A 144,179-nucleotide genomic window follows, 5' to 3' on the forward strand; every position below is an offset into this window, starting at 1 on the left:
TGACGGTCCATTTTCCTCCACAGATGCTGCCCGACCCACTGAGTTCCTCCGGCAGTTTGTTCTTTGGTCTGTGTAACCCGTGTTAGTGTGGGGGGCGGGATTTTACACCATGTTCCAGGTACAATCTCAACAAAGCACAAATAATTGTCACTTTGCCTGGACCATTGGCCCCGCTTGCAGGGCAACAGTCTGCCAGTGTTTGGCCCCAATGTGGTGAATCCCTCTGCTTGACACCACCGTGGGCTCAGACATTTCCACAGATGAGCCCCTCCTGTCCCTACCGGGACAAACAACCTGTCTGCCCCCTCTCTCACCGTCTTCATCCTTTCAGTAAAATTCCCCCCTCCCAAACCAGGGAGCCGGCATCAAACCGACGGGCTGAGCCGTCTCCCCTACCTCTCAGCAATACATCAGACTCCGGCTGCAGGAGACGCTTCACAAATGCCCCAACTTCCCTCAGAGGGAAATGGAAATAAATCAGAAATTGGGACATTTACTTTTGGATTTGTTACGCTCTGACGGGGAGTCCACCGCCGGCACGGAATACGGATTCAACGGGGATAATGCCCTCTCGCCTCATCCGCCTCTGCTATTGGGTGCAACCACTGATTGACATTCCTGTGCACCAATGGCAATAGCGCAGTTCCTGAAGCGTTGCTTTTCCGCGGTGGGGGAGGAGTGGTCATGCGATTAGCAGCTCAGCCGTTAAACCGATAAAGCTCAAGGTCAGCAGCGTGTGAGTGACGTAAGACACCTCGCACGTGAGGGCAGATCCCGGTGTGGGGAACCCATGTGTGACGTCAGGCACGTGCTGGGGGGGGCTGTGTTACGTCACCGTGGGAAAGCACTTGTATTTAAAAACACCTGAATGGATGTTTCTTATGATTTCAGTGGGACAACAACATTAATGACGGATTTCATCACTGAATCCAGTGTTGTGAGATGTCAAGTCCCCTGTTATGTGTCCGGCTGTGCCGTGTTGTTGGTGGAGTGGGCAGCGGGGTGTTTGTATCGACTTGGGTCACAACACCAGAATTGCCAGTGGGGTCCACACACAGTGTATTAGTCAACAGAAAACCTCTCGTCCCTGCAGTCTTTGTCTCCTGGTAAACTCAACACCTTGACAATGTGAACTATAGAAACATAGAAAATAGGTGCAGGAGTAGGCCATTCGGCCCTTCGAGCCTGCACCACCATTTATTATGATCATGGCTGATCATTCAACTCAGAACCCCGCCCCAGCCTTCCCTCCATACCCCCTGACCCCCGTAGCCACAAGGGCCATATCTAACTCAAGTTACCCCTTCCTCACCCGCCCCGTTTTTATTCAGATATTTCCCCCCTTCCTTCTCGGTCCTGAAGGAGGGTTCAACTGGAAACGTTGACTGTTGACTCTTTTCCATAGACACTGCCTGACCTGCTGAGTCCGCCAGCATTTTGTTTGTGTTGCTTTGGATTTCCAGCATTTGCAGACTTTGTGTTTGTGATTTATCTCCCCGTTGTCCTTCCGGCCTCCGGCGACCGGTACCTCTTTAGGGACCGCCGGCCACTAGTGGCGCTGTGAGGAGCTCCGACACCTGCGGCGATGTGCAGACCTCCGGGTACTGGTGGTGCTGTGGGGACCGGTGGCAATGTGCAGACCTCCGTCCACTGGTGGTGCTGCCGCGAATTTCCTGCTAAATGCTGGCGCGATGGCGACCTCTGCAATCGCCAGCGGTGAGGAAGGACAATTCCGGGATTGTGTAAATTGGGCATCTGCTGCAGTGGGAAAGGGCCGGGACCGAGGTCTGCCGGGTGGCTGGAGGCTCCAGGCTTTCCGGTCCCGCAGCCCCGGTTTTAGCTTTGCACCCGAGCCCGGGCTGTAGGATCAGTTAGTTGTGGTTGTGCTGAAAGGATATTCGTTGAAGATCACTGTCGGTGATACTTCGTGTGTGGAGTGGAACAACTTCGGAGATAAAACCTACTACTGTTGTTACCTTGTACTGTATTGCTGTCGTGGCATCTGTGGAATATTGACGTAATGGCCTTCTCACTACATTCGCCTTTTGGATTACAGATACCTCTCATTAATTAACTTGAGCATTGAACTGAACTATCTTACATTCCATCTTAAGACTGTATCCAATTACCACCAAAGCTTGAAGAAGTTTGGATTTTATATTTATGCACTTGTATATGCAAAAGTTCTGTTAACCTGTCTGATTTACCTGGTTATATATCACCGTATTGCGTAGTTACTAATAAAAATAGCATCATTTGAAAGCAATACCAGACTTCAGGTGCTTTTCCATTTCTGCTGGTTCTTTAACCGTTGCAGGGTACGTAACAGACACCAGTCAGATGCTGTTCGGATTTCAGACAATATTAGCGAGTAAATGGTTGAGCATAGTGGGCTAATGTGCTGAGCTGTATAAATCAAATGCAAGAAACATCATGGGAAAGCCAGATGAGCTCAGTGCATTGAATTATGATATTGTTACCATTACTGGGAGCTGGTTTCACCCAACAGTCTGAGGAATTGAGACGAACAAATTTACAGGGAGATCAGAGACTATGCCAAGAAACAAAGATTGATATAGCAAGTGATTTTAACTTTCCATATATTGACTGGGACTCCCACATTGTAAAAGGACCAGATGGGGTAGAGTTTGTCAAATGTGCCATAGAACCATAGAACCATAGAAACTACAGCACAGAAACAGGCCCTTTGGCCCTTCTTGGCTGTGCCGAACCATTTTCTGCCTAGTCCCACTGACCTGCACACGGACCATATCCCTCCAAACACCTCCCATCCATGTATCTGTCCAATTTATTCTTAAGTGTTAAAAAAGAACCCGCATTTACCACCTCGTCTGGCAGCTCATTCCATACTCCCACCACTCTCTGCGTGAAGAAGCCCCCCCCAATGTTCCCTTTAAACTTTTCCCCCCTCACCCTTAACCCATGTCCTCTGGTTTTTTTTCTCCCCTTGCCTCAGTGGAAAAAGCCTGCTTGCATTCACTCTATCTATACCCATCATAATTTTATATACCTCTATCAAATCTCCCCTCATCCTTCTGCGCTCCAGGGAATAAAGTCCTAACCTATTCAACCTTTCTCTGTAACTGAGTTTCTCAAGTCCCGGCAACATCCTTGTAAACCTTCTCTGCACTCTTTCAACCTTATTTATATCCTTCCTGTAATTTGGTGACCAAAACTGAACACAATACTCCAGATTTGGCCTCACCAATGCCTTATACAACCTCATCATAACATTCCAGCTCTTATACTCAATACTTCGATTAATAAAGGCCAATGTACCAAAAGCTCTCTTTACGATCCTATCTACCTGTGACGACACTTTTAGGGAATTTTGTATCTGTATTCCCAGATCCCTCTGTTCCAATGCACTCCTCAGTGCCTTACCATTAACCCTATATGTTCTACCTTGGTTTGTCCTTCCAACGTGCAATACCTCACACTTGTCAGTATTAAGCTCCATCTGCCATTTTTCAGCCCATTTTTCCAGCTGGTCCAAGTCCCTCTGCAGGCTCTGAAAACCTTCCTCACTGTCTACTACACCTCCAATCTTTGTATCATCAGCAAACTTGCTGATCCAATTTACCACATTATCATCCAGATCGTTGATATAGATGACAAATAACAACGGACCCAGCACTGATCCCTGTGGCACACCACTAGTCACAGGCCTCCATTCAGAGAAGCAATTCTCTGCTACCACTCTCTGGCTTCTTCCATCGAGCCAATGTCTAATCCAATTTACCACCTCTCCATGTATACCTAGCATCTTAATTTTCCTAACCTCCCATGCGGGACCTTGTCAAAAGCCCTCAATCAATAGAATTCCCATTGTAGAAGTGTGCAATAAGCTATCAGGAAATGATGCAGGGCTAGCGACAGAAATTATTGTAGGGGAACACATTGCACCTCGTGATCACAAAGGCATGAGCTTTCAAGTAAATATAGAAAAGAGAGGTCTGGACCACAGGTTGAGATTCTAACTAGGATAAAGGGAAATTTTGATGATATCAGAAAGGATCTGACAAGTGTAGTTTGGGACAGACTGCTTTCTGGCAAAAGAGTTCTTGGTAAGTGGGAGTGAAATTTTGAGGATGTAGAGTTTGTATGTGCCTGTCAAAATAAAAGTTGAAATGTAACTGGTACAGGGAACCTTGGTTTTCCAGAGAAATTGACGCCCTGGATATTGTGTTCCTCTAAATGCCTCAGACTGTTGGGTGCTACCGAGACTCATTAGTGACTAAAATATAAAAACTCCATGCCCAGAGCTCATCTGACATTTTTTCAGTCGTCTTCTGTTAGTTTCTAAAAGCTTCCCAATAGTTTTTGCTCTTTTGTTTGCCCTATCTTTGGCTTTTACATAGAACAAACATAGAACATAGAATAGTACAGCCCACAATGTTGTGCCGACCCTCAAACTTCCATATAAGCCCCCACCTTAAATTCCTCCATATACCTGTCTAGTAGTCTCTTAAACTTCACTAGTGTGTCTGCCTCCACCACTGACTCAGGCAGTGCATTCCACACACCAACCACTCTCTGAGTAAAAAACCTTCATCTAATATCCCCCTTGAACTTCCCACCACTTACCCTAAAGCCATGTCCTCTTGTATTGAGCAGTGGTGCCCTGGGGAAGAGGCGCTGGCTATCCACTCTATCCATTCCTCTTATTATCTTGTACACCTCTATCATGTCTCCTCTCATCCTCCTTCTCTCCAAAGAGTAAAGCCCTAGTTCCCTTACTCTCTGATCATAATGCAGACTCTGAAAACCAGGCAGTATTCTGGTAAATCTCCTCTGTACCCTTTCCAGTGCTTCCACATCCTTCCTATAGTGAGGCGACCAGAACTGGACACAGTACTCCAAGTGTGGCCTAACCAGAGTTTTATAGAGCTGCATCATTACATCGCGACTCTTAAACTCTGTCCCTCGACTTATGAAAGCTAACACCCCATAAGCTTTCTTAACTACCCTATCCACCTGTGAGGCAACTTTCAGGGATCTGTGGACATGTACCCCCAGATCCCTCTGCTCCTCCACACTACCAAGTATCCTGCCATTTACTTTGTACTCTGCCTTGGAGTTTCTCCTTCCAAAGTGTACCACCTCACACTTCTCAGGGTTGAACTCCATCTGCCACTTCTCAGCCCACTTCTGCATCCTACCAATGTCTCTCTGCAATCTTTGACAATCCTCTACACTATCTACAACACCACCAACCTTTGTGTCATCTGCAAACTTACCACCCTTCTACCCCCACATCCAGGTCGTTAATAAAAATCACAAAAAGTAGATGTCCCAGAACAGATCCTTGTGGGACACCACTAGTCACAATCCTCCAATCTGAATGTACTCCCTCCACCACCACCCTCTGCCTTCTTCAGGCAAGCCAATACTGAATCCACCTGGCCAAACTTCCCTGGATCCCATGCCTTCTGACTTTCTGAATAAGCCTTCTGTGTGGAACCTTGTCAAATGCCTTACTAAAATCCATATAGATCAAATCCACTGCACTACCCTCATCTATATGCCTGGTCACCTCCTCAAAGAACTCTATCATGCTTGTTAGACACGATCTGCCCTTCAGAAAGCCATGCTGACTGTCCCTGATCAGACCATGATTCTCTAAATGCCCAGAGATCCTATCTCTAAGAATCTTTCTCAACAGCTTTCCCACCACAGGCGTAAGGCTCACTGGTCTATAATTACCCAGACTATCCCTACTACCTTTTTTGAACAAGGGGACAACATTCGCCTCCCTCCAATCCTCCGGTACCATTCCCGTGGACAACAAGGACATAAAGATCCTAGCCAGAGGCTCAGCAATCTCTTCCCTTGCCTTGTGCAGCAGCCTGGGGAATATTCCGTCAGGCCCCGGGGACTTAACTGTCCTAATGTATTTTAACAGCTCCAACACCTCCTCTCCCTTAATATCAACATGCTCCAGAACATCAACCTCACTCATATTGTCCTCACCATCATCAAGATCCCTCTCATTGGTGAATACCAAAGAGAAGTATTCATCGAGGACCTCGCTCACTTCCACAGCCTCCAGGCACATCTTCCCACCTTTATCTCTAATCGGTCCTACCTTCACTCCTGTCATCCTTTTGTTCTTCACATAATTGAAGAATGCTTTGGTGTTTTCCTTTACCCTACTCACCAAGGCTTTCTCATGCCCCCTTCTTGCTCTTCTCAGCCCCTTCTTAAGCTGCTTTCTTGCTTCCCTATATTCCTCAATAGACCCATCTGATCCTTGCTTTCTAAACCTCATGTATGCTGCCTTCTTCCACCTGACTAGATTGTCCACCTCACTTGTCACCCATGGTTCCTTCACCCTACCATTCTTTATCTTCCTCACCGGGACAAATTTATCCCTAACATCCTGCAAGAGATCTCTAAACATTGACCACATGTCCATAGTACATTTCCCTGCAAAAACATCATCCCAATTCACACCCGCAAGTTCTAGCCTTATAGCCTCATAATTTGCCTTTCCCCAATTAAAAATTTTCCTGTCCTGATTCTATCCTTTTCCATGATAATGCTAAAGGCCAGGGAGCGGTGGTCACTGTCCCCCAGATGCTCACCCACTGAGAGATCTGTGACCTGACCCGTTTCATTACCTAGTACTAGATCTAGTATGGCATTCCCCCAGTCGGCCTGTCCACATACTGTGACAGGAATCCGTCCTGGACACACTTTAACAAACTCTGCCCCATCTAAACCCTTGGAACTAATCCGGTGCCAATCAATATTAGGGAAGTTAAACAACCCTGTTATTTTTGCACCTTTCCAAAATCTGCCTCCCAATCTGCTCCTCTGTATCTCTGCTGCTACCAGGGGGCCTACAGAATACTCCCAATAGAGTAACTGCTCCCTTCCTGTTCCTGACTTCCACCCATACTGATTCAAAAGAGGATCCTGCTACATTAGCCACCCTTTCTGTAGCTGTAATAGTATCCCTGACCAGTAATGCCACCCCTCCTCCCCTTTTTCCGCCCTCTCTATCCCTTTTAAAGCACTGAGATCCAGGAATATTGAGAATCCATTCCTGCCCTTTTGCCAGCCAATTCTACGTTGGCTTTGGCTTCTCATTTCAGCCACGGTTGTGTCTTCCTGCCTTTCCAATGCTTCCACTTCTTTGGGATGTATCTATCACTCAGCTCCCAAATTACTCCCAGAAACTCCAGCCATTGCTGCTCCATTGTCATTCCTACCAGTTTCCCCTTCCAATCAACTTTGGCAAGCTTCTGTGTCAAAGAACCATGGAGGAGGTCAGTACAGAAACATGCCCACTCTGGACAATCAGAATGGTAATCTATATGAGGAGACAAATAGATGGTGGAGATTTTAAGTAGTATTTTTGCATCTGCATTTACTCAGTAGATGGACACAGAGTCTACAGAAGTGAGGCAAAGCAGCATCAACTTCATGGACCCTGTGCAGATTACAGAGGTGGAGGGAGGTCTTAAGGAAAATTAGCGTGGATAAATTCCCCAGGGCCTAACAGATTGTTCCCAAGGATCCTGCGGAAGAAAAATGCAGAAATTGTGGGGGCCCAAGCACAGATATTTAAATCATCATTAGTGACAGGTGAGGTACTGGAGGATTGAAGGATAGCCAATGTTGTTGCACTGTTCAAGCCAGGCACTAAAAATAAACTAGGAAATAATACATTGGTGAGCTTGACAGCAGTAGTGGGAAAGTTACTGAAACGTATGCGCAGGAACCGGATATATAAGTATAGCGGACGAGTAACCCCACAGTGTAGCGTCTGTTCCCCAATTGACTCCCGTTCGCCAAGGGTGAAATGCCGTCGACCCTGCCAACAGTGCGATTGCTTTGGTGTGGATACGGTGCGATGCATCCCAGTATAAGCCCACAACACAAAATATCAAACAATACACAATGTGTGAGTAAATGATTGAACTTTATAGTTATTTCTCAGTGGTGTGTTTGTAGAAACAGATAAAATAAAGGCGCCAAATCAGTATATTTATCATAACAAACACTCCATTGGTTAGTTCCCCCCTTATCTGCAGTTAAAACCCAAACATTTCAGTTACAGTGACCCATTACATCATTAGTTAACATTACAGAGAAGCCATTTCATTATAACGCTACAGAGACGCCATTTTGTTAGCCTTAACCATTAACATTAGTTAACCATATAACCATATAACAATTACAGCACGGAAACAGGCCATCTCGGCCCTTCTAGTCTGTGCCAAACTCTTACCCTATCCTAGTCCCACCAACCTGCACTCAGCCCATAACCCTCCATTTCTTTCCTGTCCATATCTCTATCCAATTTAACTTTAAACAACAACATAGAACCTGCCTCAACCACTTCTTCTGGAAGCTCATTCCACACAGCTACCACTCTCTGAGTAAAGAAGTTCCCCCTCATGTTACCCCTAAACTTTTGTCCTCTAATTCTCAACCCATGTCCTCTTGTTTGAATCTTCCCCACTCTCAATGGAAAAAGTGTAACTACGTCAACTCTTATCTTAGTATCATCTGCATACTTACTAATCCAATTTACCACCCCATCATCCAGATCATTAATATATATTACAAACAACATTGGACCCAGTACAGATTCCTGAGGCACACCGCTACACACCGTCCTCCAATCTGACACACAGTTATCCACCACTACTCTCTGGCGTCTCCCATCTAGCAACTGTTGAATCCATTTTACTACTTCCATATTAATGCCTAACGATTGAACCTTCCTAACTAACCTTCCGTGTGGAACCTTGTCAAAGGCCTTACTGAAGTCCATGTAGACAACATCCACCGTTTTACCCTCATCAACTTTCTTAGTAACCTCTTCAAAGAATTCAATAAGATTTGTCAAACATGACCTTCCATGCACAAATCCATGTTGACTGTTCCTAATCAGACCCTGTCTATCCAGATAATTATATATACCATCCCTAAGAATACTTTCCATCAATTTACCCACCACTGACGTCAAACTCACAGGCCAATAATTGCCAAGTTTACTCTTAGGACCCTTTTTAAACAATGGAACCACATGAGCAATACGCCAATCCTCCGGCACCATTCCCATTTCTAATGACATTTGAAATATTTCTGTCAGAGCCCCTGCTATTTCTACACTAACTTCCCTCAAAGTCCTAGGGAACATCTTGTCCGGACCAGGAGACTTATCCACTTTTATATTCCTTAAAAGTGCCAGTACTTCCTCTTCTTTAATTGTCATACTTTCCATAACTACCCTACTTGTTTCCTTTACCTTACACAATTCAATATCCTTCTCCTTAGTGAATACCAAAGAAAAGAAATTGTTCAAAATCTCCCCCATCTCTTCTGGCTCCTCACATAGCCGTCCACTCTGATTCTCCAAGAGACCAATTTTATCCCTCACTATCCTTTTGCCACTAACATAACTGTAGAAACCCTTTGGATTTATTTTCACCTTAAACTTGCCAAAGCAGCCTCGTATCTTCTTTTAGCTTTTCTAATTTCTTTCATAAGATTCTTTTTACATTCTTCATATTCCTTGAGTACCTCATTAACTCCAAGCTGCCTATATTTATTGAAGATCCCTCTCTTTTTCTGAACCAAGTTTCTAATATCTCTTGAAAACCATGAGTAAAAGTTTGAGAAAGAATTGCGTGTGTTATTGTATCTGTGGTACTGGTGTTCTTGCATCGGGTTGATCCGCCTTGACAGTATTGAATGCTAAAGAAATGGCTTTTTAGAGCAGCTGATGGTTGAGCCTACTCGGGGAACTGCTATCTTAGATTGGATGTTGTGTAGTATCCCTGATCTTACGAGGGAGGTTCATGTAAAGGAACCATTAGAAGGCAGTGATCATAATACGATTGAATTCCTACTGCAATTTGTGAGGGAGAAGCATAGGTCACATGTGTACTATTGCAATGGAACGAAGGGAATTACAGAGGCATGCCAGAGGTGATTCCCCAGTGGATTGGAGAAGGATACTGGTGGGGATGACGCCAGAGCAGAAATGGCTGACGTTTCTGGGAATAGTTCATAATGTACAAGATAGACACGAAGCTGGGGGGCAGTGTTAGCTGTGAGGAGGATGCGAAGAGGATGCAGGGTGACTTGGATAGGTTGGGTGAGTGGGCAAATTCATGGCAGATGCAATTTAATGTGGATAAATGTGAAGTTATCCACTTTGGTGGCAAAAATAGGAAAACAGATTATTATCTGAATGGTGGCCGATTAGGAAAAGGGGAGGTGCAACGAGTCCTGGGTGTCATTATACACCAGTCATTGAAAGTGGGCATGCAGGTACAGCAGGCGGTGAAAAAGGCGAATGGTATGCTGGCATTTATAGCGAGAGGATTCGAGTACAGGAGCAGGGAGGTACTACTGCAGTTGTACAAGGCCTTGGTGAGACCCCACCTGGAGTATTGTGTGCAGTTTTGGTCCCCTAATCTGAGGAAAGACATCCTTGCCATAGAGGGAGTACAAAGAAGGTTCACCAGATTGATTCCTGGGATGGCAAGACTTTCATATGAAGAAAGACTGGATGAACTGGGCTTGTACTCGTTGGAATTTAGAAGATTGAGGGGGGATCTGATTGAAACGTATAAGATCCTAAAGGGATTGGACAGGCTACATGCAGGAAGATTGTTCCCGATGTTGGGGAAGTCCAGAACGAGGGGCCACAGTTTGAGGATAGAGGGGAAGCCTTTTAGGACCGGGATTAGGAAAAACTTCTTCACACAGAGAGTGGTGAATCTGTGGAATTCTCTGCCACAGGAAGCAGTTGAGGCCAGTTCATTGGCTATATTTAAGAGGGAGTTAGATATGGCCCTTGTGGCTACGGGGGTCAGGGGGTATGGAGGGAAGGCTGGGGCGGGGTTCTGAGTTGGATGATCAGCCATGATCATAATAAATGGCGGTGCAGGCTTAAAGGGCCGAATGGCCTACTCCTGCACCTATTTTCTATGTTTCTATGTATGGCAGAAGTAGTTCTCAAGCAGCGGTGCTAGGCTACCGTGGTTGACAAAGGAAGTCAAGGACTGTATAAAAGCATATAAGGCAGCAAAAGTGAGTAGAAAGTTAGATAATTGGGTAGCTTTTAAAATCCAACAACAGGCAAATTAAAAAAAGGTATAAGGGGAAAGGTGAAATATGACGGCAAACTAGACAGTAATATAAATCAGTTATAAAAAGTGCGAAAGGGAGGCGAGAGTTGATATCGGACCACTGGAGAATGATGCTCATGGGGTAGAAATGGGGAAGAGATGGTAGATGAACTTGATAGGTACTTTGCATCCTTCTTCTCTGTGGAAGACACCAGCAGTGTGCCAGAGATCCGTGAGTGTCAGGGAGCAGGAGTGAGTGCCAATGCTATTGCACTGTTAAACGTGCTAGGCAAACTCAGGTTCTTAAAGCGGATATGTCACTTGGATCAGATGGACTGCATCCCAGAGTCCTGAGAGAGGTTGCCGAAGTGATAACAGATGCATTGGTCATGACCTGTCAAGAATCACTTGATTCTGGTATGGTCCCGGGGGACAGGAAGATTGCAAATGTCAATCCACTCTTTGAGAAGGGAGGAAGGCAAAAGAAAGCAGATTATAGTCCAATTAGCCTAACCCCAGTGGCTGGGAAAGTGTTGGAGTCTATTATAACAGATGAGGTTTTGGGGTACTAGGAGACTAATGATAAAGTAAATCAAAGTCAGCATAGCTTCCGTACAGGGAAATCTTGCCTGACCAATCTGTTAAGAGTTCTTCAAGGAAGTCATAAGCAGGGTGGACAAACAGGAGGCAGTGGATGTCATTTACTTGAATTTTCAGAAGGCATCTGATAACGTGTAACACATGAGACTGCTTAAAAGGATAAAAATCAGAAGAAACACAGATAGAGGAATGGCTGACAGACAAGAGACAGCGAGTGGGAATAAAAGGGACCCTTTCTGGTTGGCTAAGTAGTGACTAGTGATCTTCAGGGGTCAGTATTCGGTCTGCTATTATTCACATTGTTTGTCAATGATTTGGATAATGGACCTGATGGCTTTGTGGCAAGGTTTGCGAATGATACAAAGATTGGTGGAGACGCTGGTAGTGCTGAGGAAGCAATGCGGATTGCAGCAGGACACAAGACAAATTTTGAAGAACAGCCAAAAAAGTGGCAGGTGGAATATTGGGAAATGTACAATAATGCATTTTGGCAAAAGGAACAATAGTGAACTATTATCTGATTGGGGAGAAGGTTCAAACAACAGAATTACAGAAGGAAATATGAGTCCTTGGGCAAGACTTCCAGAAGGTTAATTTACAGGTTGAGTCCGTGGTAAAGAAGGCAATGCTGGCAGTTATTTAAAGTGAAGTAGAATATATAAGGAAGGAGATAATACTGATACTTTATAAGACACTACTTAGGTCGCACTTGAGAAAATAAGAATGTAAGAAATAGGAGCAGGAGTAGGCTATCCAGTCCATCAAGCCTGCCCCGCCATTCAATAAGATCATGGCTGATCTGTCCGTAATCTCAGCTCCATCTACCTGCCTTTTCCCCAAAACCCCTAATTCCCTTACTATGTAAAAACCTATCTAACTATCTTAAATATACCTAGTGAGGAAGCCTCAACTGCTTCCCTGGGCAGAGAATTCCACAGATTCACCACTTTCTGGGAAAAACAGTTTCTCCTCATCTCCACCCTAAATCTTCTCTCCTGAACCTTGAGGCAATGTCCCCTAGTTCTAGTTTCACCTACCAATGGAAACAACTTCCCAACTTCAATCTTATCTATCCCTTTCAAAATTTTGTATGCTTCTATAAGACCCCTCTCATTCTTCTGAACTCCAGAGAATATAGTCCCAGGCGACTCAATCTCTCCTCATAGGTTAACCCCTTCATCCCTGGAACTCCTCTGCACTGCCTTCAAAGCCAGTATATCCTTCCTCAAGTATGGAGAGCAGAACTGCACACAGTACTCCAGGTGCGGCCTCACCAGTACTCTCTAGAGTTGCAGCATGACCTCCCTGCTCTTGAATTCAATCCCTCTAGCAATGAAGGCCAATATTCCATTAGAGTTAGAGTATGTGGGACCCATATCTCAGAAAATGTGTGTTGTCATTGAAGAGAGTCCAGAGGATGTTCAAGAAGATGATTCTGGGAATGAAGGGGTTAAGATATGAGGAGCGTTTGCCAGCCTTGGGCCTGTACTCCTGCACTGATTTATGTTTAATAAATGCGGCTGTGGGGGGGGATTGTTAAATCTTACTGAAACCCACCGAACGTGGAAAGGTCTAGACAGGGTGGATAAGTTTAGGACTTTTCTTATGGTGGGGGTAGCTGTAACAGAGGGCACAGCCTCAAAACTGAGGAGCGACCTTTTAGAGTAGTTAAGGAGGATTTTATTTAGTCAGAGAGCAGTGAATCTGTGGAATTCTGTGACACAGACGGCAGTGGGGACCAAGTCTGTGAGTACATTTAAGGCAGAAGCTAATAGTTTGCTGATCAGTCAGGGCATTACAGGATGTGCTGAGGAGGCAGGTGCATGGGGTTGAGTGAGAAGCGGGATCAGCCACAATAGAATGGCAGAACAGACTTAATGGGCTGAATGGCCTAATTCTGCTCCTATGTCTCATGGCCTTATACTGCTAGTGTCTTATACAGTGAAGATTGATACAAAATACTTACAGTATTACATTCGGCCACTATTTCTTTTCTCTATTACTAACTCGTCAGCATCATCTTCCAGCGGTACAATACCAACTCTTGCCTCTCTTTTACTCTTCATATATATGAACAATTTTTGATACTTAATATTATTCGCTCACTTATCTTAATTTTTCATCTTGTCTCTCGTGTGTGTTTTATTTTAGTTGTCTCCTGCTGGTTATATAAAAGCATTCCAATCCTCTAACTTCCCACTATTTTCTTGCTATATTATATGACCCTGCTTTTGCTTTTATCAAAAACAGGAGAAAATCTGTGGATGCTGGAAATCCAAGCAACACATACAGAAAATGCTGGAGGAACCTAGGAGGCCAGGCAGCAAATATGGGGAATAGTGAACAGTCGACGTTTCGGGCCGAGACCCTTCATCAGGACTGGGAAAAACAGATGGGATGTCAGAGGAAGAAGTGTTGGGGTGAAAGGGGTGGAAGTAGTGGTAGGCGACAGGTGAAACTGGGAGAGGGGGAGTAGTGAAGGAAAATACTTCTTAGGATATAATTTCCTTCATGATTCTTGAAAGATCATTGTTAACGCCTCCACATCTCTTCAGCCACCTCTTTCAGATCTCTGGGGTCTACACCATCTGGTCCAGGTGACCTATTTACGTTCAGACCATCTCTGTTTCCCAAGAACCTTCTCCCGAGTAACATAACTTTACACATTCTGACCACTGACATCTGGGACTTCCATATTGCTGCCAATATCTTCGACAGATCAGAGTGATGTACAATACTTATTCCGTTCATCTGCCATCACCTTGCATCCCCACCCCATTACCACCTCTCCAGCATCATTTTTCAGTGGTCCAATATTCACTTCCGCCTCTCTTTTACACTATATGCACCTGAAGAAAAATTTGGTATCCTCTTTCATATTACTGGCTACCTCACCTAAGTATTCCATCTTTTCCTTCTTAATTATTTTAGTTGCATTCAGTTGGTTTTTAAAAGCTTCCCAATTCTCTAACTTCCTAGTAATTTCTGCTCTGTGCCCTCTTTTTTTTTATGTTCTCTTGTCAGCCACGGTTTTGTCACCTCACCTTTAGAATATTACTTCCTCTTTGTGATATATATATCCTGTGCCTTCCGAATTGCTTTGAGAAATTCCAGCCATTGCTGCTCTGTTTTCATCCCTACCCGTGTTCTTTTCAAATCAATTTTGAACAACTTTTTCTCTCATGTCTCTCTAATTCTCTTTATTCCACATCTGACTTTAGCTTCTCCTTCTGAAATGCCAGGGTGAATTCAATCATATCAAGATCACTTGCCCCTACGGGTTCTTTGAACTTAAATGACCTAATTAATTCTGGTTCATTACAACGCCCAATCCAGAATAGCTGATTGGCACACATTTTCTATCTCCCATTGTACTTACTACTGTTTTGAGGTCTCTATACAATTCACATCAGGGATTTTATCTTTACATTTGCTGTTCCTTTAATTCAACCCACAGATTCTACACCTTCCAACCTTATGCCACCTCTTTCCAATGATTTTATTTAATATTTTACCAACAGAGCCACACAACCCTACTACCAGCTTGTTCCTTCAAGAAACATATAAGTATCTGGGAAACAAGAGGACCTGCAGATGCTAGAAATCCAGAGAACTACACACAAAGTGCTGGAGGAGCTCAGCACATCAGGCAGCATCTGTGGATGGGAATCAACATTTCGGTCCAAGACCTTTCATCAGGACTTTTGATACCCAGGTATGTGGAATATCAACAAACAAAGAAAATAGAAAGTAGTGCGAAATAGGGAAAACCTTTGACAGTGGAAAGCGGCCAATGCGTGAGTGGGCCAGTGAAGGAATGGAGCTTTGAGGCTTTGACTCGAGAGATTCTGGCTGTTTTGGCAGTTGGTTTGTGCAATCAAGTCAATCAAGATTTGAATAGGTCAGACTCAGCAGAAAGCAGCTGACTGGGCAGTCGAGGTCAGGTGACCAAACATTTTGAAAAGCTCAAAGAGATAAGTAGAGGGATAGCTCAAGCGAAGCAGCCAGTGATTGAGTGGGCCAGTGAAGGAGTGGAGCTTTGAGGCTTTGACTTGAGAGGCCTCGACGAGAAGAGGCGGAGGACAAGCTAGCTCGCAGTTAGTTTTTACAATGTCTCCTGAGACGGTGATGTGCCTCTCATGTGAGATGTGGCAGTCTTGGGGGAACGCCCCTCTCCCACAGAGTCACATCTGCCAGAAGTGCATATGGCTGGGCGATCTGGAAGACCGTGTAAGGAATCTGGAGCAGCAGCTAGATGACCTTCGACTCATAAGGGAGAATGAGGCAGTCAAAGATGAGAGCTACAGGGAGGTAGTCACACCTAGGCTGTCGGAAGCAGGTCGTTGGGTGACAGTCAGAGGGGGGAAAGCGAAGGTGAGCAGACAGGTAGTGCAGAGCACCCCTGCAGCCATTCCCCTGAATAGTAAGTTTACCGTCTTGGATACTGTTGGCGGGAACGACCGACCAGGTGTGAGCCACGGTGGCAGGGCCTCCGGCACTGAGTCTGACCCTGTGGTGCAGAAGGGTGGGACGGAGAAGAGGAGAGCTTTCGTCACTGGAGACTCTATAGTCAGGGGAGCAGACAGGAGATTTTGTGGATGTGAGAAGGACACCCGCATGGTTTGTTGCCTCCCGGGTGCCAGGGTCCGGGATGTTTCTGACTGGGTGCACGACATCCTGGTACGAGAGGGAAAGCAACCAGAAGTCGTGATACATGTTGGGACCAACGACATAGGCAGGAAGAGGGATGAGGTTCTGAAGTGTGAGTTTCGGGAACTAGGCAGAAGGCTGAAGAACAGGACCTCAAGGGTGGCATTTTCAGGATTGCTGCCAGTGCTACGTGACAGTGATGGTAAGAATTGGAGGAGATGGCAGTTGAATGCGTGGCTGAAGAGTTGGTGCAGGGAGCAGGGTTTTAGATTTTTAGATCATTGGGATCTCTTCTGGGGAAGGTGGGACCTGTACAGATTGGATGGGTTGCACCTAAATTTGACGGGGAGCAAAATCCTTGCAGGTAGGTTTGCTAGCATGGTTGGGGAGGGTTTAAACTAATTTGCGAGGAGGATGGGACCCAGAGCGATAGAGCAGTGAAAGAAATGCATGGAGTAAAGCCAGATCTAACATACAGAGAGGCTTTGAGGAAAGAGAAGCAGAATTAACGGTGTAAAGACAGTAAGGTAGAAGGGCTGAAATGTGTGTACCTCAACGCAAGAAGCATCAGGAACAAAGGTGATGAACTGAGAGCTTGGATACGTCAATGGAATTATGATGTAGTGGCCATTACAGAGACTTGGCTGGCACCAGGGCAGGAATGGATTCTCGATATTCCTGGATTTCAGTGCTTTAAAAGGGATAGAGAAGGCGGAAAAAGGGGAGGAGGGGTGGCATTACTGGTCAGGGATACTATTACACCTACAGAAAGGGTGGGTAATGTAGCAGGATCCTCTTTTGAGTCAATATGGGTGGAAGTCAGGAACAGGAGGGGAGCAGTTACTCCATTGGGGGTATTCTATAGGCCCCCTGGTAGCAGCAGAGATACAGAGGAGCAGATTGGGAGGCAGATTTTGGAAAGGTGCAAAAATAACAGGGTTGTTATTATGGGTGACTTTAACTTCCCTAATATTGATTGGCACCTGATTAGTTCCAAGGGTTTAGATGGGGCAGAGTTTGTTAAGTGTGTCCAGGACGGATTCCTGTCACAGTATGTGGACAGGCCGACCAGGGGGAATGCCATACTAGATCTAGTACTAGGTAATGAACCGGGTCAGGTCACAGGTCACTCAGTGGGTAAGCATCTGGGGGACAGTGACCACCACTCCCTGGCCTTTAGCATTATCATGGAAAAGGATAGAATCAGAGGGGACAGGAAAATTTTTAATTGGGGAAAGGCAAATTATGAGGCTATAAGGCTAGAACTTGCAGGTATGGATTGGGATGATATTTTTGCAGGGAAATGTACTATGGACCTGTGGTTGATGTTTAGAGATCTCTTGCGGAATGTTAGGGATAAATTTGTCCCGGTGAGGAAGATAAAGAATGGTAGGGTGAAAGAACCATGGGTGACAAGTGAGGTGGAAAATCTAGTCAGGTGGAAGAAGGCAGCATACATGAGGTTTAGGAAGCAAGGATCAGATGGGTCTATTGAGGAATATAGGGAAGCAAGAAAGCAGCTTAACAAGGGGCTGAGAAGAGCAAGAAGGGGGCATGAGAAGGCCTTGGCGAGTAGGGTAAAGGAAAACCCCAAGGCATTCTTCAATTATGTGAAGAAAAAAAGGATGACAGGAGTGAAGGTAGGACCGATTAGAGATAAAGGTGGGAAGATGTGCCTGGAGGCTGTGGAAGTGAGCGAAGTCCTCAATGAATACTTCTCTTCCGTATTCACCAATGAGAGCGAACTTGATGATTGTGAGAACAATATGAGTGAGGTTGATGTTCTGGAGCATGTTGATATTAAGGGAAAGGAGGTAAGTCCCCGGGGCCTGACGGAATATTCCCCAGGCTGCTCCACGCGGCAAGAGAAGAGATTGCTGAGCCTCTGGCTAGGATCTTTATGTCCTCGTTGTCCACGGGAATGGTACCAGAGGATTGGAGGGAGGCGAATGTTGTCCCCTTGTTCAAAAAAGGTAGTAGGGATAGTCCAGGTAATTATAGACCAGTGAGCCTTACGTCTGTGGTGGGAAAGCTGTTGGAAAAGATTCTTAGAGATAGGATCTATAGGCATTTAGAGAATCATGGTCTGATCAGGGACAGTCAGCATGGCTTTGTGAAGGGCAGATCATGTCTAACAAGCCTGATAGAGTTCTTTGAGGAGGTAACCAGGCATATAGATGAGGGTAGTGCAGTGGTTGTGATCTATATGGATTTTAGTAAGGCATTTGACAAGGTTCCACACAGTAGGCTTATTCAGAAAGTTAGAAGGCATGGGATCCAGGGAAATTTGGCCACGTGGATTCAGAATTGGCTTGCCTGCAGAAGGCAGAGGGTGGTGGTGGAGGGGGTTCATTCAGATTGGAGGATTGTGACTAGTGGTGTCCCACAAGGATCTGTTCTGGGACCTCTACTTTTCGTGATTTTTATTAACGACCTGGATGTCGGGGTAGAAGGGTGGGTTGGCAAGTTTGCAGATGACACAAAGGTTGGTGGTGTTGTAGATAGTGTAGAGGATTGTCAAAGATTGCAGAGAGACATTGATAAGATGCAGAAGTGGGCTGAGAAGTGGCAGATGGCATTCAACCCAGAGAAGTGTGAGGTGGTACACTTTGGAAGGACAAACTCCAAGGCAGAGTACAAAGTAAATGGCAGGATACTTGGTAGTGTGGAGGAGCAGAGGGATCTCGGGGTACATGTCCCTGAAAGTTGCCTCACAGATGGATAGGGTAGTTAAGAAAGCTTATGGGGTGTTAGCTTTCATAAGTCGAGGGATAGAGTTTAAGAATCGCAATGTAATGATGCAGCTCTATAAAACTCTGGTTAGGCCACACTTGGAGTACTGTGTCCAGTTCTGGTCACCTCACTATAGGAAGGATGTGGGAAGCATTGGAAAGGGTACAGAGAAGATTTACCAGGATGCTGCCTGGTTTAGAAAGTATGCATTATGATCAGAGATTAAGGGAGCTAGGGCTTTACTCTTTGGAGAGAAGGAATATGAGAGGAGACATGATAGAGGTGTACAAGATAATAAGAGGAATAGATAGAGTCGATAGCCAGCACCTCTTCCCCAGGGCACCACCGCTCAATATAAGAGGACATGGCTTTAAGGTAAGAGGTGGGAAGTTCAAGGGGGATATTAGAGGAAGGTTTTTTATTCAGAGAGTGGTTGGTGCGTGGAATGCACTGCCTGAGTCAGTGGTGGAGGCAGATACACTAGTGAAGTTTAAGAGACTACTAGACAGGTATATGGAGGAATTTAAGGTGGGGGCTTATATGGGAGGCAGGGTTTGAAGGTTGGCACAACATTGTGGGCCAAAGGGCCTGTACTGTGCTGTACTATTCTATCTTTTATGTAAAATTTAGTTCAAGGCTTAAAAAAACCCTGCCAAACAGAGCTCAATAGTTAACAAATACAACACAGGAAATAAACACTTTCATCAATACCGACATTGACATTTTTTTATAAAAAATATCTTGGTCTGATTTCAATCAGCAAAATTTACAAAGATAAATAAGAACTTTAGAAAACTTTAGGAAAGACTATTTACACTCAAACCCACTTAGATTAACACTACATTGGACAGAAGGAGTAATAGAAATAACACGAAAAAAGTCACACAACAGTCAGATAAACCCACTAAGTATATATTTTCATCAAACATTAGCAGGATTCAGCACCCCATGTGTGTCTCTGCAATCATGATAAGAAATACAGACCAGACAACTTAAATGAGAGGCCAACTCAGAAAAATGAATCATCACTATGGAAGAAAACATTAACCAGTGGAATGAGTATGACCCTCCATGGGAGACATCCCAATGATCTGAGCAGACGAGATGGTGACAAGGAAGCATCGAGCACCTGACAGAGTTGGAGACCGCTTCCCAGAAAGAGGGGTTCCTTGCGGAAATACAGGACAAGGTGGTTAACAAAAGGAAAAAAAAAACATGAAATACTAACAAACTAGGCAGAAAGTGCAGAGAATGCCAAGAGAAACCTGTCACAATCCAACACATTCCAGGATCCTGCAGCAGTTTAACTCAATCTGATTACTTACAAAGATATAATCATTCACCAAAATCATGCTTTAAAGCACAAACAAATGAATGCCCTCCATCACTTCATAAAGGTACCATAAAGGTACTGGCCTCTACCCAGTGTGAACTCGCTGGTGTCTCTGTAGTTGACATGACCAACTGAATCCCTTCCCACACATTGAGCAGGTGAACGGCTTCTCCCCAGTGTGAACTCGCTGATGTACCTTAAGTTGAGATGACGAAGTGAATCCTTTCCCACAGTCTGAGCAGCTGAACGGCCTCTCCCCAGTGTGAACACGCTGATGTACCTTAAGTTGAGATGGCAAAGTGAATCCTTTCCCACAGTCTGAGCAGGTGAATGGCCGCTTCCCAGTGTGAACTGCCTGGTGTGCTTGTAGGTGGGATGACTGGGTGAATCCTTTCCCACAGTCCGAGCAGGTGAACGGCCACTCCCCAGTGTGAACTGACCAGTGTGCTTGTAGGTGGGATGACCGAGTGAATCCCTTCCCGCAGTCTGAGCAAGTGAACGGCCTCTCTCCAGTGTGAACACTCTGATGTTCCTTCAGTTTAGATGACTGAGTGAATCCCTTCCCACACACTGAGCAGGTGAACGGCCTCTCCCCAGTGTGAACAGACCTGTGTAGCAGTAGGTGGGATGACCGAGTGAATCCCTTCCCACAGTCTGAGCAGGTGAACGGCCTCTCTCCAGTGTGAATTCGCTGATGTACCTTCAGTTGATATGAACAAGTGAATCCCTTCCCGCAGTCTGAGCAGGTGAACGGCCTCTCTCCAGTGTGAACTCTCTGATGTTCCTTCAGTTGAGCTGACCAAGTGAATCCCTTCCCACACACTGAGCAGGTGAACCGCCTCTCCCCAGTGTGAACTCGCTCATGTTCCTTCAGTTGGGATGAGCAAGTGAATCCCTTCCCACAGTCCGAACAGGTGAATGGCAGCTCCCTGGTGTGAACTCGCTGGTGAGACATCAGGATGGATGACTGAGTGAATCCTTTCCCGCAGTCTGAGCAGGTGAATGGCCTCTCCCCAGTGTGAACTCGCTGATGTACCTTCAGTTTAGATGACTGGGTGAATCCCTTCCCACAGTCTGAGCAGGTGAATGGCCTCTCCCCAGTGTGAACTCGCTGATGCACCTTCAGTTGGGATGAGCAAGTGAATCCCTTCCCACAGTCCAAGCAGGTGAATGGCTGCTCCCCAGTGTGAAATGACCAGTGTGCTTGTAGGTGGGATGACCGAGTGAATCCTTTCCCACAGTCTGAGCAGGTGAACGGCCTCTCTCCAGTGTGAACTCGCTGATGTACCTTCAGTTTATATGACCGAGTGAATCCCTTCCCACAGTCTGAGCAGGTGAACGGCCTCTCCCCAGTGTGAACTGACTTGTGTACCAGTAGTTCGGATGACTGAGTGAATCCCTTTCCGCAGTCTGAGCAGGTGAATGGCCTCTCCCCGGTGTGGACTCGCTGATGTACCTTCAGTTTAGATGAGCAAGTGAATCCCTTCCCACAATCTGAGCAGGTGAACGGCCTCTCCCCAGTGTGAACTTGTTGATGTACCTTCAGTTTAGATGAGCAAGTGAATCCCTTCCCACAGTCTGAGCAGGTGAACGGCCACTCCCCAGTGTGATCTTGCAGGTGAGCCATTCGGTCAGATGACCGAGGGAATCCTTCCTCACAAATTCAGCAGATGACCAGCCTCTGCCCAGTGTGAACTGACTGTTGTGTCCACAGGTGGGAAGACCGACTGAATCTCTTCTCACACACAGAACAGGTGAATGGCCTTGTCCCAGTGTGAACCCGCTGATGTACCTTCAGTTGAAGTGACTGATCGAATCCATTCCCACTGTCTGAACAGATGAATGGGTTCCCCCCTGTGTAAAATGACAGGCATGCCAATCGGTCAGATGATCGAGTGTATCCCTCCCCACAGTCTGAGCAGGAAGGATGATCGACTGAATCCCTTGCTCCACTTCTTAAACATCTGGACAGAGACAGCAAAACTGGTGTGTTATGTTTGAAATTCCCGTGGACAAATTCCTTGCCATTTTTAACCTGCAAAAAGATTTACAAAATCCATCAATGGGTTTAGGACAACATTTCAGATGAGATCACTTGAGTTGTCAAGGTGTGATCTGGCATCACACTGTTACAGTGAAGTTCAACCCAAGTTGGAGAGAGAAATCATCTTCTAACTGGGCACAGTGCTGGTATCTGGAATGACCATCAAATTCTCTGATGCTCTTCCTGTCTCTATAAGAATGGGACATTTCTGCCATCTCCAATCTGTGACCTGGCTCAGTGTGACTCTCTCCATTGGTATTATTCCCTGTTCCAACTGAGCTGCGTGGGTGCCTGGCCCCACAGTAAGTGAAACACTGTCACATAAATAGCCGGCAGTGCATTCCACGCACCCACCACTCTCTGTGTAAAAAAACTTACCCCTGACATCCCCTTGGTATCTATTTCCAAGCACCTTAAAACTATGCCCCCTCGTGTTAGCCATTTCAGCCCTGGGAATAAAACTCTGGTGAAAACACCTCCACACAATCAATGCCCCTCATCATCTTATACATCTAAAAAGGCTCTAAACATAAACAAGGAAATTATAGATTGCTTTGAGGATTTGTTAGAAGTACACAAAATTATGAGGCTAGAGATAGGGTAAATGCAAGCAGCTTTTTCCACTGTGGTTGGGTGGGATGAAAACCAGAGGTCACGGATAAGTGGGGAAGGTGAAAATTTAACAGGAACATGGAAAAGCACTTTACTGAAATGGTCATGAGAGTGTGGAATGAGATGTCAGCACATGTGGTGAACATGAGCTCGGTTTCACAATTTAAAAGAAGTTTGGATGGGAGCCTGGATGGTTGGGGTAGGGAGGGTGATGGTCCCAGTGCAGGTAGTTGCATTAGACAACTTAAATGTATTTTTGACATCGGCCAGATAGCCTGTTTCCATACTGAACTTCTCCATGTTTCTATGACAGAGAAGCTGGTCAAATTTGTTTGTAAGGGAAAAGGTAGGAGTGATAACGAAGCAGCAATGACTGGAGTTTCTGGGAGCAATTCGGGAGCTGAGTGATCGATACATCCCAAAGAAGTGGAAGCATTGGAAATGAAGGAGGACACAACCGTGACTGAAATGAGAAGCCAAAGCCAACATAAAAGCCAAAGAGAGGGTAAAATATAGAGCAAAAACTATTGGGAAGCTTTTGGAAACCAAGAGATGACTAAAAAAAAAGTCAGATGAGCTCAGGGTGTGGAATTTTGATATTGAAGTCATTAATGAGTCTTGGTAGCACCCAAAGGTCTGAGGCATTTAGAGGAACAAAATATCCCAGGCCTCAATATCTCTTGAATACCAAGGTTCCCTGCACCAGTTACCTTTCAACTTTTATTTTGGCAGGCACATACAACTCTTCACCCTCAAAATTTCACTTCTGAAGGTCTCCCACTTATCATGTACTCCTTTGCCAGAAAACAGCCTGCCCCAAACCACACTTGTCAGATCCTTTCTAATACCATCAAAATTGACCTTTCTCCACTTTAGAATTTCAACCTGTAGTTTAGACCTCTCTTTTTCCATATTTACTTTGAATTTCATGGCATTAGGATCACTTCTTGTAGGTGAGGGCATCAGGGACACTGGAAGTCTCTCCACCTTCCCACCAATGTCCCCTCTAATTTGTAATGACCAGTGTGCACATAAAGCTTGTACTGTGCATTTTTTTACCCGGTGACAACATGTGCACAGTGAATTTTATATAGCGAGGTATTCATTTTATCAGCTAGTAAATCACTGTTGATAGGAACTTTGATCTCCTCTGGGTTCGATCGAGTTCATCTGCACTCTCACACAAACTATGAAGCAGGCCCGTAACAGGTAATGAAGGATTTTCTCACCAGAGCTTTTGCGCATTGTCCATATGTGGTTTGCTTGCTAAATGACACTTAAAGAGTTTGCTTAAAGAGTCAGATTTCCAAATGTCACTGCACTTCTTCGCACTTGCAAATTCTCCAGCAACTTTTGCATCACCACAATACACACAGGTAACACCAGTTTCTGTATTATACATAAATATTTCCCCTGAACCCTCCCCCAGGTGACTGACGGTGGTGAACTCATTGACGGCAATGCCAATGAATATGAAAGGAAGGGCAGTAGTCTGTCTCACTGGAATCTGGCACATTTGTGATGTGAAAGCTACTTATTGCCCAGGGCAAAGGTGTTTGTTATCATTATCTTCCCACAGAGAATGGGTCAAGACATGTCCTCACGGGTAGAAAAGACCAGAACAAGAGAAGGTAGAACAAGCAACACACACAAAATGCTGGAGGAACTCAGCAGGCCAGGCAGCATCTATGGAAAAGAGTACTAATGTTGAGTTCCTCGCATTTTGTGTGTGTTGCTTGGATTTGCAGCATCTGCAGATTTTCTCTTGTTTGTGATTGGAGGCAGAACAAAGGTGATTTTCTCAACTGCTGAGGGAAAGATTTTGTTCCCTTTCTCCGAGTTTCTAATCCTCGCATTTAGATAGCTGGAGCTCAGCTCTGTCTGAGAGATCCATCGGTTCCCATTCGCTCATCAGCCGGGCCCGAGGGAAGAGAGCAGGACTGTCCCGGGATTGCGGGCCATAGTGTCCGGAGTTCACAGCAATTGCAACACTCACAACACGCTGGAGGAACTCAGCAGGTCGGGCAGCAGCCGTGGAAATGATCAGTCGACATTTCGGGCCAGAACCCTTCGTCCGGACTGTAGGGGGAAGGGGCAGAGCCCCCATAAAGAAGGTGGGGAGAGGGTGGGAAGGAGAAGGCTGGTAGGTACCAGGTGAAAAACCAGTAAGGGGAAAGATAAAGGGGTGGGGGAGGGGAAGCAGGGAGGTGATAGGCAGGAAAGGTGAAGCAGGAATAGGGGAAAACACAATGGGTAGTAGGAGGAGGCGAAACCATGAGGGAGGTGATGGGCAGCTGAGGGAGGGGGCAGAGTGACGTAGGGATAGAGGAAGGGAGGAGCAGGGAATTACCGGAAGTTGGAGAATTCTATGTTCATACCAAGGAGCTGGAGACTACCTAGACGGTATATGAGGTGTTGCTCCTCCAACCTGAGTTTAGCCTCATCATGGCAGTAGAGGAGGCCATGTATGGACATATCTGAATGGGAGTGGGAAGCAGAGTTGAAGTGGGTGGCTACTGGGAGATCCTGTCTGTAGTGGTAGACGGAGCAGAGGTGCTCAACGAAGTGGTCCCCCAATCTGCGTCGGGTTTCACCGATGTAGAGGAGGCCGCACTGGGAACACCGGATGCAATAGATGACCCCAACAGACTCCCAAGTGAAGTGTTGCCTCACCTGGAAGGACTGTTTGGGGCCCTGAATGGTGGGAAGAGAGGTGGTATAGGGACAGGTGTAGCACTTGTGCTTACTGGGATAAGTGCCGGGTGGGAGATCTGTGGGGAGGGACGTGTGGATCAGGGAGTCACGGAGGGACCGATCCCTGCGGAAAGCGGAGAGGGGTGGAGAGGGAAAGATGTGCTTAGTGGTGTGGTCCTGTTAAAGGTGGCGGAAGTTGCGGAGGATAATGTGCTGGATCCAGAGGCTGGTGTGGTGGTGGGTGAAGACAAGGGGAACTCCGTCCCATCCGGTGCTCCCGGGGCGGCCTCCTCCACATCCGTGAAACCCGACGTAGATTGGGGGACCGCTTCGTCAAGCACATCCGCTCCGTCCGCCACAACAGACAGGATCTCCCAGTAGCTACCCACTTCAACTCTGCTTCCCATTCCCATTCAGATATGTCCATACATGGCCTCCTCTACTGCCATGATGAGGCTAAACTCAAGTTGGAGGAGCAACACCTCATATACCGTCTAGGTAGTCTCCAGTCCCTTGGTATGAAAGTAGAATTCTCCAACTTCCGGTAATTCCCTCCCCCTCCCTTCCCCTATCTCTATGTCACTCTGCCCCCTCCCCCAGCTGCCCATCACCTCCCTCATGGTTCCGCCTTCTTCTACTCCGACCCGAAACGTCGACTGATCGTTTCCACAGATGCTGCCTGACCTGCTGAGTTCCTCCAGCGTGTTGTGCGCGTTGCTTTGACCCCAGTATCTGCAGAATATTTTGTGTTCACAGCAATTGCCCCGCAGTCGGGGGTAAAAATGCACCCGGAGATACACTTACCTGCATCAAGCCTCTGCGGCCATTGTGTACTAAGCGCATGCGTGATATTCGGAAGATCCGCAACCCTGACGCCTGCGCATTCGATCGGTGCTTCAGCGCCGGCGGAGATCATTACGCAGAGTTTGGAAATGAGGGCGGGCGAGCGCATGCGTGCATGTGGTTGCGGAATTTGTTGAGGGAAAACTAGTGGGGAAGAAACGGGAATTGCTGGGAAGGGGTCGTGTGGGTCCGTTAATGGCGGACAAGATGAGAGGGGGGGGTTGAGGGAAAGAGAGTAGAGGAGGAGCACGATAGGGATTCGGGATCAGAGGTAGGCAGCCGGGAAGAAATGGATTATTGTGAAGGGAGAAATAAAGGGAATGAGGGGACGGATGAATGAAAACCGAGACACAGGGAATAAAAGAATAAGAAATGACAGTGGAGAGAGCTCTGAAAGTGAGGAAGATGAACAAGTTCAGAGAGAAAGTGTTGTCATAATTAGGTTTAATTAGAAGGCTCAAGGAAACATGAAGAAAATTACCCGTTTGTGCTAACAACAACTCTGACTAATAAAATAGGGGAAATAGTACTTGCAAAAGGCCTTAATGATGGCAACCTATTGGTAAGATTTGCGAATGAGGAACAACTTGAGAAAGCACTCAAGCTAAAAGATAGAAAAATACAAAGTGGAATACACAGGGAGGGTGGGAGCACGAAATGATTGTTGTAAAGGAATATGGAGGAGTTGAAGAGGAATGTCAAAGGAGGGAAAGATAATGAATGTTCAAAGACTGAAAACAACAAAGGAGGGAGTGAAAAAGGAAAGTGAAACAGTATTGATTGACTTTGAAGAAGAAAGAGTGCCAAGGAAGGTGTTCCTGGGTTTCATGAGTTACCCAGTAAGGGTGTATGTGCCAAAGCCATTGAGGTGCTATATGTGTCAAAGATTTGGACACATAGCTAAAAACTGTAAAAGGCAGAGGAGATGTGCTAGATGCGGGGGTGATCATGAATATGGAAAGTGCAGAACAGGAGTGCAACCAAAATGCTGCAATTGTGGAGGAGCTCATAATGTGGCATATAGTGAGTATGAGGTTATGAGACAGGAGAATAAAATTCAAGAAATAAGAGTGAAAAGAAAGATCACTTATGCAGAAGCTGTCAGAATGTCAAGAGAACAGAATAATGCTCCTAATGAACAGAGAGCAATAGGGATGCAAGAGATGCAACAAAGAACAAATGACAGGGTTTATGTAGACAATAAGGCTCTAGTAACATTCATTGCAGATGTGATTAATAGTACGGCTGAGGTAAAGTCAAAAAGTACAAAATTCAGCTGGTGGTCAAAGCAGCAGTGAACCATTTAGGGTTAGTAGGACTGAAATGGGAAGAAGTGAGGGAGAACCTCACTAATCAGTCAAGCCAAGAAGTGTCATGGGTTGGTTAATACTAATTATGGTGATACTTTTGCAATGGAATGCAAGGAGCTTACTGGCCAATAGCCAGGAATTCAAGCACTTTATTAAAGAAGTGGTTGTAAAACCGGATCTGTGTGTATTCAGGAAACTTGGTTGAAACCAACTTGAGACTTTGTGGTATATGGGTATACAATGATAAGGAAAGATAGAAATCTTGGGAGAGGAGGGGGTTGTGCTATGTTAAACAAGCAAGGTATACCATATAGAGTACTGGAAAAAGGAGATGATCAGGAATACATAGTGGTGGAAGTGTGGAAGAGGGGGGGAGGAAGTGGTTATAATTAACGTAAAGGGTTGGATTTGGATTTGGATTTGGATAGCCTGTTAAGGATACAAGGACAAAACAGACATAAAGTAGTGTGGTGTGCAGATTTCAATGCTCACAGCACAATATCGGGGGGTCCAATTACAGATTCAAATGGAAAGGTAAACGAAGATTTGATGGAAGGAAGGGATTTGGTGTGTATGAATGATGGTAGAGGAACAAGGATAAACATAACAACAGAAACTGAGTCAGTAATAGATATTACGTTAGTGTCTAATACCTTGGCTGGCGTTAGTAACTGGGGAGTTTGGACTGCTTCAGCAGTAGGCAGTGATCACTACCCAGTTTTATGTTCAATGGGTGAAAGAGTAAGACCAGGTGGTGGAATCCCAAAGTGGGTGTTTGGAAAAGCAGATTGGGGTAAGTTCCAAAAGTTGAGGAAGGATTGATATTTCTGGAAATATAGATGAATTAAACAGTCAGGTGACTTCAGCAATTATTATGGCAGCAGAAGGATCTATACCCAGGAGTAAAAATAGGACGAATAGAAAACTGGTACCATGGTGGACAGACAAAAGTTGTGAGACTATAAATAACAGAAATAGAGCATTCAGGCTAGTTGAAAGAACCCATAATATGCAGCATTTGATTCAATATAAGAAGGCACAGGCAGTGGTGAGAAGAACTACACATCAAGTTAAAACAGCAAGTTGAAGGAGTTTTTGCAACAAAATAGGAAGAACAACACCTGTGGGAGAGGTATGAGGAATGATTAAGAGGGTGGGAGGAGATAGAAGGGAATGGGAATATCCAGCAACTATATCTGAGGAGGAAACAGCAGTCTCCAGTAGGGATAAGGCTGAGATCATGGCCAAGTCATTTGTTCAGAAAATTTGTTTGAAGAAGGGAGAAGGAGAAGGGAAAGAACAATGAGTCAACACCCAGGTGTGTTAAACAGGAGGGAAGAAACTGTTGATATAACTGATGATCAATTTACGTTAGCAGAAATAGTGAGAGCAATAAAGAGATCGAGACCAACCTCCCCAGGGAAAGATCTGATGTGCTATGTTATGCTAAAAGATCTAGGAGAAGGAGCGCTCTTAAAGTTGCTGCAATTTTATAACAGAGTGTGGGAGGAGGGAAGATTACCAAGTGCATGGAAAGAAGCAGTAGTAATTCCAATAAGGAAACATAGTCATAGTCATACTTTATTGATCCCAGGGGGAAATTGGTTTTTGTTACAGTTGCACCATAAATAATAAATGGTAATAGAACCATAAATAGTTAAATAGTAATATGTAAATTATGCCAGTAAATTATGAAATAAGTCCAGGGCCAGCCTATCGGCACAGGGTGTCTGACCCTCCAAGGGAAGAGTTGTAAACCTGGCAAGGATCCATCCTAGCTACACTAGCTACAGACCAATACCATTAACATCAAATATATGCAAATTAATGGAAAGGATGATAACAGAAAAGGTTATCGTATGAGCTTCAGAAGAGGGGAATGCTGGCAAGTTACCAGAGTGGTTTTAGGAAGGGAAGGAATTCTATGGACTCAATGATAAGGTTAGAGACTGAAATAAGAAAGGCCCAGGCAAATGAAGAGTCAGTAGTTGCAGTGTTTTTTTGACATAGAAAAAGCCTGTGATACGATGTGGAAGGAAGGATTGTTAATTAAACTGCACAAGATGGGTTTGGTGGGAGAGTTTTTAATTGGTTAAAAGATTTATCATTTGGTAGAAAAATTCAAGTTCGGATTGGATCAGAATGATCAAATCAATACATAGTGGGAAATGGCACACCGTAAGGTAGTGTGATTAGTCCGTTACTTTTCATCATTATGATTAATGATGTCTTCACAAAGGTACCAGTGGATATAGGTAGGTCACTGTTTGCGGATGATGGGGCCTTGTGGAAAAAAGGCAGGAACATGGAGCATATAATCAGGAAACTAAAAGGAGCAATTGATGAAGTGGTGGAGTGGGATTATGACTGGGGATGTAGATTTTCAGTAGAAAAAACTCAAACTGTATTTTTCACCAGGAAAAGAATTGAGGTAGGGAAGAAGTTAAGGATGTATGGGATTGAATTAGAAAGGGTTGGATCATTTACATTTCTGGGAGTTATATTTGATTCACAATTAACATTGGCAGACCATATCAGGAAAGTTGAGGAGAAATGTAAAAAAGTAATAAATATGTTGAGATGTTTGATTGGTAGGGAATGGGGAGCAAGTTGTTCAGCATTGAAGAGAATGTATGTGGCTTTAGTAAGATCTGTGTTGGACTATGGGAATATAACATGTGGAAGAAATTGGGTAGAAAAAGTCATTTTTTTAAAACGCTGCTCAGGGAGAAGGGTCTGCACTGCGCAGGCGTGTGACGTAGCGCACCAAGGTTTAAAAAGAGAAAATTTCAACAGTTCTTGTTTCAGTCGAAGCAAGCAGCTGAAGAAGGGAGTGGAAGAAATCGGGTAGGAAAAAGTCGTTTTTTTTAAAACACTGCTCGGGGAGAAGGGTATGCACTGCGCAGGCGCGTGACGTAGCGCACCAAGGTTTAAAAGCAGACCACCATATACAGCGGCCATAGTCGGAGTGGACTGAGTCAGAGTGGGACGGCTTTGGCTCAACAGGCAGAGGCCAGGGTAGGTTCCGGTAAGCTTTTTTTTTGTTCAGATTGTCTAGCGTAGAGAGAATGCCAGGCAGGATGTTGGAATGCTTCTCTTGCAGGATGTGGGAAGTCAGGGAGCCCTCCGGTGTCCCTGACAACGACACCTGCAAGAAGTGCATCCAGCTGCAGCTCCTAACAAACCTCGTTAGGGAACTGGTGCAGGAGCTGGATGACCTGCGGATCACTGGGGAGAATGAGGAGATTATAGATAGTAGCTACAGGGAGGTAGTTACGCCAAAGGAGCAGAAGACAGGAAATTGGGTCACTGTCAGGTGATGGAAGAGGAAAGGGCAAAGCAGGGTTCCCCTGTGGCCATTCCCCTCAACAAGTATACCGCATTGGATACTGTTGGGGGGCATGACTTACCTGGGTCAAGCTGCAGTAGCCGGATCTCTGGCACTGAGTCTCGCTCTGCAGTGCAGAAGGGAGGGTGGAAAAAGAGGAGAGCGGTAGTGAGAGGGGACTCAATAGTTGGAGGTACAGATAGGAGGTTCTGTGGTCGTGACAGAGAATCCAGGATGGTTTGTTGCCTCCCGGGTGACAGGGTCAAGGATGTCTCTGATCGATTGCATGACATTCTGAAGTGGGAGGGTGATCAGCCAGATGTCGTGGTGCACATCGGTACCAATGACATAGCAAGGAAGAGTGAGGAGGTCCTGGAGAGTGAGTATAGACAGCTTGGTAGGAAGTTGAAAAGCAGGACCTCAAGGGTGGTAATCTCAGGATTGCTACCTGTGCTATGTGCAGGTGAGGGTAGGAATAGGATGCTCTGGAGGATGAACAAATGGCTGAGGAACTGGTGTAGGGGGCAGGGTTTCAGATTTCAGGATCATTGGGACCTCTTCTGGGGCAGGTGGCACCTGTACAAGAGAGACGGGTTACACTGGAACTACAGGGGGACCAATATCCATTCACGGAGGTTTGTTAGTGCTATTGGGGAGGCTTTAAACTAGATTTGCAGGGGGATGGGAACCAGAGTGCCAGAGCTGACAGTGTGTCCGGGGTGAAAATAAATGATGTTACAAGTTCAAGCAAATCCGCTAATAGAAAGGTTGTGAGTGGTGGTAAAAATCTTCTGAGGTGTATATATTTCAATGCTAGGAGTATTGCGGGGAAGGCGGATGAGTTGAGGGCGTGGATTGACACATGGAATTATGACGTTATAGCAACTAGTGAAACTTGGCTACAGGAGGGGCAGGACTGGCAGCTTAATATTCCAAGGTTCCGATGTTTCAGATGTGATCGAGGCAGAGGAATGAAAGGTGGGGGAGTAGCTTTGCTTGTTAGGGAAAATATTACAGCAGTGCTCAGGCAGGACAGATTAGAGGGCTTGTCTACTGAGTCCTTATGGGTGGAGCTGAGAAACAGGAGAGGTATGGCCACATTAGTGGGATTGTATTACAGACCACCCAATAGTCAATGAGAATTGGAAGAACAAATCTGCAGAGAGATAGCAGGCAACTGCAGGAATCATAAAGTTGTGGTGGTAGGGGATTTTAATTTTCCATATATTGATTGGGACTCCCATACTGTTAGGGGTCTAGATGGTTTAGACTTTGTAAAATGTGTTCAGGAAAGTTTTCTAAATCAATATATAGAGGGACCAACTAGAGGGGATGCAATATTGGATCTCCTGTTAGGAAACGAGTTAGGACAAGTGACGGAAGTCTGTGTAGGGGAGCACTTTGGTTCCAGTGAACATAACACCATTATTTTCAATTTGATCATGGACAAGGATAGATCTGGTCCTAGGGTTGAGGTTCTGAAGTGGAAGAAGGCCAAATTTGAAGAAATGAGAAAGGATCTAAAAAGCATGGATTGGGACAGGTTGTTCTCTGGCAAGGATGTGATCGGTAGGTGAGAAGTCTTCAAACGAGAAATTTTGAGAGTGCAGAATTTGTATGTTCCTGTCAGGATTAAAGGCAAAGTGAATAGGAATGAGGAAACTTGGTTCTCAAGGGATATTGCAACTCTGATAAAGAAGAAGAGGGAGTTGTATGACATGTATAGGAAGCAGGGAGTAAATAAGGTGCTTGAGGAGTATAAGAAGTGCAAGAAAATACTTAAGAAAGAAATCAGGAGGGCTAAAAGAAGAAATGAGGTTGCCTTGGCAGTCAAAGTGAAGGATAATCCAAAGAGCTTTTACAGGTATATTAAGAGCAAAAGGATTGTAAGGGATAAAATTGGTCCTCTTGAAGATCAGAGTGGTTGGCTATGTGCGGAACCAAAGGAAATGGGGGAGATCTTAAATAGGTTTTTTGCGTCTGTATTTACTAAGGAAATTGGCATGAAGTCTATGGAATTAAGGGAAACAAGTAGTGAGATCATGGAAACTGTATAGATCGAAAAGGAGGTGGTCCTTGCTGTCTTGAGGAAAATTAAAGTGGATAAATCCCCGGGACCTGACGGGGTGTTCCCTCGGACCTTGAAGGAGACTAGTGTTGAAATTGCAGGGGCCCTGGCAGAAATATTTAAAATGTCTACAGGTGAGGTGCCGGAGGATTGGAGAGTGGCTCATGTTGTTCCGTTGTTTAAAAAAGGATCGAAAAGTAATCCGGGAAATTATAGACCAGTAAGTTTAACGTCGGTAGTAGGTAAGTTATTGGAGGGAGTACTAAGAGACAGAATCTACAAGCATTTGGATAGACAGGGACTTAGTAGGGAGAGCCAACATGGCTTTGTGCGTGGTAGGTCATGTTTGACCAATCTATTGGAGTTTTTCGAGGAAGTTACCAGGAAAGTGGATGAAGGGAAGGCAGTAGATATTGTCTACATGGACTTCAGTAAGGCCTTTGACAAGGTCCCGCATGGGAAGTTGGTTAGGAAAATTCAGTCGCTAGGTGTACATGGAGAGGTGGTAAACTGGATTAGACATCGGCTCAATGGAAGAAGCCAAAGAGTGGTGGTAGAGAATTGCTTCTCCGAGTGGAGGCCTGTGACTAGTGGTGTGCCACAGGGATCAGTGCTGGGTCCATTGTTATTTGTCATCTATATCAATGATCTGGATGATAATGTGGTGAATTGGATCAGCAAATTTGCTGATGATACAAAGATTGGAGGTGTAGTAGACAGTGAGGAAGGTTTTCAGAGCCTGCAGAGGGACTAGGACCAGCTGGAAAAATGGGCTGAAAAATGGCAGATGGAGTTTAATACAGACAAGTGTGAGGTATTGCACATTGGAAGGACAAACCAAGGTAGAACATACAGGGTTAATGGTAAGGCACTGAGGAGTGCAGTAGAACAGAGGGATCTGGGAATACAGATAGAAAATTCCCTAAAAGTAGTGTCACAGGTAGATAGGGTCGTAAAGAGAGCTTTTGGTACATTGGCTTTTATTAATCAAAGTTTTGAGTATAAGAGCCGTAATGTTATGATGAGGTTGTATAAGGCACTGGTGAGGCCGAATCTGGAATATTGTGTTCAGTTTTGGTCACCAAATTACAGGAAGGACATAAATAAGGTTGAAAGAGTGCAGAGAAGGTTTACACGGATGTTGCCGGGACTTGAGAAACTCAGTTACAGAGAAAGGTTGACTAGGTTAGGACTTTATTCCCTGGAGCGTAGAAGAATGAGGGGAGATTTGATAGAGGTATATAAAATTATGATGGGTATAGATAGAGTGAATTGCAGTTAGTCCTGACGAAGGGTCTCGGCCTGAAACATCGACTGTACCTCCTCCTGGAGATGCTGCCTGGCCTGCTGCGTTTACCAGCAATTTTGATGTGTGTTGCAAGCAGGCTTTTTCCACTGAGGCAAGGGGAGAAAAAAACCAGAGGACATGGGTTAAGGGTGAGGGGGGAAAAGTTTAAAGGGAACATTAGCGGGGGCTTCTTCACACAGAGAGTGGTGGGAGTATGGAATGAGCTGCCAGACGAGGTGGTAAATGCGGGTTCTTTTTTAACATTTAAGAATAAATTGGACAGATACATGGATGGGAGGTGTATGGAGGGATATGGTCCATGTGCAGGTCAGTGGGACTAGGCAGAAAATGGTTCGGCACAGCCAAGAAGGGCCAAAAGGCCTGTTTCTGTGCTGTAGTTTCTATGATTTCTATGGTATCAGCAGCTAGGTCTCTTATAAGGAAACTGGATGTGGTTCAGGCTCAGGCTTTGAGAGTGTGCAGTGGGGCTTTTAAAACATCACCAGTATCAGCCCTACAGGTAGAAGGAGTAATGCCTTTGGAACTAAGAAGGATGCAATTGATGGCAAACTACTGGGCTAATTTGCAGGGGCACAATGATTCTCACCCTGCAAAAGGAGTGTTGCAGGAGTGCTTGGAAAAGGGAGGTTTCAGAGGGATAACTTTAGTCGGGTATGGAATGATATTGCTAAAGAATATGGAGTGTTTGATCAAAGGATAAGTCCTTCAATAGTTTATCCGGTTGTAGCTCCATGGAAGCTTGTATGGCCTGACATAGACTGGCATTTGTTAGAGGTAAAAAGGAAAGGAAAATATAAAACTGATTTGGTAAGTGCATTTAACTATCATGTGATGGAAAAGTATAGTGATTATACTCAGAATTGTACAGATGGTGCTAAGGAACCTGAAAGAGGAGTGACAGGGTTTGGGGTGGCTATACCAGCAAAAGAAATTGGAATCAGCAGAAGAACATCCAATAAGTTAGGGGTGTATGCAGTGGAGTTGCTGGCAGTGTTGGTTGCGTTGCGATGGGTGGAGAAAGCTAGACAAGTCAAAGTGTTGATATGCTCTGATTCATCCTCAGTTCTAGCAAGTTTAAGGTCTTTTCACTCAAACAGTCGGCAAGATATACTTTATGAAGTCCTTCAGTCAGTCACAAGAATTGCAAATCAGGGAGGTCAGGTAAAATTTCTATGGGTTCCAGCACATGTAAAGGTGAAGAGGAATGAGAGGGTGGATGAGTTGGCAAAGAGGGCATTAAAGGAAGAAAATATAGAAATGCACATTAGTATCGGTAAAGCAGATGTTAAGTGTGTAATCTGGGGAAAAAAAATCAACCAAATGTGGGAAGAAAGATGGGACAGGGAGGGGAAAGGGAGGCATTTATATCAAATACCAAAAAGTGTTGCAGGTACTACGGTAGGTAGTGGATACAGAAGACAGGAAACTGGGTGGACTCCTTAGGCTTCCTGTCCCATGATCCTCTCCCTTCTGCAGCCTTGTATCCCTTTTGCCAATCAACTTTCTAGCTCTTAGCTTTATCCCTCGCCCTCCTGTCTTCTCCTATCAGTTCGGATCTCCCCCTCCCCCTCCCACTTTCAATTCTCTTACTATCTCTTCTTTCAGTTAGTCCTGACAAAAGGTCTCAGCCCGAAACGTCAACTGTACCTCTTCCTGTAGATGCTGCCTGGCCTGCTGCGTTCACCAGCAACTTTTATGAGTGTTGCTTGAAATTCCAGCATCTGCAGATTTCCTCGTGCTTGCGCTTTTAAATTCACTACTGCAAAGCCTCTTCCGGTGATGCCTACACTGAAGAAGTTTAAGTCTTCTCTTTGATGGGAGCTCAGTGAAACCATCTCTCACTGCTCCCCATCTGTAATTTCTTCGGTCCTTCAACTTTTCAACCACATTTTGACTCAGACTCACTATCACAGCCATATATCCTTTCTTGGAACTTGTCTCCGCCGCCAACTTACTCCAGTTGGCTTTAGGACTCATTTTCTAGCCTCTCAATTTGGACCTTCTGAGGACCCCAGGTACTCACATTTTATTGACTCTGCCTCCCGTCAAACTCTGAAAGTGACCTTCTCCGCCATGAGGAGGTACTTGGCGTCCCTATCCCAGACCCTTCCACACCTTCGGGACACTTTCTTCACCATCTGTAATGGACCTGCCCGTTATTTCATCCTTCATCGGATCCATGCCTGCAATCACTGTTTTTTTGACTTTGTCATGTTAGGCAAGGATCGCAAGATCTTACATCTGCAGACCCCAGAGCCTGCTGGCCCCAATGCCAGCAGGCATGAACTTCAGATTGCAGCCCCTGCCATTGATCTCGCCGGCTCCAGCAACCCAGGGCATATTCAAAACCCAGACTCCAGCACCATCAGTGCAGGCTCCAACGACCATGGACACCTTCAAAGCGATTGCGCAACCACCAACTGCGACTCCAGCCTTGAACTCCAGGCCGGGTCTTCACGTGCTGCTATTGTGACTCCCGTCTCCCCTTCCCTCACCACCACTCTGCAACCCCGTCTCCCTCAGATCTCACCGTCAGGTCCTGGGCCTTCAGAGGCTCCATCTTCCTCTCACTGCAACCCTCCCTTCTCCACTGACACCACCAGCCTCCCTCCCCCTCCCCCCTCTGATCCCAGCTCTCATCCGTGCCGAGTTTTTACTCCGTCCTCCGACCTTCAACTCTCTGAGGCAGAGCACTCTGTCCTCAGTAAGGGCCTTACCTTTGTCCCCCTTCGCCCACATCTCAGCGAGTTCTGCATTCGCCATGACGCTGAACTCTTCTTCCGCCGGCTCCGTCTTCGAGCCTACTTCTTCGGCAAGGACTCTCCCACCTCCACCGATGACCCCTTCTCCCGTCTTCAACCCTCCTCCTCTTCATGGACACCCCGCTCTGGTCTTCTGCCTGCTCTGGATCTCTTTATTGATAACTGCCAAGGGGATATCAACCGTCTCGACTTCACCGTACCTTGTTACAATTCCAACCTCACTCTTTCCAAACGCTCTGCTCTCCACTCCCTCTGCACTAATCCTAACCTTACTATAAAACCCGCTGATAAGGGGGTTGCTGTTGTAGTCTGGCGTACTGACCTCTACCTTGCCAAGGCACAGCGACAACTCACAGATACCTCCTCTTATTTACCCCTCGATCGTGACCCCACTAAGGAGCACCAGGCCATTGTCTCCCACACCATCACCAACTTTATCAGCTTCAGAGGATCTCCTATCCACTGCTACCAACCTTATAGTTACCACACCCCGCACTTCCCATTTCTACCTCCTACCCAAGATCCACAAACCTGCCTGTCCAGGTAGACCCACTGTCTCAGCTTGCTCCTGCCCACCGAACTCATTTCTGCATACCTTGACACTGTTTTATCCCCCCTTGTTCAATCCCTTCCTACCTATGTTCGTGACACTTCTCACGCTCTGGAATTTTTTGATGATTTTAAGTTCCCTGGCCCCCCACTTTATTTTCACCATGGATGTTCAGTCCCTAAATACCTCCATCCCCCATCAGGAAGGTCTCAAAGCTCTCCGCTTCTTTTTGGATTCCAAACCTAACCAGTTCCCCTCTACCACCACTCTCTTCCGTCCAGCAGAATTAGTCCTTACTCTTAACAATTTCTCCTATGCTCCTCCCACTTCCTCCAAACTAAAGGTGTAGCCATGTGCACCCGTATGGGTCGCAGCTATGCCTGCCTTTTTGTTGGCTTTGTGGAACAATCCGTGTTCCAAGCCTATACTGGTACCACTTTTTTTTGGCACGGATGTAAAATTTCTCTTTCTTACTGCAGAGATGTTTTAATTTCACTGAAAACCAAGGAGAACACATACGGCCCTTAATAAATTTATGAGGAACATGATTCGTAACAGTCCACAGTCCTGACGGAAGGTTCTGGCCCGAAACGTCGACTGATCGTTTCCACGGATGCTGCCGGACCTGCTGAGTTCCTCCAGCGTGTTGTGAGTGATGATTCGTAACAATATCATTTAGTGGTCTCTCAGCCACACCCAGTTGTCTTCAACAGATCTTTTGTCTGGTTGTAAGTTAAAGAAGTCTCTCCCAAGTTCTTTTGCTAAGTCCTTGAATTCCTCACTGTTCAACTTTCTCCAAAGAAGAATTTTATGAGGTGGGTTAGAGGGAACTTTAATCGTTTTGTGCAGTTTTGCTTGAAAAATAAAATGATCACTGATTCCAGCACTTAGTGAAACATCCGAAATTAAATCTGAATAAGTCAGCAATAAATCTAAGGTGTTTTCGGCGCCACCTGAGACAGATGACTTTTCAGAATCAAATCAGCCAGGGCTTCCTGAAGAGCACCTTTTGGTTCACTTTGTGTGCCATCAGTCCAATCTACACCTGGGACATTAAAATCACCCCCCAGGATAATAAATGGAAAGCGCGACGAGGCATTTATTTTGGAAATGCTAGATTCAAGGTCTAAAAGAGGCCCAGACCTACCATCAGGTATACGGTAAAAACTCCCGATCTGCACCATTTGTCCCTGCCTAAATTTGCTCAGAGTCGCTGCCTAAGTTAGTTCTTTCAAAACAAGGAATAGTATTGTTCACACCAATAAAAACACAACCTCCTTGAGAGTTTCTGTCCTTTCCAAAAATTTGAAAATGAGGAGGGAATATCTGAGCAGATTTAATTGAAGGATCAAGCCAAAATTCAGTCCCGATTAAAATGTCAGGATTTTCGGTTTCAATAAATGAATTAATCACAGCCGATTTTCCTTTTATATTGTGGCAATTAATGATAGCAATTTTAATCCCATTACTTTTACTGGTATCCTTGCAAGCACTATCTTTTTTAGTATTTCGAGTTTTATTGTGAGCATTGCGTGCATTTCTTTGTCCATCAACATATTGACAGTGCTAGCGGAAGGAGAGGGCTAGGGATTGTCATCAACAGGGGTGTTACCCTTACCATCTTTCCAACAATGGTCCAACCATCTTTTGTCTTCACACATTTCAGCGGAGGAGCGTTTCTCTCTGCTTTGTGCGTTGCTACACAAGCCCACCCAGAAGCAGTTTTTTTCAGGGTTATTTTTGGTAAATGACCAGCACAAATTGGGCTGGATGATCTTAAAATCGCATGGTTCCATTCATCACTATCAGAGTCGTCTTTCAAGGATGCAAGGCTTCCAAAGGAGTTACTCAAGTTGAGCATACTTGTAAGGTCGCTTGATGAATCAAACAATGAACTTGCAAGGTTAATGACATCACACACTGGGCTTAGCCAAATGGCACTTAAGTTTTTGAATTGAAAATCAACAGCATCATCGGACACATTAGAACAATTAAAATGAAACCAATTTGTACACATCAAGCACTGAATGCCAGAATCTTTAACAGCATATGAGCACAAACCACACGGGTACTTTGGTTTACGTCCACAGTGCTGAGGTTTTGGGCCTGGGTTGAGGTTAATGTCTCTTTCCTTCTTTCTCCTCTCTCACTCTCTTGTTTCTTTGTTCTTTCTCCCTCAATTTCTTGTTCACACATTTTCTTGCAAAACACATCAAAGTTGCTGGTGAACGCAGCAGGCCAGGCAGCATCTGTAGGAAGAGATACAGTCGACGTTTCAGGCCGAGACCCTTCATCAGGACTGGACTTCCTTGTACCTCTTCCTAGAGATGCTGCCTGGCCTGCTGCGTTCACCAGCAACTTTGATATGTGGTGCTTGAATTTCCAGCATCTGCAGAATTCCTCGTGTTTACGAGAGGTTTTCTGTTGACTAATAAACTGTGTGTGCACCCCGCTGGCAATTCTGGTGTTGTGACCCAAGTGGAGACAAACACCCCGCTGCCCATTTAACAACACGGCACAGCCGGACATATAACAGGGGACTTTACATCTCACAACACTGAATTCAGTGATGAAACCCGTGATTAATGTTGCTGTCCCTCTGAAATCATAAGAAACGTCCATTCAGGTGTTTTTAAATACGAGGGTTTCCCCACAGGTAACGTCACACAGCCACACCCCCCACGAGCCTGACATCACACATGGGTTCCCCACACCGGGATCTGCCCTCACGTGCGCGGTGTCTTGCGTCACCCACGCGCTGGTGTGCGCGAGCTGTATCGGTTTAATGGTTGCGCTATCCCCACCGCTGACAACCGACGCTTCCGAAGCTGTACTATTGCCATTGGTGCGAAGGAATGTCAATCAGTGATTACACCCAATAGCGGAAGCGGATCAGCGGAGAGGGCGCTACCCCCGCTGAATCCGCCTGTAGCTCCGGTACCGAACTCCCCACACTAACACGGGTAAATGTCCTCAAACTAAATGTCCCATTTTTTGATTTATTTCCATTTCCCTCCGAAGGAAGTTGGGGCGTTTGTGAAGCGTCTCCTGTGGCCGGAGTCTGATGTATCTCTGAGAGGTAGGAGGAGACCGCTCGGCCCGTCGGTTTGATGCCGGCTCCCCGGGGTGGGAGAGGGGATTTTACTGAAAGGATGAAGACAGTGAGAGAGGGGGCGGACAGGATGTTTGTCCCGGTGGGTACAGGAGGGGCTCATCTGTGGAAATGTCTGAGCCCACGATGGTGTCGAGCAGAGGGATTCACCACATTGGGGGGCCAAACACTGGCAGACTGTTGCCCTGCAAGCGGGGCCAATGGTCCGGGCAAAGTGACAATTATTTGTGCTTTGTTGAGATTGTACCTGGAACATGGTGTAAAATCCCGCTCCCCACACTAACACAGGTTATACAGACCAAAGAACAAACTGCCGGAGGAACTCAGTGGGTCGGGCAGCATCTGTGGAGTGAAATGGACCGTCAACATTTCGGGCCGAGACCCTCCCTCTGACTGAGAGTGGACGGGAAATAGTCAGAGAAAAGAGGTGAGGGGTGGGGATGGGGCAAGAGCTGGGGTTTGAGAGGTGGATCCAGGGGAGGGGGAGGTAGGAAGGTGGAAACAGTGACGGGGGTGGGAGGTGAGTGGTTGGGGCAACATAGGGCTGCAGAAGACGGAAATTAATTCTATAGAGGATTAACAAAGAGGTTAGAGAGTATTTGTTATAGAGAGTGCAATGAAGATTCACCAGACTGATCCCTGGAGTGGTGGGGTCATCATATGAAGAAAGATCAAATGCAATAACCCTTTCATTTAGAGAATCAAGGACTGAGAGGTGAACACATTGAAATACCCACACCTGGAGTATTGTGTGCAGTTTTGGTCCCCTAATCTGAGGAAAGACATCCTTGCCATAGAGGGAATACAAAGAAGGTTCACCAGATTGATTCCTGGGATGGCAGGACTTTCATATGAAGAAAGACTGGATGAACTGGGCTTGTACTCGTTGGAATTTAGATGATTGAGGGGGGGATCTGATTGAAACGTATAAAATCCTAAAGGGATTGGACAGGCTAGATGCAGGAAGATTGTTCCCGATGTTGGGGAAGTCCAGAACGAGGGGCCACAGTTTGAGGATAAAGGGGAAGCCTTTTAGGACCGAGATTAGGAAAAACTTCTTCACACAGAGAATGGTGAATCTGTGGAATTCTCTGCCACAGGAAACAGTTGAGGCCAGTTCATTGGCTATATTTAAGAGGGAGTTAGATATGGCCCTTGTGGCTACGGGGGTCAGGGGGTATGGAGGGAAGGCTGGGGCGGGGTTCTGAGTTGGATGATCAGCCATGATCATAATAAATGGCGGTGAAGGCTCGAAGGGCCGAATGGCCTACTCCTGCACCTATTTTCTATGTTTCTATGTTTCTAAATGCACAACATCATTACTGGTTGAACCAGGGATCCCAGTCTCTGAAAAAGGGGGTGGACTCTACAGGACTGAGATGAGGGGAAATGTCTCCACTCCGAGGGTGATGAATATCTGTAAATCCCCACCACAGAGGGTGGTGAAGACTCAGTGATCGTCCTCACATAAAACAGAGGTCCGCAGATGTGTGGAGACCGAAGGAATCAAGGAAATGAGGATCAGACAGAAACGTGGCTGAGATGGGAGAGCAGCTGCCATCTTGTTGATGGTTAGAGGGGCTGAATGGCCACCTCCTGCTGTTTCTCACTTGATGTTTCAGTGTTGCTGTCCAGTGAGGCTGGAGGAATGTGAACAGAAATTAGTGTTTATAAACATAGACTGATTTAATTGAAGCCTGCACATTTCCGGTTTGGGTCTGAAAAGTGTGTCGGACTGGGATGGGAATCAAACCAGTGACTCACTGACCTGGAGGTGGAGGAGAGGGACAGGGAAGATATGGAGGGAAAAGGTAACTATGTATCTGGTGTAAATATGAAATAATGTGGGAAATGCGGTGGATGTGTCAGGCAGGGTGTGAGGGGCGAGGAGCAGAGTTACCGGTTCACATGGGGGACCCTCCACCTGTCACCTGATCCCTTTCCCTGTTCATGTTTTCCTGCAGATCTGCAGCATCTGCTGGTCACTGCTCTACGTGTACGTGTAGCTTTATCTTTCGCCTGTTCCGACAAGGCGGTGAGATCCAGATTTGTCATGTCCTCTCATTGTGGGAGGACAATATGTTTTTTTCTGCAATATTTTCAGCATGTTTCATTCCACTGTTTTTACCTGAAGTGCAGCCAATGTTTCTGGGTGTATGACCCATTCATGTGAGAATTTGGCCTTTTGTATTTATCTGAGTTTCTCATAAATGTGTACAGTTTAGTTAAGCTTCACTCCAGAACTTCCAAAGCAACAACCCAGTCAGTCAAATAGTTCAACAAAATTAAAATAGTTTATTACATTTTTAATTTTTTTAAATTTCGTACTACAAACATACTTATATAATTTAACTATTTAATATGTATATTCTTATTTTACATCACAATTGTTAAAATCTATTGTTATGAATTAGGTTCTATTACTGCCGCAGAAACAACAAATTTCATGACATATGCCAGTGCTATTAAACCGGATTCTGATAATTGGTATGGGAGACCCACCACCAGTCACCTGATCCCAGTTACCGCAGATCGTAATGCGAGATTGAAGCCTTTTCCATTTATTTGCATTCCTCAGAAATGACAACAGTTAAGTTTCCTTCTGTGGTTCCAGAGCAAAAGCTCAGTCTGTCTAATGTGTCCACACAATTAAAATGGGGAATTTGTTTATTATCATGGCGTACTGAACTACAGTGAAAATCTGCCTGACGTACCATCCACACAGATCGATACATTATGACAGTACATTGAGCTGATATAGGACAAAACAATAGCTGTAAGAAAGCATTGTGGCTGCAAGAAAGTGCATTGCAGATAGACATATGGTGCAGGGTCACGTCGAGTTACATTGTGAGGTCAAGTCCATTTTATTGTACTGGAGACCATTCATTTGGTTTATAACCGCAGACAGGAAGCCGTCCTTGAGCCTGGTAGTATGTGGCTTAAGGCTTTTGTATCTCTTCCCCGATGGGGGAGCGGGTGTGCAGCAAGGATATCCAGGTCGTGGGGATCTTTGAATACACGGCCTGCTTTTCTGAGGCAGAGAAAGTGTAGGAAGAATCCATGGATGGGAGGCTTGTTTCTCTGATGTTCTCTGCTTTCCAAGGTTCTCTGCAGTTCCTTGCAGTCATGGGCAGAGCAGTAGCCATACGAAGGCATGAAGTACCGACAAGAAGCTCAGAGACCTCGGCCTTCACCCAACCTTGTGTAGCTGAATCCTGTCTGAATGCTGGCAGGTGGTAAGAGTGGGCTCCCTCACCTCTGTCTCTCTCACCCTCAGCACACATACCCCACAGGGTTGTCTCCTTGGCCCCCTCCTTTACATTCTGTGCCACCCATGACTTGTGTCGCCACCCACAGCTCCAATCTGCTAATTAAATTTGCTGACGACACGACATTGATTGGCCTAATCTCAAATAATAACTTTCAATCGATCAAATGCCTCCTGACAAGGCTTGGTCCGAACAAACTTTTCACCCTTCTTCAGGAGATCAGTCATTGGAAGAGCGATATCAGCAAAGTTCTTACAGAACTTACACAGCGCATGCAGCTCTCCAGTGAAATGATATCGTATTTGTAAGTAGGACGCCGTGCACAATTCTAGTCAGTCATAGTCATACTTTATTGATCCCGGGGGAAATTGGTTTTCGTTACAGTTGCACCATAAATAATAAATAGTAATAGAACCATAAATAGTTAAATAGTAATATGTAAATTATGCCAGTAAATTATGAAATAAGTCCAGGACCAGCATATTGGCTCAGGGTATCTGACCCTCAGGGGAGGAGTTGTAAAGTTTGATGGCCACAGGCAGGAATGACTTCCTATGATGCTCTGTGCTGCATCTCGGTGGAATGAGCCGCTGGCTGAATGTACTCCTGTGCCCACCCAGTACATTATGTAGTGGATGGGAGACATTGACCAAGATGGCATGCAACTTAGACAGCATCCTCTTTTCAGACACCACCGTGAGAGAGTCCAGTTCCATCCCCACAACATCACTGGCCTTACGAATAAGTTTGTTGATTCTGTTGGTGTCTGCTACCCTCAGCCTGCTGCCCCAGCACACAACAGCAAACATGATAGCACTGGCCACCACAGACTCGTAGAACATCCTCAGCATCGTCTGGCAGATGTTAAAGGACCTCAGTCTCCTCAGGAAATAGAGGAAATAAATTCTGATTTGATGGAGACAGACATGAGAAGCACAGAGGAATATCTGGGGAAATTTCTGAAATGCCCGGTTCGCTGCCACTGCTACTGTGCAATCGAGAATCTCCGGAGGGAAGGCCCCCAAATCCCCGGCTTTGCCTGCTGCTAGTGACCAAGGCTGGGGTCGAAGCATTCGGCAGAGATGTGTCGGAGGGCTGATCAGGGCTCGAAGTTTTCGGATGACTCAGAGTCTGGCATGGCAGGGAGAGTTTTCTTCCTTCTCCCATCTGCGTGAAATGTAGACTTCCGAGAGACCTTGAACTTTTTTACTGTGCCTATGGCCTATTCTACATCAAGTTATGGTATTGTTGCACTGTTGTAACTATATGTTATCATTATCATTTTGTATCTCCCCCTCCCCCTCCCCCTCCCACTTTCAAATCTCTTATTAACTCTTCTTTCAGTTAGTCCTGACGAAGGGTCTCGGCCTGAAACGTCGACTGTACCTCTTCCTAGAGATGCTGCCTGGCCTGCTGCGTTCACCAGCAACTTTGATGTGTGTTGCTTACATGTTATCATTATGTGGTTTTTGTTAATTTTTCAGTCTTGATCTGTCCTGTGTTTCTGTGATATCACACCGGAGGAATATTGTATCATTTCTTAATGGATGCATTACTAAATGACAATAAAAGAGGACTGCGTGTCCTCATAATCTAAATAATATCCAACCATTCCCAGAAACCTTCTAACAGCCTTCTTACCATTTGGAATAAGAACTTCAGAAATCGCCTGAACAGGAGCCAACTTGCCTTGACCCACAACACAGCCAAGATAGGTCACGGTGGCATGGCCAAATTCACTCTTAGCTAAGGCTACATCCACACTAGACTGGATAAATCCGTAACTGAAGCTTTTTCTCTTCGTTTTGACCCTCCGTCCACATTGAAACGGCGTTTTCCTCCCCCAAAAATGGAGCTTTTCAGAAACGCTCTCCAGAGTGAATAAATCTGAAAACGCCTAATATCCAGCATAGTGTGTACGGGTTAACCAGCTACTTTAAAAACTGCTATCATGACGTGCTGGAACAAATGGTGGCGGCAGCGTGGCATTTCATTGTTTTCTTGAACGCAACCTCAAACACCACAACAATATCTGACAATAGATATGTAACAGCCTAATGTAACATTGTATGGAGATGCAAGATAACTCTGATGCAGACATGTTTTATACATTCAACATGGTGCTTTAATCTCAAGAGAGAATTTGTAGAATGTCTCTGAGATGGCTTTTTAGAACAGCTTGTTATTGAGCCCACTAGGGGATTGGCTATACTGGATTGGGTATTCTGTAATGAACTGGAGGTGATTAGAGATTGAGGTGAAGGAACCCTTAGGAGACAGTGATCATAACATGATTGAGTTCACTGTGATATTTGAAAAAGAAAAGCCGAAATCTGATGTGTCGGTATTTCAGTGGAGTAAAGGAAGTTACAGTAGCATGAGAGAGGAACTGGCCAAAGTTGACTGGAAAGGGACACTGGCAGGAAAGACGGCAGAGAAGCAGTGGCTGGAGTTTATGCGAGAAGTGAGGAAGGTGCAAGACAGGTATATTCCAAAAAAGAAGAAATTATCGAATGGAAAAAGGATGCAACTGTGGTTGACAAGAGAAGTCAAAGCCAAAGTTAAAGCAAAGGAGAGGGCATACAAGGAAGCAAAAATTAGTGGGAAGCCAGAGGATTGGGAAGTTTTTAAAACCTTGCAAAAGGAAACTAAGAAGGTCATTAAGAGATTAACTATGAAAGGAAGAGCAAATAATATCAAAGAGGATACTGAAAGCTTTTTCAAGTATATAAAGAGTAAAAGACAGGTGAGAGTAGATACAGGACTGATAGAAAATGATGCTGGAGAAATTGTAATGGGAGATAAGGAGATGGAGGAGGAACTGAATGAGTATTTTGCATCAGTCTTCACTGAGGAAGACATCAGCAGTACACCGGACACTCAAGGGTGGCAGGGAAGAGAAGTGTGCGCAGTCCCAATTACGACAGAGAAAGTACTCAGGAAGCTGAATAGTCTAAAGGTAGATAAATCTCCCGGACCAGATGGAATGCACCCTCGTGTTCTGAAGGAAGTAGCTGTGGAGATTGCGGAGGCATTAGCGATGATCTGACAAAAGTGGATAGATTCTGGCATGGTTCTGGAGGACTGGAAGATTGCAAATGTCACTCGGCTATTTAAGAAGGGGGCAAGGAAGCAAAAAAGAAATAATAGACCTGTTAGCTTGACATCCGTGGTTGGGAAGTTGTTGGAGTCGATTGTCAAGGATGAGGTTACAGAGTACCTGGAGGCATATGACAAGATAGGCAGAACACAGCATGGATTCCTTAAAGGAAAATCCTGCCTGACAAACCTATTACAATTTTTTGAGGAAATTACCAGTAGGCTAGACAAGGAGATGCTGTGGATGTTGTATATTTGGATTTTCAGAAGGCCTTTGACAGGGTGCCACACATGAGGCTACTTAACAAGATAAGAGCCCATGGAATTATGGGAAAGTTACATATGTGGATAGAACATTGGCTGATTGGCAGGAAACAGAGAGTGGGAATAAAGGGATCCTATTCTGGTTGGCTGTCGGTTACCAGTGGTGTTCCACAGGGGTCCGTGTTGGGGCCGCTGCTTTTTACATTGTACATCAACGATTTGGATTATGGAATAGATGGCTTTGTGGCTAAGTTTGTTGACGATACGAAGATAGGTGGAGGGGCCGGTAGTGCTGAGGAAGTGGACAGTCTGCAGAGAGACTTGTATAGATTGGAAGAATGGGCAAAGAAGTGGCAAATGAAATACAATGTTGGAAAGTGTATGGTTATGCACTTTGGCAGAAGAAATAAACGGGCAGACTATTATTTAAATGGGGAAAGAATTCAATGTTCTGAGATGCAACGGGACTTGGGAGTCCTCATACAGGATACCCTTAAGGTTAACCTCCAGGTTGAGTCGGTAGTGCAGAAGGCAAATGCAATGTTGGCATTCATTTCTAGAGGAGTAGAGTATAGGAGCAGGGATGTGATGTTGAGGCTCTATAAGGCGCTGGTGAGACCTCACTTGGAGTACTGTGGGAGGTTTTGGTATCCTTATTTAAGAAAGGATTTGCTGACTTTGGAGAGGGTACAGAGAAGATTCACTAGAATGATTCCGGGAATGAGAGGGTTAACATATGAGGAACGTTTGTCCACTCTTGGACTGTATTGCTTAGAGTTTAGAAGAATGAGGGGAGACCTCATTGAAACATTTTGAATGTTGAAAGGCATGTACAGAGTAGATGTGGCAAAGTTGTTTTCCATGATGGGGGAGTCTAGTACGAGAGGGCATAACTTAAGGATTGAAGGGCACCCATTCAGAACAGAAATGCAAAGAAATTTTTTTAGTCAGAGGGTGATGAATCTATGGAATTTGTTGCCACGGGCAGCAGTGGGAGGCCAAGTCATTGGGTGTATTTAAGGCAGAGATTGATAGGTATCTGAGTAGCCAGGGCATCAAAGGTTATGGTGAGAAGGCAGAAGAGTGGGACTAAATGGGAGAATGGATCAGTTCATGATAAAATGGTGGAGCAGACTCGATGGGCTGAATGGCCGACCTGCTCCTTTGTCTTATGGTCTTAATCAATGTATCGCTTGTGCAAGCATTCAGTAGATGTAATTGTTACTTTTGCCCAGTAACTTGTTTTATTGCACATGTTAAATACAGCAAAATAATACACAAAGACATGGCAAAAGTAAAGGCAAACAAATGAGGTAACAGCAATTTTCACTTTTGCCCTGTAACAAGCCTTATTGCATTTAGTTGTAGCTGTCGTCCCTTTCATCGGTGAAGAGATTATGGCTGTAGGGAATGTTTCTGGACAAACACGCACCAAGTCTTTCGTTTGGCAATTTCCTTTTAAGTTTTTCTAGTCTGTAACTGGACAAACGCGCACCAAGTATACCGTTTCCTCTTTGCTTGTTTTCTGTGTGTCCTGCACATGCCCAGTAGGAGATTCCCCCAAATACCCGTTTTAATGTGGACGGAGGTATTTTCAAAAATGCCCGGTGTGGACACCTATCGTTTTTACGCAAAACCGACGTTTTCAAAATTATCCGGTCTATTGTGAACATAGCCAAAGTTAACTGTAAGGTTGACCTGGGAAAGCCTGTCAAACAGCTTTTCTACTGCAGAGATATGCTCTTCCCAAGTGTCACTCCCTGTGACTAAGTCATCAATATAGGCATTGTGTGTTCTAATCCTCAAATTACAGAATCAATCATTCTCTGGAATGTTCCTGGAGGATTTTTCATTCCAAATGGCAAAATATTGTATTCATACAACCCAGATGGTGTCACAAATGCAGAAATTTCGCTACCTCTGTCTGTCAATGGAACACACCAATACCCTTTCAACATATCAATCTTTGTAATAAATTTATCTTTTCCAACCTCGTCGATGCAATCATCCACCCGAGGGATAGGATAGGCATCTGTCTTTGTTACCGCATTTACCTTCCTATAATCAGTGCAAAATCTAACACTACCATCAGGTTTGGGTACAATAACGCAGGGTGAGCTCCAATCTGATGTTGAAGGCCTAATAATATCATTTTTCAGCATACATTCAACTTCTTGCTCAGCCAATTTACACTTTTCTGCGTTCATGCGATATGGGTGTTGTTTAATCGGTTTGGCTTGACCAATATCTACGGCATGTACTGCGACCATGGTTTGCTTGGGAACATTGGGAAATAAATCTTTAAACTGCAAAATTAATTCCTTCAACTGTTGTTGCTTTGGCTGCAGATGAGCCAACTTGTTACCAATGTGTTCTAGAACAATCAAATTCATTAGCCTAACTGGGACCATGTTTGGCTTGTGAAAAGTCTCAGATGAGTCAATTGTTTCATTCTCAGGGTTGCCAGATTCATATGCTTTGACAACAACACTCACAGATGATGCCTGCTTGTCAAAATAAGGCTTTATCATATTTATGTGTACCACCTGTGTTAGTTTACGTCAGTCGGGTGTTTTAATAACATAATTCACATCAATAGTTTGAGAGACTATTTCATACGGTCCATTGAATTTCACCTGAAGTGGATTCGTTAACATTGGAAATAAGGCAAGCACATTATCCCCCACCTGGAATTTTCTTTCGCAAGCCTACTTATCAAACCAACACTTCATTTTGTTTTGAGAAATCTTTAAGTTTTGTCTCGCTAGACTACAGGCCTGGTGTAGTTTATTTTTGAACTTCAAAATATAGTCTAACAAGTTAACATGTACATCCCCATCAATCCACTGTTACTTTAAGAAGGTCAAAGGTCCCCTCACTCTATGACCAACTACGAGTTCAAATGGACTAAAACCCAGTGATTCCTGTACCGACTCTCTTACTATGAACAAAAGCAAATGTATTCCTTCATCCCAGTCTTTTCCAATTTGTTTAGCTCCCAGTTCATTGATGTGGATAGAGAATTGGTTAGCAGACAGGAAGCAAAGAGTGGGAATAAACGGGACCTTTTCAGAATGGCAGGCAGTGACTAGTGGGGTACCGCAAGGCTCAGTGCTGGGACCCCAGTTGTTTACAATATATATTAATGACTTGGATGAGGGAATTAAATGCAGCATCTCCAAGTTTGCGGATGACACGAAGCTGGGCGGCAGCGTTAGCTGTGAGGAGGATGCTAAGAGGATGCAGGGTGACTTGGATAGGTTGGGTGAGTGGGCAAATTCATGGTAGATGCAATTTAATGTGGATAAATATGAAGTTATCCACTTTGGTGGCAAAAATAGGAAAACAAGATTATTATCTGAATGGTGGCCGATTAGGAAAAGGGGAGGTGCAACGAGACCTGGGTGTCATTATACACCAGTCATTGAAAGTGGGCATGCAGGTACAGCAGGCGGTGAAAAAGGCGAATGGTATGCTGGCATTTATAGCGAGAGGATTCGAGTACAGGAGCAGGGAGGTACAAGGCCTTGGTGAGACCACACCTGGAGTATTGTGTGCAGTTTTGGTCCCCTAGTCTGAGGAAAGACATCCTTGCCATTGAGGGAGTACAAAGAAGGTTCACCAGATTGATTCCTGGGATGGCAGGACTTTCATATGAAGAAAGACTGGATGAACTGGGCTTGTACTCATTGGAATTTAGAAGATTGAGGGGGGGATCTGATTGAAACGTATAAAATCCTAAAGGGATTGGACAGGCTAGATGCAGAAAGATTGTTCCCGATGTTGGGGAAGTCCAGAACGAGGGGTCACAGTTTGAGGATAAAGGGGAAGCCTTTTAGGACCGAGATTAGGAAAAACTTCTTCACACAGAGAGTGGTGAATCTGTGGAATTCTCTGCCACAGGAAACAGTTGAGGCCAGTTCATTGGCTATATTTAAGAGGGAGTTAGATATGGCCCTTGTGGCTACGGGGATCAGGGGGTATGGAGGGAAGGCTGGTGCAGGGTTCTGAGTTGGATGATCAGCCATGATCATAATAAATGGTGGTGCAGGCTCGAAGGGCCAAATGGCCTACTCCTGCACCTATTTTCTATGTTTCTAAACTACCTGCTGGACTAATCCAGATGTAAAATTACTTCTTTGATCAGACTGGAATTCTTTAGGCAATCCAAATAAAGTAAAAAATTTGGTAAGAGCCCTTCGCCACAGTTTTAGCTTTAATATTTCTGAGAGGTATTGCCTCTGGGAATCTGGATACAGTACACAATAGTTAGCAAATACTGATGGCCAGCTTTAGTCTTTGGCAATGGGCCAACACAATCCACTATAACTTTGGAAAAGGGTTCACCGAATGCAGGTATAGGCTGGAGTGGAGCCACTGGGGTGACCTGATTAGGTTTACCCACAAATTGACAAGTGTGACAGGTTCTGCAAAAAGTCACAACAACTTTCCTCAAATTAGGCCAGTAAAATTCTTTCATAAACCTGTTTACAGTTTTATTCACTCCAAAATGGCCACCTAAGGGCATACTGTGGGCCAAATTTAAAAGTTCAGTCCTATAAACTTTAGGAACTACAACTTGGTGAACAATTGCCCATTCTGCACTCGCAGGTATAGCAGATGGCCTCCACTTCCTCATTAACACTCCATCCTTGAGATAATACCCTACTGGCACTTTCTTAATCTCATCATCTGAGAGAGCTGTTTCTTTTAAAGCTTCAATCTCAGGGTCTCGGTTCTGTTCTACTATAAACTCCTTCCTGGACAGGGATAAATCTTTCTCACCAGACTTACTACCTGAATCCTGTTGAAACAATGAAGGCAGAAAAGTCTCTGACTTTTCATAACCTGAATCCCAATTTTGGCTGTCATGGGTATCAGAATCATGCTGCACAGAACCGTCTACGTCGGCAGGCTTCTTAGCCAGACTTCGAGTTACTGTGCAGGAAGAATAAATGTAAAAATCCATCTGTGGGTCAACAATGCCAGGCTTAGTTGTCAACTGCACTGCAAAAACAAGCTTACCATCTGCCATCAAAGTTGCTGGTGAACGCAGCAGGCCAGGCAGCATCTGAACCTCTTCCTACAGATGCTGCCTGGCCTGCTGCGTTCACCAGCAACTTTGATATGTGTTGCTTGAATTTCCAGCATCTGCAGAATTCCTGTTGTTTACCATCTGCCAGGTCATTTCCCAACAGCAAAGTAACATCTTCCACCAGTAAACTGGAGCATAATCCGATCAAAACCAGCCCTGACTGTAAAGTTACCTTGTGCAGCGGCACAGAAACCATGCTGCCTCCAATGCCTTTAACAAGATTTATCTCACCAATGTTCATCTCATCACCAAACTTAGAATGCTGTCTCATATAAGTGACTGAGAAGCCCCAGTATCTCGAAGAATTTTCACTGGTACTGGGGTTGACCCTTCCTTTACTAATACAAACCCATCTAACATAAAATGATCGAATCCCTTCTTAATTCGGTCAGACCGCTCAGTCCTTAACTGAGCCTCAACAGAATGTTCAGAACCCTGTGGGTTTATAGGTGCTTCAACATACTGATCACAGGCATTTGGGACTGTCTCCTTTTCCTTTTATTCCTTCAGGACAGAACAATTAGCCATCATATGACCAGCTTTCTTACAATAGTAACAAGTAAGACCAGAATATTTCTCCTTCAACTGCTTCCCTTCATCCTTACTCTTGTCACTCGTCCCAGCTTTAATTTCTGGTTTACCCTGGGTATCCCTGCTACTCTTCTGGAAGCTCTTTTTTGGGGTAAACAATCTTGTGAGTTAAAGTAAACTCATCTGCTAATCTAGCAAACTCCCGCAAAGTGGCAGCAACCTTTTCATCTAAATACGTCTTTATATCATCAGGGATGCACCTTTTGAATTCTTCAATTAAAACCAACTCTTTCAAGCTGTTAAAATCATCAACACACATAAAAGTTGCTGGTGAACGCAGCAGGCCAGGATTTTCCATGTTAAAATCATCATTTACATTTTTAGATGTGCACCATTGGACAAAACACACAAACTTCTCATAAGCAAATTCCATATAAGTCTGGTTCACAGGTTTCCTCAAATTTCAAAACTTTTGCCTGTATGCTTCTGGGACCAACTCATAAGCTGTGAGCACAGTCTGTTTCACTATGTCATAATCAGCTGCTTCATCAACTGTCAAAGCAGAATACGCTTGCTGAGCCTTCCCGTTAATTACACTTTGTAAGTGAAAAGGCCAACCCTCTTTTGGCCACTTTAAACTCTGAGCAAACTTCTCAAAATGCAAAGTATTTATCAACCTCTGCCTAATCAAATGGAGGTACCAATTTAACTTCCCAACTGGCCTCAAACTTATCACCAAGGTCTAAAGCTAGACCCCTTTTCTGCAATCTCTCTATCTTTTCTAACTCGACCAGTCTCTGTCTGCTTCTTCTCTCCACTTTACTGTCTCTTCCCTCTGCTTTTCTGCCTCTTCTTTCTGCTTTTCTGTCTCTTCAGCCTTAAACTGCCTTCATCTATCCTCATACTGCCTTTGTCTTGCTGCATCCTCCATCTTTAATTTTTCTAACTTTTACTGGAGCTCAAGCTCACTAGGTTTAGACATAGACATAGAACAGTACAGCACAGTACAGGCCCTTTGGCCCACAATGTTGTGCCGACCCTCAAACCTTGCCTCCCATATAAGCCCCAAACTTAAATTCCTCCATATACTTGTCCAGTAGTCTCTTAAACTTCACTAGTGTATCTGCCTCCACCACTGACTCAGGCAGTGCATTCCACGCACCAACCACTCTCTGAGTAAAAAACCCTCCTCTAATATCCCCCTTGAACTTCCCAACCCTTATCTTAAAGCCATGTCCTCTTGTATTGAGCAGTGGTGCCCTGGGGAAGAGGCACTGGCGATCCACTCTATCTATTCCTCTCATTATCTTGTACACCTCTATCATGTCTCCTTTCATCCTCCTTCTCTCCAAAGAGTAAAGCCCTAGCTCCCTTAATCTTTGATCATAATGCATACTCTCTAAACCAGGAAGCATCCTGGTAAATCTCCTCTGTACCCTTTCCAATGCTTCCACATCCTTCCTATAGTGAGGCGACCAGAACTGGACACAGTACTCCAAGTGTGGCCTAACCAGAGTTTTATAGAGCTGCATCATTACATCGTGACTCTTAAACTCTATCCCTCAATTTATGAAAGCTAACACCCCATAAGCTTTCTTAACTACCCTATCCACCTGTGAGGCAACTTTCAGGGATCTGTGGACATGCACCCCCAGGTCCCTCTGCTCCTCCACACTATCAAGTATCCTGCCATTTACTTTGTACTCTGCCTTGGAGTTTGTCCTTCCAAAGTGTACCACCTCACACTTCTCTGGGATAAACTCCATCTGCCACTTCTCAGCCCACTTCTGCATCCTATCAATGTCTCTCTGCAATACTTGACAATCCTCTACACTATCTACAACACCACCAACCTTTGTGTCGTCTGCAAACTTGCCAACCCACCCTTCTACCCCTTTACTCTCAGGAAACAGCTCCAACTCTTCCACTTTAAACACATCCTCAGATATATAATGCTCAGCTATTATCCTCTGCATCTGTGACCTCCTCATTGTCGATTTCACCTTAGCAAGTTTTAACTTTTTAGCAATACTCAACAACTCAATCCTTTTGGCGTCCTCGAATGCCTCAGAAGTTGGCACTTGCAGAAATCTATCAATATCCATTGCTGCTGATTTTCCACACACAAATAAACCAAAAAGGATTTCCCCAATGAAATCGATAATTAATCAATCAATATGCTCCCAAATTTGTTCATATCCCGGACGCAGGCCCCAATTCTGTTACGAACTGTAACGCTTTAGAAACAATAGACAATAGGTGCAGGAGTAGGCCATTCGGCCTTTCGAGCCAGCACCACCATTCACTGTGATCATGGCTGATCAGCCACAATCAGTATCCAGTTCCTGCCTTATCCCCATAACCTTCGATTCCGCTATCTTTAAGAGCTCTATCCATCTCTTTCTTGAAAGCATCCAGAGACTTGGCCTCCACAGCCTTCTGGGGCAGAGCATTCCATACATCCACCACTCTCTGGGTGAAAAAGTTTTTCCTCAACTCCGTTCTAAATGGCCTACCCCTTATTCTTAAACTGTGGCCTCTGGTTCTGGATTCACCCATCAGCGGGAACATGCTTCCTGCCTCCAGCGTGTCCAATGCAAGCTGCGAGCGACGTAAACAAGCTGCAAGTCAGACTGATTCACCTTCTTAATATCTCTCTCTCTCTCTCTCACACACACACACACACACACACACACACACACACACACACACACACACACCCCAACAGCAAACGAAACCTAGGGATTCATAACAACGGCCACTCCCCATTGTGAACTGACTGGTGTGCCAGTAGTTGGGATGACTCAGTAAATCCTTTCCCACATTCTGAGCAAGTGAACGGCTTCTCCCTAGTGTGAACTCGCTGATGTCTCTGTAGGTTGGATGACTGAGTGAATCTCTTCCCACATTCTGAGCAGGTGAACGGCTTCTCCCCAGTGTGAACTCGCTGGTGTTTCAGCAGATCAGATGACCAAGTGAATCCTTTCCCACATTCTGAACAGGTGAACGGCCACTCCCCTGTGTGAACTGACTGGTGTGCCAGTAGTTGGGATGACTGGGTGAATTCTTTCCCACATTCTGAGCAGGTGAATGGCCACTCCCCACTGTGAACTGACTGATGTCTCAGTAGGACAGATGACTGAGCGAATCCTTTCCCACAGTCTGAGCAGGTGAACGGCCTCTCCCCAGTGTGAACTCGCTGATGACTCTGTAGGGTGGATGACAGTGTAAATCCCTTCCCACAGACTGAGCAGGTGAACGGCTTCTCCCCAGTGTGAATTCGCTGGTGACTCTGCAGGTGGGATGACCGAGTGAATCCCTTCCCACATTCTGAGCAGGTGAACGGCCACTCTCCAGTGTGAACTTGCTGATGAATCTGTAGGTGGGATGACCGAGTGAATCCCTTCCCACATTCTGAGCAGGTGAATGGCCACTCCCCGGTGTGAACTAACTGGTGTGCCAGTAGGTGGGATGACTGAGTGAATCCTTTCCCACATTCTGAGCAGGTGAATGGCCACTTCCCAGTGTGAACTCGCTGGTGTCTCTGTAGGTTTGAGGACAGTGTGAATCCCTTCCCACAGACTGAGCAGGTGAACGGCTTCTCCCCAGTGTGAACTCGCTGATGTACCAGTAGGTCAGATGACTCAGTGAAACTCTTCCCACAGACTGAGCAAGTGAACGGCCTCTCCCCAGTGTGAACTCGCTGGTGTCTCTGTAGGTTGGATGACTCAGTGAATCTCTTCCCACAGACTGAGCAGGTGAATGGCTTCTCCCGAGTATGAACTCGCTGGTGACCCTGTAGGGTGGATGAATCAGTGAATCTTTTCCCACAGACTGAGCAGGTGAACAGCTTCTCCCCAGTGTGAAGTCGATGGTGTCTCTGTAGGGTGGAAGAGTGAGTGAATCTCTTCTCACAGACTGAGCAGGTGAACGGCTTCTCCCCAGTGTGAACTCGCTGGTGTGTCAGTAAGTGAGATGACAAAGTGAATCCTTTCCCACAGTCTGAGCAGGTGAATGGCCGCTCCCCAGTGTGAACTCGCTGGTGTGCCATTAAGTCAGGTGACCAAGTGAATCCTTTCCCAGAAATTCAGCAGATGACCAGCCTCTGCCTGGTGTGAACTAACTGGTGTGTCCACAGGTGGGATGACTGACTGAATCCTTTCTCACACACAGAAGAGATGAATGGCCTTGCCCAGTGTGAACTTGCTGATGTACCTTCAATTGAGATGACCGAGTGAATCCATTCCCACAGTCTGAGCAGGTGAATGGCCTTTCCCCTGTGTAAAATGATGGGCATGCCAGTTGGTCAAATGATCAAGTGAATCCCTCCCCACAGTCTGAGCAGGAAGGATGGTTGATTGAATCCCTTGCTCCACTTCTTAAATATCTAGACAGAGACAGCAAAACTGGTGTGCCGTGTTTGAGATCCCTGGAGACAAATTCCTTCTCGTTTTTAACCTGTAAAAATGATTTTAAAAATCCATCAGTGGATGTAGGACAACATTTCATAGAAAGCCATAGAAACTACAGCACAGAAACAGGCCTTTTGGCCCTTCTTGGCTGCGCCGAACCATTTTCTGCCTAGTCCCACTGACCTGCACACGGACCATATCCCTCCATACACCTCCCATCCATCTATCTGTCCAATTTATTCTTAAATGTTAAAAAAGAACCCGCATTTACCACCTCGTCTGGCAGCTCATTCCATACTCCCACCACTCTCTGTGTGAAGAAGCCCCCGCTAATGTTCCCTTTAAACTTTTCCCCCCTCACCCTTAACCCATGTCCTCTGGTTTTTTTCTCCCCTTGCCTCAGTGGAAAAAGCCTGCTTGCATTCACTCTATCTATACCCATCATAATTTTATATACCTCTATCAAACCTCCCCTCATTCTTCTACGCTCCAGTGTGAATTTTTGTATTATTTCAGGTTCTTGTTACAGTCATAGAAAATTACAACACAGAAACAGGGGTTTGGGGCATCTCATTTGTTCTGAACTATTTAAGCTTTCTACTCCCATATCCCTACCACAGGTACCTACACGAACCTCTTAAATGTTGAAATCAAGCTCGCATGCTCCACTTGTGCTGGCTGCTCATTCCACACCCGGATGACCATCTGTGTGAAGATGTTTCCCCTCATGTTCCCCTTAAGATTTCACCTTTCACCCTTAACCCATGGCCTCTGGTTGTAGTCCCACCCAATCTCAGTGGAGAAAGCCAGCTTGCATTTACCCTAAATATGCCCTCTGTCACAATCAGATCTCCCCTCAGTCTTCCTACATTCCAAGGAATAAAGTTCTGACTTATATAACTATATAACAATTACAACACGGAAACAGGCCATCTCGGCCATTCCAGTCCGTGCCGAACTCCTACTCTCACCTAGTCCCACCGACCTGCACTCAGTCCATAATCCTCCATTCCCTTCCTGTCCATATATCTATCCAATTTAACTTTAAACGACAACATCAAACCTGGCTCAACCACTTCTGCTGGAAGCTTGTTCCACACAGCCACCACTCTCTGAGTAAAGAAGTTCCCCCTCATGTTACCCCTAAACTTTTGCCCTTTAACTCTCAACTCATGTCCTTTTGTTTGAATCTCCCCCATTCTCAATGGAAAAAGCCTATCCATGTCAACTCTATCAATGCCCCTCATAATTTTAAACACCTCTATCAAGTCCCCTCTCAACCTTCTACGCTCCAAAGAATAAAGACCTAACTTGTTCAACTTTTTTCTGTAACTTAGGAGATGAAACCCAGGCAACATTTTAGTAAACCTCCTCTGTACTCTCTCAATTTTATTGACATCTTTCCTATAATTCGGTGACCAGAACTGTACACAATACTCCAAATTTGGCCTTACCAATGCCTTATACAATTTCAACATTACATCCCAACTCCGATACTCAATACTCTGATTTATAAAGGCCAGCATACCAAAAGCTTTCTTCACTACCCTATCAACATGAGATTCCACCTTCAGGGAACTATGCACCATTATTCCTAGATCCCTCTGTTCTACAGCATTCTTCAATGCCCTACCATTTACCATGTATGTCCTATTTTGATTAGTCCTACCAAAATGTAGCACCTCACATTTTTCAGCATTAAACTCCATCTGCCATCTTTCAGCCCACTCCTCTAACTGGTCTAAATTTCTCTGCAAGCTTTGAAAACCTACTTCATTATCCACAACGCCACCTATCTTAGTATCATCTGCATACTTACTAATCCAATTTACCATCCCATCATCCAGATCATTAATATATATGACAAACAACATTGGACCCAGTGCAGATTCCTGAGGCACACCGCTACACACCGTCCTCCAATCTGACACACAGAGTTATCCACCACTACTCTCTGGCATCTCCCATCCGGCCACTGCTGAATCCGTTTTACTACTTCCATATTAATGCCTAATGATTGAACCTTCCTAACTAACCTTCCATGTGGAACCTTGTCAAAGGCCTTACTGAAGTCCAAAGAGACAACATCCACCACTTTACCTCGTCAACTTTCCTAGTAACCTCATCAAAAAATTCAATAAAATTTGTCAAACATGATCTTCCACGCACAAATCCATGTTGACTGTTCCTCATCAGACCCTGTCTATCCAGATAATTATATATACCATCTCTAAGAATATTTTCCATCAATTTACCCACCACTGATGTCAAAATCACAGGCCGATAATTGCTAGGTTTACTCTTAGAACCCTTTTTAAATAATGGAACCACATGAGCAATACGCCAATCCTCCGGCACCATCCCTGTTTCTAATGACATTTGAAATATGTCTGTCAGAGCCCCTGCTATTTCCACACTAACTTCCCTCAAAGTCCTAGAGAATATCTTGTCCGGACCCAGAGACTTATCCACTTTTATATTCCTTAAAAGCACCAGTACTTCCTCTTCTTTAATCCTCATACTTTCCATAACTACCCTTCTTGTTTCCTTGACCTTACACAATTCAATATCCTTCTCCTTAGTGAATACCGAAGAAAAGAAATTGTTCAAAATCTCCCCCATCTCTTTTGGCTCCGCACATAGCCGTCCTCTCTGATTCCCTAAGGGACCAATTTTATCCCTCACTATCCTTTTGCTATTTATATAACTGTAGAAACCCTTCGGATTTATTTTCACCATACTTGCTAAAGCTGCCTCGTATCTTCCTTTAGCTTTCCTAATTTCTTTCTTAAGATTCTTTTTACATTCTTTATATTCCTTGAGCACCTCATTAACTCCAAGCTGCCTATATTTATTGTAAATCCCTCTCTTTTTCTGAACCAAGTTTCCTATATCCCTTGAAAACTATGGTTCTCTCAAACTTTTAACCTTTCCTTTCAACCTAATAGGAACATAAGGATCCTGTACCCTCAAAATTTCATCTTTAAATGACCTCCATTTCTCTATTACATCCTTCCCATAAAACAAATTGTCCCAATCCACTCCTTCTAAATCCTTTCACATCTCCTCAAAGTTAGCCTTTCTCCAATCAAAAATCTCAACCCTGGTTCCAGTCCTGTCCTTCTCCATAATTATATTGAAACTAATGGTATTGTGATTACTGGACCCGAAGTGCTCCCCAACACATACCTCCGTCACCTGCCCTATCTCATTCCCAACAGGAGGTCCAACACTGCCCCTTCTCTCGTTGGTACCTCTATGTATTGCTGCAACACAAGACAGTGAGGAAGGTTTTCAGAGCCTGCAGAGGGACTTGGACCAGCTGGTAAAATGGCAGATGGAGTTTAATACAGACAAGCGTGAGGTATTGCACGTTGGAAGGACAAACCAAAGTAAAACATACAAGGTTAATGGTAAGGCACTGAGAAGTGCAGTAGAACAGAGGGATCTGGGAATACAGATACAAAATTCCCTAAAAGTGGCGTCACAGGTAGACAGGGTCGTAAAGAGAGCTTTTGGTACATTGGCCTTTATTAATCAAAGTATTGAGTATAAGAGCTGGAATGTTATGACGAGGTTGTATAAGGCTTTGGTGAGGCCAAATCTGGAGTATTGTGTTCAGTTTTGGTCACCAAATTACAGGAAGGATATAAATAAGGTTGAAAGAGTGCAGAGAAGGTTTACAAGGATGTTGCCAGGACTTGAGAAACTCAGTTACAGAGAAAGGTTGAATAGGTTAGGACTTTATTCCCTGGAGCCTAGAAGAATGAGGGGAGATTTGATAGAAGTATATAAAATTATAATGGGTATAGATAGAGTGAATGCAAGCAGGCTTTTTCCACTGAGGCAAGGGGAGAAAAAAACCAGAGGACATGGGTTAAGGGTGAGGGGGGAAAAGTTTAAAGGGAACATTAGGCGGGGCCTCTTCACACAGAGAGTGGTGGGAGTATGGAATGAGCTGCCAGATGAGGTGGTAAATGCGGGTTCTTTTTTAACATTTAAGAATAAATTGGACAGATACATGGATGGGAGGTGTATGGAGGGATATGGTCCGTGTGCAGGTCGGTGGGACTAGGCAGAAAATGGTTCGGCACAGCCAAGAAGGGCCAAAAGGCCTGTTTCTCTGTAGTTTCTATGGTTTCTAAAAAACTATCTTGCACACATTTGACAAACTCCAAACCATCCAGCCCTTTTTCAGAATGGGCTTCCCAGTCTATGTGTGGAAAATTAAAATCTCCCACAATCACAGCCTTGTGCTTACTACAAATATCTGCTATCTCCTTACAAATTTGCTCCTCCGGTTCTCGGTCCCCATTAGGTGGTCTATAATACACCCCTATAAGCGTCACTACACCTTTCCTATTCCTCAATTCCACCCAAATAGCCTCCCTGGACGAGTCCACTAATCTATTCTGCCAGAGGACCACTGTTATATTTTCTCTGTCAAGCAATGCAACACCTCCCCCTCTTGTCCCTCCTATTCTATCACACCTGAAGCAATGAAATCCTGGAATATTTAGTTGCCAATCACACCCGTCCTGCAACCACGTTTCACTAATAGCTACAACATCATATTTTCAGGTATCAATCCATGCTCTAAACTCATCCACCTTTCTTACAATGCTCCTAGCATTAAAATAGATGTACGTAAGAAACTCTCCACCTCTTACTCTCTTTTTGTCCTTAATGGAGCAAACAACTTTGTAATCTTTTTCTTCCTTGTCCCCTACATCTTTGGTCTGAGTGCTCCTGATCTCTGTCCCCTGCCTATCCCCCCTCACACACTGTCTACTAGCTTTCTCTGTTTGTGAACTAACCTCCTCTCTCCTAGTCTCTTTAATTTGATTCCCACCCCCAACCATTCTAGTTTAAAGTCACCTCAGTAGCCCTCGCAAATCTCCCTGCCAGGATATTGGTTCCCCTAGGATTCAAGTGTAACCCGTCCTTTTTGTACAGGTCACACCTGCGCCAAAAGAGGTCCCAATGATCCAAAAACTTGAATCCCTGCCCCCTGCTCCAATCCCTCAGCCACGCATTTATCCTCCACCTCATTGCATTCCTACTCTCACTGTCACATAGCACAGGCAGTAATCCTGAGATTACTACCTCCGTGGTCCTTTTTCTCAACTCCCTTCCTAACTCCCTATATTCTCCTTTCAGGACCTCTCCCCTTTTCCTACCTATGTCATTGGTACCTATATGTGCCACGACCTCTGGCTCCTCTCCCTCCCACTTCAGGATATCTTTGACGTGATCAGAAATATCCCAGACCCTGGCACCAGGGAGGGAAACTACCATCCGGGTCTCCAGACTGCATCCACAGAATCGCCTATCTGACCCCCTTAGTATCGAGTCCCCTATTACTACTGCCCTCCTCTTCCTTTCCCTACCCCTCTGAGCTACCTGTTCAATCTTTCCTTATAACCTTAGTCCTCCAGACCTGGCAACAGACTTGTGAATTTTCTCTGAACTCTTTCAACCTCTTTTACAAGTTTCATGTAGGTAAGTGACGAAAACTGCACACAATACTCCAAATTAGGCCTCACCAATCTCTTTTCCAAGTCAACAAAACATCCATCTATTGTTGTCAGTACTTTGGTTCATGAAGGCCAATGGGCTGAAATCTTTCTTTCCATCCCTAGCTAACTGTGATACCACTTTCAGTGAATTAAGGACTTGTATTCCCAGATCCCTTTCTTCTACAACACTCCTCCGTGCCCGACCAGTCACTGTGAAAGACCTCCCTTGGTTGGTCATACCAAAGAGCAACTACTAACACTTGTCTGCATTAAATTCCATTTTCCATTTCTCAGACCATTTTCCCAGCTGGCCCAGGTCTCACTGCAAGCCATGATAGTCTTCCTCACTGTCCACTACACCCCCAGCCTTGGTGTCAGCCACAAATTTGCTGATCCAGTTAACCACACTATCATCCAGATTACTGATACAGATGACAAACAACAGATCCAGCATTGATCCCTGTGGCACACCACTAGTCACGGGTCTCCAGTCAGAGAGGCAACCATTTGCTACCACACTCTGGCTTCTCCCAAAACCAGTGTCTCATTCAATTTACTATCTCATCTTGAATACTGAGTGACTGAACCTTCTTGACCAACCTCCCATATTAGACTTAGTCAAGTGCTTTGCTAAAGTCCATGTAGACAAAATCCACTGCATTGTCTTCATCCACTTTCCTGATAACTTCCTCGAAATTCTACAAGATTGGTTAGACATGACCTACTGTGAGGGGATCCAGGAGTGCCCCTATTAACTGTTTGAAGAGAGACACAGAGAGAGTTATTTATCATCGATAGTTTGTTTTGAAAAGAGAGAGAGACGAAGATTGACGGTTGGACTGTCACGGGAGGTAACTTTATAGTTTTACTTTGGAGATAACACTAAGCAGCTCAAAGGTTGCTATGGTGACTGACAGCACATTATTGATGTTACTTTCAAGGGCTTGTTGCTTGCTTACAATTCTTTACAGACAAAGGAAGGAGGGACTCTTTGAATGACAGGTGATACTCAGCCCAGTGAGATAAATAGGAGGTCAGATGATACACATGATCGGGACACTGAATGAGCATTGTTGTGCCCACAGAGAAAGTGGGATTTGGAGGATCGATCAGGCGGATCGATCCAATTGCTCTTCCAGTGAAGGAGAAGGGGTTGACTGGTGGGAGTTGTCTATGTGTCCACCCTTGCCAGGGTGATAGCTCCACCACAGGAAAACTGGTCCCCCTGGTTAAAGTCACAGTCGGTGACTTGTGAAGGATTTCAGAGGACGATGAGAAAATCGACGGCATCAGCTCACCTGAAGACTCAACTCACTCTCTCTCTCCATCGCTATTCAACTAAATACCACAAACTGAACTTTACTCAATATCGTAAGACTGTATCTTTTTACCCCTAGACTTAAAGAAGCTCGGTTTTTCATACATATTTTTCCACACTTACTGATTTACTTACTTATATATATAATTCTTGCTAATCTGTTTGATTTATCTTCACTTAGTTTACTGTATTACAAAGTTACTAATAAATATTATTAGTTTATAGCAATACTAGACTCCAAAGTGTTTTCCATCTCTGCTGGTTCTTTATTCCCATCACGGGATACGTGACACTACCATGCACAAAGCCATGCTGCATATCCTTAATCAGTCCACATCTATCCAAATACTTATATATCCGGTTCCTGCGCATACATTCCAATAACTTTCCCACTACTGATGTCAAGCTCACCAACATACAATTTCGTAGTTTATTTCTAGAGCATTTCCTGAACAGCGGAAAAACATTGGCTATTCTCCAATCCTCCAGTCTCTAAGGATTATTTAAATATCTGCGCTTGTGCCCCGACAATTTCTGCACTTGTCTTCCGCAGGGTCCTAGGAAACAACTTGTCAGGCCCTGGGGATTGATCCATGCTAATCTGCTTTAAGACAGCAAACACCTCCACCTCTGTAATCTGTACAGGGTCCATGAAGTTGATGCTGCTTTGTCTCACTTCTATAGACTCTGTGTCCATCTCCTGAGTAAATATGGATGCAAAAAATATCTCCCACATCTATTTTGTCTCCTGATATGGATTACCATTCTGATCTTGCAAAGGATTAACTTTTTCCCTTGCAATCTTTTCGCTCTTAACATATCTGCAGAATCCATGAGTATTCTCCTTCACCTTGTCTGCTCTAAATATAAACAAGGAAATTATACATTGCTTTGAGGATTTGTTAGAAATATACAAAATTGTGAGGGTATAGAGAGATTAAATGCAAGCAGCTTTTTCCATGAGGTTGGGTGGGATGACAACCAGGGGTCATGGGTAAGTGGGGAAGGTGAAAATTTAACGGGAACATTTGGAAAAGCTCTTTACTGAAATGGTCATAAGAGTGTGGAATGAGATGTCAGCACAAGTGGTGAATATGAGCTCGATTTCACAATTAGGAGAAGTTTGATAGGTACCTGGATGGTCGGGGTATGAATGGAGAAGGTCCCAGTGTAGGTAGACAGCGTAAATGTTTTTTCAGCATTGAGTAGATGGGCCAAATACCCTGCTTCTGTACTGAACATCTCCATGTTTCTATGACAGAGAAGCTGGCCAAACTTGTTTGGAAGGGAAAGGTAAGAGTGACAACAGAGCAGCAATGGCTGGAGATTCTGGGAGCAATTCAGGAGCTGGGTGATCAATACTTCTGAAAGAAGTGCGTGGAATTATGATACTGTAGTCATCAATGAGTCTTGATAGCACCCAACAGTCTGAGGCAATTAGAGGAACAAAATATCCCGGGCCTCAATATCTCTGGAAAAGCATGGTTCCCTGCACCAGTTGCCTTTCAACTTTTATTTTGGCAGGCACACACAAACTCTACATCCTCAAAATTTCACTTCTGAAGGCCTCCCACTTACAAGTACTCCTTTGCCAGAAAACAGCCTGTCCCAAACCACACTTGTCAGATTCTATCTGATACCATCAAAATTGACCTTTCTCCAATTTAGAATCTCAACCCATGGTCCAGACCTCTCTTTTTCCATATTTACTTTGAATCTCATGGCATTATGATCACTAATTTCTGTCACCAGCCCTGGATCACTTCCTAACAGCTCAATGCAGACTTCTATGTCAGGAATTCTACGTACTGATTAAGGGCACATTTGACAAACTTTACCCCATCTAGTCCTTTTACAGTATGGGAGGCCCAGTCAATATGTGGGAAGTTAAAATCACTTACTGAATCAACCTTTGTTTCTGGCATAGTCTGCGATCTCTCTACAAATTTGTTCCTCTAAATCCCCCCAGATTGTTGGGTGCAACCAATAATGGCTACAGTATCATAATACCCTGTCCTGAGCTCATTTGGCTTTCCTACGATGCTTCTTGCATTGTGATTTTCACAGCTCAGCACATTCATCGCACGATGCTCAGCCATTTGATTGCTGACTCTATCTGAGGTCTGAACAACATCTGACTGGTGTCAAGTAAACAACCTCTCCCTCATTGTCAGAAAAACAAAGGAGCTGATTGTGGACTGTAGGAGGAATGGAGACAGGCTAACCCCCATTGACATCAATGGATCTGGGGTTGAGAAGGTGAACAGCTTTAAGTTCCTCAGCATAAACATTACCAAGGATCTCACATGGTCTGTGCATACCAGCTGTGTTGTGAAAGGAGCACAGCAGCACGTCTTTCACCTCAGATGATTGAAGAACTTTGGGATAGGGCCCAAAATTCTAAAGACTTTCTACAGGAACACAACTGAGAGCATCCTAACTGGCTGCATCACTGCTTAGTATGGGAACTGTACTTCCCTTAATCGCAGGAAACTGCAGAGAGTGGTGCGGACATCCCAGCACATCTATAGATGTGAACTTTCCACTATTCAGGACATTTAGTCATAGTCATAGTCATACTTTATTGATCCCAAGGGAAATTGGTTTTTGTTACAGTTGCACCATAAATAATTAAATAGTAATAAAACCATAAATAATTAAATAGCAATATGTAAATTATGCCAGGAAATAAGTCCAGGACCAGCCTAATGGCTCAGGGTGTCTAACCCTCCAAGGGAGGAGTTGTAAAGTTTGATGGCCACAGGCAGAAATGACTTCCTATGACGCTCAGTGTTGCATCTCGGTGACAGGTTTACAGAGACAGGTGTGTAAAAAGGGCCCAAAGGACATTGGGGACCTAATTCACCACAACCACAAATTGTTCCTGCTGCTACCATCCAGGAAATGGTACCACAGCAAAAAGACCAACAGGCTCCAGGGTATCATCTTCTACCAGGCCATCAGACTGATTAATTCATGCTGATACAATAAGCCCCTATCACCCGTTTGACTTTTCTCTGCCAGGTAATTCCTCCCCCAACATTTTCTAAAGTGGTCCACCTGTTGTTGTGTGGGACAGCAACAGACTACTCTGCAATGACTGTTTAACCTCATTCCCCTTCCTGAGTCTCACCCAGTTTCCTGTGTCCTGCACCTTGGGTGTAACTCACCTCTCTTCATGTCATATCTATCACCCCCTCCATCCCCTGGATGATCTGGAATTCATCCAGTTAAAGTTCAAACTCCTTAAAGTGCAGGGTTACAAGCTGCAGCTGGATGCACATCTTGTAGGTGAGGGGATCAAGGACACTGGAGGTCTCCCCACCTTCCCACCTATGTCCCCTCTAATTTGTAATGACCAGTGTGCACATAAATCTTGTACTGTACATTTTTCTACCCAGTGACAACACGTGCACAGTGAATTTTATATAGAGAGGTATTCATTTTAACAGCTAGCAAATCACTGTCGATAAGAACTTTGATCTCCTCTGGGTTTGATCCAGTTCATCTGCACTCTCACACAACCTATGTAGCAGGACTGTAATGGGTAATGAAGGATTTTCTCACCAGAGCTTTTGCACATTGTCCATATGTGGTTTGCTTGCTAAATTATGCTCCAAAAGGTCAGATTTCCAAATATCACACCACTTCTTCCCACTTGTAAATTCTCCAGCAACTTTTGCATCACCACAATACACATAGGTAACACCAGTTTCTATATTGAACATAAATATTTCCCCTGAATCCTCCTGAGGAATTGAGGATATATAAAAAAATCATTTTGAACTGATGTAACCTCTGGCTAAAAGAATAATTGGGACTGAATAGGAATTTTTGAACTGAAATAAACACTGTCTTCAGCGGTTAGCTAAGACACGCTCATTACCAGTTCTCTGCGGCTTGCAGAGAGACCACTGAGAGCCGATAACATTATACATTGTACCCTCATTTGAGCAAAGGGAGGAGGACTCACCGATAAGGACAGGAATGAACATCTGTCTGTAATTAAATCAGGGCCTTGCGAAGGGAATAACTGATAAGGATTGGACAGTACATCCATCTGTAATTAAAACCTTCATTTAGCAAACTCTCTTATCAAATTAATTAAGTTTTGCACCCACAGACTTGGTGGGCGTACCAGTTCAAGTAACATCTTCCAATAGTAATGTATGGGGCTTACTATGTGTAAATATACGGCTGTAACCTGATGAAGTCATTCCAATTGTCAGTTGGTGGCAGTGATTACGTGCTTTCCCTTTGACAACTGGGTCTCAAACTCCTGTCGCAGAATGCACTATAAACTTTAGTGATGATAAGAAGCTGGTCACCCAACTTTTATTCATGATTCAACTTTAACATCTGGCGTTATGAACAGGGATCCCAATATAGGGAGTGCCAACTAGACTGTGGTGGGATATTACCTCATGAGAAGAAGCAGTAAATTTGATATGGAAAAGAACTGTGGAAAGAAGTGGAAATTGTTGAAAAGGCAATAGAAGGAAAAGGCAGATGTAAAGTAGAACAGTATATTTTTAGCAAGTTAGAGGAATAATGCATGTGAGATAGTGATAGAGGTATGTACTGCAGAAGGAACGCCAAAGGTTGGGAGACAGTAAAAGCGGAGCGTGAATAGGTGGATGGGCGCTGAAAACGAGAGCAGGAAAAACAACGTACGCAAACCAAGGCCAGCCTAGATAGGAGAGAAGGGCAGGAACGTCAGTCTAAAGTTCAAACTGATAAGGAAACAAGGGATCCCGAACCCATGTCTGGCATACCGACCCTGTTTCAGGGCAGTGACTGTGATGAGGAGTGGGCACCCACCATACCCCCCCACCTTACCAGGGGCCAAGTACACCCAGTGCTCCTGAACCCCAAACCTCCCAGTACACAGATACAGTGGCCGCTCGGGTAAAACAGCGGCACAGCGAAGGGGAGGCACACTATACCCTGAGATGCAGAAAGGGAATACTGAGGATTATTCCGAGACAGGGAGGGAAGAATCCAATAAAACTCCAGAGTTAATGGCTCCACCTAGACAATTGCCCACCCGAATGCTGCCCAATTCACGAGCTCTCAGTGATTCCTGTGCATGCACCCTGGAAGCCTCAAGAAATGATAATGATCATAAATCAGCCCCCAGACAGAAAAGAAAAACCAGCACAGTTTGCTCAGTATGTCCGCAGTACTATACAAATGTTTAATGCGACACCGCAAGATTTATTCAGTCTCTGCTGCATGATTCTCTCAGATGTTGAGGGGCGGAAATGGAAGGCAGAATTGAGATACCAAACCTATCAGGAGTTACACACGGGAAACCATAATAAGAATGAACAGACAGACCAAATTATTCAAGCCTTGGACAGGGCTCTCCAGTAACCTGTAAACATCACTGAAGTACTTGAATGCAAACCTAAGCCTGGGAAATCGGGACCAGACTATTGGGAGTGATTTGTGGCCTGCAGCAGCACTTTCACAGGACACCAAGCCTTTAATAATGGGAATCCATCCCCCCATTTTAATGCCTTACTGCTCCAATACTTACCAGTTAAGATAGCCAACATGATTAAAGCAAGTAATATGGATTGGTCTGACAGGCATCGAAATCGAATGCAAAGAGCTTTGACATATTATTGGGACCCGACTTTCGAATCCCGATCAAACCCGAAGGGCACTGATATTAAAGGTGAATATGTTAAGCGGCAAAGAAAGACACGAGCGGGCTATATCTGGGGACCTGAAACGGGAACAAAAACCTACAAGGGACAGGTGTGGACAACAACCCGTTTAGAAATTGACAAGCAAGGATTCTTCCTACCATGAGTACCACCCCTCAGGAAGAGCCCAATGTAATATTGCAAGTTGTTGGAATTCCAAATCCGTTTATGATTAATATGGGGCAACCACAACCACTCTCGATCAGGAAATAGTATTGGAAAAGGGATTTCAGCTATCAGACACTACAATCACTCTGTCTGGGTATGAAGGCACGGGACACACATACCCAGCCACTGCAGGTGCAATTCCAGGGGGGCCTAGTGTGAGGTTTCATTTACAGTCACCACTAGTCGGGGGTGTAATCTAGCAGGGAGAGACTTGCTCTGTCTGTTGGAAGTTGAGATTCTATGCACGGGCAAGGGTATCACCCTTGGGACTGGCGAACAACCGACAGCTTCCCCAGTTTCCAACCCCCAGTGGTGGGTACTTAATCTGGACTCCACTGTGTTTGAACCTGTTCTGCCAGCAGCCGACTCTCATGTGACTCTGTGCTATGATGTTACGGGTACTCAACTGAGGAAAGCCAGTATTATGCACCCCTTGAATGACAGAAGTTCCCAGTCACGGTGATTGGAGAGGTTAAAGGAAGACAGGGCAGTGCATTACTGGCCGGATTTCACCGCGCACACTGGGTACGACTCCCTTGACAGGTGGACCTTTTTCATGTCGACAAGTTGATTTTATTAAATTTCCTAGAGTACATTGCTATAGATACTGCTTAGTTGTTATAGATGTGTTTAGTAGATGGATTGAAGCTATTCCAACTACCAATAATACTGCTATGACTGTTGTGAAGGTATATTACGGGAAATAATTCCCAGGTACGGCCTGCCAGAGATGCTGAGCTCTGACATTGGCCCATACTTTGTGGCGAAAGTAAATGAAGGGGTGTGTAACAAACTAGCTATCAAGCAACAATTCCACTGTGTACACCACCAATGAGCCGCTGGCATTGTGGACAGAGCTAATGGCACTCTGAAGAGGAAATTAGCCAAACTAACAGCAGAGACTGGACTCACTTGGTTGAAGGTGCTACTGTTAGCCCTATTCCACATGAGGGTTACCCCACAGGGGAAAACAGGATTGTCACCAGCTGAAATCATTTATGGACGGCCCATGAGGACACCCTGGGGACAATGCGTACCATTGCTCCCAGAAAGTCTACCAGCAAAATTGGATATGCATACCCTCGGGGAAGAGATGGGGAAATAGATATGCCAACTAACCAAAATTCTCCAAGCATTACATTCACAGGTACGACAGGCTTACAAGGAAGAGAACTACCCCGCAGAGAGGAGTGACTATCCCACCACAGAAGCTGGGAATTTTGTCCTGATCAAGAACTGGGATTGGGGGAAACTCAGTGGAGAGGACCATATCAGGTGTTACTGACCACTCCAGCGGCTGTGAAACTGAAGGGGCAATCTTGGTGGATACATCGAACAGACTGCAAACGTGTTACTGAAGGAACTGAGTAGAAGGACTCTCTTGGTCTAAAGGAAAATGTATTGGTTGATCATGGTGTGATGAACCCCTAGGTTTCTTCCCGTGGATTGTCATTTTAAGAGAGAGTGCCTGAGTGACATCGTCCGCTGGCTTTCTTGGCTCCTGTTTGATTCTTACTAAAAGAGAGAGAAGGGCAGAACTATTTGACTATGCAGCGTGTTTACACTTGCTTGCAGCTTGTCTTTGTATAGCTTGCAGTTTGTTTTATTTAAGCAAGGACAGTCACACACAGTCAGACGGAGAGAAAGAAAGATGGAAGGTTTGAAACAAAGGACCTAGTGGCCAAAGGTCACTGTTTGGACTCTCCTATGCCCACAAGGGGTGGGTTGATTATTGATCCAGTGTATACCGAATGTGTGATTGTCACTTTGTGCTAACCCTTGCCTGGGTGTGGTAATTCACTTGAAGAGGGTACCCCTGTGACAAATCACTGTTGGTGATAATTTGTATAATCCATATGTGGACTTTGTTGGAGTATCCCATGGCTACCACTTTTGTTAACCCTTAGCTGGTTTAGATTATGAAGACACGCAATCCTCTTTTATTGTCACTTAGTAATGCATGCATTAAGAAATGATACAATATTTCCTCCGGTGTGATATCACAAAACACAGGACAGACCAAGACTGAAAAAACTTACAAAACCACAAAAGTATAACATACAGTTACAACAGTGCAACAATACCATAACTTGATGAAGAAGTCCATGAGCACAGTAAAAGTTCAAAGTCTCTCAAATGTCCCACATCTCATGCAGATGGGAGAAGGAAAAAAGACTCTCCCTGCCATGCCCGACCACAGTACATCTCTTGAGTCAACCAAAAACTTCGAGCCTCCGAATCAGCTCTCTGACGCCGAGTACTGAGCGCCATCTCTGTCTGAACGATTCGACCTCAATCCCGGTCGCCAACAGCAGGCAAGGCCAGGGATTTTGAGGCCTGCCCTCCGGAAGATTCCCGACCGCGCAGTAATGACAGCAGCGAACGAGCGTTTCAGAAATTTCTCCAGGTGTTCCTCTGTGCTTTCACGTCCATCTCCATCAAATCAGAATTGTCCATGGCCCCTATTTAACGGATACGATATCATTTTTCACTGGAGGGCTGCGCACGCGTGGCACGCTGCTCTCTGTCCTCCTGCCGTGTGTGTTATGTGGTAACCACTTGTGAGAAGGGATATTCTGTGGAAATCACTGTTGGTAATACTTTGTGTGTTGGACCTGGATTGGGAGTACCTTGTGGAATCTACCTGTGTGTTAACCCTTGCCTGGGTGGTAGTTCCCTTTGAAGACATTACCCCTGTGATAAGCTACTTTTGGTGATAATTCGTATGTGGATATGGAGCGACGATGGATAAGACCTACAGTGACTGTTATCCTGTTTTACCACCGTAGAATTTGTGGAATTCAACGTAATTGCCCTCTCTCGACATTCATCTTGGATTACAAATCTCTCTCTCTCGTCATTTATTCCGTGGATGAACTGAACTTTCATACTTTACCATCTCAAGACTTTAAGCTTGGTATTCCCTGAGCTCAATGGTTTGGGAGTTATATTTACACATATGTATCATTACACTTTTAACTTTTGATTATTTTGCTTACATTGTTATATTATAAATAGATACTAATAAAGATAGTGCTTTTAACATCAAAACCAGACTCCATGTGAGGCCTATTCCTGCTGGTTCATTTAAACCATTATGGGTACGTAACAGTGGTGTTTGTGTTTATGTCTTTAAGCGGGCTCACCCCAGCATCTGGGGGCCCCCACGTTAACACCTTTCTGTCTCTCTGCCACACCTATGCCAAACAGGTAGAACTAGGGGCCTGATGGGTTTGTGCCAAAATTCCGCAGCATGGTAAAACTGTGGTTCCAATGTCACTAATCCCACTCAACCAGAGTGAGGAACTCTCAGCCTAGGCTTTCTCAAATAACAGTGAGGAACTGTGGTCCAGTCGGAGATGACTGTGGCTGTCAGTGTTGTGAGGGATGGTATCTCAGGCCCCCACCAAACGGAACTTCCTATCCTGGGAAACATGCATCCTGGCCATACTTGCAGGTCCCAGCAGCGGAGAGGAATAACTGAGACTGAGCGATTTTGGATGATCACTTTTCTCTCCTATGGAGTAGCCAGGAATTCACGAAAGATAATCAATTTGGCTACAGCACCTTAGGAGCTAGCCACAATACTGCAGGGGCCCTGACAGAAACACAGGCATAAGTAACAGAAATATCCACTGAAATGATTGTAATTCAGCAAACAGTCCAACAGAATCGTATAGATTTTATCCTAGTTGAGAAAGGGGGAACCTGTGCTATTATTGACACAGAATGCTGCACCTATATCCCTGATGAGTCTACTAACATTACATCCCTCTCCGAGCACACTGCTAAGGAGATTGACAGCATCAAGAAAGTAGGGCAGCCTACCTTCTCTTAGAGATTATTATTTTGCAGCACAGTTGAGAGCTGTGATATGCTGGTGCAACCCATCATATGACGCTCAATGGAAAAACATTGAGGAGAGGATGCTTTCCATCCCCATACAGGCAATTTTGGCTGATAACCTACAAAGTTACATAAATAATATTGACAACCCATGGGTGAAATGGACCCTTAAAATATGGAAAACTAGTATAAAAGAATATAAACTAGAGAGAGACATTGCAATTTTTAAATGGTGTGCATATGACTCAGATTTTACGCCAAATAAACTGGATGCTGGACTTAAGGACTGGACCGCTAAAGGAATAACAGCTATTTGCAATATAATGAAAGAAGGAACACTGTTCAGTTTTGAAATGCTCAAAGAGAAACACTTATTACAAAAACAAGACTTTTACCGGTATTTACAGATGTGACAGTATGCTAATAGGATGGTTAAAAATGTAACCAAGGCAAGTACATGTCTGATCGAGCTATTTAGGAAAGCATATAATTCAGACAATGGTTGTAGAATAATTTCAAGCGTGTATACGGGCTTGTCAAATCGTAAAACACATTCCACTTCATATATTAAAACAAAATGGGAGAGGGAAGGAGGGATAATAATATCTAAGGAAGACTGGACAATAATATGGAGCTATCAATGGAAGTGTCCCAGTTCACAGAAATGGAGGGAGTTCAGGTGGAAAAACTTGATAAGGTACTTTATTACACCCTCTCAGAAATCCCATTATGATAGTAAACCCCCTGTATGCTGGAGAAATTGTGGAAATCAAAATGCAAACTATTACCATATTTTCTGGGAATGTCCAGAAAACTATTGGACTGGGATACATAATGCCCTACAAGACATCTTTAAATGTGAAATATCCTTAGAGAGTAAGACCATATACTTTAGGCATATACCTCAAGAATGGTTGAAAAGAGATAAATATTTAATGAATGTACTGCTGGTGGCTGGTAAAAAGACCCTTACCAGGAAATGATTATCACAGGAGAGCCTAACTTTAAATGTATGGATGGAAATTACAATGGATATTTACAAAATGGAGAAGATAACAGCATCTGTTAATCGTAAGTTGGAACAATTTTATTCATACCAGAAAAAATAGTTTAACTACGTAACACCTCATAGGCCTGATTTTATTCTCACAAGTCAATGAATATGTTGTAAAAAAAAATCACTCCCTACTCTATACATAGTATTCTTCTTTCGATTGTTCTTTCTTTCCTCTCCTTTCTATGAGTGTATACCTCAGATTAATATTATGTGGAGATTTGTGACAAATATATATATTATATATATGTACAGTATCTGAAATACATCTTATGGAAATGTTTTTTTTGATGATGAAATTCAATAAAAAATAAATTACAAAAAAAAAGAAAGTAGAGCAGGATTTACACGGGTTCACCGAAGGGTCGAAATGGTGGTCTTCAAAGGCCTATTCGGTAATATGTGGGGCATGATATTGCATTATGGCCTAATAGTTGTACATATCATTGTTATATTTAGTGTTGTGTGCCGTTTTTATCCATTGATAAGTCAATGCTGTACTCAATTACTTTCTCTGTAAAAAAATTACTGCTTTCTTGATCATGTAATGATCAAAAGGAGAGAATGATAAAGTATGTAAAAGGGTTAACACTTTGTTAAACAATAGCAGCCTGTTTTTCTGAAAGAAACTGCTGATGATCAACAGATGTGCTGAGCCATGCTGAGCCATATTTCTTCTCGACGGTTGCTAACTAGGGTCTCAGGATGCTTATCTCCTTGTGCACTCATGTGTAGAGAAAGGACAGCTTCAGTCTGTTCTGTGTGTGTAAACCATTATGACTATTTTGTAATTTGTCTTTAGGGGCTGTCATGTAGTAAATAACTTTGGCTCCAGCCTGTCTTGTGTGGGGGGGTATCTGAATGGATACAACTGTGGTGTAAGGGGAATTGTTAGTCAGTTAGTGGATTGGGCAGGACAGTCATAGACTGTTCCTGTTTGAGCGACTAACTGAGTAAGCCCTGGGTTCTTGGAATAAAGAGTTTGTACTTATACGGTCTCTGAGTGACTTTATCCGGATTCGACTTCCACAGAATGGGAGTGGTTTTAAAGGGCTGGGCTGCTGGAAGCACATTACTAGACCTGGAGTGATTGCAACTGGGTCTGACAGTGGCATAACTGGTACCTCTGGGCACATTCAGTCTCACTCCAACTATTTCCTACCTTCCTTTGTACAGTTATGTAATGTCTAAAGGACCAGTGTTTGAGTACATGAGACTCACCAAACTTTCTCCTGACTGAATCACTGGATTCTGAGTCAGATGGGTCCTCTCCGGTTGATGCTCTGAATCCTCGGGCTGGTTCACTTGTTGCTGTTCCCTCATCTTCATTCATGGTTTGCTTCCATTTGTGGGTGTTTCTTCCAATAAATCTCTCACCGCAGGTCTAACTTTAACATGAAAGATAATGAAGCACATTAACAATAAAAAGGAGAAACAAACATTTCTGCTTCATGTTTCTAAGAACAAAACTCACTGAAATTTAAACGTCGAAGGCAGATATAATGATCTCAGTGAACAATCTTTTATCATCCCTCACACGTCACAAAATGATATGGGATAAGAAGGAGTCACCGTTCAGACATGATAAGACATAAGACACAGAAACAGAATTAGGCAATTCAATCCACCTGGTCTGCCCCACCACTCAACCATGGCTGATTTTTATTCCAACACCATATTGCTGCCTTCCTCCTGTAACCCTGAAGCTACTTAGCAATCATGAATATATTAATCTCTGTCATAAATATACCCAAATGGCAGCCTCAACCAATCTCTGCAGCAACAAATTCCACAGATCAAACATTTTTTGACCAAAAGATTTTTCTCATCACAGTTTTAAAGGGAAGCATCTTTATTCTGAGACTGTGCTGTCAGATCCCAGAGTCTCCATCAAATGGCAGGAGAAGGTGGCGCGATGCAGCGTGCGCGGCCATTCCAAATGATATCGTATCTGTGAAGCAGGATGCCGTGCGCAATCCTGATTGCAAGAGATAGAGATTTGATAGAGACAGACGTGAAGAATCACGGAGGAACATCTGGAGAAACTTCTGAAATGCCTGCTTCGCTGCCGCTGCTACTGTGCGATCGAGAATCTCCGGAGGGAAGGCCCCAAATCCTCGGCCTTGCCTGTTGCCTGGGCCAGGGTCGAAGCGCACGGCAGAGATGGTGCTCGTTGCATTGATGTCGGAGAGCTGGTCGGAGGCTCGCAGTTTTCGGATGGACTCGGAGTCGGACTGTGGTCGGATGCTTCTGGGATGCTGCATCGGCAAGTTTGCGGTGCTGGAGGTTTACCGTCTGCATGAGCTGATGGGACTTTCGAGAGACTTTGAGATTTTACCGTGCCCATGGTCTGTTCTTATCAAATTACGGTATTGCTTTGCACTGTTGTAACTATATGTTATAATTATGTGGTTTTTGTCAGATTTTCAGTCTAGGTTTGTCATGTGTTTTCTGTGATATCATTCTGGAAAAATTTTGTATCATTTCTTAATGCATGCATTACTAAATGACAATAAAAGAGGACTGTGTGTCCTCATAATCTAATCTAATGGAAACATCCTCTCCATGTCCACTGTATCCAGGCTTTTCAGCATTAGGTAGGTTTACTTAACCATACATCCCTCCACCACTCCCACCGTCCCTCTGAACTCCATTGACCACAGGTCCAGAACCATCAAATGCTCCTCATACATAAAGCCAATCATTCCTGAGATTATTCTTGTAAACTTTGTTAGCAACAACTGTACTGAACACATTTCCAGGAATAACAGACAAATTGGTACCAAGATAATTTACAGGGAAAAGTTGTGGTTTCTTTTCTGTTCTACTATCACAGAATGAGCCATTTCCATTCCCAGGTTAAAACAGGTCCATTTCAAGAAATATAAACCATTCCAGGGTGAATGTAATAATAAGAAACTGGAATTACCAGAAACACTCAGCAGGTAAGGAACAGCTGTGGGGAGAAGAACGAACTTTACAATTCAGATTAATTACATTTCGTCCGAATGACTTCAAACATTTTCAGTTTTTAGTGCAGATCTCCAGCAACTCGAGATTCTGCTTGATTTCCACCGGGTGACAGACAGGTGACAGTGAGGGGGGGATTTCCAAACACAGTTTGAACACCAAATTCACAGGTCTATTTCTACTGTTGTATACATGGAACAGCCCATTTACTGACAGCCCCTCCCTGTGAGGATGGAATGCGAACTCATCCTCTCCTCAGATTAGCAGTCATTGCTTCCAAAGGAACTCCAGAAACAAACATCTGAACCCAGACCAGAAATACTCAACACCTCATAAGCCCAAGCAGATCGATCCCCGGGTCCATTTTACCTGGATCAAAAACTGCGATATCCCAGGACCCAGCCTCACAGAGTCACACAGCTGAATCTGCCACTCACCGACCCTGAGAGTCTCACACATCGTCCCCACATCTCACACTGGGTAGTGCAATCCGGGATTTCCCCACAACCAATGTCCAGCTGCTCGAAATTTCTGCTTCACTGCAGAAGGACGACCATCAGCCTCATCTGTAGAAGCACTAACCAAAGTCAAAGCCAAAACACCGACAGTTCCATATGCCTGGAATGTAGATCACAGTATTATAGCCCAAGCACCAATTCTCCCAGTACTCTTTGTTGCCAGTACAATGCTGTAGTGTGTCAGCCAGTCACTGTTCAAAAACTCGCTCCTCCACACCAATGTAAACTTAAATTTGCCGGACCAAATAATCACACCACACAAGTCTTTACTTTATCTTTTTCACCAGTTTATTTGTTTGAGCTCAGCCGGCAAGAAACTTGGAGGCTAAACATCAAAGATAGTAACACTCTCTCTCTCTCTCTCTCTGGCTGCTCTCACGAGCTTCCGAATAACACTCAGAAACATGACAATTTATGGAACTGGTGAAACAAAGAACACTTAGAAACAGATAGAGAGTCCCGCCAAGTCAGTTACAGCAAAACTTAATTACTGAGATAAGAGAGTACACTAAATGACAGATTTTAATTACAGACAACTTTTTGCCTTAGCAGTAAAACTTAAATAGACAAAGGTGGGAATATAGATCAGTGATGTGACATTGTAAGGCATGATGTATGCAACCTATGTGAATACAGCCCACGGGTCATTCTCAAAGGAGAGCTGTGAGTTACTAATTTGACAGACTGAAGGCAGTTATTTTTCCATTCAAGGACAGTCTCTACAATGTTTCACAGAACAGACTGGCACCTATTTACCAGAATCATAGGATCACTCCTTATGTTTCCCAATCCCTTAAAATTTCATCACCAATGCATGACAGAACTGGTACCTGATGACCCTCTGGCATTCCAGTGAACAAAAACCGATTCTGGAAATAACTCAGCAAGGCCGAAGGTGCAAAAGAACACTTCACAATAAAGACAAGGAATAGAAGAAAGATTGCTGATATATAACATTGAGGTGGTGGGATACAGGGTGGACTGAGGTTGACCAAGGTACCCAAATGGTTGATGCATATCACTGAAGTGGCGGGGGGGGGGGGGGTGTATCACCACCCATGACTGTCATCCAGTGACCCTCACATCTCTGGCGATTAAATGTTGAGGGGTTGGTCATGGTGAGAATAAACTCCTGCCTCAGCAAGGACTTGGACCCACTGAAATTTGCCCATCACCACATAGCTCTACGGCAGATGTGATCACACTGGCTCTTCATAAGGCCTTAGATCACCTGGACAAAACAAACACTGCAAGAGTTCTGCTAAACAACTGACAATTGTACCTTCACCAACTGCGCACATGAGACTACTGTCTATACCCGTGACACAGGAAATCACATCACTGTCACTCTCCTGATACCGTGTCTGACCTGCTCACCTCCGGGTATCGTCCCTCCCCAAGCCTCTTCCTCAGTCACCATCTGTGAGATTATATAAAAGAAAAACAATTAAAACAATCTATCGGACAGCTCCTGTACCCCTCCACCCCTGACCGTGCTTCGCTCCCTTCTCAGCCCCTTCCTTTCTCCCTTTCCCACTGTAACTGCAGATATGCCAACAGATCCGAATCCGCTGTACAAACCCGTGTCCTTCTTTGACACAGAAGTCACAGACTCCCCATCCGCTTCCTAATCTGCACTCGCAGCCCATGATGGAGGCAACTGTTCTCAGACTCTGGGGCTTTGTGACAAACACAACGTTAACAGCAAGATGAGTCAGTGATTAATATAAAGAGAAGAATTGTTGCTTCCTGAAAGGACACGCAAGCGTCCGATACAATGGACCAGATCCTCCCTTGTCTCCTACTTCATTTGACCCGGGTCACGGAACGTCCGATCATCTCCCACTTTCTCACATCACCACCCTCCCCTCACCCCCAATCGCCTACCGTCCCACACCTTTCCCATCCTCACCCCGCACCCACACGTCCACCTCTCCCCCCACACACAGACAGATCCCCAAACCCCAAACCCCTTCCCCGCTTTGGGAGCCACAACTAATTGATCCCACAGCCCGGGCTCGAGAGCAAAGCTAAAGCCGCAGCTACGATACCGGAGAGGGCGAAGCCTCCAGTCGTTCGACAGAACTCGTTCCCGACCATTTCCATCCGCACCCGGCCCCCGATTTACACGAACCCAACATCAGACCCTTCCTCACCGGAGAACCACAGCGATACCTGCGGTCGGCACTGCGCCTGCGTCCAGCAGCAAGCTCGGAGGTTGCCACAGCGCCACGGGCGACCGGAGGTCTGCACAGCGGCACCTGTTGTCGGAGGTCTCCGCAGCGCCTCCGGTGGCCGGAGTGACGACGGAGAATAAATCACAAACCCGAGGGAGTCTGCAGATGCGGGAAATCCAAAGCAACACTCACAGAATGCTGAAGGTACCTAGCAGGTCAGGTAGCATCTATCGAAAAGAGTCGACGTTTCCAGTTGAGATCGTTCTTCAGGACTGAGAAGGAAGTACTGAGAAAACCTGAATAAAAACGGGGCGGTAAGGAAAGGGCTCGGTCGAAGATGATAGTTGAAGCCAGGTAGGTGGGAAATCTCAAGAGCAGGAGGAATAAAATCTAATAGGAGAGGAGATTAGACAATAGGAGAAAGAGATGGAGGAGTGGACCCAGGGAGAAGTGAAAAGCAGGTGAGAGGAATGAAAGGTCAGAGGAAGTAAATTGTAATTGCTTCCTCAGCTGGAAAGACTGTTTGAACAACGGAGAGAGTTCAGCCTTGCCGCCCTTTCACTATGACACCCCCGAACTCCACATCAAATCCATCCAAACGAATCTGGGTGAACTTTAATGACCAGCAAATATAATACCGCTCAGTCATCATTACATCGCGACTTTTAAAGTCTATCCCTCGACTTATGAAAGCTAACACCCCATAAGCTTTCGTAACTACCCTATCTACCTGTGAGGCAACTTTCAGGGATCTCTGAACATGTAGCCCCAGATCCCTCTGCTCCTCCACACTACCAAGTACCCTGCCATTTACTTTGTACTCTGCCTTGGAGTTTGTCCTTCCAAAATGTACCACCTCACACCTCTCCAGGTTGAACTCCATCTGCCACTTCTCAGCACACTTCTGCATCCTTTCAATGTCTCCCTGCAATCTTTGACAATCCTCTACACTATCTACAACACCACCAACCTTTGTGTCATCTGCAAATTTGCCAACCCACCCTTCTACCCCTACATCCAGGTCTTTAATAAAAATCACGAAAAGTAGAGGTCCCAGAACAGATCCTTGTGGGACACCACCAGTCACAATCCTTCAATATGAATGTACTCCCTCCACCACCACCTCAGGCAAGCCTTCTGCCTTCTCAGGCAAGCCAATTCTGAATCCACCTGGCCAAATATCCCTGGATCCCATGCCTTCTGACTTTCTGAATAAGCCTACCGTGTGGAACCTTGTCAAATGCCTTACTAAAATCCATATAGATCACATCCACTGCACTACCCTCATCTATATGCCTGGTCACCTCCTCAAAGAACTCTATCAGGCTTGCTAGACACGATCTGCCCTTCACAAAGCCATGCTGACTGTCCCTGATCAGACCATGATTCTCTAAATGCCCAGAGATCCTTATCTCTAAGAATCTTTTCTAACAGCTTTCCCACCACAGACGTAAGGGTCACTGGTATATAATTACTCGGACTATCCCTACTACCTTTTTTGAACAAGGGGACAACATTCGCCTCCCTCCAATCCTCCAGTACCATTCCTGTGCACAACGAGAACATAAAGATCCTAGCCAGAGGCTCAGCAATCTCTTCCCTCGCCTCGTGGTGCAGCCTGGGGAATATTCTGTCAGGCCCCGGGGACTTATCCATCCTAATGTATTTTAACAACTCCAACACCTCCTCTTCCTTAATATCAACATGCTCCAGAACATCAATCTCACTCATATTGTCCTCACCATCATCATGTTCCCTCTCATTGGTGAATACAGAAGAGAAGTATTCATTGAGGACATCGCTCACTTCCACAGCCTCCAGGCACATCTTCCCACCTTTAAGGCGCCGAGTGTCCAGTCCAAGCCAAGGCTCCAATTGTTCAGTCCAAATCAAGGCTCTGATGTTCCAGTCAAAGTCAAGGCTCCGTGTTCCAGTCCAGTCAAGTCCACATCCAGGCTCTGTGTTCCAGTCAAGTCAAGTCCAGGTCCAGGCTCTGTGTTCCAGTCAAGTCAAGTCCAGGTCCAGGCTCTGTGTTCCAATCCAGTCAAGTCCAAGTCCAGTCTCCGTTTTCCAGTCCAGTCAAATCCATGTCCAGGATGTGTGTTCCAGTCCAGTCAAGTCGAAATCCAGGCTGTGTGTTCCAGTTCCAGTCAAGTCCAAGTCTAGGCTCTGTGTTCCTGTCCAGCCAAGTCCAAGACCAGGCTCTGTGTTCCAGTCCAGTCAAGTCCAATTCCAGGCTCTGTGTTCCAGTCCAGTCCAGTCAAGTCCAAGTCCAAGTCCAGGCTCTGTGTTCCCATCCAGACTCTCAGTTCCAGCTCTGTGTTGCAGCCCAGTCAAGTCCAAGTTCAGGCTCTGTGTTCCAGTCTTGTCAAGTCCAAGTAAGGCTCTGTGTTCAAGTCCAGTCAAGTTCCGAGTCCAAGGCAAGCTCCTAGTTCCGAGTCTAAATCAAGCTCCTAGTTCCGAGTCCAAGTCAAGGTCCTAGTTCTGAGTCCAAGTCAAGCTTCAAGTTCCGAGTCCAGGTCAAGCTCCAAGTTCCGAGTCCAAGTCATATCCAAATCCATCTCCGTGTCAAGTCTCCGTGCCCATGTCCTGCACTGGGGTCCGCTTCCAGTTGCTCCATTCGCCACCTTTAAACACTGACTGGTCCAAACCAGTCAAATAAGGCCACACCAGACAGAGTCTAACAAGATTACAGGTTGTTTCTTAGGTAGGTCTGGTATTTTACATAATAAGTAGCTACTCCTCCGAGAATGGTCTCAGGTTTTGCAGGTCATTACCTGAAATTCCTTGTGTCGACATTCAATCGCTCTGATTAGAATGTCCCAGAGCAAGAATCACTTCAGAGTCCAAGGCCTTTACATAACAAATCACTACTTCACTGAAAATGGTCTCAGGTTTACCAGCTCATTATCTAAAGCTTCTTTTGTCCACATTCAATTGATCTGATTAGATTATCCAAGAGCAAGAATCAGTTCAGATTCCACAAAATGGGGTGAAACAAAACCGACTTAAAACTAACTTATCTTCTTCTACACAAACTGGCTTCTTGCTAAGATTTTCCCAGATGATTACCATAATAAAATATGAGTTAGAAGTACCCGCTATGTCCTTCGCTGCATAATTTAACCCCCACCCCTACTATTATTTCTCATGCTCTTAACTTTTCCTTCACTTTTATTTTTCTGCTGAATTATTGGGATAATTATTTTGGGCAATTGGAATTTCCCTCTTCACTATAGGTCTCGTATTTTCTTATGCCCTACAGTTAACATCATTACTATCTTTTCTCTATTCTTTATATAGCTGTCTTTTCTTCAATAATTTTTTAAATGTTCATCCATTTACTCGTCTATATACTTGCTAAATATTTTCATAGAAACAGGATCTCAGGTTGTATGTGGGGACATGTATGTACTTCGATGATAAATTTTACTTTGAAGTTTGAAATTTCATCTACTGATTTTTAAGTATCACACGACCTTGGGTTTTCACGCTTCCTGCACAGTGTGTATTCCATTTTTAAATCGACCCCATTGTTCCTCATTGACTCCAATGTCAAGCAGTTTCTCCCAGTTAACTTTCTGAAGTCCTGGCTGCATCTGCACAAACTTTGTCTTTATGAAATTCAATTTATCGGTTTTGGCTTTTACTGATATACTCTCTGAAAAAAATCGAGCCTAACAATATTATGTTCCAAACGGCTCAATAGCCTCTTACTCAGAATTCTATCCTGATTGTTACAGAATTTCAAACCTAGACACCATCCTCCTGATGGTGCATTAAAATATTGGGTCATAAGCAATAATTCAATAAATCAATGAATTCGCTTCCCTGTAACCCATTTGTCACTGAGGTCTCCCACTCAATATTTGGGAAGTTAAGCTTCACCCTAACTATAACATTACCCTCAGAAACTGCCTTTCTAATATTCTGATGGAGAAGTAGGTAACACGGAATTGAGACTTCGCTGGTCAGCGTGTATGAAGGGAAATGAAAATACTGTGATGATGGAGATTTGGATGGTTACCCATGGGGCGACGTGAGGCAACAAATGTAAATGAAACCAGAGCAAAAGGATGCTTAATTGAGAATTGGGTAGAATGGTGGCAACAAGCTAAAGTACAGTGGGACCGATTAGAAGAAGCAATAGTGTTTTCCATGATGTGATGACCCGCCTTGAAGAGCAGCTGTCCACCTGAATGAGAAGGCAACATATTTGCATGGAGGGTGGGCGCGAGGAACGTGGAAATAATGCACTTGAATCAGTTTTACATAGTTTGTGAAAGGAGTGTGATAAGAAGCACATCAGCTTATAGCGAAGTTGAATGATTGTGTGAAATATATACTGATTTAAACACATTTTGAGTATAATGCCGAAATTATTTTCGAATAGAAATGTAACACTGAAGATCGAATGTGTCTAAAGCAGATAGAAAAGCTGCTTGGCCAACGTCCCTATTCAGAGAGAAATAATAAACATGGGCTAGATTTGAAATAGGATGATGGTGCTGTACATAGTGACACAGCTCCGCATTGTTATGACGATGATAGGCAGCCCACCTCCAAACATCTCCTGCCAGCATGCAACCAAAGAACCCAGTACTATTGTCACTACTCCCGACCCCTTCCGCATTTGTGACCAGAGATAAAGTCGTAATGGAAGGAAATAGGGCAGGAATCTGAAAGAACAATGTGTTACATCCTTGGTGCCTTAGCATCTGAGAGATATTGATCATGATATTGGGCATTACCACCCGTCGACAACCATAGTAAGCTGTTACAGGCAACTGATCACCGGAGAGTAGTACACTGTCCGGGTACCGCAGAGGAAAGAAATTTGATTGAATTGTGTTTCTAAGCGAACATATCAAAAGGCCATATCACATAGCAGCTTTTATAAAGCCTCTGAATTACATGCATAACATTCAACTTTGCCGAAAATACAATGATAGGAGAGTAAAGGAACATTTAAATAATCCGGTAAGTTGCTTTCGGGTATTAGAAGAGGATACTTCTTGACGTGCTAAACAAATGTAACCAGATGAGCAGTAAGCAGTAAGCATAAAAACATTTAAAAAAAACATAAGTAATAGGAGCAGGAGTAGGTCATTTGGCCTATCGAGCTTGTTCCGCCAATCAGTTAGATCATGGCCAATCTGACTCATCTGTAATGAACTGCCTTTTCCCGAAAACCCTTAATTCCCCTACTAAGCAAACATCTATCCAACCTCGCCTTAAATACATTTACTAAGGTTGCCTCCACTGCTTTATTGTGCAAAAAATTCTTCAGAATATCCACTCTATGGGAAAATCAGTTCCTCTTCAATTCTGTCTTAAATCTATACTGCCGAATCTTGAGGCTATATCCACTGGTTCTAGTCTCACCTACCAGTGAAAACAACATTCCTGCCTCCATCTGATCTATCCCTTTCATAAATCTATATGTTTTTTATAAGATCTTCTCTTATGCTTCTGAATTCCAGCGAGTGCAATCCCAGGTGACTCAATATCTCCTTCTAGACTAACCCCTGCATTTCTGGAATCAACCTGGTGAACCTCTTATGCCTCCAAAGACAATATATGCTTCCTAAAGTAAGGAGAACAGAACTGCATGCAGTACTCCAGATTCGACTTCACCACTACCCTGCACAGTTGCAGAATAAGCTCCCTGCACTTAAATTCAGTCCCTCCTGCAATGAAGGCCACATCGCATTTGCTTTTGCCTTTTTGTTAGCCTTTTGCACCTGCAAACCAACCTTTTGCAATCCCTGCACAAACACCTGTATGTCCTTCTTCACAGCAGTATACTTTAATATTTTACCATTTATATAATAATCTGATCTTCTATTGTCCCTTCCAAAGTGAATGACCTTGCATTTACCAATATTGTACTTCACACTTAACCACTCATTTAACCTATCTATATCTCTCTGCAGTCTCATCCTATCCTGGGAGCAGTTTGCTTTTCCACTCGATTTAGTGTCAGCAGCAAACTTAGATACACCACACTTGGTCCCTTCTTCCAGATCATAAATGCATTTCATTAACAGTTGCGAGCCCTGCACCGCATCCTGTGGCAGGCCGCTCACCACTGATTGCAAAGCAGGGACACTCTGCTTTCATTTGGTTAATCAATCCCCTATCCATGCTAATTCATCACCACCAGATCTGTGCATCTTTATCTTATTGATAAGTTTTCCATGTGTAAACAACTTCCATTTGTTTCTCTCTATCCTCTGCACTCGTTGCATCCTCAAAGAACTCCAGTCAACTTCTCAAGCAGGACCTACCTAGGAGGAGGAGAAGATGGCGGTGTGACGGCCTCTCCAGTGAATGACATCTGTAATCTGTCGAGTAGGGTACCGTGCACAATTCTGATTTGATGGAGACAGACGTGAGAGTACGGAGGAACATCTGGAGAAACTTCTGAAATGCCCGCTTCGCTGCTGCTGCTGCTGCTATTGTGTGGTAACCGGAATCTCCGGAGCAGAAGGCCCCGAATCCTCAGCTTTGCTTGTTTCAGTGGCCGGGGCGAGGTCGAAGGTGCTCGGCAGAGGATGGCGCTCGGGAGGCTAGTCGGAGGCTCGAAGTTTTCAGATGGACGGACTCAGTGTCGGCTATGGTCGGCTGCTTCCAAGGCATCGGCAAGTTGAAGGTACCTGGAGGTTTATGACAGGAAGTTTGTCCCTTTTGCCGCCTACTATCGGGGACTCGGGAGTCGATCGACTCGGGGATTTGAGACTTTTTTTTTTACCATGCCCATGGTTTGTTCTTCATCAAATTATGGTATTGCTTTGTACTGCTGTAACTATATGTTATAATTATGTGGTTCTGTCAGTGTTAGTCTTTGGTTTGTCCTGTTTTTCTGTGATATCACTCTGGAGAATTATTGTATCATTTATTAATGCATGTATGCATTTCTAAATGACAATAAAAGAGGACTGAGTGTTCTCATAATCTAACCTTTACTTAATCTGCGCTGCGTCTGCCTGGTGGATCTAATTTTTCCAGATCCCTCATTATTTCATCTTGAGTGATAACTTCAGTCATTTTCCAGCTACAGATATTGAACTAACTGGCCTATAATTACCTGCCTTTAGTCTATAGCCTTTTTTGTAGGCATGATATTCGCCTTTAAATGCACCCAACTGCATTCACGTCAGAGCTATGAATAGAGTTCCAATGAGTACAATAAATCAGCATGGTATCGAGACAATTCACATCGAGAATTCACATATATTTCATTCGAAATTTTAGCATTTAGCACCCACGAATCTAGAAAGTCCTTGGTATTGTTCGATCGTTCTGTCCTCTCAAATATTGCAGCATGGAAACTAAGGAAAATGAATGGTTATAGAATGAGAATAAGAAAGAGCCAGTGACGTCATCGTTCAGAATGGCAGCTGAAGTCAATAGCTCCTCTGGAAAAACACATATTTAGTCCCGTTAATCCATCAAATATAAGATCTTTCGAAAATATTTGAATTGATAAGGGGGGCAAGAATGGGGAACAAGAATGGAGATTAAAAAAAGCATCATAACGGAACCTATGGAAGAGAGAGGTGCAACGCGGCTGTCCTACCCGTGCGCGTGGCGACGAGGCTGAAGCTAGGACTCGTTCAGGCGAAGCGGCAAATATGATAAGGATTTTGGAAGAGATAAGGAAAGTCTAAAAAGATATGAAACAGCAACTAAATGATACAAAGTCAGAGCTCGCCAACGTCAATCAGAAAATAGCGGCGGCAGAGACTCGAATTGAGAAGGGGGAAGATCTCGTGCAAAACGTGGAACAGATACTAAGTAAGACGATAAAAATATTAAATCAACAGGGAAGTAAATTGCTTGACCAGGAGGGAAGATCGCGACGGAAAAATATCTGGATTTATAATGTTCCCGAAGGAGCGGAGGGATTGTCGATGATAGACTTTGTAGAACAGCTGCTGCGGGAAACGCAGGAGATTCCCCCGACTATGGAGATTGAAGTTGAGAGGACGCATCGTGCGCTCGTTCCGAGACCTCCCGGAAACAGAGAAAGTAAGTCGCGGTCAATAATACTTAGATTCCTTGGGATTCAAGAGCAAGGCGGAGATTCTACGAAGGGCCTGGGGGTAAGAAGAGGGTGTTTTCGAACAGGAAGTTAATATACTTCGATCAAGATTACCCCTCGGCGGTCCTACAGAAATGGAATATTCCGAAGCGAAAGGAATATTAAAGCAAGAAAAGATTAAATTCCAAACCCTGCACCCTGCTAAACTGAGGGTATTTTACGAAGAAGGGATACAGCTATATCAAACGGTGGAAGAGGCGACTACAGACATGAAGAACAGAGGGCTGCCCGTTAGCGTGGTCAAACCAAGGGTAAGTCTGGCTGAGCAGTTATCCCGATCTGTTTGGGAAATAGTAAGAGAACCGAGAAAGCAGGGGACGGGAGGAGGACGAGAGAAGGATGTTAGGAAGAGACTGTGAGTTCTCCGAAGACAGCCCTCACCTCCTCCAGAAGAGCCATAAGGTTTGGGTAACTTCAAAAGTGCTGATAAACTAAACGGAAGCAAAAACAGACGGTGATATACCTATCTCGAGAAATACGTATTATAATGTTGATTTTATAATACTCAATTTAAAAAAAAATTCATTCACTCCTTTTTTCCCACCTAAATGAGAATATATACATGGGAGGAATACACAGGGAAATCACTTCCGTGTAATGAACATAGATGTTTTAAATTACTTTTATTGGTGCTGCAGCGGGGGCCCTCAACTCACAGGTAGTAGGGGCTATCCCCCACGGGTAGACGTTTCCTCCAGCTCAACCCAGGGTCATTTGAATACCCCAGCCTTGGAATCACACCTTCGTTACCTTTTTATTATTCGCTTTTCTTGGCGCTTATTTGTTCAGGGAGTAGATCGATTAAATTATATTCTGCAAATTTCAATGATATACCAACAGATAAATACACATGGCTAAGGACAAAGTAAAATTCATTTCTTTTAATGTCAATGGGCTGTTGATCCAGTCAAGCGCAGTAAAATTCTATCAAAAATGAAAAAAAGAACAAACCCATGTAGTATATTTACAGGGTTAGGGTTAGGTTGAGAGTATGCGGCCAGTGGGCAAATCAGCCCTCTTGTGCTTTTTGATCTCCTCACTTGAGATTCAATTTCACGCGACCCTGCCACTTGCATATGGCCCACGCCTTCATTAACCAGGTCCAACACTTGCCTTTCTTGGACCTTGCCCCTCCTGACAAAGGTAATCGGGTTTGTGGGGGTGTGGCCAGGGTTAGTCGGGGTGTGACTAGGGTTTGTGGGGGTGTGGCATGATCTGTGGGATGTGCCGAGGGTTTGTGGGGGTGTGTGCCCCCTTGGACTTTAGGATTAGGTTTGGGTGTTGGGCTGATGGATGTATATGTGTGACTGGGAGAGGTAAGGCTGCAGAGTTTTGAGTGGTGAGGTATGAGGTGCTATTGGGCTTAGGCTTGTGTGGTGAAGCCAGGTGAATCTGGCCCATGCCTTTCATTATCATGGTCCGACACCACTTGGTTCAATGGACCGGGTGTGCACTGGGACACATCATCAGTAATGCATCCTCGGATCATCGGGTGTTTCGGGTCTTTCATCATTAGACACCCTCCCCGAGGCGACCCAGCCAGAGTTGATCAAGCTCGGCTTGTGTTTTCCCATGGAACAGGATAATGAGAGGCATGTAACTATGAGGGTAAGGACGTTTTTAAACATCATTACCTGGCATCTGTATGCCTGGGATTGCATGGGTTAAATTGACAGTGTTTACTGGGCATTCGGTGTCTCTGCACCTGAGTTTAGTGGTGACTTGTTTTCTGTGGACCCAGCTTGGCTTTAACTTTCTGGTTCTCTCTCGCCGTTTGGGCATCTGGGCTTTTTTGTTGGCATTTTGTCGACCGGGAGAATGAAGAGCGTGTCACTGTTAGGTTAGGTTGAGAGTATGCGGGCAGTGGGCAAATCAGCCCTCTTGTGCTTTTTGATCTCCTGACTTGAGATTCAATTTCACGCGACCCTGCCACTTTGATCTGGCCCACGCCTTCATTAACCAGGTCCAACACTTGCCTTTCTTGGATCTTGCCCCTCCTGACAAAGGTAATCGGGTTTGTGGGGGAGTGGCCAGGGTTAGTCGGGGTGTGCCTAGGGTTTGTGGGGGTGTGGCATGATCTCTGGGATGTGCCGAGGGTTTGTGGGGGTGTGTGCCCCCTTGGACTTTAGGATTAGGTTTGAGTGTTGGGCTGGTGGATGTATATGTGTGACTGGGATAGGTAAGGCTGTAGAGTTTGGAGTGGTGAGGTATGAGGTGCTGTGGCCCATAGGCTCATGTGGTGAAGCCAGGTGAATCTGGCCCATGCCTTTCATTATCGTGGTCCGACACCACTTGGTTCAATGGACCGGGTGTGCACTGGGACACATCACAGTAATGCATCCTCGGATCATCGGGTGTTTCGGGTCTTTCATCATTAAACACCCTCCCCGAGGCGACCCAGCCGGAGTTGATCAAGCTCGGCTTGTGTTTTCCCACGGACCAGGATAATGAGAGGCATGTAACTATGAGGGTAATGTTGTTTTTAAACATCATTACCTGGCATCTGTATGCCTGGGATTGCATGGGTTAAATTGACAGTGTTTACTGGGCATTCGGTGTCTCTGCACCTGAGTTTAGTGGTGACTGGTTTTCTGTGGACCCAGCTTGGGTTTAACTTTCTGCTTCTCTCTTGCCGTTTGGGCATCTGGGCTTTGTTCTTGGCATTTTGTCGACCGGGAGAATGAAGAGCGTGTCACTGTTAGGTTAGGTTGAGAGTATGCGGGCAGTGGGCAAATCAGCCCTCTTGTGCTTTTTGATCTCCTCACTTGAGATTCAATTTCACGCGACCCTGCCACTTTGATCTGGCCCACGCTTTCATTAACCAGGTCCAACACTTGCCTTTCTTGGATCTTGCCCCTCCTGACAAAGGTAATCGGGTTTGTGGGGGAGTGGCCAGGGTTAGTCGGGGTGTGCCTAGGGTTTGTGGGGGTGTGGCATGATCTCTGGGATGTGCCGAGGGTTTGTGGGGGTGTGTGCCCCCTTGGACTTTAGGATTAGGTTTGAGTGTTGGGCTGGTGGATGTATATGTGACTGGGATAGGTAAGGCTGCAGAGTTTGGAGTGCTGAGGTATGAGGTGCTGTGGCGCATAGGCTCATGTGGTGAAGCCAGGTGAATCTGGCCCATGCCTTTCATTATCGTGGTCCGACACCACTTGGTTCAATGGACCGGGTGTGCACTGGGACACATCATCAGTAATGCATCCTCGGATCATGGGGTGTTTCGGGTCTTTCATCATTAAACACCCTCCCCGAGATGACCCAGCCGGAGTTGATCAAGCTCGGCTTGTGTTTTCCCATGGACCAGGATAATGAGAGGCATGTAACTATGATGGTAATGTTGTTTTTAAACATCATTACCTGGCATCTGTATGCCTGGGATTGCATGGGTTAAATTGACAGTGTTTACTGGGCATTCGGTGTCTCTGCACCTGAGTTTAGTGGTGACTGGTTTTCTGTGGACCCAGCTTGGGTTTAACTTTCTGGTTCTCTCTCGCCGTTTGGGCATCTGGGCTTTATTCTTGGCATTTTGTCGACCGGGAGAATGAAGAGCGTGTCACTGTTAGGTTAGGTTGAGAGTATGCGGGCAGTGGGCAAATCAGCCCTCTTGTGCTTTTTGATCTCCTCACTTGAGATTCAATTTCACGCGACCCTGCCACTTTGATCTGGCCCACGCCTTCATTAACCAGGTCCAACACTTGCCTTTCTTGGATCTTGCCCCTCCTGACAAAGGTAAACGGGTTTGTGGGGGAGTGGCCAGGGTTAGTCGGGGTGTGCCTCGGGTTTGTGGGGGTGTGGCATGATCTCTGGGATGTGCCGAGGGTTTGTGGGGGTGTGTGCCCCCTTGGACTTTAGGATTAGGTTTGAGTGTTGGGCTGGTGGATGTATATGTGACTGGGATAGGTAAGGCTGCAGAGTTTGGAGTGGTGAGGTATGAGGTGCTGTGGCGCATAGGCTCATGTGGTGAAGCCAGGTGAATCTGGCCCATGCCTTTCATTATCGTGGTCCGACACCACTTGGTTCAATGGACCGGGTGTGCACTGGGACACATCATCAGTAATGCATCCTCGGATCATGGGGTGTTTCGGGTCTTTCATCATTAAACACCCTCCCCGAGATGACCCAGCCGGAGTTGATCAAGCTCGGCTTGTGTTTTCCCATGGACCAGGATGATGAGAGGCATGTAACTGTGAGGGTAATGTTGTTTTTAAACATCATTACCTGGCATCTGTATGCCTGGGATTGCATGGGTTAAATTGACAGTGTTTACTGGGCATTCGGTGTCTCTGCACCTGAGTTTAGTGGTGACTTGTTTTCTGTGGACCCAGCTTGGGATTAACTTTCTGGTTCTCTCTCGCCGTTTGGGCATCTGGGCTTTATTCTTGGCATTTTGTCGACCGGGAGAATGAAGAGCGTGTCACTGTTAGGTTAGGTTGAGAGTATGCGGGCAGTGGGCAAATCAGCCCTCTTGTGCTTTTTGATCTCCTCACTTGAGATTCAATTTCACGCGACCCTGCCACTTTGATCTGGCCCACGCCTTCATTAACCAGGTCCAACACTTGCCTTTCTTGGATCTTGCCCCTCCTGACAAAGGTAATCGAGTTTGTGGGGGAGTGGCCAGGGTTAGTCGGGGTGTGCCTCGGGTTTGTGGGGGTGTGGCATGATCTCTGGGATGTGCCGAGGGTTTGTGGGGGTGTGTGCCCCCTTGGACTTTAGGATTAGGTTTGAGTGTTGGGCTGGTGGATGTATATGTGTGACTGGGATAGGTAAGGCTGCAGAGTTTTGAGTGGTGAGGTATGAGGTGCTATTGGGCTTAGGCTCATGTGGTGAAGCCAGGTGAATCTGGCCCATGCCTTTCATTATCGTGGTCCGACACCACTTGGTTCAATGGACCGGGTGTGCACTGGGACACATCATCAGTAATGCATCCTCGGATCATGGGGTGTTTCGGGTCTTTCATCATTAAACACCCTCCCCGAGATGACCCAGCCGGAGTTGATCAAGCTCGGCTTGTGTTTTCCCATGGACCAGGATGATGAGAGGCATGTAACTGTGAGGGTAATGTTGTTTTTAAACATCATTACCTGGCATCTGTATGCCTGGGATTGCATGGGTTAAATTGACAGTGTTTACTGGGCATTCGGTGTCTCTGCACCTGAGTTTAGTGGTGACTGGTTTTCTGTGGACCCAGCTTGGGTTTAACTTTCTGGTTCTCTCTTGCCGTTTGGGCATCTGGGCTTTGTTCTTGGCATTTTGTCGACCGGGAGAATGAAGAGCGTGTCACTGTTAGGTTAGGTTGAGAGTATGCGGGCAGTGGGCAAATCAGCCCTCTTGTGCTTTTTGATCTCCTCACTTGAGATTCAATTTCACGCGACCCTGCCACTTTGATCTGGCCCACGCCTTCATTAACCAGGTCCAACACTTGCCTTTCTTGGATCTTGCCCCTCCTGACAAAGGTAATCGGGTTTGTGGGGGAGTGGCCAGGGTTAGTCGGGGTGTGCCTAGGGTTTGTGGGGGTGTGGCATGATCTCTGGGATGTGCCGAGGCTTTGTGGGGGTGTGTGCCCCCTTGGACTTTAGGATTAGGTTTGAGTGTTGGGCTGGTGGATGTGTATGTGACTGGGATAGGTAAGGCTGCAGAGTTTGGAGTGGTTAGGTATGAGGTGCTGTGGCGCATAGGCTCATGTGGTGAAGCCAGGTGAATCTGGCCCATGCCTTTCATTATCGTGGTCCGACACCACTTGGTTCAATGGACCGGGTGTGCACTGGGACACATCATCAGTAATGCATCCTCGGATCATGGGGTGTTTCGGGTCTTTCATCATTAAACACTCTCCCCGAGATGACCCAGCCGGAGTTGATCAAGCTCGGCTTGTGTTTTCCCATGGACCAGGATAATGAGAGGCATGTAACTGTGATGGTAATGTTGTTTTTAAACATCATTACCTGGCATCTGTATGCCTGGGATTGCATGGGTTAAATTGACAGTGTTTACTGGGCATTCGGTGTCTCTGCACCTGAGTTTAGTGGTGACTGGTTTTCTGTGGACCCAGCTTGGGTTTAACTTTCTGGTTCTCTCTTGCCGTTTGGGCATCTGGGCTTTGTTCTTGGCATTTTGTCGACCGGGAGAATGAAGAGCGTGTCACTGTTAGGTTAGGTTGAGAGTATGCGGGCAGTGGGCAAATCAGCCCTCTTGTGCTTTTTGATCTCCTCACTTGAGATTCAATTTCACGCGACCCTGCCACTTTGATCTGGCCCACGCTTTCATTAACCAGGTCCAACACTTGCCTTTCTTGGATCTTGCCCCTCCTGACAAAGGTAATCGGGTTTGTGGGGGAGTGGCCAGGGTTAGTCGGGGTGTGCCTAGGGTTTGTGGGGGTGTGGCATGATCTCTGGGATGTGCCGAGGGTTTGTGGGGGTGTGTGCCCCCTTGGACTTTAGGATTAGGTTTGAGTGTTGGGCTGGTGGATGTATATGTGACTGGGATAGGTAAGGCTGCAGAGTTTGGAGTGCTGAGGTATGAGGTGCTGTGGCGCATAGGCTCATGTGGTGAAGCCAGGTGAATCTGGCCCATGCCTTTCATTATCGTGGTCCGACACCACTTGGTTCAATGGACCGGGTGTGCACTGGGACACATCATCAGTAATGCATCCTCGGATCATGGGGTGTTTCGGGTCTTTCATCATTAAACACCCTCCCCGAGATGACCCAGCCGGAGTTGATCAAGCTCGGCTTGTGTTTTCCCATGGACCAGGATGATGAGAGGCATGTAACTGTGAGGGTAATGTTGTTTTTAAACATCATTACCTGGCATCTGTATGCCTGGGATTGCATGGGTTAAATTGACAGTGTTTACTGGGCATTCGGTGTCTCTGCACCTGAGTTCAGTGGTGACTGGTTTTCTGTGGACCCAGCTTGGGTTTAACTTTCTGGTTCTCTCTTGCCGTTTGGGCATCTGGGCTTTGTTCTTGGCATTTTGTCGACCGGGAGAATGAAGAGCGTGTCACTGTTAGGTTAGGTTGAGAGTATGCGGGCAGTGGGCAAATCAGCCCTCTTGTGCTTTTTGATCTCCTCACTTGAGATTCAATTTCACGCGACCCTGCCACTTTGATCTGGCCCACGCCTTCATTAACCAGGTCCAACACTTGCCTTTCTTGGATCTTGCCCCTCCTGACAAAGGTAAACGGGTTTGTGGGGGAGTGGCCAGGGTTAGTCGGGGTGTGCCTCGGGTTTGTGGGGGTGTGGCATGATCTCTGGGATGTGCCGAGGGTTTGTGGGGGTGTGTGCCCCCTTGGACTTTAGGATTAGGTTTGAGTGTTGGGCTGGTGGATGTATATGTGTGACTGGGATAGGTAAGGCTGCAGAGTTTTGAGTGGTGAGGTATGAGGTGCTATTGGGCTTAGGCTCATGTGGTGAAGCCAGGTGAATCTGGCCCATGCCTTTCATTATCGTGGTCCGACACCACTTGGTTCAATGGACCGGGTGTGCACTGGGACACATCATCAGTAATGCATCCTCGGATCATGGGGTGTTTCGGGTCTTTCATCATTAAACACCCTCCCCGAGATGACCCAGCCGGAGTTGATCAAGCTCGGCTTGTGTTTTCCCATGGACCAGGATGATGAGAGGCATGTAACTATGAGGGTAATGTTGTTTTTAAACATCGCATTAGGGTTAGGTTGAGAGTATGCGGGCAGTGGGCAAATCAGCCCTCTTGTGCTTTTTGATCTCCTCACTTGAGATTCAATTTCACGCGACCCTGCCACTTTGATCTGGCCCACGCCTTCATTAACCAGGTCCAACACTTGCCTTTCTTGGATCTTGCCCCTCCTGACAAAGGTAATCGGGTTTGTGGGGGAGTGGCCAGGGTTAGTCGGGGTGTGCCTAGGGTTTGTGGGGGTGTGGCATGATCTCTGGGATGTGCCGAGGGTTTGTGGGGGAGTGTGCCCCCTTGGACTTTAGGATTAGGTTTGAGTGTTGGGCTGGTGGATGTATATGTGTGACGGGGATAGGTAAGGCTGCAGAGTTTTGAGTGGTGAGGTATGAGGTGCTATGGCGCATAGGCTCGTGTGGTGAAGCCAGGTGAATCTGGCCCATGCCTTTCATTAGGGTTAGGTTGAGAGTATGCGGGCAGTGGGCAAATCAGCCCTCTTGTGCTTTTTGATCTCCTCACTTGAGATTCAATTTCACGCGACCCTGCCACTTTGATCTGGCCCACGCCTTCATTAACCAGGTCCAACACTTGCCTTTCTTGGATCTTGCCCCTCCTGACAAAGGTAATCGGGTTTGTGGGGGAGTGGCCAGGGTTAGTCGGGGTGTGCCTAGGGTTTGTGGGGGTGTGGCATGATCTCTGGGATGTGCCGAGGGTTTGTGGGGGTGTGTGCCCCCTTGGACTTTAGGATTAGGTTTGAGTGTTGGGCTGGTGGATGTATATGTGTGACTGGGATAGGTAAGGCTGCAGAGTTTGGAGTGGTGAGGTATGAGGTGCTGTGGCGCATAGGCTCGTGTGGTGAAGCCAGGTGAATCTGGCCCATGCCTTTCATTATCGTGGTCCGACACCACTTGGTTCAATGGACCGGGTGTGCACTGGGACACATCATCAGTAATGCATCCTCGGATCATGGGGTGTTTCGGGTCTTTCATCATTAAACACCCTCCCCGAGATGACCCAGCCGGAGTTGATCAAGCTCGGCTTGTGTTTTCCCATGGACCAGGATAATGAGAGGCATGTAACTATGAGGGTAATGACGTTTTTAAACATCATTACCTGGCATCTGTATGCCTGGGGATGCATGGGTTAAATTGACAGTGTTTACTGGGCATTCGGTGTCTCTGCACCTGAGTTTAGTGGTGACTTGTTTTCTGTGGACCCAGCTTGGGATTAACTTTCTGGTTCTCTCTTGCCGTTTGGGCATCTGGGCTTTGTTCTTGGCATTTTGTCGACCGGGAGAATGAAGAGCGTGTCACTGTTAGGTTAGGTTGAGAGTATGCGGGCAGTGGGCAAATCAGCCCTCTTGTGCTTTTTGATCTCCTCACTTGAGATTCAATTTCACGCGACCCTGCCACTTTGATCTGGCCCACGCCTTCATTAACCAGGTCCAACACTTGCCTTTCTTGGATCTTGCCCCTCCTGACAAAGGTAATCGGGTTTGTGGGGGAGTGGCCAGGGTTAGTCGGGGTGTGCCTAGGGTTTGTGGGGGTGTGGCATGATCTCTGGGATGTGCCGAGGGTTTGTGGGGGTGTGTGCCCCCTTGGACTTTAGGATTAGGTTTGAGTGTTGGGCTGGTGGATGTATATGTGTGACTGGGATAGGTAAGGCTGCAGAGTTTGGAGTGGTGAGGTATGAGGTGCTGTGGCGCATAGGCTCGTGTGGTGAAGCCAGGTGAATCTGGCCCATGCCTTTCATTATCGTGGTCCGACACCACTTGGTTCAATGGACCGGGTGTGCACTGGGACACATCATCAGTAATGCATCCTCGGATCATGGGGTGTTTCGGGTCTTTCATCATTAAACACCCTCCCCGAGATGACCCAGCCGGAGTTGATCAAGCTCGGCTTGTGTTTTCCCATGGACCAGGATAATGAGAGGCATGTAACTATGAGGGTAATGACGTTTTTAAACATCATTACCTGGCATCTGTATGCCTGGGGATGCATGGGTTAAATTGACAGTGTTTACTGGGCATTCGGTGTCTCTGCACCTGAGTTTAGTGGTGACTTGTTTTCTGTGGACCCAGCTTGGGATTAACTTTCTGGTTCTCTCTTGCCGTTTGGGCATCTGGGCTTTGTTCTTGGCATTTTGTCGACCGGGAGAATGAAGAGCGTGTCACTGTTAGGTTAGGTTGAGAGTATGCGGGCAGTGGGCAAATCAGCCCTCTTGTGCTTTTTGATCTCCTCACTTGAGATTCAATTTCACGCGACCCTGCCACTTTGATCTGGCCCACGCCTTCATTAACCAGGTCCAACACTTGCCTTTCTTGGATCTTGCCCCTCCTGACAAAGGTAATCGGGTTTGTGGGGGAGTGGCCAGGGTTAGTCGGGGTGTGCCTAGGGTTTGTGGGGGTGTGGCATGATCTCTGGGATGTGCCGAGGGTTTGTGGGGGTGTGTGCCCCCTTGGACTTTAGGATTAGGTTTGAGTGTTGGGCTGGTGGATGTATATGTGTGACTGGGATAGGTAAGGCTGCAGAGTTTGGAGTGGTGAGGTATGAGGTGCTGTGGCGCATAGGCTCGTGTGGTGAAGCCAGGTGAATCTGGCCCATGCCTTTCATTATCGTGGTCCGACACCACTTGGTTCAATGGACCGGGTGTGCACTGGGACACATCATCAGTAATGCATCCTCGGATCATGGGGTGTTTCGGGTCTTTCATCATTAAACACCCTCCCCGAGATGACCCAGCCGGAGTTGATCAAGCTCGGCTTGTGTTTTCCCATGGACCAGGATAATGAGAGGCATGTAACTATGAGGGTAATGACGTTTTTAAACATCATTACCTGGCATCTGTATGCCTGGGGATGCATGGGTTAAATTGACAGTGTTTACTGGGCATTCGGTGTCTCTGCACCTGAGTTTAGTGGTGACTTGTTTTCTGTGGACCCAGCTTGGGATTAACTTTCTGGTTCTCTCTTGCCGTTTGGGCATCTGGGCTTTGTTCTTGGCATTTTGTCGACCGGGAGAATGAAGAGCGTGTCACTGTTAGGTTAGGTTGAGAGTATGCGGGCAGTGGGCAAATCAGCCCTCTTGTGCTTTTTGATCTCCTCACTTGAGATTCAATTTCACGCGACCCTGCCACTTTGATCTGGCCCACGCCTTCATTAACCAGGTCCAACACTTGCCTTTCTTGGATCTTGCCCCTCCTGACAAAGGTAATCGGGTTTGTGGGGGAGTGGCCAGGGTTAGTCGGGGTGTGCCTAGGGTTTGTGGGGGTGTGGCATGATCTCTGGGATGTGCCGAGGGTTTGTGGGGGTGTGTGCCCCCTTGGACTTTAGGATTAGGTTTGAGTGTTGGGCTGGTGGATGTATATGTGTGACTGGGATAGGTAAGGCTGCAGAGTTTGGAGTGGTGAGGTATGAGGTGCTGTGGCGCATAGGCTCGTGTGGTGAAGCCAGGTGAATCTGGCCCATGCCTTTCATTATCGTGGTCCGACACCACTTGGTTCAATGGACCGGGTGTGCACTGGGACACATCATCAGTAATGCATCCTCGGATCATGGGGTGTTTCGGGTCTTTCATCATTAAACACCCTCCCCGAGATGACCCAGCCGGAGTTGATCAAGCTCGGCTTGTGTTTTCCCATGGACCAGGATAATGAGAGGCATGTAACTATGAGGGTAATGACGTTTTTAAACATCATTACCTGGCATCTGTATGCCTGGGGATGCATGGGTTAAATTGACAGTGTTTACTGGGCATTCGGTGTCTCTGCACCTGAGTTTAGTGGTGACTTGTTTTCTGTGGACCCAGCTTGGGATTAACTTTCTGGTTCTCTCTTGCCGTTTGGGCATCTGGGCTTTGTTCTTGGCATTTTGTCGACCGGGAGAATGAAGAGCGTGTCACTGTTAGGTTAGGTTGAGAGTATGCGGGCAGTGGGCAAATCAGCCCTCTTGTGCTTTTTGATCTCCTCACTTGAGATTCAATTTCACGCGACCCTGCCACTTTGATCTGGCCCACGCCTTCATTAACCAGGTCCAACACTTGCCTTTCTTGGATCTTGCCCCTCCTGACAAAGGTAATCGGGTTTGTGGGGGAGTGGCCAGGGTTAGTCGGGGTGTGCCTAGGGTTTGTGGGGGTGTGGCATGATCTCTGGGATGTGCCGAGGGTTTGTGGGGGTGTGTGCCCCCTTGGACTTTAGGATTAGGTTTGAGTGTTGGGCTGGTGGATGTATATGTGTGACTGGGATAGGTAAGGCTGCAGAGTTTGGAGTGGTGAGGTATGAGGTGCTGTGGCGCATAGGCTCGTGTGGTGAAGCCAGGTGAATCTGGCCCATGCCTTTCATTATCGTGGTCCGACACCACTTGGTTCAATGGACCGGGTGTGCACTGGGACACATCATCAGTAATGCATCCTCGGATCATGGGGTGTTTCGGGTCTTTCATCATTAAACACCCTCCCCGAGATGACCCAGCCGGAGTTGATCAAGCTCGGCTTGTGTTTTCCCATGGACCAGGATGATGAGAGGCTTGTAACTGTGAGGGTAATGTTGTTTTTAAACATCATTACCTGGCATCTGTATGCCTGGGATTGCATGGGTTAAATTGACAGTGTTTACTGGGCATTCGGTGTCTCTGCACCTGAGTTTAGTGGTGACTGGTTTTCTGTGGACCCAGCTTGGGTTTAACTTTCTGGTTCTCTCTTGCCGTTTGGGCATCTGGGCTTTGTTCTTGGCATTTTGTCGACCGGGAGAATGAAGAGCGTGTCACTGTTAGGTTAGGTTGAGAGTATGCGGGCAGTGGGCAAATCAGCCCTCTTGTGCTTTTTGATCTCCTCACTTGAGATTCAATTTCACGCGACCCTGCCACTTTGATCTGGCCCACGCCTTCATTAACCAGGTCCAACACTTGCCTTTCTTGGATCTTGCCCCTCCTGACAAAGGTAATCGGGTTTGTGGGGGAGTGGCCAGGGTTAGTCGGGGTGTGCCTAGGGTTTGTGGGGGTGTGGCATGATCTCTGGGATGTGCCGAGGGTTTGTGGGGGAGTGTGCCCCCTTGGACTTTAGGATTAGGTTTGAGTGTTGGGCTGGTGGATGTATATGTGTGACGGGGATAGGTAAGGCTGCAGAGTTTTGAGTGGTGAGGTATGAGGTGCTATGGCGCATAGGCTCGTGTGGTGAAGCCAGGTGAATCTGGCCCATGCCTTTCATTATCGTGGTCCGACACCACTTGGTTCAGTGAACCGGGTGTGCACTGGGACACATCATCAGTAATGCATCCTCGGATCATGGGGTGTTTCGGGTCTTTCATCATTAAACACCCTCCCCGAGATGACCCAGCCGGAGTTGATCAAGCTCGGCTTGTGTTTTCCCATGGACCAGGATGATGAGAGGCTTGTAACTGTGAGGGTAATGTTGTTTTTAAACATCATTACCTGGCATCTGTATGCCTGGGATTGCATGGGTTAAATTGACAGTGTTTACTGGGCATTCGGTGTCTCTGCACCTGAGTTTAGTGGTGACTGGTTTTCTGTGGACCCAGCTTGGGTTTAACTTTCTGGTTCTCTCTTGCCGTTTGGGCATCTGGGCTTTGTTCTTGGCATTTTGTCGACCGGGAGAATGAAGAGCGTGTCACTGTTAGGTTAGGTTGAGAGTATGCGGGCAGTGGGCAAATCAGCCCTCTTGTGCTTTTTGATCTCCTCACTTGAGATTCAATTTCACGCGACCCTGCCACTTTGATCTGGCCCACGCCTTCATTAACCAGGTCCAACACTTGCCTTTCTTGGATCTTGCCCCTCCTGACAAAGGTAATCGTGTTTGTGGGGGTGTGGCCAGGGTTAGTCGGGGTGTGACTAGGGTTTGTGGGGGTGTGGCATGATCCCTGGGATGTGCCTGGGGTTTGTGGGGGTGTGTGCTCGCATTAGGTTTAGGGTTAGGGTTAGGTTGAGAGTATGCGGGCAGTGGGCAAATCAGCCCTCTTGTGCTTTTTGATCTCCTCACTTGAGATTCAATTTCACGCGACCCTGCCACTTTGATCTGGCCCACGCCTTCATTAACCAGGTCCAACACTTGCCTTTCTTGGATCTTGCCCCTCCTGACAAAGGTAATCGGGTTTGTGGGGGAGTGGCCAGGGTTAGTCGGGGTGTGCCTAGGGTTTGTGGGGGTGTGGCATGATCTCTGGGATGTGCCGAGGCTTTGTGGGGGTGTGTGCCCCCTTGGACTTTAGGATTAGGTTTGAGTGTTGGGCTGGTGGATGTGTATGTGACTGGGATAGGTAAGGCTGCAGAGTTTGGAGTGGTTAGGTATGAGGTGCTGTGGCGCATAGGCTCATGTGGTGAAGCCAGGTGAATCTGGCCCATGCCTTTCATTATCGTGGTCCGACACCACTTGGTTCAATGGACCGGGTGTGCACTGGGACACATCATCAGTAATGCATCCTCGGATCATGGGGTGTTTCGGGTCTTTCATCATTAAACACTCTCCCCGAGATGACCCAGCCGGAGTTGATCAAGCTCGGCTTGTGTTTTCCCATGGACCAGGATAATGAGAGGCATGTAACTGTGATGGTAATGTTGTTTTTAAACATCATTACCTGGCATCTGTATGCCTGGGATTGCATGGGTTAAATTGACAGTGTTTACTGGGCATTCGGTGTCTCTGCACCTGAGTTTAGTGGTGACTGGTTTTCTGTGGACCCAGCTTGGGTTTAACTTTCTGGTTCTCTCTTGCCGTTTGGGCATCTGGGCTTTGTTCTTGGCATTTTGTCGACCGGGAGAATGAAGAGCGTGTCACTGTTAGGTTAGGTTGAGAGTATGCGGGCAGTGGGCAAATCAGCCCTCTTGTGCTTTTTGATCTCCTCACTTGAGATTCAATTTCACGCGACCCTGCCACTTTGATCTGGCCCACGCTTTCATTAACCAGGTCCAACACTTGCCTTTCTTGGATCTTGCCCCTCCTGACAAAGGTAATCGGGTTTGTGGGGGAGTGGCCAGGGTTAGTCGGGGTGTGCCTAGGGTTTGTGGGGGTGTGGCATGATCTCTGGGATGTGCCGAGGGTTTGTGGGGGTGTGTGCCCCCTTGGACTTTAGGATTAGGTTTGAGTGTTGGGCTGGTGGATGTATATGTGACTGGGATAGGTAAGGCTGCAGAGTTTGGAGTGCTGAGGTATGAGGTGCTGTGGCGCATAGGCTCATGTGGTGAAGCCAGGTGAATCTGGCCCATGCCTTTCATTATCGTGGTCCGACACCACTTGGTTCAATGGACCGGGTGTGCACTGGGACACATCATCAGTAATGCATCCTCGGATCATGGGGTGTTTCGGGTCTTTCATCATTAAACACCCTCCCCGAGATGACCCAGCCGGAGTTGATCAAGCTCGGCTTGTGTTTTCCCATGGACCAGGATGATGAGAGGCATGTAACTGTGAGGGTAATGTTGTTTTTAAACATCATTACCTGGCATCTGTATGCCTGGGATTGCATGGGTTAAATTGACAGTGTTTACTGGGCATTCGGTGTCTCTGCACCTGAGTTCAGTGGTGACTGGTTTTCTGTGGACCCAGCTTGGGTTTAACTTTCTGGTTCTCTCTTGCCGTTTGGGCATCTGGGCTTTGTTCTTGGCATTTTGTCGACCGGGAGAATGAAGAGCGTGTCACTGTTAGGTTAGGTTGAGAGTATGCGGGCAGTGGGCAAATCAGCCCTCTTGTGCTTTTTGATCTCCTCACTTGAGATTCAATTTCACGCGACCCTGCCACTTTGATCTGGCCCACGCCTTCATTAACCAGGTCCAACACTTGCCTTTCTTGGATCTTGCCCCTCCTGACAAAGGTAAACGGGTTTGTGGGGGAGTGGCCAGGGTTAGTCGGGGTGTGCCTCGGGTTTGTGGGGGTGTGGCATGATCTCTGGGATGTGCCGAGGGTTTGTGGGGGTGTGTGCCCCCTTGGACTTTAGGATTAGGTTTGAGTGTTGGGCTGGTGGATGTATATGTGTGACTGGGATAGGTAAGGCTGCAGAGTTTTGAGTGGTGAGGTATGAGGTGCTATTGGGCTTAGGCTCATGTGGTGAAGCCAGGTGAATCTGGCCCATGCCTTTCATTATCGTGGTCCGACACCACTTGGTTCAATGGACCGGGTGTGCACTGGGACACATCATCAGTAATGCATCCTCGGATCATGGGGTGTTTCGGGTCTTTCATCATTAAACACCCTCCCCGAGATGACCCAGCCGGAGTTGATCAAGCTCGGCTTGTGTTTTCCCATGGACCAGGATGATGAGAGGCATGTAACTATGAGGGTAATGTTGTTTTTAAACATCGCATTAGGGTTAGGTTGAGAGTATGCGGGCAGTGGGCAAATCAGCCCTCTTGTGCTTTTTGATCTCCTCACTTGAGATTCAATTTCACGCGACCCTGCCACTTTGATCTGGCCCACGCCTTCATTAACCAGGTCCAACACTTGCCTTTCTTGGATCTTGCCCCTCCTGACAAAGGTAATCGGGTTTGTGGGGGAGTGGCCAGGGTTAGTCGGGGTGTGCCTAGGGTTTGTGGGGGTGTGGCATGATCTCTGGGATGTGCCGAGGGTTTGTGGGGGAGTGTGCCCCCTTGGACTTTAGGATTAGGTTTGAGTGTTGGGCTGGTGGATGTATATGTGTGACGGGGATAGGTAAGGCTGCAGAGTTTTGAGTGGTGAGGTATGAGGTGCTATGGCGCATAGGCTCGTGTGGTGAAGCCAGGTGAATCTGGCCCATGCCTTTCATTAGGGTTAGGTTGAGAGTATGCGGGCAGTGGGCAAATCAGCCCTCTTGTGCTTTTTGATCTCCTCACTTGAGATTCAATTTCACGCGACCCTGCCACTTTGATCTGGCCCACGCCTTCATTAACCAGGTCCAACACTTGCCTTTCTTGGATCTTGCCCCTCCTGACAAAGGTAATCGGGTTTGTGGGGGAGTGGCCAGGGTTAGTCGGGGTGTGCCTAGGGTTTGTGGGGGTGTGGCATGATCTCTGGGATGTGCCGAGGGTTTGTGGGGGTGTGTGCCCCCTTGGACTTTAGGATTAGGTTTGAGTGTTGGGCTGGTGGATGTATATGTGTGACTGGGATAGGTAAGGCTGCAGAGTTTGGAGTGGTGAGGTATGAGGTGCTGTGGCGCATAGGCTCGTGTGGTGAAGCCAGGTGAATCTGGCCCATGCCTTTCATTATCGTGGTCCGACACCACTTGGTTCAATGGACCGGGTGTGCACTGGGACACATCATCAGTAATGCATCCTCGGATCATGGGGTGTTTCGGGTCTTTCATCATTAAACACCCTCCCCGAGATGACCCAGCCGGAGTTGATCAAGCTCGGCTTGTGTTTTCCCATGGACCAGGATAATGAGAGGCATGTAACTATGAGGGTAATGACGTTTTTAAACATCATTACCTGGCATCTGTATGCCTGGGGATGCATGGGTTAAATTGACAGTGTTTACTGGGCATTCGGTGTCTCTGCACCTGAGTTTAGTGGTGACTTGTTTTCTGTGGACCCAGCTTGGGATTAACTTTCTGGTTCTCTCTTGCCGTTTGGGCATCTGGGCTTTGTTCTTGGCATTTTGTCGACCGGGAGAATGAAGAGCGTGTCACTGTTAGGTTAGGTTGAGATTATGCGGGCAGTGGGCAAATCAGCCCTCTTGTGCTTTTTGATCTCCTCACTTGAGATTCAATTTCACGCGACCCTGCCACTTTGATCTGGCCCACGCCTTCATTAACCAGGTCCAACACTTGCCTTTCTTGGATCTTGCCCCTCCTGACAAAGGTAATCGGGTTTGTGGGGGAGTGGCCAGGGTTAGTCGGGGTGTGCCTAGGGTTTGTGGGGGTGTGGCATGATCTCTGGGATGTGCCGAGGGTTTGTGGGGGTGTGTGCCCCCTTGGACTTTAGGATTAGGTTTGAGTGTTGGGCTGGTGGATGTATATGTGTGACTGGGATAGGTAAGGCTGCAGAGTTTGGAGTGGTGAGGTATGAGGTGCTGTGGCGCATAGGCTCGTGTGGTGAAGCCAGGTGAATCTGGCCCATGCCTTTCATTATCGTGGTCCGACACCACTTGGTTCAATGGACCGGGTGTGCACTGGGACACATCATCAGTAATGCATCCTCGGATCATGGGGTGTTTCGGGTCTTTCATCATTAAACACCCTCCCCGAGATGACCCAGCCGGAGTTGATCAAGCTCGGCTTGTGTTTTCCCATGGACCAGGATAATGAGAGGCATGTAACTATGAGGGTAATGACGTTTTTAAACATCATTACCTGGCATCTGTATGCCTGGGGATGCATGGGTTAAATTGACAGTGTTTACTGGGCATTCGGTGTCTCTGCACCTGAGTTTAGTGGTGACTTGTTTTCTGTGGACCCAGCTTGGGATTAACTTTCTGGTTCTCTCTTGCCGTTTGGGCATCTGGGCTTTGTTCTTGGCATTTTGTCGACCGGGAGAATGAAGAGCGTGTCACTGTTAGGTTAGGTTGAGAGTATGCGGGCAGTGGGCAAATCAGCCCTCTTGTGCTTTTTGATCTCCTCACTTGAGATTCAATTTCACGCGACCCTGCCACTTTGATCTGGCCCACGCCTTCATTAACCAGGTCCAACACTTGCCTTTCTTGGATCTTGCCCCTCCTGACAAAGGTAATCGGGTTTGTGGGGGAGTGGCCAGGGTTAGTCGGGGTGTGCCTAGGGTTTGTGGGGGTGTGGCATGATCTCTGGGATGTGCCGAGGGTTTGTGGGGGTGTGTGCCCCCTTGGACTTTAGGATTAGGTTTGAGTGTTGGGCTGGTGGATGTATATGTGTGACTGGGATAGGTAAGGCTGCAGAGTTTGGAGTGGTGAGGTATGAGGTGCTGTGGCGCATAGGCTCGTGTGGTGAAGCCAGGTGAATCTGGCCCATGCCTTTCATTATCGTGGTCCGACACCACTTGGTTCAATGGACCGGGTGTGCACTGGGACACATCATCAGTAATGCATCCTCGGATCATGGGGTGTTTCGGGTCTTTCATCATTAAACACCCTCCCCGAGATGACCCAGCCGGAGTTGATCAAGCTCGGCTTGTGTTTTCCCATGGACCAGGATAATGAGAGGCATGTAACTATGAGGGTAATGACGTTTTTAAACATCATTACCTGGCATCTGTATGCCTGGGGATGCATGGGTTAAATTGACAGTGTTTACTGGGCATTCGGTGTCTCTGCACCTGAGTTTAGTGGTGACTTGTTTTCTGTGGACCCAGCTTGGGATTAACTTTCTGGTTCTCTCTTGCCGTTTGGGCATCTGGGCTTTGTTCTTGGCATTTTGTCGACCGGGAGAATGAAGAGCGTGTCACTGTTAGGTTAGGTTGAGAGTATGCGGGCAGTGGGCAAATCAGCCCTCTTGTGCTTTTTGATCTCCTCACTTGAGATTCAATTTCACGCGACCCTGCCACTTTGATCTGGCCCACGCCTTCATTAACCAGGTCCAACACTTGCCTTTCTTGGATCTTGCCCCTCCTGACAAAGGTAATCGGGTTTGTGGGGGAGTGGCCAGGGTTAGTCGGGGTGTGCCTAGGGTTTGTGGGGGTGTGGCATGATCTCTGGGATGTGCCGAGGGTTTGTGGGGGTGTGTGCCCCCTTGGACTTTAGGATTAGGTTTGAGTGTTGGGCTGGTGGATGTATATGTGTGACTGGGATAGGTAAGGCTGCAGAGTTTGGAGTGGTGAGGTATGAGGTGCTGTGGCGCATAGGCTCGTGTGGTGAAGCCAGGTGAATCTGGCCCATGCCTTTCATTATCGTGGTCCGACACCACTTGGTTCAATGGACCGGGTGTGCACTGGGACACATCATCAGTAATGCATCCTCGGATCATGGGGTGTTTCGGGTCTTTCATCATTAAACACCCTCCCCGAGATGACCCAGCCGGAGTTGATCAAGCTCGGCTTGTGTTTTCCCATGGACCAGGATAATGAGAGGCATGTAACTATGAGGGTAATGACGTTTTTAAACATCATTACCTGGCATCTGTATGCCTGGGGATGCATGGGTTAAATTGACAGTGTTTACTGGGCATTCGGTGTCTCTGCACCTGAGTTTAGTGGTGACTTGTTTTCTGTGGACCCAGCTTGGGATTAACTTTCTGGTTCTCTCTTGCCGTTTGGGCATCTGGGCTTTGTTCTTGGCATTTTGTCGACCGGGAGAATGAAGAGCGTGTCACTGTTAGGTTAGGTTGAGAGTATGCGGGCAGTGGGCAAATCAGCCCTCTTGTGCTTTTTGATCTCCTCACTTGAGATTCAATTTCACGCGACCCTGCCACTTTGATCTGGCCCACGCCTTCATTAACCAGGTCCAACACTTGCCTTTCTTGGATCTTGCCCCTCCTGACAAAGGTAATCGGGTTTGTGGGGGAGTGGCCAGGGTTAGTCGGGGTGTGCCTAGGGTTTGTGGGGGTGTGGCATGATCTCTGGGATGTGCCGAGGGTTTGTCGGGGTGTGTGCCCCCTTGGACTTTAGGATTAGGTTTGAGTGTTGGGCTGGTGGATGTATATGTGTGACTGGGATAGGTAAGGCTGCAGAGTTTGGAGTGCTGAGGTATGAGGTGCTGTGGCGCATAGGCTCGTGTGGTGAAGCCAGGTGAATCTGGCCCATGCCTTTCATTATCGTGGTCCGACACCACTTGGTTCAATGGACCGGGTGTGCACTGGGACACATCATCAGTAATGCATCCTCGGATCATGGGGTGTTTCGGGTCTTTCATCATTAAACACCCTCCCCGAGATGACCCAGCCGGAGTTGATCAAGCTCGGCTTGTGTTTTCCCATGGACCAGGATAATGAGAGGCATGTAACTATGAGGGTAATGACGTTTTTAAACATCATTACCTGGCATCTGTATGCCTGGGGATGCATGGGTTAAATTGACGGTGTTTACTGGGCATTCGGTGTCTCTGCACCTGAGTTTAGTGGTGACTTGTTTTCTGTGGACCCAGCTTGGGATTAACTTTCTGGTTCTCTCTTGCCGTTTGGGCATCTGGGCTTTGTTCTTGGCATTTTGTCGACCGGGAGAATGAAGAGCGTGTCACTGTTAGGTTAGGTTGAGAGTATGCGGGCAGTGGGCAAATCAGCCCTCTTGTGCTTTTTGATCTCCTCACTTGAGATTCAATTTCACGCGACCCTGCCACTTTGATCTGGCCCACGCCTTCATTAACCAGGTCCAACACTTGCCTTTCTTGGATCTTGCCCCTCCTGACAAAGGTAATCGGGTTTGTGGGGGAGTGGCCAGGGTTAGTCGGGGTGTGCCTAGGGTTTGTGGGGGTGTGGCATGATCTCTGGGATGTGCCGAGGGTTTGTGGGGGAGTGTGCCCCCTTGGACTTTAGGATTAGGTTTGAGTGTTGGGCTGGTGGATGTATATGTGTGACGGGGATAGGTAAGGCTGCAGAGTTTTGAGTGGTGAGGTATGAGGTGCTATGGCGCATAGGCTCGTGTGGTGAAGCCAGGTGAATCTGGCCCATGCCTTTCATTATCGTGGTCCGACACCACTTGGTTCAGTGAACCGGGTGTGCACTGGGACACATCATCAGTAATGCATCCTCGGATCATGGGGTGTTTCGGGTCTTTCATCATTAAACACCCTCCCCGAGATGACCCAGCCGGAGTTGATCAAGCTCGGCTTGTGTTTTCCCATGGACCAGGATGATGAGAGGCTTGTAACTGTGAGGGTAATGTTGTTTTTAAACATCATTACCTGGCATCTGTATGCCTGGGATTGCATGGGTTAAATTGACAGTGTTTACTGGGCATTCGGTGTCTCTGCACCTGAGTTTAGTGGTGACTGGTTTTCTGTGGACCCAGCTTGGGTTTAACTTTCTGGTTCTCTCTTGCCGTTTGGGCATCTGGGCTTTGTTCTTGGCATTTTGTCGACCGGGAGAATGAAGAGCGTGTCACTGTTAGGTTAGGTTGAGAGTATGCGGGCAGTGGGCAAATCAGCCCTCTTGTGCTTTTTGATCTCCTCACTTGAGATTCAATTTCACGCGACCCTGCCACTTTGATCTGGCCCACGCCTTCATTAACCAGGTCCAACACTTGCCTTTCTTGGATCTTGCCCCTCCTGACAAAGGTAATCGGGTTTGTGGGGGAGTGGCCAGGGTTAGTCGGGGTGTGCCTAGGGTTTGTGGGGGTGTGGCATGATCTCTGGGATGTGCCGAGGGTTTGTGGGGGAGTGTGCCCCCTTGGACTTTAGGATTAGGTTTGAGTGTTGGGCTGGTGGATGTATATGTGTGACGGGGATAGGTAAGGCTGCAGAGTTTTGAGTGGTGAGGTATGAGGTGCTATGGCGCATAGGCTCGTGTGGTGAAGCCAGGTGAATCTGGCCCATGCCTTTCATTATCGTGGTCCGACACCACTTGGTTCAGTGAACCGGGTGTGCACTGGGACACATCATCAGTAATGCATCCTCGGATCATGGGGTGTTTCGGGTCTTTCATCATTAAACACCCTCCCCGAGATGACCCAGCCGGAGTTGATCAAGCTCGGCTTGTGTTTTCCCATGGACCAGGATGATGAGAGGCTTGTAACTGTGAGGGTAATGTTGTTTTTAAACATCATTACCTGGCATCTGTATGCCTGGGATTGCATGGGTTAAATTGACAGTGTTTACTGGGCATTCGGTGTCTCTGCACCTGAGTTTAGTGGTGACTGGTTTTCTGTGGACCCAGCTTGGGTTTAACTTTCTGGTTCTCTCTTGCCGTTTGGGCATCTGGGCTTTGTTCTTGGCATTTTGTCGACCGGGAGAATGAAGAGCGTGTCACTGTTAGGTTAGGTTGAGAGTATGCGGGCAGTGGGCAAATCAGCCCTCTTGTGCTTTTTGATCTCCTCACTTGAGATTCAATTTCACGCGACCCTGCCACTTTGATCTGGCCCACGCCTTCATTAACCAGGTCCAACACTTGCCTTTCTTGGATCTTGCCCCTCCTGACAAAGGTAATCGTGTTTGTGGGGGTGTGGCCAGGGTTAGTCGGGGTGTGACTAGGGTTTGTGGGGGTGTGGCATGATCCCTGGGATGTGCCTGGGGTTTGTGGGGGTGTGTGCTCGCATTAGGTTTAGGGTTAGGGTTAGGTTGAGAGTATGCGGGCAGTGGGCAAATCAGCCCTCTTGTGCTTTTTGATCTCCTCACTTGAGATTCAATTTCACGCGACCCTGCCACTTTGATCTGGCCCACGCCTTCATTAACCAGGTCCAACACTTGCCTTTCTTGGATCTTGCCCCTCCTGACAAAGGTAATCGGGTTTGTGGGGGAGTGGCCAGGGTTAGTCGGGGTGTGCCTAGGGTTTGTGGGGGTGTGGCATGATCTCTGGGATGTGCCGAGGGTTTGTGGGGGTGTGTGCCCCCTTGGACTTTAGGATTAGGTTTGAGTGTTGGGCTGGTGGATGTATATGTGTTACTGGGATAGGTAAGGCTGCAGAGTTTGGAGTGGTGAGGTATGAGGTGCTGTGGCGCATAGGCTCGTGTGGTGAAGCCAGGTGAATCTGGCCCATGCCTTTCATTATCGTGGTCCGACACCACTTGGTTCAATGGACCGGGTGTGCACTGGGACACATCATCAGTAATGCATCCTCGGATCATGGGGTGTTTCGGGTCTTTCATCATTAAACACCCTCCCCGAGATGACCCAGCCGGAGTTGATCAAGCTCGGCTTGTGTTTTCCCATGGACCAGGATAATGAGAGGCATGTAACTATGAGGGTAATGACGTTTTTAAACATCATTACCTGGCATCTGTATGCCTGGGGATGCATGGGTTAAATTGACAGTGTTTACTGGGCATTCGGTGTCTCTGCACCTGAGTTTAGTGGTGACTTGTTTTCTGTGGACCCAGCTTGGGATTAACTTTCTGGTTCTCTCTTGCCGTTTGGGCATCTGGGCTTTGTTCTTGGCATTTTGTCGACCGGGAGAATGAAGAGCGTGTCACTGTTAGGTTAGGTTGAGAGTATGCGGGCAGTGGGCAAATCAGCCCTCTTGTGCTTTTTGATCTCCTCACTTGAGATTCAATTTCACGCGACCCTGCCACTTTGATCTGGCCCACGCCTTCATTAACCAGGTCCAACACTTGCCTTTCTTGGATCTTGCCCCTCCTGACAAAGGTAATCGGGTTTGTGGGGGAGTGGCCAGGGTTAGTCGGGGTGTGCCTAGGGTTTGTGGGGGTGTGGCATGATCTCTGGGATGTGCCGAGGGTTTGTGGGGGTGTGTGCCCCCTTGGACTTTAGGATTAGGTTTGAGTGTTGGGCTGGTGGATGTATATGTGTGACTGGGATAGGTAAGGCTGCAGAGTTTGGAGTGGTGAGGTATGAGGTGCTGTGGCGCATAGGCTCGTGTGGTGAAGCCAGGTGAATCTGGCCCATGCCTTTCATTATCGTGGTCCGACACCACTTGGTTCAATGGACCGGGTGTGCACTGGGACACATCATCAGTAATGCATCCTCGGATCATGGGGTGTTTCGGGTCTTTCATCATTAAACACCCTCCCCGAGATGACCCAGCCGGAGTTGATCAAGCTCGGCTTGTGTTTTCCCATGGACCAGGATAATGAGAGGCATGTAACTATGAGGGTAATGACGTTTTTAAACATCATTACCTGGCATCTGTATGCCTGGGGATGCATGGGTTAAATTGACAGTGTTTACTGGGCATTCGGTGTCTCTGCACCTGAGTTTAGTGGTGACTTGTTTTCTGTGGACCCAGCTTGGGATTAACTTTCTGGTTCTCTCTTGCCGTTTGGGCATCTGGGCTTTGTTCTTGGCATTTTGTCGACCGGGAGAATGAAGAGCGTGTCACTGTTAGGTTAGGTTGAGAGTATGCGGGCAGTGGGCAAATCAGCCCTCTTGTGCTTTTTGATCTCCTCACTTGAGATTCAATTTCACGCGACCCTGCCACTTTGATCTGGCCCACGCCTTCATTAACCAGGTCCAACACTTGCCTTTCTTGGATCTTGCCCCTCCTGACAAAGGTAATCGGGTTTGTGGGGGAGTGGCCAGGGTTAGTCGCGGTGTGCCTAGGGTTTGTGGGGGTGTGGCATGATCTCTGGGATGTGCCGAGGGTTTGTGGGGGAGTGTGCCCCCTTGGACTTTAGGATTAGGTTTGAGTGTTGGGCTGGTGGATGTATATGTGTGACGGGGATAGGTAAGGCTGCAGAGTTTTGAGTGGTGAGGTATGAGGTGCTATGGCGCATAGGCTCGTGTGGTGAAGCCAGGTGAATCTGGCCCATGCCTTTCATTATCGTGGTCCGACACCACTTGGTTCAGTGAACCGGGTGTGCACTGGGACACATCATCAGTAATGCATCCTCGGATCATGGGGTGTTTCGGGTCTTTCATCATTAAACACCCTCCCCGAGATGACCCAGCCGGAGTTGATCAAGCTCGGCTTGTGTTTTCCCATGGACCAGGATGATGAGAGGCTTGTAACTGTGAGGGTAATGTTGTTTTTAAACATCATTACCTGGCATCTGTATGCCTGGGATTGCATGGGTTAAATTGACAGTGTTTACTGGGCATTCGGTGTCTCTGCACCTGAGTTTAGTGGTGACTGGTTTTCTGTGGACCCAGCTTGGGTTTAACTTTCTGGTTCTCTCTTGCCGTTTGGGCATCTGGGCTTTGTTCTTGGCATTTTGTCGACCGGGAGAATGAAGAGCGTGTCACTGTTAGGTTAGGTTGAGAGTATGCGGGCAGTGGGCAAATCAGCCCTCTTGTGCTTTTTGATCTCCTCACTTGAGATTCAATTTCACGCGACCCTGCCACTTTGATCTGGCCCACGCCTTCATTAACCAGGTCCAACACTTGCCTTTCTTGGATCTTGCCCCTCCTGACAAAGGTAATCGGGTTTGTGGGGGAGTGGCCAGGGTTAGTCGGGGTGTGCCTAGGGTTTGTGGGGGTGTGGCATGATCTCTGGGATGTGCCGAGGGTTTGTGGGGGAGTGTGCCCCCTTGGACTTTAGGATTAGGTTTGAGTGTTGGGCTGGTGGATGTATATGTGTGACGGGGATAGGTAAGGCTGCAGAGTTTTGAGTGGTGAGGTATGAGGTGCTATGGCGCATAGGCTCGTGTGGTGAAGCCAGGTGAATCTGGCCCATGCCTTTCATTATCGTGGTCCGACACCACTTGGTTCAGTGAACCGGGTGTGCACTGGGACACATCATCAGTAATGCATCCTCGGATCATGGGGTGTTTCGGGTCTTTCATCATTAAACACCCTCCCCGAGATGACCCAGCCGGAGTTGATCAAGCTCGGCTTGTGTTTTCCCATGGACCAGGATGATGAGAGGCTTGTAACTGTGAGGGTAATGTTGTTTTTAAACATCATTACCTGGCATCTGTATGCCTGGGATTGCATGGGTTAAATTGACAGTGTTTACTGGGCATTCGGTGTCTCTGCACCTGAGTTTAGTGGTGACTGGTTTTCTGTGGACCCAGCTTGGGTTTAACTTTCTGGTTCTCTCTTGCCGTTTGGGCATCTGGGCTTTGTTCTTGGCATTTTGTCGACCGGGAGAATGAAGAGCGTGTCACTGTTAGGTTAGGTTGAGAGTATGCGGGCAGTGGGCAAATCAGCCCTCTTGTGCTTTTTGATCTCCTCACTTGAGATTCAATTTCACGCGACCCTGCCACTTTGATCTGGCCCACGCCTTCATTAACCAGGTCCAACACTTGCCTTTCTTGGATCTTGCCCCTCCTGACAAAGGTAATCGTGTTTGTGGGGGTGTGGCCAGGGTTAGTCGGGGTGTGACTAGGGTTTGTGGGGGTGTGGCATGATCCCTGGGATGTGCCTGGGGTTTGTGGGGGTGTGTGCTCGCATTCGGGTTAGGGTTAGGGTTAGGTTGAGAGTATGCGGGCAGTGGGCAAATCAGCCCTCTTGTGCTTTTTGATCTCCTCACTTGAGATTCAATTTCACGCGACCCTGCCACTTTGATCTGGCCCACGCCTTCATTAACCAGGTCCAACACTTGCCTTTCTTGGATCTTGCCCCTCCTGACAAAGGTAATCGGGTTTGTGGGGGAGTGGCCAGGGTTAGTCGGGGTGTGCCTAGGGTTTGTGGGGGTGTGGCATGATCTCTGGGATGTGCCGAGGGTTTGTGGGGGTGTGTGCCCCCTTGGACTTTAGGATTAGGTTTGAGTGTTGGGCTGGTGGATGTATATGTGTGACTGGGATAGGTAAGGCTGCAGAGTTTGGAGTGGTGAGGTATGAGGTGCTGTGGCGCATAGGCTCGTGTGGTGAAGCCAGGTGAATCTGGCCCATGCCTTTCATTATCGTGGTCCGACACCACTTGGTTCAATGGACCGGGTGTGCACTGGGACACATCATCAGTAATGCATCCTCGGATCATGGGGTGTTTCGGGTCTTTCATCATTAAACACCCTCCCCGAGATGACCCAGCCGGAGTTGATCAAGCTCGGCTTGTGTTTTCCCATGGACCAGGATAATGAGAGGCATGTAACTATGAGGGTAATGACGTTTTTAAACATCATTACCTGGCATCTGTATGCCTGGGGATGCATGGGTTAAATTGACAGTGTTTACTGGGCATTCGGTGTCTCTGCACCTGAGTTTAGTGGTGACTTGTTTTCTGTGGACCCAGCTTGGGATTAACTTTCTGGTTCTCTCTTGCCGTTTGGGCATCTGGGCTTTGTTCTTGGCATTTTGTCGACCGGGAGAATGAAGAGCGTGTCACTGTTAGGTTAGGTTGAGAGTATGCGGGCAGTGGGCAAATCAGCCCTCTTGTGCTTTTTGATCTCCTCACTTGAGATTCAATTTCACGCGACCCTGCCACTTTGATCTGGCCCACGCCTTCATTAACCAGGTCCAACACTTGCCTTTCTTGGATCTTGCCCCTCCTGACAAAGGTAATCGGGTTTGTGGGGGAGTGGCCAGGGTTAGTCGGGGTGTGCCTAGGGTTTGTGGGGGTGTGGCATGATCTCTGGGATGTGCCGAGGGTTTGTGGGGGTGTGTGCCCCCTTGGACTTTAGGATTAGGTTTGAGTGTTGGGCTGGTGGATGTATATGTGTGACTGGGATAGATAAGGCTGCAGAGTTTGGAGTGGTGAGGTATGAGGTGCTGTGGCGCATAGGCTCGTGTGGTGAAGCCAGGTGAATCTGGCCCATGCCTTTCATTATCGTGGTCCGACACCACTTGGTTCAATGGACCGGGTGTGCACTGGGACACATCATCAGTAATGCATCCTCGGATCATGGGGTGTTTCGGGTCTTTCATCATTAAACACCCTCCCCGAGATGACCCAGCCGGAGTTGATCAAGCTCGGCTTGTGTTTTCCCATGGACCAGGATAATGAGAGGCATGTAACTATGAGGGTAATGACGTTTTTAAACATCATTACCTGGCATCTGTATGCCTGGGGATGCATGGGTTAAATTGACAGTGTTTACTGGGCATTCGGTGTCTCTGCACCTGAGTTTAGTGGTGACTTGTTTTCTGTGGACCCAGCTTGGGATTAACTTTCTGGTTCTCTCTTGCCGTTTGGGCATCTGGGCTTTGTTCTTGGCATTTTGTCGACCGGGAGAATGAAGAGCGTGTCACTGTTAGGTTAGGTTGAGAGTATGCGGGCAGTGGGCAAATCAGCCCTCTTGTGCTTTTTGATCTCCTCACTTGAGATTCAATTTCACGCGACCCTGCCACTTTGATCTGGCCCACGCCTTCATTAACCAGGTCCAACACTTGCCTTTCTTGGATCTTGCCCCTCCTGACAAAGGTAATCGGGTTTGTGGGGGAGTGGCCAGGGTTAGTCGGGGTGTGCCTAGGGTTTGTGGGGGTGTGGCATGATCTCTGGGATGTGCCGAGGGTTTGTGGGGGTGTGTGCCCCCTTGGACTTTAGGATTAGGTTTGAGTGTTGGGCTGGTGGATGTATATGTGTGACTGGGATAGGTAAGGCTGCAGAGTTTGGAGTGGTGAGGTATGAGGTGCTGTGGCGCATTGGCTCGTGTGGTGAAGCCAGGTGAATCTGGCCCATGCCTTTCATTATCGTGGTCCGACACCACTTGGTTCAATGGACCGGGTGTGCACTGGGACACATCATCAGTAATGCATCCTCGGATCATGGGGTGTTTCGGGTCTTTCATCATTAAACACCCTCCCCGAGATGACCCAGCCGGAGTTGATCAAGCTCGGCTTGTGTTTTCCCATGGACCAGGATAATGAGAGGCATGTAACTATGAGGGTAATGACGTTTTTAAACATCATTACCTGGCATCTGTATGCCTGGGGATGCATGGGTTAAATTGACAGTGTTTACTGGGCATTCGGTGTCTCTGCACCTGAGTTTAGTGGTGACTTGTTTTCTGTGGACCCAGCTTGGGATTAACTTTCTGGTTCTCTCTTGCCGTTTGGGCATCTGGGCTTTCTTCTTGGCATTTTGTCGACCGGGAGAATGAAGAGCGTGTCACTGTTAGGTTAGGTTGAGAGTATGCGGGCAGTGGGCAAATCAGCCCTCTTGTGCTTTTTGATCTCCTCACTTGAGATTCAATTTCACGCGACCCTGCCACTTTGATCTGGCCCACGCCTTCATTAACCAGGTCCAACACTTGCCTTTCTTGGATCTTGCCCCTCCTGACAAAGGTAATCGGGTTTGTGGGGGAGTGGCCAGGGTTAGTCGGGGTGTGCCTAGGGTTTGTGGGGGTGTGGCATGATCTCTGGGATGTGCCGAGGGTTTGTGGGGGTGTGTGCCCCCTTGGACTTTAGGATTAGGTTTGAGTGTTGGGCTGGTGGATGTATATGTGTGACTGGGATAGGTAAGGCTGCAGAGTTTGGAGTGGTGAGGTATGAGGTGCTGTGGCGCATAGGCTCGTGTGGTGAAGCCAGGTGAATCTGGCCCATGCCTTTCATTATCGTGGTCCGACACCACTTGGTTCAATGGACCGGGTGTGCACTGGGACACATCATCAGTAATGCATCCTCGGATCATGGGGTGTTTCGGGTCTTTCATCATTAAACACCCTCCCCGAGATGACCCAGCCGGAGTTGATCAAGCTCGGCTTGTGTTTTCCCATGGACCAGGATAATGAGAGGCATGTAACTATGAGGGTAATGACGTTTTTAAACATCATTACCTGGCATCTGTATGCCTGGGGATGCATGGGTTAAATTGACAGTGTTTACTGGGCATTCGGTGTCTCTGCACCTGAGTTTAGTGGTGACTTGTTTTCTGTGGACCCAGCTTGGGATTAACTTTCTGGTTCTCTCTTGCCGTTTGGGCATCTGGGCTTTCTTCTTGGCATTTTGTCGACCGGGAGAATGAAGAGCGTGTCACTGTTAGGTTAGGTTGAGAGTATGCGGGCAGTGGGCAAATCAGCCCTCTTGTGCTTTTTGATCTCCTCACTTGAGATTCAATTTCACGCGACCCTGCCACTTTGATCTGGCCCACGCCTTCATTAACCAGGTCCAACACTTGCCTTTCTTGGATCTTGCCCCTCCTGACAAAGGTAATCGGGTTTGTGGGGGAGTGGCCAGGGTTAGTCGGGGTGTGCCTAGGGTTTGTGGGGGTGTGGCATGATCTCTGGGATGTGCCGAGGGTTTGTGGGGGAGTGTGCCCCCTTGGACTTTAGGATTAGGTTTGAGTGTTGGGCTGGTGGATGTATATGTGTGACGGGGATAGGTAAGGCTGCAGAGTTTTGAGTGGTGAGGTATGAGGTGCTATGGCGCATAGGCTCGTGTGGTGAAGCCAGGTGAATCTGGCCCATGCCTTTCATTATCGTGGTCCGACACCACTTGGTTCAATGGACCGGGTGTGCACTGGGACACATCATCAGTAATGCATCCTCGGATCATGGGGTGTTTCGGGTCTTTCATCATTAAACACCCTCCCCGAGATGACCCAGCCGGAGTTGATCAAGCTCGGCTTGTGTTTTCCCATGGACCACGATAATGAGAGGCATGTAACTATGATGGTAATGTTGTTTTTAAACATCATTACCTGGCATCTGTATGCCTGGGATTGCATGGGTTAAATTGACAGTGTTTACTGGGCATTCGGTGTCTCTGCACCTGAGTTGAGTGGTGACTGGTTTTCTGTGGACCCAGCTTGGGTTTAACTTTCTGGTTCTCTCTCGCCGTTTGGGCATCTGGGCTTTATTCTTGGCATTTTGTCGACCGGGAGAATGAAGAGCGTGTCACTGTTAGGTTAGGTTGAGAGTATGCGGGCAGTGGGCAAATCAGCCCTCTTGTGCTTTTTGATCTCCTCACTTGAGATTCAATTTCACGCGACCCTGCCACTTTGATCTGGCCCACGCCTTCATTAACCAGGTCCAACACTTGCCTTTCTTGGATCTTGCCCCTCCTGACAAAGGTAATCGGGTTTGTGGGGGAGTGGCCAGGGTTAATCGGGGTGTGCCTAGGGTTTGTGGGGGTGTGGCATGATCTGTGGGATGTGCCGAGGGTTTGTGGGGGTGTGTGCCCCCTTGGACTTTAGGATTAGGTTTGAGTGTTGGGCTGGTGGATGTATATGTGTGACGGGGATAGGTAAGGCTGCAGAGTTTTGAGTGGTGAGGTATGAGGTTCTATGGGGCTTAGTGGTGAAGCCAGGTGAATCTGGCCCATGCCTTTCATTATCGTGGTCCGACACCACTTGGTTCAATGGACCGGGTGTGCACTGGGACACATCATCAGTAATGCATCCTCGGATCATGGGGTGTTTCGGGTCTTTCATCATTAAACACCCTCCCCGAGATGACCCAGCCGGAGTTGATCAAGCTCGGCTTGTGTTTTCCCATGGACCACGATAATGAGAGGCATGTAACTATGATGGTAATGTTGTTTTTAAACATCATTACCTGGCATCTGTATGCCTGGGATTGCATGGGTTAAATTGACAGTGTTTACTGGGCATTCGGTGTCTCTGCACCTGAGTTGAGTGGTGACTGGTTTTCTGTGGACCCAGCTTGGGTTTAACTTTCTGGTTCTCTCTCGCCGTTTGGGCATCTGGGCTTTATTCTTGGCATTTTGTCGACCGGGAGAATGAAGAGCGTGTCACTGTTAGGTTAGGTTGAGAGTATGCGGGCAGTGGGCAAATCAGCCCTCTTGTGCTTTTTGATCTCCTCACTTGAGATTCAATTTCACGCGACCCTGCCACTTTGATCTGGCCCACGCCTTCATTAACCAGGTCCAACACTTGCCTTTCTTGGATCTTGCCCCTCCTGACAAAGGTAATCGGGTTTGTGGGGGAGTGGCCAGGGTTAATCGGGGTGTGCCTAGGGTTTGTGGGGGTGTGGCATGATCTGTGGGATGTGCCGAGGGTTTGTGGGGGTGTGTGCCCCCTTGGACTTTAGGATTAGGTTTGAGTGTTGGGCTGGTGGATGTATATGTGTGACGGGGATAGGTAAGGCTGCAGAGTTTTGAGTGGTGAGGTATGAGGTTCTATGGGGCTTAGTGGTGAAGCCAGGTGAATCTGGCCCATGCCTTTCATTATCGTGGTCCGACACCACTTGGTTCAATGGACCGGGTGTGCACTGGGACACATCATCAGTAATGCATCCTCGGATCATGGGGTGTTTCGGGTCTTTCATCATTAAACACCCTCCCCGAGATGACCCAGCCGGAGTTGATCAAGCTCGGCTTGTGTTTTCCCATGGACCACGATAATGAGAGGCATGTAACTATGATGGTAATGTTGTTTTTAAACATCATTACCTGGCATCTGTATGCCTGGGATTGCATGGGTTAAATTGACAGTGTTTACTGGGCATTCGGTGTCTCTGCACCTGAGTTGAGTGGTGACTGGTTTTCTGTGGACCCAGCTTGGGTTTAACTTTCTGGTTCTCTCTCGCCGTTTGGGCATCTGGGCTTTATTCTTGGCATTTTGTCGACCGGGAGAATGAAGAGCGTGTCACTGTTAGGTTAGGTTGAGAGTATGCGGGCAGTGGGCAAATCAGCCCTCTTGTGCTTTTTGATCTCCTCACTTGAGATTCAATTTCACGCGACCCTGCCACTTTGATCTGGCCCACGCCTTCATTAACCAGGTCCAACACTTGCCTTTCTTGGATCTTGCCCCTCCTGACAAAGGTAATCGGGTTTGTGGGGGAGTGGCCAGGGTTAATCGGGGTGTGCCTAGGGTTTGTGGGGGTGTGGCATGATCTGTGGGATGTGCCGAGGGTTTGTGGGGGTGTGTGCCCCCTTGGACTTTAGGATTAGGTTTGAGTGTTGGGCTGGTGGATGTATATGTGTGACGGGGATAGGTAAGGCTGCAGAGTTTTGAGTGGTGAGGTATGAGGTTCTATGGGGCTTAGTGGTGAAGCCAGGTGAATCTGGCCCATGCCTTTCATTATCGTGGTCCGACACCACTTGGTTCAATGGACCGGGTGTGCACTGGGACACATCATCAGTAATGCATCCTCGGATCATGGGGTGTTTCGGGTCTTTCATCATTAAACACCCTCCCCGAGATGACCCAGCCGGAGTTGATCAAGCTCGGCTTGTGTTTTCCCATGGACCACGATAATGAGAGGCATGTAACTATGATGGTAATGTTGTTTTTAAACATCATTACCTGGCATCTGTATGCCTGGGATTGCATGGGTTAAATTGACAGTGTTTACTGGGCATTCGGTGTCTCTGCACCTGAGTTGAGTGGTGACTGGTTTTCTGTGGACCCAGCTTGGGTTTAACTTTCTGGTTCTCTCTCGCCGTTTGGGCATCTGGGCTTTATTCTTGGCATTTTGTCGACCGGGAGAATGAAGAGCGTGTCACTGTTAGGTTAGGTTGAGAGTATGCGGGCAGTGGGCAAATCAGCCCTCTTGTGCTTTTTGATCTCCTCACTTGAGATTCAATTTCACGCGACCCTGCCACTTTGATCTGGCCCACGCCTTCATTAACCAGGTCCAACACTTGCCTTTCTTGGATCTTGCCCCTCCTGACAAAGGTAATCGGGTTTGTGGGGGAGTGGCCAGGGTTAATCGGGGTGTGCCTAGGGTTTGTGGGGGTGTGGCATGATCTGTGGGATGTGCCGAGGGTTTGTGGGGGTGTGTGCCCCCTTGGACTTTAGGATTAGGTTTGAGTGTTGGGCTGGTGGATGTATATGTGTGACGGGGATAGGTAAGGCTGCAGAGTTTTGAGTGGTGAGGTATGAGGTTCTATGGGGCTTAGTGGTGAAGCCAGGTGAATCTGGCCCATGCCTTTCATTATCGTGGTCCGACACCACTTGGTTCAATGGACCGGGTGTGCACTGGGACACATCATCAGTAATGCATCCTCGGATCATGGGGTGTTTCGGGTCTTTCATCATTAAACACCCTCCCCGAGATGACCCAGCCGGAGTTGATCAAGCTCGGCTTGTGTTTTCCCATGGACCACGATAATGAGAGGCATGTAACTATGATGGTAATGTTGTTTTTAAACATCATTACCTGGCATCTGTATGCCTGGGATTGCATGGGTTAAATTGACAGTGTTTACTGGGCATTCGGTGTCTCTGCACCTGAGTTGAGTGGTGACTGGTTTTCTGTGGACCCAGCTTGGGTTTAACTTTCTGGTTCTCTCTCGCCGTTTGGGCATCTGGGCTTTATTCTTGGCATTTTGTCGACCGGGAGAATGAAGAGCGTGTCACTGTTAGGTTAGGTTGAGAGTATGCGGGCAGTGGGCAAATCAGCCCTCTTGTGCTTTTTGATCTCCTCACTTGAGATTCAATTTCACGCGACCCTGCCACTTTGATCTGGCCCACGCCTTCATTAACCAGGTCCAACACTTGCCTTTCTTGGATCTTGCCCCTCCTGACAAAGGTAATCGGGTTTGTGGGGGAGTGGCCAGGGTTAATCGGGGTGTGCCTAGGGTTTGTGGGGGTGTGGCATGATCTGTGGGATGTGCCGAGGGTTTGTGGGGGTGTGTGCCCCCTTGGACTTTAGGATTAGGTTTGAGTGTTGGGCTGGTGGATGTATATGTGTGACGGGGATAGGTAAGGCTGCAGAGTTTTGAGTGGTGAGGTATGAGGTTCTATGGGGCTTAGTGGTGAAGCCAGGTGAATCTGGCCCATGCCTTTCATTATCGTGGTCCGACACCACTTGGTTCAATGGACCGGGTGTGCACTGGGACACATCATCAGTAATGCATCCTCGGATCATGGGGTGTTTCGGGTCTTTCATCATTAAACACCCTCCCCGAGATGACCCAGCCGGAGTTGATCAAGCTCGGCTTGTGTTTTCCCATGGACCACGATAATGAGAGGCATGTAACTATGATGGTAATGTTGTTTTTAAACATCATTACCTGGCATCTGTATGCCTGGGATTGCATGGGTTAAATTGACAGTGTTTACTGGGCATTCGGTGTCTCTGCACCTGAGTTGAGTGGTGACTGGTTTTCTGTGGACCCAGCTTGGGTTTAACTTTCTGGTTCTCTCTCGCCGTTTGGGCATCTGGGCTTTATTCTTGGCATTTTGTCGACCGGGAGAATGAAGAGCGTGTCACTGTTAGGTTAGGTTGAGAGTATGCGGGCAGTGGGCAAATCAGCCCTCTTGTGCTTTTTGATCTCCTCACTTGAGATTCAATTTCACGCGACCCTGCCACTTTGATCTGGCCCACGCCTTCATTAACCAGGTCCAACACTTGCCTTTCTTGGATCTTGCCCCTCCTGACAAAGGTAATCGGGTTTGTGGGGGAGTGGCCAGGGTTAATCGGGGTGTGCCTAGGGTTTGTGGGGGTGTGGCATGATCTCTGGGATGTGCCGAGGGTTTGTGGGGGTGTGTGCCCCCTTGGACTTTAGGATTAGGTTTGAGTGTTGGGCTGGTGGATGTATATGTGTGACGGGGATAGGTAAGGCTGCAGAGTTTTGAGTGGTGAGGTATGAGGTGCTATGGCGCATAGGCTCGTGTGGTGAAGCCAGGTGAATCTGGCCCATGCCTTTCATTATCGTGGTCCGACACCACTTGGTTCAATGGACCGGGTGTGCACTGGGACACATCATCAGTAATGCATCCTCAGATCATGGGGTGTTTCGGGTCTTTCATCATTAAACACCCTCCCCGAGATGACCCAGCCGGAGTTGATCAAGCTCGGCTTGTGTTTTCCCATGGACCACGATAATGAGAGGCATGTAACTATGATGGTAATGTTGTTTTTAAACATCATTACCTGGCATCTGTATGCCTGGGATTGCATGGGTTAAATTGACAGTGTTTACTGGGCATTCGGTGTCTCTGCACCTGAGTTGAGTGGTGACTGGTTTTCTGTGGACCCAGCTTGGGTTTAACTTTCTGGTTCTCTCTCGCCGTTTGGGCATCTGGGCTTTATTCTTGGCATTTTGTCGACCGGGAGAATGAAGAGCGTGTCACTGTTAGGTTAGGTTGAGAGTATGCGGGCAGTGGGCAAATCAGCCCTCTTGTGCTTTTTGATCTCCTCACTTGAGATTCAATTTCACGCGACCCTGCCACTTTGATCTGGCCCACGCCTTCATTAACCAGGTCCAACACTTGCCTTTCTTGGATCTTGCCCCTCCTGACAAAGGTAATCGGGTTTGTGGGGGAGTGGCCAGGGTTAATCGGGGTGTGCCTAGGGTTTGTGGGGGTGTGGCATGATCTGTGGGATGTGCCGAGGGTTTGTGGGGGTGTGTGCCCCCTTGGACTTTAGGATTAGGTTTGAGTGTTGGGCTGGTGGATGTATATGTGTGACGGGGATAGGTAAGGCTGCAGAGTTTTGAGTGGTGAGGTATGAGGTTCTATGGGGCTTAGTGGTGAAGCCAGGTGAATCTGGCCCATGCCTTTCATTATCGTGGTCCGACACCACTTGGTTCAATGGACCGGGTGTGCACTGGGACACATCATCAGTAATGCATCCTCGGATCATGGGGTGTTTCGGGTCTTTCATCATTAAACACCCTCCCCGAGATGACCCAGCCGGAGTTGATCAAGCTCGGCTTGTGTTTTCCCATGGACCACGATAATGAGAGGCATGTAACTATGATGGTAATGTTGTTTTTAAACATCATTACCTGGCATCTGTATGCCTGGGATTGCATGGGTTAAATTGACAGTGTTTACTGGGCATTCGGTGTCTCTGCACCTGAGTTGAGTGGTGACTGGTTTTCTGTGGACCCAGCTTGGGTTTAACTTTCTGGTTCTCTCTCGCCGTTTGGGCATCTGGGCTTTATTCTTGGCATTTTGTCGACCGGGAGAATGAAGAGCGTGTCACTGTTAGGTTAGGTTGAGAGTATGCGGGCAGTGGGCAAATCAGCCCTCTTGTGCTTTTTGATCTCCTCACTTGAGATTCAATTTCACGCGACCCTGCCACTTTGATCTGGCCCACGCCTTCATTAACCAGGTCCAACACTTGCCTTTCTTGGATCTTGCCCCTCCTGACAAAGGTAATCGGGTTTGTGGGGGAGTGGCCAGGGTTAATCGGGGTGTGCCTAGGGTTTGTGGGGGTGTGGCATGATCTGTGGGATGTGCCGAGGGTTTGTGGGGGTGTGTGCCCCCTTGGACTTTAGGATTAGGTTTGAGTGTTGGGCTGGTGGATGTATATGTGTGACGGGGATAGGTAAGGCTGCAGAGTTTTGAGTGGTGAGGTATGAGGTTCTATGGGGCTTAGTGGTGAAGCCAGGTGAATCTGGCCCATGCCTTTCATTATCGTGGTCCGACACCACTTGGTTCAATGGACCGGGTGTGCACTGGGACACATCATCAGTAATGCATCCTCGGATCATGGGGTGTTTCGGGTCTTTCATCATTAAACACCCTCCCCGAGATGACCCAGCCGGAGTTGATCAAGCTCGGCTTGTGTTTTCCCATGGACCACGATAATGAGAGGCATGTAACTATGATGGTAATGTTGTTTTTAAACATCATTACCTGGCATCTGTATGCCTGGGATTGCATGGGTTAAATTGACAGTGTTTACTGGGCATTCGGTGTCTCTGCACCTGAGTTGAGTGGTGACTGGTTTTCTGTGGACCCAGCTTGGGTTTAACTTTCTGGTTCTCTCTCGCCGTTTGGGCATCTGGGCTTTATTCTTGGCATTTTGTCGACCGGGAGAATGAAGAGCGTGTCACTGTTAGGTTAGGTTGAGAGTATGCGGGCAGTGGGCAAATCAGCCCTCTTGTGCTTTTTGATCTCCTCACTTGAGATTCAATTTCACGCGACCCTGCCACTTTGATCTGGCCCACGCCTTCATTAACCAGGTCCAACACTTGCCTTTCTTGGATCTTGCCCCTCCTGACAAAGGTAATCGGGTTTGTGGGGGAGTGGCCAGGGTTAATCGGGGTGTGCCTAGGGTTTGTGGGGGTGTGGCATGATCTGTGGGATGTGCCGAGGGTTTGTGGGGGTGTGTGCCCCCTTGGACTTTAGGATTAGGTTTGAGTGTTGGGCTGGTGGATGTATATGTGTGACGGGGATAGGTAAGGCTGCAGAGTTTTGAGTGGTGAGGTATGAGGTTCTATGGGGCTTAGTGGTGAAGCCAGGTGAATCTGGCCCATGCCTTTCATTATCGTGGTCCGACACCACTTGGTTCAATGGACCGGGTGTGCACTGGGACACATCATCAGTAATGCATCCTCGGATCATGGGGTGTTTCGGGTCTTTCATCATTAAACACCCTCCCCGAGATGACCCAGCCGGAGTTGATCAAGCTCGGCTTGTGTTTTCCCATGGACCACGATAATGAGAGGCATGTAACTATGATGGTAATGTTGTTTTTAAACATCATTACCTGGCATCTGTATGCCTGGGATTGCATGGGTTAAATTGACAGTGTTTACTGGGCATTCGGTGTCTCTGCACCTGAGTTGAGTGGTGACTGGTTTTCTGTGGACCCAGCTTGGGTTTAACTTTCTGGTTCTCTCTCGCCGTTTGGGCATCTGGGCTTTATTCTTGGCATTTTGTCGACCGGGAGAATGAAGAGCGTGTCACTGTTAGGTTAGGTTGAGAGTATGCGGGCAGTGGGCAAATCAGCCCTCTTGTGCTTTTTGATCTCCTCACTTGAGATTCAATTTCACGCGACCCTGCCACTTTGATCTGGCCCACGCCTTCATTAACCAGGTCCAACACTTGCCTTTCTTGGATCTTGCCCCTCCTGACAAAGGTAATCGGGTTTGTGGGGGAGTGGCCAGGGTTAATCGGGGTGTGCCTAGGGTTTGTGGGGGTGTGGCATGATCTGTGGGATGTGCCGAGGGTTTGTGGGGGTGTGTGCCCCCTTGGACTTTAGGATTAGGTTTGAGTGTTGGGCTGGTGGATGTATATGTGTGACGGGGATAGGTAAGGCTGCAGAGTTTTGAGTGGTGAGGTATGAGGTTCTATGGGGCTTAGTGGTGAAGCCAGGTGAATCTGGCCCATGCCTTTCATTATCGTGGTCCGACACCACTTGGTTCAATGGACCGGGTGTGCACTGGGACACATCATCAGTAATGCATCCTCGGATCATGGGGTGTTTCGGGTCTTTCATCATTAAACACCCTCCCCGAGATGACCCAGCCGGAGTTGATCAAGCTCGGCTTGTGTTTTCCCATGGACCACGATAATGAGAGGCATGTAACTATGATGGTAATGTTGTTTTTAAACATCATTACCTGGCATCTGTATGCCTGGGATTGCATGGGTTAAATTGACAGTGTTTACTGGGCATTCGGTGTCTCTGCACCTGAGTTGAGTGGTGACTGGTTTTCTGTGGACCCAGCTTGGGTTTAACTTTCTGGTTCTCTCTCGCCGTTTGGGCATCTGGGCTTTATTCTTGGCATTTTGTCGACCGGGAGAATGAAGAGCGTGTCACTGTTAGGTTAGGTTGAGAGTATGCGGGCAGTGGGCAAATCAGCCCTCTTGTGCTTTTTGATCTCCTCACTTGAGATTCAATTTCACGCGACCCTGCCACTTTGATCTGGCCCACGCCTTCATTAACCAGGTCCAACACTTGCCTTTCTTGGATCTTGCCCCTCCTGACAAAGGTAATCGGGTTTGTGGGGGAGTGGCCAGGGTTAATCGGGGTGTGCCTAGGGTTTGTGGGGGTGTGGCATGATCTGTGGGATGTGCCGAGGGTTTGTGGGGGTGTGTGCCCCCTTGGACTTTAGGATTAGGTTTGAGTGTTGGGCTGGTGGATGTATATGTGTGACGGGGATAGGTAAGGCTGCAGAGTTTTGAGTGGTGAGGTATGAGGTTCTATGGGGCTTAGTGGTGAAGCCAGGTGAATCTGGCCCATGCCTTTCATTATCGTGGTCCGACACCACTTGGTTCAATGGACCGGGTGTGCACTGGGACACATCATCAGTAATGCATCCTCGGATCATGGGGTGTTTCGGGTCTTTCATCATTAAACACCCTCCCCGAGATGACCCAGCCGGAGTTGATCAAGCTCGGCTTGTGTTTTCCCATGGACCACGATAATGAGAGGCATGTAACTATGATGGTAATGTTGTTTTTAAACATCATTACCTGGCATCTGTATGCCTGGGATTGCATGGGTTAAATTGACAGTGTTTACTGGGCATTCGGTGTCTCTGCACCTGAGTTGAGTGGTGACTGGTTTTCTGTGGACCCAGCTTGGGTTTAACTTTCTGGTTCTCTCTCGCCGTTTGGGCATCTGGGCTTTATTCTTGGCATTTTGTCGACCGGGAGAATGAAGAGCGTGTCACTGTTAGGTTAGGTTGAGAGTATGCGGGCAGTGGGCAAATCAGCCCTCTTGTGCTTTTTGATCTCCTCACTTGAGATTCAATTTCACGCGACCCTGCCACTTTGATCTGGCCCACGCCTTCATTAACCAGGTCCAACACTTGCCTTTCTTGGATCTTGCCCCTCCTGACAAAGGTAATCGGGTTTGTGGGGGAGTGGCCAGGGTTAATCGGGGTGTGCCTAGGGTTTGTGGGGGTGTGGCATGATCTGTGGGATGTGCCGAGGGTTTGTGGGGGTGTGTGCCCCCTTGGACTTTAGGATTAGGTTTGAGTGTTGGGCTGGTGGATGTATATGTGTGACGGGGATAGGTAAGGCTGCAGAGTTTTGAGTGGTGAGGTATGAGGTTCTATGGGGCTTAGTGGTGAAGCCAGGTGAATCTGGCCCATGCCTTTCATTATCGTGGTCCGACACCACTTGGTTCAATGGACCGGGTGTGCACTGGGACACATCATCAGTAATGCATCCTCGGATCATGGGGTGTTTCGGGTCTTTCATCATTAAACACCCTCCCCGAGATGACCCAGCCGGAGTTGATCAAGCTCGGCTTGTGTTTTCCCATGGACCACGATAATGAGAGGCATGTAACTATGATGGTAATGTTGTTTTTAAACATCATTACCTGGCATCTGTATGCCTGGGATTGCATGGGTTAAATTGACAGTGTTTACTGGGCATTCGGTGTCTCTGCACCTGAGTTGAGTGGTGACTGGTTTTCTGTGGACCCAGCTTGGGTTTAACTTTCTGGTTCTCTCTCGCCGTTTGGGCATCTGGGCTTTATTCTTGGCATTTTGTCGACCGGGAGAATGAAGAGCGTGTCACTGTTAGGTTAGGTTGAGAGTATGCGGGCAGTGGGCAAATCAGCCCTCTTGTGCTTTTTGATCTCCTCACTTGAGATTCAATTTCACGCGACCCTGCCACTTTGATCTGGCCCACGCCTTCATTAACCAGGTCCAACACTTGCCTTTCTTGGATCTTGCCCCTCCTGACAAAGGTAATCGGGTTTGTGGGGGAGTGGCCAGGGTTAATCGGGGTGTGCCTAGGGTTTGTGGGGGTGTGGCATGATCTGTGGGATGTGCCGAGGGTTTGTGGGGGTGTGTGCCCCCTTGGACTTTAGGATTAGGTTTGAGTGTTGGGCTGGTGGATGTATATGTGTGACGGGGATAGGTAAGGCTGCAGAGTTTTGAGTGGTGAGGTATGAGGTTCTATGGGGCTTAGTGGTGAAGCCAGGTGAATCTGGCCCATGCCTTTCATTATCGTGGTCCGACACCACTTGGTTCAATGGACCGGGTGTGCACTGGGACACATCATCAGTAATGCATCCTCGGATCATGGGGTGTTTCGGGTCTTTCATCATTAAACACCCTCCCCGAGATGACCCAGCCGGAGTTGATCAAGCTCGGCTTGTGTTTTCCCATGGACCACGATAATGAGAGGCATGTAACTATGATGGTAATGTTGTTTTTAAACATCATTACCTGGCATCTGTATGCCTGGGATTGCATGGGTTAAATTGACAGTGTTTACTGGGCATTCGGTGTCTCTGCACCTGAGTTGAGTGGTGACTGGTTTTCTGTGGACCCAGCTTGGGTTTAACTTTCTGGTTCTCTCTCGCCGTTTGGGCATCTGGGCTTTATTCTTGGCATTTTGTCGACCGGGAGAATGAAGAGCGTGTCACTGTTAGGTTAGGTTGAGAGTATGCGGGCAGTGGGCAAATCAGCCCTCTTGTGCTTTTTGATCTCCTCACTTGAGATTCAATTTCACGCGACCCTGCCACTTTGATCTGGCCCACGCCTTCATTAACCAGGTCCAACACTTGCCTTTCTTGGATCTTGCCCCTCCTGACAAAGGTAATCGGGTTTGTGGGGGAGTGGCCAGGGTTAATCGGGGTGTGCCTAGGGTTTGTGGGGGTGTGGCATGATCTGTGGGATGTGCCGAGGGTTTGTGGGGGTGTGTGCCCCCTTGGACTTTAGGATTAGGTTTGAGTGTTGGGCTGGTGGATGTATATGTGTGACGGGGATAGGTAAGGCTGCAGAGTTTTGAGTGGTGAGGTATGAGGTTCTATGGGGCTTAGTGGTGAAGCCAGGTGAATCTGGCCCATGCCTTTCATTATCGTGGTCCGACACCACTTGGTTCAATGGACCGGGTGTGCACTGGGACACATCATCAGTAATGCATCCTCGGATCATGGGGTGTTTCGGGTCTTTCATCATTAAACACCCTCCCCGAGATGACCCAGCCGGAGTTGATCAAGCTCGGCTTGTGTTTTCCCATGGACCACGATAATGAGAGGCATGTAACTATGATGGTAATGTTGTTTTTAAACATCATTACCTGGCATCTGTATGCCTGGGATTGCATGGGTTAAATTGACAGTGTTTACTGGGCATTCGGTGTCTCTGCACCTGAGTTGAGTGGTGACTGGTTTTCTGTGGACCCAGCTTGGGTTTAACTTTCTGGTTCTCTCTCGCCGTTTGGGCATCTGGGCTTTATTCTTGGCATTTTGTCGACCGGGAGAATGAAGAGCGTGTCACTGTTAGGTTAGGTTGAGAGTATGCGGGCAGTGGGCAAATCAGCCCTCTTGTGCTTTTTGATCTCCTCACTTGAGATTCAATTTCACGCGACCCTGCCACTTTGATCTGGCCCACGCCTTCATTAACCAGGTCCAACACTTGCCTTTCTTGGATCTTGCCCCTCCTGACAAAGGTAATCGGGTTTGTGGGGGAGTGGCCAGGGTTAATCGGGGTGTGCCTAGGGTTTGTGGGGGTGTGGCATGATCTGTGGGATGTGCCGAGGGTTTGTTGGGGTGTGTGCCCCCTTGGACTTTAGGATTAGGTTTGAGTGTTGGGCTGGTGGATGTATATGTGTGACGGGGATAGGTAAGGCTGCAGAGTTTTGAGTGGTGAGGTATGAGGTTCTATGGGGCTTAGTGGTGAAGCCAGGTGAATCTGGCCCATGCCTTTCATTATCGTGGTCCGACACCACTTGGTTCAATGGACCGGGTGTGCACTGGGACACATCATCAGTAATGCATCCTCGGATCATGGGGTGTTTCGGGTCTTTCATCATTAAACACCCTCCCCGAGATGACCCAGCCGGAGTTGATCAAGCTCGGCTTGTGTTTTCCCATGGACCACGATAATGAGAGGCATGTAACTATGATGGTAATGTTGTTTTTAAACATCATTACCTGGCATCTGTATGCCTGGGATTGCATGGGTTAAATTGACAGTGTTTACTGGGCATTCGGTGTCTCTGCACCTGAGTTGAGTGGTGACTGGTTTTCTGTGGACCCAGCTTGGGTTTAACTTTCTGGTTCTCTCTCGCCGTTTGGGCATCTGGGCTTTATTCTTGGCATTTTGTCGACCGGGAGAATGAAGAGCGTGTCACTGTTAGGTTAGGTTGAGAGTATGCGGGCAGTGGGCAAATCAGCCCTCTTGTGCTTTTTGATCTCCTCACTTGAGATTCAATTTCACGCGACCCTGCCACTTTGATCTGGCCCACGCCTTCATTAACCAGGTCCAACACTTGCCTTTCTTGGATCTTGCCCCTCCTGACAAAGGTAATCGGGTTTGTGGGGGAGTGGCCAGGGTTAATCGGGGTGTGCCTAGGGTTTGTGGGGGTGTGGCATGATCTGTGGGATGTGCCGAGGGTTTGTGGGGGTGTGTGCCCCCTTGGACTTTAGGATTAGGTTTGAGTGTTGGGCTGGTGGATGTATATGTGTGACTGGGATAGGTAAGGCTGCAGAGTTTGGAGTGGTGAGGTATGAGGTGCTGTGGCGCATAGGCCCCTGTGGTCAAGCCAGGTGAATCTGGCCCATGCCTTTCATTATCATGGTCCGACACCACTTGGTTCTATGGACCGGGTGTGCACTGGGACACATCATCAGTAATGCATCCTCGGATCATGGGGTTAGGGTTAGGGTTAGGGTTAGGGTTAGGGTTAGGGTTAGGGTTAGGGTTAGGGTTAGGGTCTGTATGCCTGGGATTGCATGGGTTAAATTGACAGTGTTTACTGGGCATTCGGTGTCTCTGCACCTGAGTTGAGTGGTGACTGGTTTTCTGTGGACCCAGCTTGGGTTTAACTTTCTGGTTCTCTCTCGCCGTTTGGGCATCTGGGCTTTATTCTTGGCATTTTGTCGACCGGGAGAATGAAGAGCGTGTCACTGTTAGGTTAGGTTGAGAGTATGCGGGCAGTGGGCAAATCAGCCCTCTTGTGCTTTTTGATCTCCTCACTTGAGATTCAATTTCACGCGACCCTGCCACTTTGATCTGGCCCACGCCTTCATTAACCAGGTCCAACACTTGCCTTTCTTGGATCTTGCCCCTCCTGACAAAGGTAATCGGGTTTGTGGGGGAGTGGCCAGGGTTAATCGGGGTGTGCCTAGGGTTTGTGGGGGTGTGGCATGATCTGTGGGATGTGCCGAGGGTTTGTTGGGGTGTGTGCCCCCTTGGACTTTAGGATTAGGTTTGAGTGTTGGGCTGGTGGATGTATATGTGTGACGGGGATAGGTAAGGCTGCAGAGTTTTGAGTGGTGAGGTATGAGGTTCTATGGGGCTTAGTGGTGAAGCCAGGTGAATCTGGCCCATGCCTTTCATTATCGTGGTCCGACACCACTTGGTTCAATGGACCGGGTGTGCACTGGGACACATCATCAGTAATGCATCCTCGGATCATGGGGTGTTTCGGGTCTTTCATCATTAAACACCCTCCCCGAGATGACCCAGCCGGAGTTGATCAAGCTCGGCTTGTGTTTTCCCATGGACCACGATAATGAGAGGCATGTAACTATGATGGTAATGTTGTTTTTAAACATCATTACCTGGCATCTGTATGCCTGGGATTGCATGGGTTAAATTGACAGTGTTTACTGGGCATTCGGTGTCTCTGCACCTGAGTTGAGTGGTGACTGGTTTTCTGTGGACCCAGCTTGGGTTTAACTTTCTGGTTCTCTCTCGCCGTTTGGGCATCTGGGCTTTATTCTTGGCATTTTGTCGACCGGGAGAATGAAGAGCGTGTCACTGTTAGGTTAGGTTGAGAGTATGCGGGCAGTGGGCAAATCAGCCCTCTTGTGCTTTTTGATCTCCTCACTTGAGATTCAATTTCACGCGACCCTGCCACTTTGATCTGGCCCACGCCTTCATTAACCAGGTCCAACACTTGCCTTTCTTGGATCTTGCCCCTCCTGACAAAGGTAATCGGGTTTGTGGGGGAGTGGCCAGGGTTAATCGGGGTGTGCCTAGGGTTTGTGGGGGTGTGGCATGATCTGTGGGATGTGCCGAGGGTTTGTGGGGGTGTGTGCCCCCTTGGACTTTAGGATTAGGTTTGAGTGTTGGGCTGGTGGATGTATATGTGACTGGGATAGGTAAGGCTGCAGAGTTTGGAGTGGTGAGGTATGAGGTGCTGTGGCGCATAGGCTCGTGTGGTCAAGCCAGGTGAATCTGGCCCATGCCTTTCATTATCATGGTCCGACACCACTTGGTTCTATGGACCGGGTGTGCACTGGGACACATCATCAGTAATGCATCCTCGGATCATGGGGTGTTTCGGGTCTTTCATCATTAAACACCCTCCCCGAGATGACCCAGCCGGAGTTGATCAAGCTCGGCTTGTGTTTTCCCATGGACCAGGATAATGAGAGGCATGTAACTATGAGGGTAATGACGTTTTTAAACATCATTACCTGGCATCTGTATGCCTGGGGATGCATGGGTTAAATTGACAGTGTTTACTGGGCATTCGGTGTCTCTGCACCTGAGTTTACTGGTGACTTGTTTTCTGTGGACCCAGCTTGGGTTTAACTTTCTGGTTCTCTCTTGCCGTTTGGGCATCTGGGCTTTGTTCTTGGCATTTTGTCGACCGGGAGAATGAAGAGCGTGTCACTGTTAGGTTAGGTTGAGAGTATGCGGGCAGTGGGCAAATCAGCCCTCTTGTGCTTTTTGATCTCCTCACTTGAGATTCAATTTCACGCGACCCTGCCACTTTGATCTGGCCCACGCCTTCATTAACCAGGTCCAACACTTGCCTTTCTTGGATCTTGCCCCTCCTGACAAAGGTAATCGGGTTTGTGGGGGAGTGGCCAGGGTTAATCGGGGTGTGCCTAGGGTTTGTGGGGGTGTGGCATGATCTGTGGGATGTGCCGAGGGTTTGTGGGGGTGTGTGCCCCCTTGGACTTTAGGATTAGGTTTGAGTGTTGGGCTGGTGGATGTATATGTGTGACGGGGATAGGTAAGGCTGCAGAGTTTTGAGTGGTGAGGTATGAGGTTCTATGGGGCTTAGTGGTGAAGCCAGGTGAATCTGGCCCATGCCTTTCATTATCATGGTCCGACACCACTTGGTTCTATGGACCGGGTGTGCACTGGGACACATCATCAGTAATGCATCCTCGGATCATGGGGTGTTTCGGGTCTTTCATCATTAAACACCCTCCCCGAGATGACCCAGCCGGAGTTGATCAAGCTCGGCTTGTGTTTTCCCATGGACCAGGATAATGAGAGGCATGTAACTATGAGGGTAATGACGTTTTTAAACATCATTACCTGGCATCTGTATGCCTGGGGATGCATGGGTTAAATTGACAGTGTTTACTGGGCATTCGGTGTCTCTGCACCTGAGTTTACTGGTGACTTGTTTTCTGTGGACCCAGCTTGGGTTTAACTTTCTGGTTCTCTCTTGCCGTTTGGGCATCTGGGCTTTGTTCTTGGCATTTTGTCGACCGGGAGAATGAAGAGCGTGTCACTGTTAGGTTAGGTTGAGAGTATGCGGGCAGTGGGCAAATCAGCCCTCTTGTGCTTTTTGATCTCCTCACTTGAGATTCAATTTCACGCGACCCTGCCACTTTGATCTGGCCCACGCCTTCATTAACCAGGTCCAACACTTGCCTTTCTTGGATCTTGCCCCTCCTGACAAAGGTAATCGGGTTTGTGGGGGAGTGGCCAGGGTTAATCGGGGTGTGCCTAGGGTTTGTGGGGGTGTGGCATGATCTGTGGGATGTGCCGAGGGTTTGTGGGGGTGTGTGCCCCCTTGGACTTTAGGATTAGGTTTGAGTGTTGGGCTGGTGGATGTATATGTGTGACGGGGATAGGTAAGGCTGCAGAGTTTTGAGTGGTGAGGTATGAGGTTCTATGGGGCTTAGTGGTGAAGCCAGGTGAATCTGGCCCATGCCTTTCATTATCGTGGTCCGACACCACTTGGTTCAATGGACCGGGTGTGCACTGGGACACATCATCAGTAATGCATCCTCGGATCATGGGGTGTTTCGGGTCTTTCATCATTAAACACCCTCCCCGAGATGACCCAGCCGGAGTTGATCAAGCTCGGCTTGTGTTTTCCCATGGACCACGATAATGAGAGGCATGTAACTATGATGGTAATGTTGTTTTTAAACATCATTACCTGGCATCTGTATGCCTGGGATTGCATGGGTTAAATTGACAGTGTTTACTGGGCATTCGGTGTCTCTGCACCTGAGTTGAGTGGTGACTGGTTTTCTGTGGACCCAGCTTGGGTTTAACTTTCTGGTTCTCTCTCGCCGTTTGGGCATCTGGGCTTTATTCTTGGCATTTTGTCGACCGGGAGAATGAAGAGCGTGTCACTGTTAGGTTAGGTTGAGAGTATGCGGGCAGTGGGCAAATCAGCCCTCTTGTGCTTTTTGATCTCCTCACTTGAGATTCAATTTCACGCGACCCTGCCACTTTGATCTGGCCCACGCCTTCATTAACCAGGTCCAACACTTGCCTTTCTTGGATCTTGCCCCTCCTGACAAAGGTAATCGGGTTTGTGGGGGAGTGGCCAGGGTTAATCGGGGTGTGCCTAGGGTTTGTGGGGGTGTGGCATGATCTGTGGGATGTGCCGAGGGTTTGTGGGGGTGTGTGCCCCCTTGGACTTTAGGATTAGGTTTGAGTGTTGGGCTGGTGGATGTATATGTGACTGGGATAGGTAAGGCTGCAGAGTTTGGAGTGGTGAGGTATGAGGTGCTGTGGCGCATAGGCTCGTGTGGTCAAGCCAGGTGAATCTGGCCCATGCCTTTCATTATCATGGTCCGACACCACTTGGTTCTATGGACCGGGTGTGCACTGGGACACATCATCAGTAATGCATCCTCGGATCATGGGGTGTTTCGGGTCTTTCATCATTAAACACCCTCCCCGAGATGACCCAGCCGGAGTTGATCAAGCTCGGCTTGTGTTTTCCCATGGACCAGGATAATGAGAGGCATGTAACTATGAGGGTAATGACGTTTTTAAACATCATTACCTGGCATCTGTATGCCTGGGGATGCATGGGTTAAATTGACAGTGTTTACTGGGCATTCGGTGTCTCTGCACCTGAGTTTACTGGTGACTTGTTTTCTGTGGACCCAGCTTGGGTTTAACTTTCTGGTTCTCTCTTGCCGTTTGGGCATCTGGGCTTTGTTCTTGGCATTTTGTCGACCGGGAGAATGAAGAGCGTGTCACTGTTAGGTTAGGTTGAGAGTATGCGGGCAGTGGGCAAATCAGCCCTCTTGTGCTTTTTGATCTCCTCACTTGAGATTCAATTTCACGCGACCCTGCCACTTTGATCTGGCCCACGCCTTCATTAACCAGGTCCAACACTTGCCTTTCTTGGATCTTGCCCCTCCTGACAAAGGTAATCGGGTTTGTGGGGGAGTGGCCAGGGTTAATCGGGGTGTGCCTAGGGTTTGTGGGGGTGTGGCATGATCTGTGGGATGTGCCGAGGGTTTGTGGGGGTGTGTGCCCCCTTGGACTTTAGGATTAGGTTTGAGTGTTGGGCTGGTGGATGTATATGTGTGACGGGGATAGGTAAGGCTGCAGAGTTTTGAGTGGTGAGGTATGAGGTTCTATGGGGCTTAGTGGTGAAGCCAGGTGAATCTGGCCCATGCCTTTCATTATCGTGGTCCGACACCACTTGGTTCAATGGACCGGGTGTGCACTGGGACACATCATCAGTAATGCATCCTCGGATCATGGGGTGTTTCGGGTCTTTCATCATTAAACACCCTCCCCGAGATGACCCAGCCGGAGTTGATCAAGCTCGGCTTGTGTTTTCCCATGGACCACGATAATGAGAGGCATGTAACTATGATGGTAATGTTGTTTTTAAACATCATTACCTGGCATCTGTATGCCTGGGATTGCATGGGTTAAATTGACAGTGTTTACTGGGCATTCGGTGTCTCTGCACCTGAGTTGAGTGGTGACTGGTTTTCTGTGGACCCAGCTTGGGTTTAACTTTCTGGTTCTCTCTCGCCGTTTGGGCATCTGGGCTTTATTCTTGGCATTTTGTCGACCGGGAGAATGAAGAGCGTGTCACTGTTAGGTTAGGTTGAGAGTATGCGGGCAGTGGGCAAATCAGCCCTCTTGTGCTTTTTGATCTCCTCACTTGAGATTCAATTTCACGCGACCCTGCCACTTTGATCTGGCCCACGCCTTCATTAACCAGGTCCAACACTTGCCTTTCTTGGATCTTGCCCCTCCTGACAAAGGTAATCGGGTTTGTGGGGGAGTGGCCAGGGTTAATCGGGGTGTGCCTAGGGTTTGTGGGGGTGTGGCATGATCTGTGGGATGTGCCGAGGGTTTGTGGGGGTGTGTGCCCCCTTGGACTTTAGGATTAGGTTTGAGTGTTGGGCTGGTGGATGTATATGTGTGACGGGGATAGGTAAGGCTGCAGAGTTTTGAGTGGTGAGGTATGAGGTTCTATGGGGCTTAGTGGTGAAGCCAGGTGAATCTGGCCCATGCCTTTCATTATCGTGGTCCGACACCACTTGGTTCAATGGACCGGGTGTGCACTGGGACACATCATCAGTAATGCATCCTCGGATCATGGGGTGTTTCGGGTCTTTCATCATTAAACACCCTCCCCGAGATGACCCAGCCGGAGTTGATCAAGCTCGGCTTGTGTTTTCCCATGGACCACGATAATGAGAGGCATGTAACTATGATGGTAATGTTGTTTTTAAACATCATTACCTGGCATCTGTATGCCTGGGATTGCATGGGTTAAATTGACAGTGTTTACTGGGCATTCGGTGTCTCTGCACCTGAGGGTTAGGGTTAGGGTTAGGGTTAGGGTTAGGGTTAGGGTTAGGGTTAGGGTTAGGGTCGCATTAGGGTTAGGGTTAGGGTTAGGGTTAGGGTTAGGTTGAGAGTATGCGGGCAGTGGGCAAATCAGCCCTCTTGTGCTTTTTGATCTCCTCACTTGAGATTCAATTTCACGCGACCCTGCCACTTTGATCTGGCCCACGCCTTCATTAACCAGGTCCAACACTTGCCTTTCTTGGATCTTGCCCCTCCTGACAAAGGTAATCGGGTTTGTGGGGGAGTGGCCAGGGTTAGTCGGGGTGTGCCTAGGGTTTGTGGGGGTGTGGCATGATCTCTGGGATGTGCCGAGGGTTTGTGGGGGTGTGTGCCCCCTTGGACTTTAGGATTAGGTTTGAGTGTTGGGCTGGTGGATGTATATGTGTGACTGGGAGAGGTAAGGCTGCAGAGTTTTGAGTGGTGAGGTATGAGGTGCTATGGGACTTAGGCTCGAGTGGTGAAGCCAGGTGAATCTGGCCCATGCCTTTCATTATCGTGGTCCGACACCACTTGGTTCAATGGACCGGGTGTGCACTGGGACACATCATCAGTAATGCATCCTCGGATCATGGGGTGTTTCGGGTCTTTCATCATTAAACACCCTCCCCGAGATGACCCAGCCGGAGTTGATCAAGCTCGGCTTGTGTTTTCCCATGGACCAGGATAATGAGAGACATGTAACTATGATGGTAATGTTGTTTTTAAACATCATTACCTGGCATCTGTATGCCTGGGATTGCATGGGTTAAATTGACAGTGTTTACTGGGCATTCGGTGTCTCTGCACCTGAGTTTAGTGGTGACTGGTTTTCTGTGGACCCAGCTTGGGTTTAACTTTCTGGTTCTCTCTCGCCTTTTGGGCATCTGGGCTTTTTTGTTGGCATTTTGTCGACCGGGAGAATGAAGAGCGTGTCACTGTTAGGTTAGGTTGAGAGTATGCGGGCAGTGGGCAAATCAGCCCTCTTGTGCTTTTTGATCTCCTCACTTGAGATTCAATTTCACGCGACCCTGCCACTTTGATCTGGCCCACGCCTTCATTAACCAGGTCCAACACTTGCCTTTCTTGGATCTTGCCCCTCCTGACAAAGGTAATCGGGTTTGTGGGGGAGTGGCCAGGGTTAGTCGGGGTGTGCCTAGGGTTTGTGGGGGTGTGGCATGATCTCTGGGATGTGCCGAGGGTTTGTGGGGGTGTGTGCCCCCTTGGACTTTAGGATTAGGTTTGAGTGTTGGGCTGGTGGATGTATATGTGTGACTGGGAGAGGTAAGGCTGCAGAGTTTTGAGTGGTGAGGTATGAGGTGCTATGGGACTTAGGCTCGAGTGGTGAAGCCAGGTGAATCTGGCCCATGCCTTTCATTATCGTGGTCCGACACCACTTGGTTCAATGGACCGGGTGTGCACTGGGACACATCATCAGTAATGCATCCTCGGATCATGGGGTGTTTCGGGTCTTTCATCATTAAACACCCTCCCCGAGATGACCCAGCCGGAGTTGATCAAGCTCGGCTTGTGTTTTCCCATGGACCAGGATAATGAGAGACATGTAACTATGATGGTAATGTTGTTTTTAAACATCATTACCTGGCATCTGTATGCCTGGGATTGCATGGGTTAAATTGACAGTGTTTACTGGGCATTCGGTGTCTCTGCACCTGAGTTTAGTGGTGACTGGTTTTCTGTGGACCCAGCTTGGGTTTAACTTTCTGGTTCTCTCTCGCCTTTTGGGCATCTGGGCTTTTTTGTTGGCATTTTGTCGACCGGGAGAATGAAGAGCGTGTCACTGTTAGGTTAGGTTGAGAGTATGCGGGCAGTGGGCAAATCAGCCCTCTTGTGCTTTTTGATCTCCTCACTTGAGATTCAATTTCACGCGACCCTGCCACTTTGATCTGGCCCACGCCTTCATTAACCAGGTCCAACACTTGCCTTTCTTGGATCTTGCCCCTCCTGACAAAGGTAATCGGGTTTGTGGGGGAGTGGCCAGGGTTAATCGGGGTGTGCCTAGGGTTTGTGGGGGTGTGGCATGATCTGTGGGATGTGCCGAGGGTTTGTGGGGGTGTGTGCCCCCTTGGACTTTAGGATTAGGTTTGAGTGTTGGGCTGGTGGATGTATATGTGACTGGGATAGGTAAGGCTGCAGAGTTTGGAGTGGTGAGGTATGAGGTGCTGTGGCGCATAGGCTCGTGTGGTCAAGCCAGGTGAATCTGGCCCATGCCTTTCATTATCATGGTCCGACACCACTTGGTTCTATGGACCGGGTGTGCACTGGGACACATCATCAGTAATGCATCCTCGGATCATGGGGTGTTTCGGGTCTTTCATCATTAAACACCCTCCCCGAGATGACCCAGCCGGAGTTGATCAAGCTCGGCTTGTGTTTTCCCATGGACCAGGATAATGAGAGGCATGTAACTATGAGGGTAATGACGTTTTTAAACATCATTACCTGGCATCTGTATGCCTGGGGATGCATGGGTTAAATTGACAGTGTTTACTGGGCATTCGGTGTCTCTGCACCTGAGTTTACTGGTGACTTGTTTTCTGTGGACCCAGCTTGGGTTTAACTTTCTGGTTCTCTCTTGCCGTTTGGGCATCTGGGCTTTGTTCTTGGCATTTTGTCGACCGGGAGAATGAAGAGCGTGTCACTGTTAGGTTAGGTTGAGAGTATGCGGGCAGTGGGCAAATCAGCCCTCTTGTGCTTTTTGATCTCCTCACTTGAGATTCAATTTCACGCGACCCTGCCACTTTGATCTGGCCCACGCCTTCATTAACCAGGTCCAACACTTGCCTTTCTTGGATCTTGCCCCTCCTGACAAAGGTAATCGGGTTTGTGGGGGAGTGGCCAGGGTTAATCGGGGTGTGCCTAGGGTTTGTGGGGGTGTGGCATGATCTGTGGGATGTGCCGAGGGTTTGTGGGGGTGTGTGCCCCCTTGGACTTTAGGATTAGGTTTGAGTGTTGGGCTGGTGGATGTATATGTGTGACGGGGATAGGTAAGGCTGCAGAGTTTTGAGTGGTGAGGTATGAGGTTCTATGGGGCTTAGTGGTGAAGCCAGGTGAATCTGGCCCATGCCTTTCATTATCGTGGTCCGACACCACTTGGTTCAATGGACCGGGTGTGCACTGGGACACATCATCAGTAATGCATCCTCGGATCATGGGGTGTTTCGGGTCTTTCATCATTAAACACCCTCCCCGAGATGACCCAGCCGGAGTTGATCAAGCTCGGCTTGTGTTTTCCCATGGACCACGATAATGAGAGGCATGTAACTATGATGGTAATGTTGTTTTTAAACATCATTACCTGGCATCTGTATGCCTGGGATTGCATGGGTTAAATTGACAGTGTTTACTGGGCATTCGGTGTCTCTGCACCTGAGTTGAGTGGTGACTGGTTTTCTGTGGACCCAGCTTGGGTTTAACTTTCTGGTTCTCTCTCGCCGTTTGGGCATCTGGGCTTTATTCTTGGCATTTTGTCGACCGGGAGAATGAAGAGCGTGTCACTGTTAGGTTAGGTTGAGAGTATGCGGGCAGTGGGCAAATCAGCCCTCTTGTGCTTTTTGATCTCCTCACTTGAGATTCAATTTCACGCGACCCTGCCACTTTGATCTGGCCCACGCCTTCATTAACCAGGTCCAACACTTGCCTTTCTTGGATCTTGCCCCTCCTGACAAAGGTAATCGGGTTTGTGGGGGAGTGGCCAGGGTTAATCGGGGTGTGCCTAGGGTTTGTGGGGGTGTGGCATGATCTGTGGGATGTGCCGAGGGTTTGTGGGGGTGTGTGCCCCCTTGGACTTTAGGATTAGGTTTGAGTGTTGGGCTGGTGGATGTATATGTGTGACGGGGATAGGTAAGGCTGCAGAGTTTTGAGTGGTGAGGTATGAGGTTCTATGGGGCTTAGTGGTGAAGCCAGGTGAATCTGGCCCATGCCTTTCATTATCGTGGTCCGACACCACTTGGTTCAATGGACCGGGTGTGCACTGGGACACATCATCAGTAATGCATCCTCGGATCATGGGGTGTTTCGGGTCTTTCATCATTAAACACCCTCCCCGAGATGACCCAGCCGGAGTTGATCAAGCTCGGCTTGTGTTTTCCCATGGACCACGATAATGAGAGGCATGTAACTATGATGGTAATGTTGTTTTTAAACATCATTACCTGGCATCTGTATGCCTGGGATTGCATGGGTTAAATTGACAGTGTTTACTGGGCATTCGGTGTCTCTGCACCTGAGGGTTAGGGTTAGGGTTAGGGTTAGGGTTAGGGTTAGGGTTAGGGTTAGGGTTAGGGTTAGGGTTAGGGTTAGGGTTAGGGTTAGGGTTAGGGTTAGGGTTAGGGTTAGGGTTAGGGTTAGGGTTAGGGTTAGGGTTAGGGTTAGGGTTAGGGTTAGGGTTAGGGTTAGGGTTAGGGTTAGGGTTAGGTTGAGAGTATGCGGGCAGTGGGCAAATCAGCCCTCTTGTGCTTTTTGATCTCCTCACTTGAGATTCAATTTCACGCGACCCTGCCACTTTGATCTGGCCCACGCCTTCATTAACCAGGTCCAACACTTGCCTTTCTTGGATCTTGCCCCTCCTGACAAAGGTAATCGGGTTTGTGGGGGAGTGGCCAGGGTTAGTCGGGGTGTGCCTAGGGTTTGTGGGGGTGTGGCATGATCTCTGGGATGTGCCGAGGGTTTGTGGGGGTGTGTGCCCCCTTGGACTTTAGGATTAGGTTTGAGTGTTGGGCTGGTGG

General features: G+C 47.0%; 1 protein-coding gene and 1 long non-coding RNA gene across 2 annotated transcripts; one reads left to right on the plus strand and one right to left on the minus strand.

The window, feature by feature from the left end:
* Positions 1-7,939: 7,939 nt before the first annotated feature.
* On the minus strand, positions 7,940-81,021 carry LOC140194833 (uncharacterized). Its single transcript, XM_072252106.1, is given in 7 exon segments — positions 7,940-20,268; positions 20,630-22,468; positions 26,588-26,641; positions 56,076-57,784; positions 76,579-76,745; positions 80,223-80,265; positions 80,897-81,021. Coding segments are annotated over 4 exon segments (3,354 nt in total). The 5' UTR covers positions 57,378-57,784; positions 76,579-76,745; positions 80,223-80,265; positions 80,897-81,021; the 3' UTR covers positions 7,940-20,109.
* On the plus strand, positions 40,891-46,014 carry LOC140194850 (uncharacterized). Its single transcript, XR_011885303.1, has 3 exons — positions 40,891-41,032; positions 41,354-41,492; positions 45,682-46,014. It is a non-coding gene; the product is annotated as an uncharacterized lncRNA (long non-coding RNA).
* Positions 81,022-144,179: the final 63,158 nt, after the last annotated feature.

This window comes from Mobula birostris, chromosome 3 (genome assembly GCF_030028105.1).
Source record: "Mobula birostris isolate sMobBir1 chromosome 3, sMobBir1.hap1, whole genome shotgun sequence".
Taxonomy (NCBI): Eukaryota; Metazoa; Chordata; class Chondrichthyes; order Myliobatiformes; family Myliobatidae; genus Mobula; species Mobula birostris.